Source organism: Gossypium arboreum, chromosome 12, assembly GCF_025698485.1.
Source record: "Gossypium arboreum isolate Shixiya-1 chromosome 12, ASM2569848v2, whole genome shotgun sequence".
Taxonomy (NCBI): Eukaryota; Viridiplantae; Streptophyta; class Magnoliopsida; order Malvales; family Malvaceae; genus Gossypium; species Gossypium arboreum.
The window spans coordinates 117,436,834-117,570,208 of NC_069081.1; the positions used below are offsets into that span (position 1 = coordinate 117,436,834).

The 133,375-nt window shown below is 30.3% G+C and overlaps 12 protein-coding genes and 1 long non-coding RNA gene across 22 annotated transcripts; 7 read left to right on the forward strand and 6 right to left on the reverse strand.

Annotated features, from left to right (window-relative positions):
• Positions 1 to 2,727: 2,727 nt before the first annotated feature.
• Positions 2,728 to 3,190, reverse strand: LOC128285165 (uncharacterized). The gene is made up of 2 exons (XR_008275592.1): positions 3,155 to 3,190; positions 2,728 to 3,018 (listed from the first exon to the last, which is right to left on the reverse strand). It is a non-coding gene; the product is annotated as an uncharacterized LOC128285165 (long non-coding RNA).
• Positions 3,191 to 3,367: 177 nt separating this feature from the next.
• On the reverse strand, positions 3,368 to 4,873 carry LOC108454566 (phytolongin Phyl2.2). Its single transcript, XM_017753068.2, has one exon. The coding sequence runs from the start codon at positions 4,617 to 4,619 to the stop codon at positions 3,858 to 3,860; it is 762 nt and encodes a 253-aa protein (XP_017608557.1). The 5' UTR covers positions 4,620 to 4,873; the 3' UTR covers positions 3,368 to 3,857.
• Positions 4,874 to 8,665: 3,792 nt separating this feature from the next.
• Positions 8,666 to 11,944, reverse strand: LOC108457412 (protein IQ-DOMAIN 21-like). 4 transcript variants are annotated; one of them, XM_053023305.1, is made up of 6 exons: positions 11,822 to 11,944; positions 11,548 to 11,675; positions 11,263 to 11,366; positions 10,048 to 10,341; positions 9,571 to 9,939; positions 8,666 to 9,477 (listed from the first exon to the last, which is right to left on the reverse strand). In XM_053023305.1, the coding sequence occupies exons 3-6, from the start codon at positions 11,341 to 11,343 to the stop codon at positions 8,869 to 8,871; spliced, it is 1,353 nt and encodes a 450-aa protein (XP_052879265.1). In that variant the 5' UTR covers positions 11,344 to 11,366; positions 11,548 to 11,675; positions 11,822 to 11,944; the 3' UTR covers positions 8,666 to 8,868. The 4 variants fall into 4 exon arrangements, with proteins under 4 accessions (XP_052879265.1, XP_017611948.1, XP_017611950.1 ...); XM_017756459.2 differs by having other exon boundaries at positions 8,666 to 9,480; XM_017756461.2 differs by having other exon boundaries at positions 11,548 to 11,938.
• Positions 11,945 to 20,494: 8,550 nt separating this feature from the next.
• Positions 20,495 to 24,815, forward strand: LOC108454299 (protein DEFECTIVE IN MERISTEM SILENCING 3). 2 transcript variants are annotated; one of them, XM_017752717.2, is made up of 8 exons: positions 20,495 to 20,781; positions 21,527 to 21,673; positions 21,839 to 21,953; positions 22,721 to 22,955; positions 23,312 to 23,503; positions 23,599 to 23,919; positions 24,265 to 24,490; positions 24,581 to 24,815. In XM_017752717.2, the coding sequence occupies exons 1-8, from the start codon at positions 20,761 to 20,763 to the stop codon at positions 24,599 to 24,601; spliced, it is 1,278 nt and encodes a 425-aa protein (XP_017608206.1). In that variant the 5' UTR covers positions 20,495 to 20,760; the 3' UTR covers positions 24,602 to 24,815. The 2 variants fall into 2 exon arrangements, with proteins under 2 accessions (XP_017608206.1, XP_017608205.1); XM_017752716.2 differs by having other exon boundaries at positions 20,556 to 20,781; positions 24,575 to 24,815.
• Positions 24,816 to 28,295: 3,480 nt separating this feature from the next.
• On the forward strand, positions 28,296 to 37,775 carry LOC108456686 (uncharacterized). 2 transcript variants are annotated; one of them, XM_053022745.1, is made up of 14 exons: positions 28,296 to 28,552; positions 29,011 to 31,179; positions 31,665 to 31,807; positions 32,003 to 32,102; positions 32,448 to 32,580; positions 32,678 to 32,741; positions 33,253 to 33,958; positions 34,093 to 34,419; positions 35,276 to 35,737; positions 35,825 to 35,897; positions 35,978 to 36,063; positions 36,289 to 36,408; positions 36,969 to 37,039; positions 37,122 to 37,775. In XM_053022745.1, the coding sequence occupies exons 2-14, from the start codon at positions 29,059 to 29,061 to the stop codon at positions 37,126 to 37,128; spliced, it is 4,413 nt and encodes a 1,470-aa protein (XP_052878705.1). In that variant the 5' UTR covers positions 28,296 to 28,552; positions 29,011 to 29,058; the 3' UTR covers positions 37,129 to 37,775. The 2 variants fall into 2 exon arrangements, with proteins under 2 accessions (XP_052878705.1, XP_017610757.2); XM_017755268.2 differs by lacking the exon at positions 28,296 to 28,552 and adding an exon at positions 28,568 to 28,811.
• Positions 37,776 to 38,915: 1,140 nt separating this feature from the next.
• Positions 38,916 to 45,074, forward strand: LOC108457428 (CLP protease regulatory subunit CLPX1, mitochondrial-like). Of its 2 annotated transcripts, XM_017756488.2 has the most exons (15): positions 38,929 to 39,753; positions 40,144 to 40,205; positions 40,700 to 40,800; positions 41,161 to 41,240; positions 41,753 to 41,803; positions 42,118 to 42,192; positions 42,267 to 42,344; positions 42,560 to 42,616; positions 42,843 to 42,913; positions 42,996 to 43,095; positions 43,176 to 43,280; positions 43,463 to 43,525; positions 43,640 to 43,762; positions 44,534 to 44,689; positions 44,778 to 45,074. In XM_017756488.2, the coding sequence occupies exons 1-15, from the start codon at positions 39,169 to 39,171 to the stop codon at positions 44,835 to 44,837; spliced, it is 1,767 nt and encodes a 588-aa protein (XP_017611977.1). In that variant the 5' UTR covers positions 38,929 to 39,168; the 3' UTR covers positions 44,838 to 45,074. The 2 variants fall into 2 exon arrangements, with proteins under 2 accessions (XP_052878706.1, XP_017611977.1); XM_053022746.1 differs by lacking the exon at positions 44,778 to 45,074 and having other exon boundaries at positions 38,916 to 39,753; positions 43,640 to 43,827; positions 44,534 to 44,651.
• A 1,184-nt stretch (positions 45,075 to 46,258) lies between these two features.
• LOC108454212 (probable pectinesterase/pectinesterase inhibitor 61) lies at positions 46,259 to 49,263 on the reverse strand. The gene is made up of 3 exons (XM_017752595.2): positions 47,972 to 49,263; positions 47,613 to 47,749; positions 46,259 to 47,147 (listed from the first exon to the last, which is right to left on the reverse strand). Exons 1-3 carry the CDS (start codon positions 48,937 to 48,939, stop codon positions 46,450 to 46,452), a joined length of 1,803 nt encoding a protein of 600 aa, XP_017608084.1. The 5' UTR covers positions 48,940 to 49,263; the 3' UTR covers positions 46,259 to 46,449.
• An 18,503-nt stretch (positions 49,264 to 67,766) lies between these two features.
• LOC108454318 (F-box/kelch-repeat protein At3g23880-like) lies at positions 67,767 to 69,768 on the reverse strand. Its single transcript, XM_017752735.2, has 2 exons — positions 68,363 to 69,768; positions 67,767 to 67,992 (listed from the first exon to the last, which is right to left on the reverse strand). Exon 1 carries the CDS (start codon positions 69,620 to 69,622, stop codon positions 68,447 to 68,449), a length of 1,176 nt encoding a protein of 391 aa, XP_017608224.1. The 5' UTR covers positions 69,623 to 69,768; the 3' UTR covers positions 67,767 to 67,992; positions 68,363 to 68,446.
• An 857-nt stretch (positions 69,769 to 70,625) lies between these two features.
• On the reverse strand, positions 70,626 to 73,035 carry LOC108455830 (GDSL esterase/lipase At4g10955-like). Its single transcript, XM_017754395.2, has 3 exons — positions 72,868 to 73,035; positions 72,480 to 72,579; positions 70,626 to 71,775 (listed from the first exon to the last, which is right to left on the reverse strand). Exons 2-3 carry the CDS (start codon positions 72,551 to 72,553, stop codon positions 70,782 to 70,784), a joined length of 1,068 nt encoding a protein of 355 aa, XP_017609884.1. The 5' UTR covers positions 72,554 to 72,579; positions 72,868 to 73,035; the 3' UTR covers positions 70,626 to 70,781.
• Positions 73,036 to 74,154: 1,119 nt separating this feature from the next.
• Positions 74,155 to 78,166, forward strand: LOC108476856 (protein BOBBER 1). The gene is made up of 6 exons (XM_017779218.2): positions 74,155 to 74,825; positions 76,467 to 76,639; positions 76,718 to 76,766; positions 77,111 to 77,277; positions 77,745 to 77,828; positions 77,958 to 78,166. Exons 1-6 carry the CDS (start codon positions 74,447 to 74,449, stop codon positions 77,994 to 77,996), a joined length of 891 nt encoding a protein of 296 aa, XP_017634707.1. The 5' UTR covers positions 74,155 to 74,446; the 3' UTR covers positions 77,997 to 78,166.
• A 13,155-nt stretch (positions 78,167 to 91,321) lies between these two features.
• Positions 91,322 to 94,166, forward strand: LOC108477143 (zinc finger protein CONSTANS-LIKE 9). Its single transcript, XM_017779602.2, has 4 exons — positions 91,322 to 91,566; positions 92,611 to 93,096; positions 93,516 to 93,662; positions 93,801 to 94,166. Exons 1-4 carry the CDS (start codon positions 91,462 to 91,464, stop codon positions 93,906 to 93,908), a joined length of 846 nt encoding a protein of 281 aa, XP_017635091.1. The 5' UTR covers positions 91,322 to 91,461; the 3' UTR covers positions 93,909 to 94,166.
• Positions 94,167 to 102,334: 8,168 nt separating this feature from the next.
• LOC108479934 (histone-lysine N-methyltransferase ATX5) lies at positions 102,335 to 111,426 on the forward strand. 3 transcript variants are annotated; one of them, XM_053022857.1, is made up of 25 exons: positions 102,335 to 102,703; positions 102,852 to 102,949; positions 103,364 to 104,357; positions 104,465 to 104,520; positions 104,602 to 104,815; positions 105,195 to 105,323; positions 105,423 to 105,491; positions 105,593 to 105,661; positions 105,769 to 105,860; positions 106,025 to 106,117; positions 106,470 to 106,605; positions 106,940 to 107,045; positions 107,158 to 107,257; positions 107,376 to 107,500; positions 107,661 to 107,806; positions 108,458 to 108,562; positions 109,287 to 109,351; positions 109,448 to 109,661; positions 109,773 to 109,859; positions 109,949 to 110,005; positions 110,082 to 110,171; positions 110,409 to 110,495; positions 110,695 to 110,769; positions 110,843 to 110,943; positions 111,025 to 111,426. In XM_053022857.1, exons 3-25 carry the CDS (start codon positions 103,389 to 103,391, stop codon positions 111,113 to 111,115), a joined length of 3,276 nt encoding a protein of 1,091 aa, XP_052878817.1. In that variant the 5' UTR covers positions 102,335 to 102,703; positions 102,852 to 102,949; positions 103,364 to 103,388; the 3' UTR covers positions 111,116 to 111,426. The 3 variants fall into 3 exon arrangements, with proteins under 3 accessions (XP_052878817.1, XP_017638286.1, XP_052878818.1); XM_017782797.2 differs by having other exon boundaries at positions 102,335 to 102,949; XM_053022858.1 differs by having other exon boundaries at positions 102,335 to 102,949; positions 104,131 to 104,357.
• Positions 111,427 to 112,650: 1,224 nt separating this feature from the next.
• LOC108476578 (probable plastid-lipid-associated protein 14, chloroplastic) lies at positions 112,651 to 117,252 on the forward strand. 2 transcript variants are annotated; one of them, XM_017778819.2, is made up of 14 exons: positions 112,651 to 112,890; positions 112,967 to 113,311; positions 113,411 to 113,454; positions 113,536 to 113,614; positions 113,717 to 113,833; positions 113,952 to 114,134; positions 114,257 to 114,343; positions 114,496 to 114,602; positions 114,680 to 114,767; positions 115,308 to 115,388; positions 115,465 to 115,541; positions 115,705 to 115,840; positions 115,971 to 116,033; positions 116,521 to 117,252. In XM_017778819.2, exons 2-14 carry the CDS (start codon positions 112,985 to 112,987, stop codon positions 117,163 to 117,165), a joined length of 2,034 nt encoding a protein of 677 aa, XP_017634308.1. In that variant the 5' UTR covers positions 112,651 to 112,890; positions 112,967 to 112,984; the 3' UTR covers positions 117,166 to 117,252. The 2 variants fall into 2 exon arrangements, with proteins under 2 accessions (XP_017634308.1, XP_052879340.1); XM_053023380.1 differs by lacking the exon at positions 112,651 to 112,890 and having other exon boundaries at positions 112,897 to 113,311.
• The last annotated feature ends 16,123 nt before the right edge of the window (positions 117,253 to 133,375 follow it).

Here is a 133,375-nt window from a genome sequence, read left to right on the forward strand (position 1 = left end):
ATTTTTGCATATATGCTGGAAAAAAACTTATTTGAAACTATGTTGTTGTTGTTTTTTTTTTAATTTATCGATCTACATTATTTTTTAATAGAAAAAGGAAAATAATCTTACTAGACGTTTTTTCACTGAATATTGGCAATTCAACTCTTTTGATCAGGTAGTTAAATGTTTGAGCTTTTGTCCTTGAGTCCTAGATTCGATTCCGCTCCTACTCATTTATATTTTTTTTCATGTTGTTTTAAGCTTTTATTATTTTTAATTAATATTTTAATACATTAGCTCTTTTTCCTATATGGTTAGATAATTGTGATTTCATCTTTGAGTCCTAAGTTCAATTTCTCTCATAAGCATTTTAATATGTATTTTCATTTCATGTTGTTTCAAGCTTTTTATTATTTTTAATTTATGTTTATAATTAATAAATATATTGTTTTCAAGTTGTTTTTTTTAGTGCATCTTTTTAGTTAATAACTCTTTTATTTGCAAAATCAAATAATTATTGTAAATATAATTATTTTTAGTAAATATAATTTTATATGTGTAATATTTATCTTTCAGTCCATATCATGAGTGTAGTAAATTGATATGTTATATATTTTTGTATGTGTATTTGAAATATTTTGTATATAAAAATATTTGAAATATCATACTCACAATGTAGATAAAAAACAATAATTTTGAAATATTTTACATATTTGAAATAATAATGATATTTGAAATGATTATTTGATTTTATAATATTAGAAATCACTGTACCTTACAATATAGGTAGAGAAAATAAATATTTGACATATAAATATTATATATAAAGAAATATATATCTAAAGAATTGGTTAATGTTTTTAAAAATAATTAAATATTTATTATTTGATTTTATAAATAAAAAGAGATGAATTAAAAAATTGAAAACAATATATTTATTAATTATAAAAATTAATTAAAAATAATAAAAAAACTTGAAACAATATAAAATAAAATAAAATACATAATAAAATGCTTATAAGAAGAATCAAACTTAAAATTCAAGGATAACATCACAATTATCTAACCATCTAACCACAAAAACCTAATGTGTCAAAAATATTAATTAAAATTAATAAAAACTTCAACAACATAAAATAAAAAATATAAATGTAAATAGAAGAAGAATCAAACTCGATATATAAAAATAAAAATATTAATATTTAATCATCTAACAAAAATTAAATTAAACGTATTTTATTTTCTCATCCCGAAAAATAATATAAACCGATAAATTTTAAAAATTTCAACGAACTTTCTCAATTTTTTTAGCATATATATATATAAATCCCCGATAAATAAATATACATAACAATTGTTTTAAAAGAAAAGTTTTGGTTAAACGGAATTTTAGTACGGAATTGTCAGTTTGGTCGGTTAATCTTATTTATTGACTATTCAAAAGTAGGGGGGTGCTGGCAAACAGAGTTTTTTGGTCCACCCTCTTCTTTATTATTCTCCACCTTTGCAGCTCTAACTATTCCTTATGGGTTTAATAATAATTAAGTTGCTTATTTATTATCCAGAGATGCCACACAATGCCAGCCTGTGACAGACAGGTAATAACAAACTACTTTGTTTTCATAAGAAAAACTACATGCAAATTCCAAAGTGAAGTTATAAAGACTGTCCCTTGTCCGTAGGATTCAGGACAGCTCCTGTTTAAACCACGTGGATGTTTTATACTTTGTTTTTGCTGACTAATGATATCTCTCTTTAATTTTCTTTACAGGTGAAAAATAAAATATCATGAAAGCTGTTATGAGTATTATATTTTGGGTCTTTTATTTATTTTTATTTGATATTTTTATTAAAATTTTATTTATTTATATTGTTAAAAATTAGTATAGGTGATAAAATAAACAAATAATTATATGTACCTCATACTAATATATATATATAAGGATTATCTTTTAATAATAGAAATAAAAAAATTTTAATAAAAAATTTATTTACTATTTGATCTAACGAAAATTAATTTATTTAATTTTTAATAAAAATAAAATATAATCTGACTTTTAATATAAAAATTGTTCCTATGATAGTTTTGCCTTTTATTTAGGATGAGTTTGGGACGGCAGTGCGGTGCGTTTAACTTACTTTTTGTCTCACGCTACAGTATTTAATCTTACCGCCGCCACTATTTTTATACTAACCGCAAGTAAACGCACCGCCAATTCAAAATCACCCTTAATAAATATCTTCAGAAATGGGTTAGGGAATACACGTGCTACAAGACAAATGGGCAAGGAACATGACAGGCAAAATGAATGCACACCATCTTTAGCAAAATGTTGGAGAGAAATTGTATGTGCTTGATTTGGATGGCTTTTAGTTTTAGATTCAAAGACAGGCTTATAAATCGTAGACTCACTCATTGCTAGGTGATAAGCAATATTTTTTAAACCGAATAAGATTGGTGAATTAAATTAATTGTACAAAAAATTAATTAAGATATCGATATGAATAATTGATAAGTGAATTGCTTGAATCAACTTTTTAGATTTTAAAATTTTAATAATTTATTTAATTAAATTAGAAGGATCGGTGAATAGATATTTTGACTAGTTGTCGGTTCTGAAAATGTTGGTGCTTAGTTCCTAACATAGCTTTTTAAACACATACAAAAAATCACCACAAGTATAGAACAATTGAGATGGACTGGCTCTTTTAAGAGAAGTTTTTAACTGACTCTTTCAAGAGAAATTTTCAAAACAAACAAATGTATTCCGTGTTGAGATTTTGTTCCTGCCAATTCATGTAGCTCAAGTGGTATCGTGGCTGCACAGGTAAGGGCCATATAAATCTCAAGTTGATATGATTCGAGTCGCCTACGCTCAATTAACTCTAAATTATTATTCACATGTTCTATACTAACACCCTCTCATCAATCTTAGATCATATCTCCTTCACGAGGACAATACCTTCAATTGTTAGGAGTCCGATCGGCTGCCCAACTGACACCTTGAAGACTTTTACCGGAAAAACCTAATGCTACTAAAGAAAAACCATTTCTGTCAGCAAAAGCCATTCAACATAACAATAAGATTAAGCCATTTTTTAACTTTCTTCCTTGAAAGAATGCATTCCTGGTGGAAAATTATGAAAGATAACAGCAGATTAAACAAGGTACCTATGTTACTTGGAATCGAGAGTATATGGGATAAGAATAATATCTCCTCCAATACGAGCATGTCTAACTTTTTCCGAGCTTTTCCTTGTATATTCTCGTACTGTGCTTGGATTCGAGTTTACCTCACACATACGAAGTAAATCCGTCGACAGAAAAGGAAATTTTTATGTTTCTAATCAGTATTGAAATATGACCTTAAGATGTAGGCTAGTCTTTTATGAATTTTTTTCCCACAACATAATAATGATATACAACATAAAATTACAATAAATTTTTTATTGAAATGAAGAAAATCTTAAATTATTCTAAAGAGAAAAACTAAAACTGTTACATTAAAAAAAATGGGAACCAAAGCTCAAAAAAGCAAGAACAAGATGATCCACAGCAACAATGCTATAGCAGAGTGATTTTTTTTTTCAATTTATATGCTGTAGGGTATAAACAGTTTTTGGTGCAAATTACATGTAATTTTGCAAACCAAGAACTGAAAAAAAAAAAAAAGAAGAAGAAGAAAATGTTCTGAAAATCAACAACAAAAAGACTTAATCAAGCCCAGAATTGAAAAATCCAGAAAAGATTCAAGCACTTACAATTACAATATTTTAACAATGCCCTTTTCCATTGCATTGTTCTTTGTTCACCAGCTAGATACTGCTCTTGTCAATGGAATTCATCACTTTTGACCATCAAAGTATACGTATTTTTAGCCATCAATGCATTGTAAGCCTCTGCAAACCCATAACCAAACCCCAAATAAAGTAGCACAAACAAGCAAATCCAATATTAAAACTACCCAAACATGTTTCCTCCATGTTTGTTTAGCCTTTTGTTTATCGCCGCCACCACCACTTTTTTGCATTGAAACTGGGTAATCTCTAAAATCGTCGCTTAAATCAACTGTATTCTCCATCCCAACAATCCCAACACCGCCGCCGCCGACTCCACCGCAACCATCTTTGGTTTCAACGCCGTTGACTTCCAAACCACCACCGGATCTTTTCTTCTTTTTCAAACCCCCTAACAAAGGAGCCACCACGGTTGGGTTTCTACTATCTTTTACTACTGGGGATGGAACAAAATCCAAACCCAAACCCAAAGCCTCTGAAAAAACGGGATCGAAATGAGATTGAAGACAATTTGGGGTCAAATTATCGGTACCCATAACCAAACCAGTGAGTAGAAAATCGTCCAAAGCAACTTTCAAGCGATTCAAGAACCAAAACGACTCAGATTTGTCGAGATCTTCATGGGATATGATGAAATAAACAAAAGGGTCATCGATTAAGAAGGTATAGGACCTTTGGGAAACTGTATGAGAGAACATTGAATGGTAAGGAGGGGCTTTCTCGATGCATGCCCTTGCTAATGGCTCGATCCCCACAGCTTCTTTGCGAGTGAATTCAGCTACAAGTGTGGGTCCTTTTGCAATGCAAGCATATAGTATCAGCTTAGGATCGGAAATCATTTGATGGGGGTTCTTTAGAACTGTGGGTTAATTTCTTATTTGATGCTTATTTTTTCAGCTACTGTTCATAGATCGTATAGTGTTTTTTGCTAGGGTTTTTTTGGGGGGGAAGAGGAAGAAGAATAACGACAATTCTTCCATTCCTATTGCAATTAAGCATTAACCAGTTTTTTTTTTTTTTTTCATGGAATTATAATAATAATACCCTTGTTTAAGGATTCAAATTACGGGCAATGACCTTGAAGAATTTTATAATGGCTTTTATCGGGCTTTGTGTCGGCATACCAACCTCCAATAATACAGTGTACTGTAGCAGATCTGCAGTTTAATTATTGGTAAACTTCGACGGTGGGTTTCTCAGTGGTGAGATTCCCCAATAAGTCCCTCTATTATAGCGATAGAATCAAATTAGTCCCTTTATTATTATGAAATAAATTAATTTAATCCTGTATTATTAAAAGGAAGAGTAAATTCCATTAAACGTCCCTGAAATATGGCTTATATTCTAAATTAGTCCTCAAACTTTAAAATGTTGTAATTACATTCTTAAAAAATATATATATTTTCTGATTTTTTTACTTTTCACTCTCATCACTGTTTGAGTCCTTAAATCTCGGTATGTGGTTTCCCAATTTTTTTCTTCCTCATACATTTTAGGATTTTATTTTTAATTTTTTTCTATTTTACAGACAAAATCATCTTCATTCCTTGAAAAATTACATCTTAAGAGACTAACACTCTCATATTTTATTTTTGGGTTCTTTCTCCTTCTCCTCCTTTTATTATTATTCATCAGTTTATTTCTAGTAAATGATTATTAAATTTAATTAATTCTAAAAATAGAATCAGACCCTTAAGTATTGAATTTAAATATTAGTTGACTCATTTTTTATCATTGAAAGTTATGTTTTATTAAACCATTTTTAGAGTTCGAGAGATTAGCCAAAAATGAAAATAGATAGATAAACAAGAACTAAACCTATGATATACCCATTCCTTTTTAGCAAACATTTTTATGCCTGCAATTGAATTATTTGATTGAAATGTACGGTGCACTGATCATTTGTTGCATCATAATTCTTTAAACACGTGATGAGTCTACAGGGAAAATTAATATTTTATGTACTTATATTTTACTTGTTTAACGCTTTAACCAAACAAAATAATATATATTTATTACATCATAATTCATCATGTTAGTACATTACTTTTTTCTGTTAAACCATATGTATTAAGATTTTTTTCTTAAATAATTTAAATGATTATTAATTTAAACATGTTTTTTTAGATTTTTGGGTGAATTATAAAAGTAGGGTAAAGCCTTAACAATAACGTAATTAGTGTAACTCGAACCCAAACCACACTTAGACGGTTATTAATATTTTTAGAGCCCTAGGCGAAAAAATAAATTGAACTCCTTTTAAAAATTATAAAATATAATATCCAATAAATAAAGTATTTATAGTAAAAATTAAAAATTCTAAACATTTAGTTAATTTATTTTAATCTAAAACTTTTTTTCCCACATCAAAAATTAAAAAATATTATTTTATTAAACCCCTTCTAACTTTAGGTACCGAGCGACTACATTCTCAAATAACTCTCAGAACGGGACCTAGTGATGAACATCTTCATCTTGAGGCCAAGGCACTGCTTTATTTTGAGATTGCAATTTTAATAAAGTGAAGTAATTAAATATGGAAATTCGTTCTTTTCTTGGACAACACGTTAGTCATGCAGATCCTGCTACAAACACAAGAAAAGCATATTAGAATAATTTGGTATTGCACATGCACTATTTTACAGTTTCTATAATAATTGAAGGAAATAACTTTAACTTCGTGTATGTTATGGGTGGCATTTGATAAGTCATGCCCTTCTGTCTTTCATAATCATTACGCGTATCTTCATTCCGGATTAAATTCCGGATTAAATTGAATCAGTGTGTAGAAGTTTTCTTTTCTTTTAAAATCAGAGTTAATTTAATATTATATATAAATATTAAGAGTTAAATTTACTATTTTGATAATTTTAAAAATGTCATATCGTCTTTTCATCACAAATTTAATTGCACTTACAGGAATTGGATGAAAAAAGACAAACATAATTAATTGAGTGATCGTTTTGTAATTTTTTTATAATTGAGTGACAAAAACAAAACTTGAACATAGTTGGGTGACTTGTAGTGTAGTTTACCCTTATTATAATAATAATTTTGAGTTTGCAAGAGAGATGCTACGGCAATGTATGTTGAGTCGAGTGATAAAAAATTCGATATCCCTTAAATAAAATTTTGTGCTTAAATGTTATAAATAAAAGAAATAGAATCAATATAATTATAAGACAACACTATGAATTAAAAAAAATACCATGTTTAGGGTTGAGAAAAAAAACTAACCAATTTGAGAAATCGAGTTGAACTAATAAATTCGATTCAATTTTTTTTTGGGTTCTTTTTATAGTTTAGTTCTTATAGTTTAGTTCGATTTCGGTTAGATGATGTTATTGAACCACATCAATTCTGATTAATTTCGGTGGACATCAAAAAGTCAAAAAAAAGCTGTTAATTTTTTTTAAAACTAATATTTTTTTTGAGCATATAAACCCAATATATAAACTCATTTAAAATCCAAAACAAAATCATTGCTTTCAAGTTCTAAATATAACTTTTATTATACTTTTACGCATTCTATAATTAAATAAAAATAAACCCTAAATCTAATTTCAATGTTAGTCTCTTACAAATTCACTGCTTATTTATTATTGTTGTTAAAACTTCCAATAATTCGAGTGTTCATCTCTTTTTGTTTAATGTGTTATTTTTCTCTATTATTGTTCTTGTTAAAACTTTTTAAAATGTGGTTATCATTTGCTGTTTTTTGTTGTCGTTAGACGTTAATTTGCCTCGTTTAGTTACTAGTATAATAATATGAGGAAAAATTTATTTATCATGTATATATTATAATATTTAGACATAAAATAAATATCACTTAGTACAAATTTAAACTTGAAATTAGAAAAATCAGTAAAAATTCTTGCCAAAAAAAAGACTTCTTCAAAATAGGAATAAAATTTTTAAAATTTATTCTCATTGCTAAAATAAGTCATGAAAGTGGCTAAATATTACCAATTGAATTAGTTTATTACTAATTTATATACTAAAACATGTGTAAAAATAATATGATAGTTATAAAATATAAATAATATAAATATATTTGATTATGTTCGTGAAGATTAAGAGTGATTAAATTAATATTTAATTAAATTTTTAATAAAATTTATAATAATAAATTTTATAAATTATTATTTAAATAAATATATTACTTGAAATTTTAGCATAATTGAAAAAATAAAATTGGCAAATGAGAAAAGAAAATTACAGTTCATTTCTTTGCTTCACTTGAGAGATTGAATGGTTGATAGAATTTTGCCACGTCATTGATGGAACGGGAAATTCTTGTTGACGTGGCAATTGCGGACGTGACTGTTAGAAAGGTCAAAACTCAAAAGTAAACAGAGTTACTATTGGAGCTATTTTATTTCTAACTTTTAAGGGGCCAAACGACGCCGTTTAATTTCTTTCGTCTTTCCCAGTAGATCCACGTGAACTCTGTGCCTGCCGTAGATGATAACTTACTTACCGGTGAGTTTTAAGACCCGACCCGGTTTATTGTTTTAACCCACAACAATCAGGATTACAAGTTTTTTCATTCGGATCCAACAAATATGTTTTTTACATTTGTTTTCTTTATGATTGTCTAGGTTTAGTGTCCAAAATATCATATTGTTTTTATATTTTAAAACAAATTTATTTCAATCCATCTAGAAATATCGAATCAAATAAATTTGAGGGTTTTTTTACAAATTTTATTTTGATTTAAATTATATTTAATTCTGTCCAAAATTATTTTTATTTAAATTATGTTTGATTTATGTTTTTAGTGATTATTTTCACAAACAGAGTTAAGTGAAATTTAAATAAATTGGTTTTTATTGAATTTTGTTTAAAAAAAAAATTCACTCCCTCATGAACAAGGTCGCAATAGTTAATATAGAACTGAACAAACAATTATCATATTATAGATAAAGCTTCAAATAATGGAGAGTTTGCAGTTTTTATATTATTACATCACTAATATGAATGCCAGAGCAAATAAATACAGAGAGCAACATATGAAGAAACAAACCTTCATTTCACACTTCATAGTGGCATTTTCTGAAACACAACATATAAAAACCAAAATCATTTTCACCAACCATGACTGCCAATAGGCAACCTCCAATCTTCTCCACCGTGGCCACCTGCGGTATCCGGGCTACATCCACCTAGACGTCTAGACGGTATGCGAGCACCGTTACTCTTTTGGCCAGGGCTCCTTGGTGCCTGGTAGACTGTTGTTCCTCCACCTGAACTTGATGAATCACAACCTGGGGATTTTTTTGTTGATGGGTTCCATTGGGGTGCATGTGGTACACGTTGCTGCTTCATAATCATAGGTCCTTGGCTTCGAACCTTGGCTTTGGCAGATTGAGTTGGGGCCATGTAGCTAGGTACATTACTTGACCCTGATTGAGCCTGCTGCAGGGTTGAGTATGAGCCTGAATCCATTGCTGTCACAACATCCATTTCAACAGTTTTCTCAGACATGTTATCGGTAACGGTAGTGGTTGCGGTGGTGGTCGGCAGTGTCATGTAAGAACCTTCTTGATGGCCTAGTTGACGAGCGTGGTACGGTTGCGATGACATCCAATGCTCGAGCCAGTTCCAACCCCATTGTGCCTTCTCGCGATCATTAAGGTGGACTCCAACATCTTTGCCATTGGGGTGCGGTTGCATGAGTTGTTGCTGTGGCTGTTGCTGCTGATGCAAGAAAGTGAATTATATGACCATTTAATCACTAAAAAAAGTATTTTTCGAGTGCTTACGAGTTACGATTTACCATGAACCAACCTGATAGCTATAGGCATAAGCAAGGGCTCGTTCTCGTCTCATCGCAGCATCATGTTTCTTCGAAACACTTTCCTTAACCTTCTCCGAGCTTTGCTGTCCACCATCCCAACTGTCATATCTCTTCAACAGGCTCCTTGGCTTTCGTTCTACTTCTCCCGTTCCTTTTTTTCCTTCATCGTCTTCGTCCGATCTCTTGGGGATCTTATCATGATCAGTTAGCTGCAGCCTACGAGCTCGAACTCTTGCCTGCACCCGGACTAATGCTTGCATGCACCGCATTGTCATTTGCGCTTGTTTGCGCACGTTATAACCTCTCACTAGTGCCTGCAACCTCACCAGTCCCTTCAAAGCACGCAAAGCTCTCCGAGCCTACAAACCATCAGCAACAAGAACCACCTTAGAGAACAATGTTCCATAATACGATTGTATAAGATGCATATAGACATGGTGACAGATTGAGACTGGGTTTGTTCTTACCAGATAGCCTCTATAATACGACTGTATAAGCGTTGCAGCTCTTTCTTCCTTAGATTGTCGTCCATAACCCGCCAACCGGACGACTTTAGCGGCAGCTTGAGCTGCCGCAACAGCTGCTTCTGCAGCAGCAGCAGTTGCCATGGCGACAGCAATGGCATGGTTCCTATCTTCATTCAGAGGAGTCGACATGGCACTCTCATTATTCGTGATGTCCGGTGAACTCTCCGCCGGAAAATGTTCAAACGACACTACATCCGGGGCCTCATTTGGCCATTTCTCCACATTATTCTCTCTCTGAAAATCACATCAGATGTTTCAGTTTCATTAACATTTGCCTTGAACTATGTCAACCAATGAACAAACAAAAATTTTACAGAGCAGATTATCATTGATATGGAATGATGGAGATCTAACATTTTCAAGCACATGAAGAACAAGTTGAATGATGTGATGGCTTAGGTGGCATGAAAATTATGTGTCAAGGTAGCAACCACGTTGATAGGGGACCAGTGCCCCTTGCTTGGGTTCATGGTCCTTCAAAACAGTGAAAAAGGGGAAGCCATCAATTAGCATTTAGCCCCCTTTGAAAGAAAAAGCAACGCTCTTACCATTTTCTTTTCTGATAAATTCTTTTCACCAAATTAATTTACATATATATATACACGGTTATACTGCAAAAGTAAAAACTGACAGCAGAAATGATTATATATTTAAATATTTCCTTTTTCAAAATGAGAATTATTTGTTATTTTTATTTTGTCATTTTCTGTTTCATATATATCAAAACTAAACTATCCTTTCTTCTTGTTGGTATCATAAATTTTATAACCTATAAAATGAAGCTCGAATAATAATTCAAGAAAAATGAAGTTCGGGTGTAACAGCTTCCTAGTATTATGACCACAAATGAGTAAGATCAAAGAGAATTTGTAATGTACTTGCAAACCTGGGCACTATATAGTTAACCAAGTTCTAACAACAAAAAGATAAGAACCCAAATAAATACAAGCAAAAATCCAGATGTTTGTGATGTAGATGTTTGCTCTCTCTTTTTTTTCCCTGCATTTATTAAAAAATTGCCTTAAAATGAAAAAAAAAAACTTGAAAGGTGCCATTGGTTTAGCTTGGAAATATGGCAATCAAATCAACCTGCTAAACAAACATCAAAAGGCCCAAAAAAAAAAAAATCTAAAAACCAATGAAAAAATACGTTACTTTTTTGTCAGGCAAGTCTTTGTGAGAAGATTTGAACACTTTCTTCACCGTCGAGAACCATCCACTCCCTTTCTTTCCCATCGCCGGTCAAAAAACAGAAGTTTCTAAAACAGATACAAAAAATGGCAGATCGTAAAACACCGGATTTTTTAAACTAATGAAACATATTACACTCGTTAAAATGTTAGAAAGAACGATACATAGAGACAAAGCAACAAACACTTATATGCCATTTTTCAAATTCATGTTAAATGAAAACAGAGAATTCATGGCAGTGGATCAAACCTGAAACGAAGAAGAACAGGTAGGTGATGAAATGTTATCGATTGGCTTGAATTCTCTTCATGTTTTCTCTGTATCATATTCCATAAGGTATAAATTACTTGAATCTTTTTCTTCTTTATTTGTTAAAGCTGAGAAAAAATGAAGTGAAAATAAAAAATAAATGAGAAAAAAATTGTGATCTTATTATGGAAATAAAAAGGAGACTGAAACAGAGGAGAGCTAAGAGAGTAGTAGTAAATTTGAGAGAGAAAAAAAGGAAGTAACAGAAGAAAACCCGTGCGAAGCGATCGGCCGATTGCTTTTTAATCAAATTCACGGAACGTAGAACATATATTACGGTTGGATTGGGCCCAATGATATTTTGCCACGTCATCTTAACGCTTCTCCTCGTAATTACAAGCCTGCCCCCACCCAGCAATACTTTTATTTATTTATTTCTGTTTTTGTTAATTGCAATAGACATCCCAAACTATGATACTCATTTGAAATTGGACCCTAAACTTTAAAAAATTCTAATTTTATCCTTAAACAATCGTTATTATATCAATTAGACCCTTCAAGTATTGAAAATTAAAAATTAAAAATAAAGTAAAATTGAAAAGAGAGACCGATAAAGCTTTTGTAAAAGCTTTAAAAACCTCAAAACTAAAACTTATATCCTTTTTGCAATATTCATTTTTCTTTAAACTTTTCAAGGTAAACTATGTTACATAAGATTTAACATCTCATTTAATGGTTAAATTAATGGTTTTAGAATGGGAAAACTTAAAATTAATGGTTTTAGTAATGAAATTACCTTATTGATATAACCTCAATAGTTTAGGGATGTAAATAGGATAGTTTAAAGTTTGAGGATCAATTTAAAATAAATGTTATAATTTGAGAATGTTTGATGCAATTAACAGTTTTTCAATTGAGAAAATTATAAATTAAAAAAATTGATTTTCTCTTGATTGTCCTTTTAAGATTTTATATTAGTTTAAGTCAATATTTTTGAATGAATAAATGTTGAACTGATCACACCACTAGTTTTAATTAAATAAATTATTTAGAATTCATAAAAATTATTTAAAATGTTTTTAAAAATAAAATTTAGTTTAATTGTTAGTTCAATCGATCTTTAACTCAACTTAATTGGTTCGTACTACAGTTTAGCCAATTTTTTCCTTTGCTCCGGACTGGTGTATCTATCAGTTTCTAGTCTGATCCAATGTCAATAATTTTAATTTAAGTTCTTATAAATTTCATTAAGATTTATTTTAATCTAAGTTTAGATACATGTCAATTTTTCAATTTTCAATACAAAATGTGGGAATGGAAGCAAACATGGGAATTATTCCCACAAACCATAAAGCTCGTCCAGCACGTAATTTATATTTGTTCTTTTGGATGAGAACTTTTATGCTCTTCTCAGAGTTGTTGTTAAATAGAAAAATGTGGAGTGTTTGATATATTATATAAAATTAAGGTGATTTTGGATGGACCGTTGGGTGTGATGTATTTTGTTTATTTTTTGTCTCATGTTATAATATCGTTATAATATTTAATCTTATTGTCACTGTTATTTTTATATTAACTACAAATAAACACATTGTCCATCCAAACTAAGTTTAAATATGAAATATAAAAGAAAATATTAATCTAGTATTTGTTACTTAGAACAATGTATGTAAAATAATAAATGAAAAATGTGTTTTTTTAATGCTACTTTTTATTTTGTTTATTGCTTACTAGAAATGGGTTGGCATTTTATATGTTACAAATGGTAAAATTTTATCCAAATTTTATTTATGGGGAAGAGGGGGGTTTAATGCGTCGCTGTTTTAGGGGGAGTTGGGGTGTTAGTAAATGCAAAAATAAAAGTATTGATAAATGTCTGTATCACATCTAGAGAACCCTAACACAAAGGGAAACTTTGATCCATCCACAAGAAAAGAAAAGAAAAGAAAAAACCTTCATTGCCGGCTTAGCTGTGAATTGTTGTAATAAATAAAATATAAATAAACAAATAAATACATCAACTTATTTTTTTACAAATTTTAATTATTTTATTTTTTTTCATAAGTTAATATTTTTATTTTGTGCAACCAATTTTAAAAAATTAATAATTTTTTTTTTGCAATTTTCTTCATGTCATTAACATGTATTTTTGAAAAATATTTTATCCTAAATCTAGAACCTTAGACTTTAAATCTTGAATCCCATATCTTAAGTTTTAGGTTTTGAACTTTAAATTTAAAGTTTAGGGTTTAAGATTAGAGTTTCATGTTTAGGTTCAAAGTTTAATGATTTGAGGTTTAGTGTTTGGGTTTAAGGTTCAAGGGTTCGCGGTTACATGTTATAAGTTCAATGTTCAGGTTCAAGGATTTAAATTAGGGTTTGCTTTCTATATTTTGGGTTCATGGTTCAAAATTTTAGATTTAGGATTTAGGGTTAAAAAATCAAAATTGTGTGTCAATGATATGAAAAAAATTGTTGAAATGTCATTAAATAATTGGAAAGGGATCACGAATAATGTGGTGGAATGATCCATAAAATAATTTCATTATAAATGAGTATATAATAATAATTTAATGTCTTTAAAATTTGATGATGTGGCAAAAATTTTTGATGTCTAAAAACCTTAGTTTTAGAATCATTGTTGTGTAAATTATTCACATAAAATAGTACATAAAAATATATAAATCGACATATATGTATAAAAATTAGGCATAACATCAAGCCCTCAATGTTTATATATTTTGTTAATTTGGTTATTATTCTTTTTGTTTGAATTAAATTTGATGGTCGATCTTTTAAAAATAGTCGAATTTGTTAATCAATCTTTCAAACATGGTTGAACTAATTTTTTTTAGTTGATACTAACTAAACATTAAATTTTCAAATATGACAGTTCGTATAACAATCAATGTGTACTCCATTCTATTTTTTATAATTTTTTTATTTTTTATATTGTTTATTGATGTGACATATAAGACGAATAGTGTCATGTCAACATGAATTATAGGTGGACTGTCATGCTAACATGGTTAAAATTTTAATGTTTTAAGTAGTATTTTTGTTAAGAAAAAGAAATTTGACTCTTTTAAAAGGTTAATAGATAAAATTAATTTCCAAAAAAAGTGTCAAATTGGTAAATGATGTAAACATTAAGGACTAAATTTGATATTATGCCTAAATATTATCACAACGATGAACAATAATACTTACTTTAAGAATTTTGAGATTTTATATTCGATTATCACCTTTTGTAAACATGTAGAATATCTTTCAAATTTATTTTGTTTAGTTTATTGAGTATTTAATTTGATGATTGTAATGATTGATTCTTATTAAAACTATAGATATAGTTGGTATAAATGCTAAAATCTAATACATGTCTATATATTATTCATAAATTTAAAATTTAATCTTTTTATTTTTATTTTCAAGAATGTAGTTTTATACTTTTCATGTTTCAAAATTCAAGTCCAATTGTTAAAGTCGCATTAAAATTATTTTGCCATAATTTCGGTGTGATATATTAAGTTAAAAAATACTCATTTTGTAGCTATGTAACAAAAAGAGCAATGTAATGAACTTGAACTTTATTGAAAAAAATAGTGTAAACAATTGAACTTATATTTTAAAACTAAAAAAAATCTATAAAATAAAAATAAAAACTAAATTCTAAATATACGAAAAATATAAATCTCATTACAAAATTTAACCCAATAAAAAAATAGAAAAATCTATCATTCCTACCCCTAAATAGTTGGGGATTAAAGTGGAACTATGTTAGATGCCACCCATTTGCTTGCATTAAAAGAAAAAAAAAAGTTATACATATTCAAGAAGGGGGGAATTTGTGCTTTGCAGTTGGGAAGGAAGGAATCCAGTCATCTTTGTGTTGTACCCTCTCTCCATAAAAGGTAAATTCAAGTTAGATGACAGGTAACAAGTGGCTTTCAAATTTATTTTCATTTAATTTTGTTTTTATAAATTATTAATGCATTTGTACATTTATAATTATTTGCAATAACTTGCTATAATTAATTGTTGAATATTAAAAAAAATGAAAGTGTTTTATTATTTACACGTTTATGGGGTATTATATTTATCTTAGATTCAAATTTGGTTTCTACAAAGTATAATAGATGAAAAATTAGAAAGAATCGAATCAAATAAAGAAAAACGGGATAAAACGCACGTGATGGAACGAGAAATCCACACATTGTAATTACATACAGTGAGAATAAGTCAATACCTCATTAACAGGGGTGTAACTAAAGGGTTAACAAGGCCCCCGACCCTCGTAAAATTTTCCGGCTTCACCTCTGCTTATTAGCGACTCGATAATATTGTTAATTACTACATTTAAGGTGATACTGATGTTACCGAGCTATCAGTATAAATGCAATAAATAAATGAATAAATACATGAGTTTGAGGAAAGTAAAATTTATGAAAATAAAGGAAATTAATAAAGATATGATGGTAGCTATATGAGATGAAGCAGAGACATCGTTGTGAAATGAAAGCAACATGGGTTTGATCATAATGTTAACCTATTAGGAAATTGAGTTTTGAAGGAGAAGGCACCAACAGCAGCACCACCAATGGCTTAAAAAGACGAATTAAATTCAATAAATGTGACCAACCACTAACATCAATCATGACTCAAATACATTTCTTTACATCTCATTAACGTTTGGTGCAACATTTCCATTTTACTCATTTCATACTTCTTCTTTTTTATTTCTTTATTTTTTTCAATTTGGAATCATTAGTATTGATTTTAGAAAATTCAAACATATAGTTAATAAACTAGAAATAAAAATAATAGGGTAAAGTATAAGAATAATCACCCAACAATGAAATTCATTCTATTTTGGTCACCTAACTATTAAATTTTTCGATTTAATCACTTTACTTTTTGAAATCAAATATTTTTTTCACTCTCTTACTGGACATGCCAGCTTTATGTATCCCCTTTGATATTTTCGTATCCGAGAATCAACAAATTCAACTCCACATTGTTCATGAAATTTAGGGCCCTTTGTAAAAAACTAACATCGATAATGGCAATAGAATAATTCAAAAAATAAAGAAAAATAAGAACACACACAGATTTTATGTGGAAATATTTTTGGGAAAAAATCACGGGCAGAAGAGAAGAAATTCACTAAGGTTAAAAAACGAATGAAACAAGAAGAATTTGACTACATGTAATTAAAAAGTGAAAAACCTTATTCTAATCAATGTCAAATAGAACCACTTGTTTTATCACTATATTTTGTTTCTTTAACAATGATTCGGGTCACACAACTCTAACACCCTTATTTTCATTTTCAATTACTCAATAATTTCCACAAACACAAATTCCACTTTTAATAGGTCCAAAAATTCCTTCACAAAATAATCCATCATTTTCCAGTTTATTGATTTTGTAATGAAAAGTATAGGATTTTGTTACCTCTCCAACAATTTCTCCATTAGATAGGATTTATTTATTGGGAAGAAACTAATCCATTTTGGAGTTGTTGGTGCTTATATAGATAGATTATAGAAGAAAAATTCGGATTGTTACTTAAGGGATGGAAAGTTAATGTAGGTTTTTTATATTGGTTTAATAATAAATTCAATCATACGACTTTTACATATTATATCTATTTAGTCACAATTTAAAAAAATCAACAAATTCTATCAAGAATTGGAACCTCTCTCGTTCTCAACAATACACCCCCGAGCCTCCCGTCAAACACCATACACGACACATCACCATCTTCAACTCACCCTCACCGGCCACTGGCACCATCGGGGGTCTCCTCTCTACTTTTTTTTTTTAATGAAAATCAGTGAAACAAACAATTATTTTAATAGCCATAATGTGATATTTAAAAAAAAAAAAAAACACAATTATATGGTAAGAGATGGGTGAGGCTTGGTTTACTATGGGTCTTGGATAGGTGGTTAGAAGGAGCGGTGCAAAAGAGTTGAGAGGAAAATGGTCAATATAGTAGCGTCGCGTAAAGGAGCGAAATGGTGAGTTCGTGAGGTTTGTGGTTGTTTCAACCGAAATTGTCTACTGGTTTTGGATCAAAGGAAAGGTGATCAGGTGATGGAAACTTCAGTGTTCGTTGGGTATTAAGAGAAAAGGAAATGATGATGGTGAGGGTGAGTTGAAGATGGTGGTGCATTGTGTATGGTGGTTGACGAGAGTATTGGGGTGTGTATTGCAGAGAGTGAGAGAGAGTTAAGATGTTTCTTGATAGAATTTATTAAATTTTTATATTTAAGATCAAATTAATAAAATATAAAAATATTAGAAGGTTAAATTTATCATTAGCTCAATTATAAAAATAACCCACATCAACTTTCCATCACTCAACTAATGGAAAAGCGATAAAAATATTTAATTTTAAAAAGATGAGTGACTAAATAAAAACAATTAATAATTGGATGACCAATATAAAATAAACTGTATAGTTAGTTGGCTATTCTTATACTTTACCCAAATATTTTCGTAGGAGAGAAAAAAGAGAGAAAATTTAAAAATTGGATCAGGCTAGACCCAAAAAAATCAATTCTTACGCCTCAGCCCAAAACGGTGCGCAGCCCGTTATCAGCAATAAGACGATCCCATCCCTGCCGATCGGGCCAGCCGGCCAGCTCAGCATTTAACTAAAATAACGGGTTCAGTTTTTTTGGACTAATCAAATCCAGCCACGTGTTAAAAGAAATAGGATTCCACGCAATCTAAGGTTTAATCTTGGTTTTAGTCCCTTTACTATATTAAAATTAATAATTTAATCCTATACTTTAATTGGACAATTTAACATCCAATTTTATAATTTTATTAGCAATTTAAATTGATAATATCGAAAATTTAAAACTTCAGTTATTACTTTAATGATATGATTTTATAAATTCAAATATTGTATTATAAAATAAAAATTAAAATTCTATCAAATTAAAATAAGGGATTACACCTGGCCGCACGTGACTGGTTTCCTCATGCTCCGACTTGGTCAACCCAAGGAAAAAATCAAAATCAAAAGGGTTAATGCAATATTTGGTCCCTAAACTTGATAACTAAATACACTTTGGTACATATGCTTTTTTGTTCATTTTAATACTTGAACATGGCATCTAGGTCCACTTTGATATCTAATTTTAAATTTTGTAAATGTATGATGATGTAGCAGTCTAAGAGTGTTCCATGTTATCACCTAAAACTTAAAAAAATGTTATTAAATTATTAAATCAAAATTTTATCATTTTGATGGTTAAAATATAATTTTACTATTACTAATTTAAAATTTTATAAATTATAAAAACTTAAATAGAAAAGTTTTCCAAAAATTTTAGGGAGATCGGGCCCTGCCAGTTCCGTGACTTCACCATTAAAAATAATGAAATTTAAATACCAAAACTCACACACACAAAATAAGTACAAATATCAAAATGGACTTACGAGATAAATAAACTGATAAATATATATATATTTAATGTTATGATTTTAAGAGAAATGATTAAATTTCGAATATATATGGAAATGAAATAATTAATTGAAATTGCCAATTACTTGCCAGATATAACTTACTCCTTATTCCCTTTTCATTGCTTTTTAAATGGAAGTTGGTCCAATTAATTTTAAATGATTTATAGAAAGTAGCAGTTATGAATCATTAATACACTTATTAATTATTAATATTTATTATAAATATATATTATTTTAAATAGTTATGAAAGCACTCTTTCTTTCTTACATTAATTTCCGTTTTCTAAATCAATTTTATTTTTAAATTGAGTTAATATATCACTTTGTACGTGAGTTTGGTTTTAATATTTAATTTGGTACATAAATATTTTTTCAAATTGTTACTTAAGTTTGGTTTTAATGTTTAGTTTGGTATCCAGATCAAATGACTTCACGTGACCTAATGAATATTTGATACATGTGTTCAAGAAAAAAAAACATAGGTACTTAATTGGAAAAAAAAATTCATGTACCAAACTGATCAATAAAGCTAAACTCAAGTGCTTAATTGGGACAAATAGAAACTCGAGTATCAAGTTAAAAAAAAAAAGGTATAGATTTGAATATTGAAACAAAATTCAAGTACTAAATTGAATATTGAAGCCAAAACTCAAGTACTAAATAAAAATATTAACCCAAGAATTTAACTCTTTAGTAAGGATGGCAAACAAAAAACCCAAATCCGATGGGTTACAACCGACTCGATCCATTAGGATCGGATTCTTTTTTTGAAAAATTGGGTTCGGCTAGGTCGAGGTGGGTGATTTTAAAAAAAATATCGGATTAGATCAGGTTTGAGGTAAATCTGTCCTGTACCATGATATCTACAAAGAACACCACTAATATATATTGAGAGTTTTTGCTTTCAATAAATAAATTTATATTAAGTCTAAATTCAAAAAAGAAAATCTTATTTACTTCAAAAATAAAATAATTTAAAAAATACAATTTTGTTTGCTTTAAAAAAAATCCGATCAAGTCGTGTCAGAATCAAATTTCTTATTAAATTTTGGGTTTGGGTTTAGGTTTAGAATGAATTTTTCTCTTTAAGAATAGCGATCGAGTTGGATTGTGGCAGATTCATCAATCTTAGGGGCAGGGCGAGCAAAAATACGACTTGCCTCATCCCCATCTTTACTCATTTAGATTGTTTTAAATGCAACACATTAGAGTGGTATAACTTGTTTAGATTTGTTTGAATTTGGACTTTAAATTTAACTTGGGCTTCTCACAAATGTACAAAGAGAGAATTAATTATGAAAGCATTAAAATTAATATCGTAAATATTCTTTTATAGAGATATATCGATTGAGATAAAACATAACTTAATTTAAAAAAATTACATCCAATTCAATTGAATGATATATTTTACTCTTTAAAAACTAACAAAATATTAAAAGTATAACACATTTGTTTAAAATAGGACTTATTTTTAAAAATGTATTTTTTCCCGAATAATTTTCTATTTTTTCCACAAAAGTAGGGTTTTGGGAGTGAAAGAAAAAATTTCTATTCTTTTAGGGGAAATATGATATTTCATACTTCTTGGAGAGGTTGTTGATATTTTTTCTGAAACAACAAAACTCGATTCCGAGGTCCAAAATTCCAAATTAAAGTGTCACTGCTTTCAATTTTCCCAAAAGAAAAAGGAAAAAAGAAAATCCAGGAAGTGAGTCAAAGCTAAACTCAGCAATGTTTCCGTCCAACCACCAGGTGAGTTCACTCTGTCTCGATTCTGTCTCAATCACTCAACACTCTGTTTGGTTACTCGGAAAATCTCTTCGGAAGGGGAAAGCACGAAAATTTAAATTCTATTTTTTCTTTTATGAATTTCACGCACTGGTTTTCGGCTTCTCGCATTTATGCTACTTTAAAAAAAATGCAGTTCTTTTATGCGTCCTTTGTTCCCGATAATTTATCTTGTATCAAATGGGTGTTTAATAGGGAATTATTTTCATGCATGCATGTGTTCCCCCCCCCCCCCTCCTGTTTATACCTATTTACCGCTTTAATTTCAGAGTTAGGCACTTCAAGAACATAAAAAGGAAAAAAAAAATAGCAGCTTTTTAACTTTCGAGGACAATTTTGAAAGAAAAAAGATTTTTACTTTTCTTTGTAGCAGGCTTTCTTTTCTTGGGAAGATTTGCTGATTTCATGTCTTGGGTTAATAGTATTTATTGTTGGAAATTGGAATACCCATTTGCATTCACTTTGATTCTGTTTAAATACTCTTAATAACGTTATTCCTGTATTATTATTTTTAATTGAGAAAAGTTTTGGGATCGACATAATTTATTATCAGTTGGTGCATTGCAATATGTTTCCATGTTGAAGACAAATTTTTAGGTGTTTTTCTCTTCAAAATGTTAAAAGCTTTAAGTTGTTTTTGAGTTTCTAGTGTTTATGCCTTGAAAAAAGATATCTTTAGATGCAAGTTAATTACTCTCACTCTTTGCAGTTTTCGGGTCAACCGAGGGCGTTGGCTGTTGTTGAAACCACCACAACTTCGATTCAAGTGGATCTGAACGAAGCCTCTTTGGTTTCCAGGGATGAAGTGCAAAATGGAGGATTTTCAGAAGCCAAATCCATCATGGAGAGCTCCGAGGTTGTTTTGGTTTTGAATTTTCTTTTTACAGTGTTTTGGTAGAGGTTAACTGTGTCTATTCCCATATGGGTCTTTGAGACAGTAGAAGTCATAAAATGGTTAACAGTATCTATTCTTGTATGGTTCTTTTTTAAGGTAAAGTTTGATATAACATGATCTATGCAGAAACTTCAAGATGATCTTCGAACGTTGGGAATGAAAATCAAGCAGCATGAGGATAGCTTAAAACTTCTGAGGAATCAGAAGAACAAATTAGATGATACCATACTTGATATGCAAGGTATACTTTTCTTATTATAAAATGCATGCATGACATAAAATTCACTCGCCATTCAAGAATGGAAGTAAAGATATTGTGATGTTTGCATCGATTGCTATGGGTGACAACCAGAATGAGTTAATATACAGTTCATAGATGACAAGAAGCTAATGACTTTTTGTTTAGATTTTGAGTATCAGGGAGTAACAGCCAGCTACACTATGGCGTACTATATTGTGTTTAATTGCCTAGATGCTCTGTAGATACTCCACCCATAGCTACATGTTATCAATAATCTGATATTGCTATAATTTGGATGTTCCTCATTAAGTTTTAAGGATGTTATCAGTGCAAATAAAGGTATCCTGTTAGTATTAATTATTTTTTAGTGGGATGATTTCGAGTTTATCAACACATGTTACATGGACTTAGCACTCTAGGGTCCACACTCCACCCAATACAACACGGCATTGGGTGTGGAATACACGAAGGATATTGCACTGGTTTTTCATGCTTGGCTGCCTCTTGTAAGTAGAGATTGGAAAAAATCAATCCAAATCGACCAAGAAAAAAATAGTAGCATTATTATATTTCCTACCATTATTGGAAGGATTCATACATCCATATGTTATCTTCGGATGTTTTTTAGCTGAATCCTCAAATCTAACACACAGTCACATACCCATATCAGATACCCATACCTAGATCAGAGTCCATGTATCTTGATAAACGTATATTGTTGCATATCTATCTTCCATTTCTCTGGCTTCAAGATGATTTTTTCTCAGTTAAGCTTGGCAAGTATCATTCTTCTAGTTCGCCTGTTGTGAACAAGGACGAGTCCCACCTTCAAAGTGAGCATGAAACAACTGAACAGATTCTTCGGCACGAAAAGTCAGCAGCAGGAATTCTGTGTCAGCTGAAAGCTCATCATGGCTCCCAAGCTTCTCATCTGACTTTGACAAAGGATGTACTGGGTGTTGTTGCTACACTTGGAAAAGTAGATGATGAAAATCTTAGTAGGTCTGTTTGAATGTCTTTGTTTGTTTGTTTTTCTTCATCATGCCAAGCAGCATTTAATTTATCATTCGTCTATAGTTTCTAACATTTTGGATGTTTTTGCATGAGAAAGTTATACCTTTCTCCTTGCCCTCTGCTGGATACCTTATGTACGGGTGGGTTAGTTTCATCGCGTCTTGTGTTTTTGAATGGTGATGGTTGAGGGTGATGTGCTGCATTATAATTTTTGGAATTTCTAGGGAGTAGCTCAGCTGTTCATTAAATTGATTACAACTGGGTCTTGATTGAAGGTTTTATGACAACTATCGATGCTTATATGTAGTTGTGGTGTGGCTTTATGTTTCTCTATTCAAATGTAGGATTTTCTCGGAATACCTAGGAGTGCAAACTATGTTGGCGGTTGTTTGTAATACTTTTGAAGGTGTAAAAGCTTTGGAAGCATTCAACCAGGATGGTTGCATCGATAAAACTTCTGGTCTGCACGGGCTTGCAGCTTCTATTGGGAGGTCTCTAGGTGGCCGATTTATTGTAATTTGTCTTGAAAATTTAAGGTATCAATCTCTTGTATTTGTTTCTGATTAAAATCTGGTTTATTAATGATTATTGTAAAAACCATTTCCTTTTTGATCGGCTCCTTCTCTTGCAGACCTTATGCTGGTGATTTTGTAGCTGAGGACCGCCAGAGGAGACTTGATCTCTTAAAGCCAAGATTACCAAATGGGGAGTGTCCTCCAGGATTTCTCGGCTTTGCAGTGAATATGATTAATGTGGACAGCTCAAACTTATCTTTTGTAACTGCTAGTGGGGAAGGCCTTAGAGAGACCTTATTTTATAATCTGTTCTCCCATCTTCAAGTATACCAAACCAGGGCCGAGATGTTTCGTGCTCTCCCTTGTATAAGTGAAGGAGCAGTCTCTCTGGATGGTGGGATGATCAGAAGTAATGGCGTATTTTCCCTAGGCAGTCGGTAAGAAGCTTTGTCTGGGAAGCTCTGAATTTCACTTTTATGCACAGTTTGCTTATGTCTTAGGATATAATAAGAATGTTGAAATATATATATGTAAGTGTATGCTCATACTGCATTAATGATACTATTCAATTTCTAATAATATTAAACTACTTTATAGTATAACAAATCATATATTCTCCATTTTTGTCAAGCATGTTCAAAAGCAAAGTTGAACTGTAGAAGGCATTTGACTAGTTTAGGAAAATTTTACCACCAGTGGAGTTTTTAGATTCCATAAGCAGGGTTAGTAGGGTCGCACACAAAAATAAAAAACATCATTGTTTTGACTCTGTTTGATATCAGGGAAGAGGTAGACGTGAGATTCCCAAAGACCTCTACAATGTTAGAAGAGCTAGAAAGCTACAGTGAAACCGAGAAGCAGATGATAGAGATGAGATGGCAAAAAGAAAAGTTGGAAGAGGACATCAAGAGGGAACTCGCGTTGCTGAATACTGCCAAGTTCAATTTTGAAAGAAAGAAGCAAGACTTTGTCAAGTTTCTTGCTCAAAGCTCAACATATGCAACTCAGGTAAATCCGAATCATACTCTCAACTGAAATTGCAGTATCAGTCATATGTTTTTCTTATCCATAACATCACTTTTTTTATGACAGCATCAGTTTCAGGCAGGAAGAAGATAGGGTTGACCCCAAGATGACAATAAGAACTTTTTAAGTAGGGGTGCAGAATCAATGAATAACTTGAGAAAAGGCAAAACATGTATGTGCTTTTATTGGGACTTTTTTTTTATACATGCTTTTCTCATGTTGAAATGGTGCTAGTAGTTGTTTCTCAAAATGTAGACCCAGACACCAGATTTGCATGTTTATATAGTAAATTCATTTATTTTCTCTATGTTTGCATCTTTTTTAACACCATAATTGGTAAACATTTAGTGGAAAAAGAAGCTTCTCACCTGAAATCAGAGGCTTAAACTGAAAAAGCCAATTTCATGTTGCCCGTTTCTGAGATAAAGTTCCATGGAGGCTCCTATACTAAAAGTCGGAATGTATTTTGCCCATTTTTTTTAAAAAAATTGGTAAATTAGTTCATATATTTTAGATCAAAGAGTAAAATGGTCATTGTGTTAAAATTTTTATTTATTTTTACGGTTACGTTAGTATGAGATACACGCTGCACATACATGGTATTGTTTGGTCATTTCATCAACCACATTAGTATAGGTGAAAAAATTTTTAACAAAAAAAAAAAATCAATTTGTTATTTTATCAAATTTTTAAGGGGTAAAAAATATTATGATTTTTAGTATAGTGATTTCTATACTTTTACTAGATTTTTTAATAATCTGGAACAGACAACAAAAAATAGTCTTCCACTTCATTTCTAGTATGAAAATAAAAATTCTAAGAATCAATTAGGTTTTGGATCTTTCAGCCCCCATTTCTTTTTTATGGTTTCATTTTGTGTAAATTTGGATTTTTAGTTCAAAATTTATTTCGGTTTAAAATTTAGTTAGGTTCTTCTGCTTGTGATTTAGCCATTGGTTTCTACATTATATAGGATAAGGATGTTTTAATTATAGTTGTACCTTTTAAATAATTAATGGTAGTATTTATTTATTTATAGATTAAATAGGTATCCAATCCAATGTGGTCCATCAGTAAGAGAGCTCTTAAATTAATACTCACCCAAACCGAATAATTTTTGAATAAGATGGATCGGTTGCATGAAGGATCGTTTATATTGGTATGCATCGATTGATTGGATTAAAAATTTGATTGAATCAATGGTTCAAATGATTGAATTATTATTATTTTCTTGTAAATTTTTTAATAATTTTTAATTGAACCAATCGAGTAATCTAATTTGTTTAATTATTAATTTAATTTTAAAAACATTGTTTATTTAAGTTAAAAATAGTTAATATGTAATTTATCTCACGAACTTATCTAAAAGTAGGGGTGTGCAAAATTCGGGTAAAACTAAAAAAATTCGGTTAATCGATCAAATTCGGTTAATAGGTCGGTTAACCAAATTAATTCGGTCAGAGGTCGGTTAATAATTTTCTGAGTTTTTGGTTAACGGTTAATTCGGTTAGAAGTCTGTCAGTTAACTGAATTTTTTCGGTTTAACCGAAAAAATTAATAAATAAAATTATAATATATAAATAGCTCACTATTCACTCAAACACAATCTAACATAAACCCAAATACTCAATCTAATATATATTAACCCAAGTACTCAACCCAACCCAATCATAAAAATTACAAATAATTTAATAAATAAAAATAAAAATCTAAAAATAAAAATAAAAATAAAAACATATAATTTTATACAGATAATTACATTAATTCATTAATTCGATTAATTTGGTTAATTTTATATTTATTTTAACCAAAAATTAAAAAAATATAGTTTTCGGTTAATTCGGTTAACCGACCGAATTAACTGAAAAATTTTCGGTTTGGTTAATTTTTTTGAAGAAATTTCGGTTCGGTTAACGGTTAAAATTTTTAAAAGGTCGGTTAATTCGGTTAATGTTATTTTGGATTGGTTAACTGGTCGGTTAACTGATTGAACACCCCTATCCAAAAGTACTTAGTTAGTATCTGAATTTTATTAAATTGTGAAATAATTTGAAAGAACGATATAAGCAACAAAATATGATAATTTTATTTAAATCTCGTTATAATTGTATGCACGTGTAAAGTTACAATAATTTAAAATTGCGACTGAGTACAATTCCATAGTATTGAGTTCATAATTAAAATTATGTGGAAAGAATATTATTGATAAGAATTCTTTAGAGAATAAAAACTCAACTTTTCATACTTGAATGTGTTATTAAATACGATAAATTTAAAAATAAACTTTATATTAACCCTAAAAAATTAATCCTTTTCGAGATGCATGAATCCGTTTTCTGTTTTCTGTAAGGCTTAAAAAATCTCTAATTTCAAATTTTCGTTTTATATCAATCAATCAATTTCAAAAAAAAAAAAAAAAAATAGTCATGAAACCCTAATCAGATACTTTGATCTCTGCCCCCAACTATGCGGCAACTACCAACAATTTAAAATGAGCCGCAAAGTAGATGCCACTGGAATATATCTCATCCAATCCAATCAAAGCATTTAAATGTTGTCCCTCAAAAAACGAAAAAAAATGCTAAATTAAACTTTTTATTTTTCATGTTGGGCTGGTAACTATTTTTCTTAATAATATTATTTTTAATTGTGTGACTTATAAATATTAAGTTAAATAATTGGAAATAATATTAATTAAATTATAGATATCTTGCCTAAAGTTAAAGGTTTCGAGGCTTTGGATTTACATGTGAGTTTTTTCATAAATTATTTATTGTTTGAATGTATTTCAGTTTATAATCGGTTAAATATATATTAGTTTATAATTTAAAGTAAATTTATAATTTGGAAAAGATAAACATTCGATTAATAAATTATAATTTAGATTTATTCGTTACATTTTACATTGAATTGTTTTTAATTATGATTAATACTTATGATTATACTTACAAACTTATTCAAGAAAAAGTAAAAAAAGAGTAATATAACATTTAATCATTGAATTTGATAAAATTTCCTAAATTGATCTCTAATTTTTTTCTATATTAGTTTCAGAACTTGAATTTATTTTATAATTTGACCCTTGAAGATAAATTACTTTAAAGTGTGAAAACTTGAAATTTTCAATTCAAATAATGTGACCGTAAAATTCAAATATTGAATATTACTTTATAAAAATATAATTTTTTTCACTTCACATGTATTTCAATTTTCATTTTTGAATAATTAGAAAAAAAAGAGATAGAAATCCCAACATATGAGTATACATGTGGAACTTATGGATTTACAATACATATGTGTGTTTAAAATTACCATTCAATAAATAACGAAACATATTATTTGAAATTAATTAATTATAATAACATATAAAAATATGTACAATATAAAAATAAAAAATTAGATTAAATTGGGAGTAATTTAAACATATAAATAAATTGAAAAATAATACTAAATGCATTGTAATTGTTTATCATTGTGCTATCATCAATAATTAGTGTTGAGTTGACTTATAATACCAATTCAATTAATAATATTAAAATGTATAAAATATATTAGAATGAAATTTAGATAAATTTAAAATTTTACTAATTTAATTGGGACGATTTAAATCGCATATTTCTTTATTATTAATTTTATTAAAATACTCTCGAACAATATAAAATATTTTAATTAACAAATAATATTTTCGTAATTTTTCTAATTGAATTGGTGCTTAATTAAGTCCTAATACCTAACTAATCAAAGATTTTATTAATAGCATAACTATTAACAACAATAAATTGTGTATATTAAATAATCTGTTCCATTCCAAACCTAACCAAAAAAACAAGCGCATCTTTTACCCTTTAATTTCTTCACGTAAGGCCTTAATGATTCTTTATTTCCAACCCACACTCTCTAAAGAAAACTCTTCTTCCTCCTCTCTCTACAGACACACAAAAGAAAAAAAGGCATGAAACCACCACTTGTAGGTTATGGTCATTGTAAACCCAATTCTATGGGCTAAGAGAGAGAGGTGGTGGAATAAAATATCAGCAGCTAACGGTACGTATACACCATCAGCGAAAGCACAAATCGCTTAGGAATTGTAACCAACAAAAACAAGTACTAAAATTGTCTTTAATGGTGAGTCGTGGGGACATCCCTTACCAGAACATAAATAACATGTGTTGGGTTGGATTCCCTTTTTTTCTTTCCCAAATTCAAATAAAACATACCCACTTCAAGCCTGTATTTTTGATGTCACCGTGTCACTCTCTCCATGTCTCTCGATAGCTGCAAACATTTGCGGACCACTGACACAGTAATACTCCTTAGTCCTTCTGCTGTTGTGTCTATTATTGTGTATATAGGAATCGCCTTTCTTTTTTTGCATTTAAAGCTGTTGCCTTTAATTTCATAGGGTGTACATTAGCCGTCAGATTTCAATTTCTTTTATTTGCGTGAAAAAGGGAATAGTTTTGAGTTAATTGAAGTAACAGGTTTTTTTTTTTTTTTTAAAGATCTTCATTGGAATATGATTTGAATGGATAGTTGCTGGAGGTGTAAAGATGAGTGAAAGTGGAATTAGTCAAAGGAAGAAGCGAAAGCGTTTAATTCCGGTGGTGGAGGAAGTAGGGAAAGATGGGGATCAGCAAATTAAAGCTGGTGATGGGAATAGTGGTGACCAAGGAGATCAAAGTTGGCTCGGTGAAGGTGGTGGTGGTGGGGGTGTTGAGAGTGTTTTGCAGTGGTTTGGCGAAGATGGTGTGAATGGAGGAGGTGAAGGTTTTAAGCTTTGGGGTGTTGGAAATGAAGGTGGGTTTGGGCTTGGGATGGATGGGTCTGGTGAAGGTGGTGCTGGATTTGGCGATGATGGTGTGTTTGGGGGTGTGGGTGGGTCTGGTGGGGTTGCATTTGGTGGAATGGGTCTTGCAGATGGTCTAATGGAAGACTTATTTGGTGGAGTTTGTGAACCAAACAAGGGTTTCATCAATGTTGGTGGTGAAGTAAGCCAGTTGTTTGCCGGTGAAGCTGAGTGTAGCAATGTGGGTGGTAATGGTATTCAGGGGTTTCTTGATGAAACCCTTGTTGCTGGTCTGGGAAATGAAGGCAAGCAGGCTAAGGGTAAGCGTGGTAGGCCAAAGGGTTCGAAGAAAAACAACAACAACAAGAAGAAAACTACTGGTGGTGAACAGATTATTGAAGGGTTAAGTGATAACAAGGTTGAAATGGAAGATCCCTTTAAGCCTAAACGTGGTCGGCCAAAGGGTGCAATGAACAAGAAGAAGAAGAAGAAAACTATTGATGGTGAACAGAGCATTGAAGTGTTAAGTGATAGCAGGGTTGAAATGGAAGATCCCCTTAAGCCTAAACGTGGTCGGCCAAAGGGTTCAACGAAGAAGAAGAAGAAAACTATTGGTGATGAACAGAGTATTGAAGGGTTAAGTGGTAGCAAGGTTGAAATGGAAGATCCCCTTAAGCGTAAACGTGGTCGGCCAAAGGGTACAATGAAGAAGAAGAAGAAGAAGAAGAAGAAAACTATTGGTGGTGAACATTGTATTGTAGGGTTAAGTGATAGCAGGGTTGAAATGGAAAATCCCCTTAAGCCTAAACGTGGTCGGCCAAAGGGTTCAACAAAGAAGAAGAAGAAGAAAACTATTGGTGGTGAACAAAGTATTGAAGGGTTAAGTGATAGCAAGGTTGAAATGGAAGATCCCCTTAAGCCTAAACGTGGTCGGCCAAAGGGTACAATGAACAAGAAGAAGAAGAAAACTATTGGTGCTGAGCAGAGTATTGAAGGGTTTAGTAATAGCAAGGTTGAAATGGAAGATCCCCTTAAAGCCAAGCCTAAACGTGGTCGGCCAAAGGGTTCAAAGAATAAACAGAAAAAGCTTGCTAATGGAGTTGGTGCTGATGACAAGGTCGGAAATGAGATTGTTTGTGCGATGGAGAAGCAAGGTCTTGCAATGGGTACTAGTGGTGACAATGTGCAGTTGAACAGTAGGAATGGTAAGCCAAAGGTTTCTGAAAATGAGAAGGAAATCATTGTTGAAGAAAACCAAGATATGTCTGGCGAAATTGGGGGTGGTGAAGGTCCAGATGGCATTCATAAGAGAGATAATGTTGTTCAACCAAAGAGAAAAGTAGGCCGGGGCCGGCCAAAGGGTTCAAAGAATAAGCCGAAAAGTAGTGATGAGAAACTTGGACTGTCAAGTGAACAGCAGACCTTTCCAGTTAACATTATAGGGGGTTATTTTGTTGATAAAGGATTTGGTTTAGTGAGGACTCCCCATGTAAGGGAGGAAGATATGGTAATGCCTGTTGAAGCTGTTACTTGTGGGGATGCTATTGTCAAGAAGATTGATGGTCGAAGGTGGAATCGTGGCCGACCCAAAGGTTCAAAGAATAAGAGAAAACGTCCATATGTCTTGATGAAAAATAGTTGTAGAATTAAGTCTCAGGCTGAGAGAAAATGGTTTGAAGGAAATAATTTGAAGATGAACAAGGGTATTTCAAGTAAGCATCTTCGAGATAATTTAGGCATGCGGAAGAAAGTGTTAACAGCTGGTGTTCGAGGCCATTTAAACAAGAGAAGAAATGTATTAACAGCTAATTTTGGCAATGCTCAAAGGAAGAGTAGAATGAGGAAAAAGAATTCTAGCAGTCAATCAGGAAGTTCGGATTCAACAGTGAGTTTTACTTTAACTATGTTTTCAGATTACTGATGAGATTTGTAACCGGAATAACTAAACCACTAAGCATTACGCGCAATATGCTAATTCATTAACTTATAAATTAGACCATGCTTTGTTGTTAAAAGGAAAGCAGTTATAGTTTCTTTACTTTGCTAAATGTTTCTTGTATAGTGTAGAACTGGGTAAAGAAATAAGCAGCTATTGTATGGTGGAGAATTGCATTATTTCTTACAGAGTATCTTTTTTTTTTGTTCTTGGAAGTAAATTGAGTTCTGAGAGTAGTATGAGATGGGAATAGATATCATAAGCTGTTTGGTTATGGAACCATCAGGAACGGACCACATTTTATCTATAAAATGACTGGAAAAGTTGTATGCACTTTGAAAGTTTCTATTCAATTGTCTAGGCTAAATTTCATGGTAAGATCACACTGTTTGAATGTCTTGATTCCAATTCCTGGTGACAATTTATTATTACAGCTTGATTATGCAAGCCAGAAGAGAGTGAAGAGGGCTTTCAAGAGGGGTTTTATGTGCCACCAGTGCTGGAAGAGTGACAAGAGTGTTGTCAATTGTTCCAGTTGCAACAGAAAACGATATTGCGTTGAGTGCCTTGCAAAATGGTTATTACATCTTGAAAAACTCATTTTCTTGTTGTATAGAAGAACTCTTAAATTCTTCATCTGTGTATTGATATTTCATCAGACCATTGTTTTATGACCAGCTTAACTCTGATTTTCTTTTTGCTAATCAATTCTGTAAATATGGAGTGGGTTTTATCTCCTGTTTCTAATGCCACTACAAATGATTGATTACAGGTATCCGGAGAAAACAAGAGAGGATGTAGAAGTTTCTTGTCCATTTTGTCGAGGCAATTGTAATTGCAGATTATGCCTAAGGGAGAAGTTAGCTGTCATGGTATGTGCCTTCCATTAATTTTCTTCTTTCTGTTCCATTTTCTAAACTAAAGGGACTTTACATGCTGATGCCAACAATGAAGCCTTGTACTACTACTTGGCTCAAACTCGAAGCATAGTGCTCTACTTAGGACCATCTTTTAGTAAGAGCAATACAAGCAAGGGCTTTCTGAATAGTTCTGTCTCATGTTTGACATCAGCATAACCATCTTTAACATCAGCATCATCCATAAAATCATTTCTCCTAGCATGAGCATTTGTTAGGTCTTTGTTTCATGTTCAAGCTACTTTAAATTTGTCTCCCAGTATATACTCTGATGTCAAATGAACCATGCTAATTTGACAGGATGAGCATGAGGAAGCAGATACAAATATTAAACTGCAGAAGTTGCTTTATTTGCTACACGAAATTCTGCCTCTGCTTCGACACATACAACAGGAGCAACATGCTGAACTAGAGGTGGAAGCCAGTATACATGGTACTGTAATGTGATATGTCTGCTTTTTGTAAGTTTTGGTTTTTATACTAGATGATGCTTCGAAATGCTAAGTGATGTGTGCCTTCTTTTGCCATAGGTGTGCAATTGACAGAACAGGACATAATGGTATCAGTGGTAGATGATGATGATCGAGTGTATTGGTATCACCTCATGCTCTTTGATACCAAGGAGAAACTTGTGGTTTTTGTTATGTTACGTTTTTGCCCCTAAATTGAAAATCTCATGTCATATTAGTTACTTGGAAACAGCTTACATTCTTTACCATATTAATCGGTATGCTTATCTTATATTTAAACTAGTAGGAAGATGTGAAAAAGGGTTATCCTAGGATAGTGCAGATTTGATGAGACTGATTCATAAAGCTTACCTTATATTTTGTTGTGAAAATCAAAACCAATTCACACCATTAAGAAACTTAACACTTATTAGTTGATCTTTTCTTTGTAGTTCTTAGTAATGGGTTGTATATTGTTAATGATATGCATCAACCTTGATGGATCTTGTTGTCTTCTACTATCGTGTATATTATCATGTGGTTATGAATTTGCATCTAAAGATATGCAAAAGGGATTTTTATAGTTATTAATAATTTGCAGACATGGCTATTGTTTTTCCTACTATAATGACTATGAATGTTTCCTTCCTTGACAGTGACAATTGCAATACATCCATTGTCAATTTCCATAGAAGCTGCCCTGATTGTTTATATGATCTATGTATCACATGCTGTCATGAACTTAGAAAAGGGTCTCAGCCTGGAGGGAATGAAGCAAAATCTTCTCACCAGCTGTCTGCTAAAAGAGTAAATAGTCGAGCTACGGGTTCAGATGACCAGATTCCTGCAGTGGCAGCAAGAAATGATTGGAGAGCTGAGGAAGATGGTAGGATTCCTTGTCCTCCAAATGGAAAGGGTGGTTGTGGTCGTGAGACACTTTCACTGAGACGCTTATTTGAAACTAATTCAGTTGAGCAACTGATTCAGAGTGCTGAGGAGCTCACCATTAATTTTCAGTTACCTGATATCGAGTTTTCTCAAGGCTGTTCTTTGTGTCAAACCAGCTGCTCTGCAGGAAATGAAGCAAAAAACTTTGAAGTAAGGCAGGCAGCTCATAGAGAGAAAAGTCATGACAATTTTGTGTACTGCCCGAATGTAATGCAGTTGGAAGACAATAGCATTCAGCATTTTCAAACTCATTGGATGCGAGGTGAACCTGTTATTGTTAGAAATGTCCTTGAAAAAAGTTCTGGTCTTAGTTGGGAACCATTGGTTATGTGGAGAGCTTTTATAGGTGCAAAAAAGATATTAAAAGAGGAGGCTAAGAGGGTTAAAGCAATTGATTGCTTGGACTGGTGTGAGGTACTTTTTTCATCTTTAGTATGTTTAAAGGCGTCTTTTGTGATTCCAGGGTTTCTTTTTACTGGTCCTCTAATTTCACTTCTTTCCTCTTTTTTTTTTTCTTTTTTTTTTGTCTTTTGTTCTTAATACTGCAGGTTGAAGTAAATATTCTTCGATTCTTCAAAGGCTACATGGAGGGTCGGTGGTACAAGAATGGATGGCCAGAGATGTTGAAGTTGAAGGATTGGCCTGCTACAAATTCATTTGAAGAGTGTTTGCCAAGGCATGCTGCTGAATTTATTGCTATGCTTCCTTTTAAAGATTATACTCATCCAAATTCCGGCATCCTGAATCTTGCTACCAAACTTCCTGCTGTGTTGAAGCCGGATTTGGGACCAAAAACATACATTGCTTATGGATCTTTGAAAGAACTTGGCCGAGGTGATTCGGTGACAAAACTACATTGCGACATTTCTGATGCGGTATGGAATTCTCTTTAGAGTAACGGTAAAAGCACCATAGAGGCCCTTGTAATAAGAGTCAAATTGAATTTTACCTCTTATACTAAAAAATGGGCAAATTATTCCTTATACATTAGATCAAAGTGCAATTTAGTCCTTTTTGTTAAGAATTTCATCTATTTGTACCGTTAAAAATTGGTGTGTCTGATGAAATAATCAGGAAGTGAGACTTGGCGTGCTACTTGTACTTCATGCTGACGTACAGAGACTGATTTTTAATTGTTGAAATGGATGGAATTTTTAATAGGACCAGTTTGCTCTTAGATCTAATGTATAAGGACTAATTTGCCCACTTTTTTAGTAGAGGGAGCAAAATGCAATCTGAATCCTATTAAGGGGCCTCTATGACACTTTTACCTTAGAATAATTCTTGCTAAAGTTTATATACAAGGCATTGTTGCTTCCACCAAGGTTTTTAATTTTTCTCATTGCTATTCTTTTGTTCATTTACTTTTGACAGGATCAACTTGTTGATTTGAGATTCACATATAAGAAAAGCCTTTTCTTAAATTGTCCTTAAGTTTTGATTGAACTTTCATGTTCCAAAGCACACACATTTGGCTTTTTAAAACTTCAAATTTTCAAACTAATCCTCATTCCTCCATTTAATCTATGACTTGCTAAAGTTACAACTTTGTCCCGGAATGATTTTATTTCACTATAAAAGTTTGAGCAGCTTTTCTGTTTCCACTCCCTTTTTTAAGATTTTGATAATCATATAAGTTGACTTTTCACATTAATGTTATTGTCATATTTCTCTTCTTTTCTTTGCCACTTTGGATCATAAATGCCCAACTTTTCTCATTTTCCTATGTAGGTTAATGTGCTAACTCACACAACCAATGTGAATCTGCCATGGCAGAGCAAAATCATAGATGAATTGCAGAAGGCATATGATGCTGAAAACTTGCGTACGCGCCATTGTGGTCAGAGACGGAAGGTGCCACAGATATTTGGAAGAAAGCGGAAAAAGAGACGTCATAAAGATGAAAGAAAGAATCCTGAAATGATGTGTAATCAAGAACATAATGACAACATCGTGGGAAAAACGCATAATTCCGATGAGGAAAGTTCTCTTAATGGAATTGATGATTTAGGGTCTGTAAGACCTGATACAAATATGACTAGAGAGTCTGTTACAGAAAACCTGTCTTCAGAGAATGAACTCGGTGGTGCTGTTTGGGATATTTTCCGGAGGGAGGATGTACCCAAGTTAATTGAGTACTTACAGAAGCATCACAAAGAATTCTATCACATCAGTAATCTTCCCGTGAATTTTGTGCGCATCATGCCTTCTTATGTCATTGTCCATTAGGATTTATATTTTTAGAAATTATTCTAAATTGATGTGCAACATGTGCTTTAGGTTATTCATCCTATTCATGATCAGACCCTTTATCTCACTGAAAGACATAAAAGGCAGCTGAAGGAGGAGTTCAGTAAGAAATTTTTTTATTTGAAAGTCATTTTCATTACATTAAATCAACTGTTATCTTTTTAATGGCAAGTTGGTGAACAGATGTTGAACCTTGGACGTTCGAGCAACATGTTGGTGAAGCTGTTTTCATTCCCGCGGGATGCCCTCATCAAGTAAGAAATAGACAGGTGAGGTCCTCTGGTTTTCACTAGGCCTCGAAAACCTATCTTTCTTACACGAACTGGTTGTAGCTTTTCGTTTCTCTGAGGTAGTTTCGAGTGTCTGAGCTCAAACACTGACCTCTATTTAAATGTTACAGATCCATTTGATTATATAATCAGTATCCGTAATTCGGCATAAATCTCGTTCACCTTTTGATGTTGGCTTTATGTGTTACTTCTCGTTTTTTCCAGTCATGCATTAAAGTAGCCCTTGATTTTGTGTCCCCTGAAAATGTGCAAGAGTGTATAAGATTGACGGAGGAGTTTCGCTTGCTTCCAAAAAGCCATAGAGCTAAGGAAGATAAACTGGAGGTACATGTAAAATTTACACTACATATTAAACTCTCTGCTCAGAAAACATAATGTGTACAGGCAGATGAAGGTAAAAATATCATGGAGGTCCTTGTACTAGGAGTCAGATTGCATTTTGCCCCTTTTATTTAGAAAATGGGCAAATTAGTTCCTTACGTTAGATCAAAGAACAAACTGTTGTTTAAAATTTCATTCATTTTACTGTTAAAAATTGGTTCTTGTACGTTAGCATAAGGTACACCTAACATGCCATGTGTAACTATCTTGCTATTTCATTGGTCACCAGTTTTTAAAAGTAGAAGAGGATAAATTTTTAACAGAAAGGACCAATTTGGTCTTTGATCTAACTTGTAGGACTAATTTGCCCATTTTTTGAGTAAAGGGGGCAAAATGCAATCCTAATACAAGGGCCTCCAGAGTACTTTTACTCATTATTGTTCATTAGACAATTGCAGATGTTTGTCAACTGAATATGAAATCTGACATTCTTTTTCGGGGTTTAATTCCATGCAAAGTTGACTGCTTTAATCAACTCACTATAAAGAAGTTTCTTTGTCTAGGTAAAGAAGATGGCGGTATATGCAGCAACCCTTGCAGTAAGTGAGGCCAAAGATCTGAGTACAAAACTCAAGTAAGGTCATGTTTGCTCTTCATTCACCTCTTATATCCTACCGTGATTGTGTAGTTTTTGTAAAGAATGTGCTTTTCGATAGTTGTTAGATGACCTGTTTAAGTAGTAGCAGCTACGCTGAAGTCGCTAGCCAGCTCAAATGAATGTGTTTTTGCCTCGAGTAAGTTCACCATTTCTTTACTTAGCACTTAGCATGGAAGCTTCACCATCTGCAAAAATACGCAGATTCCTTAGAGAGCTTCCTTTTAACTACTAGAGGGAATTTTCAGTATCTGAAAAAATTTAAGATTCCTTGAAGCTTTGCTGTTACTGCAATTTGACGGTAACCAATTATAACATAAATGCAAAGAACTTGTTTCATGCACAAAGGCAAAAATGACCATAAATCCGACATATTTTGATACCAGAAAGCCAACATGGCAATCGATACGTTCTAATTTACAAATACCATTATGTTTGAGTTATATTCAAATGCATTGTCGTGTTATGCTCTGCTTCGAATCATTTACAGGCGAACTCTGTATGCATAGGGACTTTATTGAAATGTTGAATAGTATACAAGCCAAATGGTATTATTTGTTTGCCAACAAAAATGTCTTCATGCATCCATGTTATCTTGTAAAGAGCATCCTGGTCTGTTTTGTAATGGATGTGGATCAAAATTGTAAAATTCAAACTTGATTTGATGGAATCAATGCTTTACATACATGGAAAAATAAGGGATTTGCTACTTTTATTACAGATTCCTACACTTTATTTGCTGTTGTCTGCAATTCCCATCTTTGGTTAGTATGTTAATTAAGACGAGAAAATCATTGAATTGGCTTGATGGGTTTTGTTTTTTTTTTATCCATTCTAGTCACTATCCGAAAATAAAAGGGGTAAGCTATGAAAATCCTACCGACATAAATAAGATCCATTACCAGAATCCTAATCTTTTTGTATGTAAAGCTTGGACCAAAATGTTAGGCTGCCAAATCCCATGACGATTCAAAAGATTAGGAATATATCCCTCTTGCTAGGCAGACTTTTTGGCCATTCGATTATAAAAATGCAAATTAGACCTTAAAGAAACCATTTTACAAAGCAATGCTCAAATTATATCCGATGAAAATGTGGTTATTTTGGGTAGAAGTATCAAATTGATTGTATTTTGTCTTTTACATTTAAAAAATGAGTAAATTAGTTCTTACATGTTAAATTAAAGAGCAAATTAGTTTTTTCTGTTAAAAATTTTATCCATTTATATCATAAGAAATTGGCTAAAAATTTCATCTATTTATATCATAAGAAATTGGCGTGACTAATGGAATAATTAGAAAGTGGCATATGGCGCACCATGGGTATCATATATTGATATATAAGAATTAGATTTTAACAGTAGAAATAGACAATTTTAATAAGATTAGTGTTTTTTCATTTAACATATAAGTATTAATTTTTTTGAGTAAATGAGGTAAAATACAATTTCACTTTTAATATACAAATCTTGATGAGTATTTTTTAAACACGACTTAGTTAATAGTAAATTAATTGTATTTGATTATTTTTAATTATTCACATTATTTGTTTTAAATAAAGATAAATTAAAAAATTACAGTTTTACTCGTTTTTAAATTTAAATTTAAATTTATACTAATTAAAATTTTATGTTATTAACTTATTACAAAATATTTTAAATTTTTAATTTTATATAATAATTAAATTTATCCTAATATGTAGGCTACGTAATGAGGCATAAATGCTATGGTTTTAAAGAAATGCAATCCATTTGGGAAAATTAAAATAATACAGAAGTTTTAATAAATCCCAATATTTTATTGTTTGTATACGACGTCGTATTTAAGCAGATTACCCTTTTACCCCTGGATATCTGGACAGAAAATCCAAATTCATCTTGTTCACTTCAATGTCTTCTTCCCAATTTATCTACTTCGAACAAAAAGTCCCATTCAAGTACATGATAATTCCAGAATCTAAGCAAAACCCAATTCAATTGAGCCTCAAATTCTCAAATCCCTCTAAAAAAGATTCATCTTAAGGAACCTTTCTTATGAACCCTAAACTCTTTACCATTTGACCCCCCAATTTCTCAAACCCTCTAAAAAGGATTATCTTCTTTTTTTTCCATGGCTGCATTCAGATGCAAACCTTCGGCCGAAACAGCCTCTTTAACGGTCTCTCAGTTCCGGCATTTTCTATCTAATTACATGCACTATGGTCGCATGGCTAGTTCCTCTCACTGTACCACCATCCGCAACAAATGGGATGACCACTTTGTCAACACTCCTTATCATTTCACTTCTTTCAAGCCCGTCTCGCTTCGTGGCGAACTCGTCGAAAAGGGTTCTCGGTTTTTGGATATTAGGAGGAACTCCCACGATTTAAGCAAGGATGTCGATAGAGAATTGAGAGAGAAACTGGGTTGTAATAGTTTTAGGGTATTGAGTTCTTATGGGGACCCACCGGAGGTTTGGCAGCCACCTGGTGATGGGATTGCCATTCGGGTTAGTGGGGTTAATTTGGGCCGTGGCGGCGGCGGCGGCGGAGCTGGAGGAGGAGGAGGGCCGACTGCTGGTTCTGGAGGCGGTTTTGGGTCAGATTCAAAGGATGGCTGTTGGGGAGGATCCAATTTGGGGCATAATTTTCCTACACCCAAAGAGATTTGTAAAGGATTGGATAAGTTTGTGATTGGGCAAGAGAAGGCAAAGAAGGTGATTGTTAATAAATTGTGTTATTGGCATTGGGGTTATTGTTTTTATTACTACTACAGTTCAACAGAAAATGGGTTATTGAAAACTATGAAAGTAATTGGGAATTAGAAACTGCATTGATTGATAAGTTCCTTAATAATATTTGATTGGTTTGAAGTCATATACATATCATTATCTTAATTTGTAGTGATATTCAGTGATATTCTAACACCAAATTATGTTATGCATTTCTCTTAAGGTTTGATATTGCCTTTGTTGGGTATGGTTTTGAACTTATAATCATTGATTAGGTGGTAAATGTTTAATAATAACAATGTTCTTAGAGCTACGTAGGATGTAAACATTCTTCTACATTTTGTTTTCTGGTCTAATGTTATGCCATTAATGCAGGTTCTATCAGTGGCAGTGTACAACCACTATATGAGAATCTACCATGAGTCATCACAAAAACGGTTAGTTTGGTAACTTCAAGATATGCGGTTCTTGTTTTAATCTGCTTCCTTCTTTTCATTGCTGCAATTGTAAATTCATCATATAGATTGTTAAGGAAATTAATTGTTAAACATGCAGCTCTGCATATGTCCAAAAACAATTCTAGTTCTCATTATAAGATGAAACTGTGAGAATGTTTAAAATTTTGAGGAAAAAAGAAAAGAGAAGGAAAGGAAAATGACATAGCAATACACATTAACATTTAGCATATCCAAGGTCTTTAGATATGGTTTATTCTAATTAGTTGTGATTAGTCAAGTTGCTATACTGGTATTGTCTTGTGAGTTTCGAGCATAGTATGGATACCTCTGAACTACCAAGTTACCTTACAAAAGTTGGTAGCTGTGTTTTCTTCTAGTGTGTACATCCTTTGTCTCTGTCTCTGCATGTGCTTCTTGTTTACTGTGTTTCTTAAGGGAATATCAGTTATTAACATGTTTCCTTGGTAAGCTAGGTCTGCAGGAGATTCAGGTAGCGATATTGCATATGTATTAGATGATGATATAGTGGAACTGGAGAAAAGTAACATTCTTTTAATGGGGCCAACAGGGTCAGGTATTTTTTTTTTTCATACTTGGTGTTGAAGTTGAAATTCTACTTCTAAATTTGCACTTTGTGATTGTTAACTGTTTGTCCTAGGTTCTTTTCAAGAGAGATTCTTTTTTGCGTTGCATTTTTCTTTATATATCACAATGTCTTTCTCTTTATTTTATCAAAACATTTAAATTGAGGTGTGAGAATTCATTGACCTCCCACTTTTGCTTTATTATGTTTTACTACAATTTTTATGTTTTTACTTGTTTTCTAGCTAATTCTACAATATTTTGGGTAGATTCAGTATTTATTTGACCATAAACATCTCTATAATCTGTTACTATTCTCACATGCTCCCTTTTGACGTTTTCTCAAGGACAGGGAAAACATTACTTGCCAAAACCTTGGCCCGCTTTGTGAATGTTCCTTTTGTTATTGCAGATGCTACTACCTTGACGCAGGCAAGCTGCTGATTCTTGATTGTTGTTAATAAATGTTCTTGTACTTACCTGCTTAAATGAATTTATTTCCTCTAAATGTGCTTTTCACTTTCATTTTATTAGCTGTGAAATAAGCAACTTTCGTTCCTTAATTTAGTGTAAAAGCCTTCACAAGTCACGGATTTTTTTATTTTTTTTTGTGTATTTAATGTGCTTCTAGGAATAGGATTCGTTATTTGTTTTCTCAGTGTACAAGCCTAACGATCTTTGTTTAGTATTATTTAATACCAGATTTTGATGCTCTTTTGTCAGTGCCATGTGCCCCCCTCCATGGGGTTTATCTTTTTGCCACACATCAACTATAGACAAGTCATGATAAATTTGAACTTCATCAGCTTTTTTTATTTGATAAATACACATGTTTTTATATGTCGTAAAAATATTTCATCACTGTTTATTCCTCATTTTTGAAATTTGGTTATTTATATTTATGTTGCATGGAACTGAGTTATGTTTTCATATGCTATATGCAGGCAGGGTATGTAGGTGAAGATGTTGAATCTATATTATACAAGCTCCTTGTGGTAAATTCAAAAGCCTTATGTACACTAAATGAATTAAAAGCTTTGAAGTGCAAGTACTTTTTCCATTTTACAGTGCTTTAATGGCATGTTTTTGCTATCTTCAATGGGGTTAGCTTTCGTATCTATGGAAGAAAATAAGCTTTGGCATTAGATAGGACTTCATACAATCAACTTTAAAGTTGCATTAGTAAAAGTGAAAAATATTAAATTCAATTGTAGTGAGGCCAGTGTAATATAAATGGGGTTTTGTTTGCTCTTATGCCTGTTCTTGATTCATAACCCCTCTATGAATTTCCTTTTGTGCGCCTTTTCAGGTTGCTGACTATAATGTTGCAGCTGCACAGCAGGGCATTGTTTACATTGACGAAGTTGATAAGATCACCAAAAAGGTTCTTTTCCTCCTCCTCTAATTTCTATCAGTTTTTTGCTGCTCTATATTCATCTCTTACGTCTTGCTATTCAGGCCGAGAGCCTTAACATTAGCAGGGATGTGTCTGGGGAGGGTGTTCAGCAGGCATTACTAAAGATGCTAGAAGGAACAGTAAGTGCATGATTTCCTAACTGCAAAAATATTATATTGTAATTAATTTAGAAGTTGCAACAGCATGGTGTAGGATCCATGTCTCTGGCATAGACCAGTTTGGTATTAGTTTCATAAGCCAAGCTAATAATCACCAATTCTAATTAGTATTTACTCAGGTTGGTTTAATAAGTGATTCACTATCCTGACCCTGGTTGCTTTATTTGATGGTCCAGATTGTTAATGTTCCTGAGAAGGGAGCTAGAAAGCATCCTAGAGGTGAAAATATTCAGGTATACACTCAGAGTTGCAAGTTTTGATGGGTGTTTACTTTTTTACATTATGCACTATTTTGAGCTCATGGATATGATATTTGTGTTTTTTTTTGAACATCTGATTAGGACTCCATAATGGCAAAATCTTTATGACTGATTTTGCTAGGCTCTGCATTTTTATGTTCTTTTCCCTCTCTATAGGAACACGGTGTTATTGTTGATTCTTTTTTGTATTTCTTCGCAGATTGACACAAAGGACATACTCTTCATATGTGGGGGTGCTTTCATTGACATAGAGAAAACAATTTCAGAAAGGTTATACCAATATAGAAATTACTGTATTTGTCTCCGGTACTTTTTAACATGTACAATTTAAAGTTTCTTAAATGTATTTCAGACTTCAAGATTCTTCAATTGGTTTTGGAGCTCCGGTGCGTGCAAACATGAGAGCTGGTGGTGTTACAAATGCTGCCTTGACATCATCTTTAATGGAGACCGTAAGTTCTCTATATAGTATTTGGGATGACATACCATTTTAGATTCTCACATTTCTATATGAAACATTTTTATTTGGCAGGTTGAAAGTACTGATCTTGTTGCATATGGTTTGATACCGGAATTTGTTGGGCGATTCCCTGTTCTCGTCAGTTTATTGGCTCTGACTGAAGAACAACTTGTTCAGGTGAATGTTTGTCTTTAGAAAATGTAATGGGAGATTACTGTTGTATGCAAGTTATTCAGTTAATTATGGTCTTTGAAAGTGCAAGTTGCAACTGTTGTTATATTAAAGGTTCCTTTCTTGCACAAGTGATGTGATTGTTTAATTCAGCTTCTTATATGGTGCAACTGTTGCGACTATTTTAGGTGCTAACAAAGCCAAAAAATGCCCTATGCAAGCAATACAAAAAGATGTTCCAAATGAATGGAGTAAGTTCTTTACATAACCCTATTTTAAATGCTAATTATATTTGTATTCAGTACATTTAATTTTCCTGCAGTTCTATACACCAATTGATTTCACTTTATCTTCTTTCCCCTTAGGTCAATTTGCATATCACAGAAGGTGCTCTGAAATCAATTGCCAGAAAAGCAATAACTAAAAATACTGGGGCCAGAGGTTTACGAGCCATCTTGGAGAATATCTTGATGGATGCCATGTATGAGGTAGCTATGCCGTGCTATTCTGACTTTTTTTCTCACCTGCTATTGACCATAGAGTGATATCCGAGGTGAAAAATGTTATTCAATGTTTATTTATGCATGATGTGGCCTGTTTATTACATGTTTATATGCTATTCAAGAAGTTCCGAACACACAAACTGCTATACTTTCCCTAAAAGCAATGCCGCAGATTGAAGTAGTAAATCTTTATCAGTGCTAAAAGGACTACTTCGATACTTACATTGGCTTGCATTTGGGAACCTTGCAAAATATAGTAGAAAGCCTTGAGAGTCTAGGCTTTCGGTTTAGTGGATTAAACAAAGGATTAATATAATATTTGGCCCTGAACTTGGCAATGAGTACCTAAAACTTTTTTGGTCCACACTTGTCTCGCAACTTGATAGCTTTTTCCCAATTTAATTCCTGAACTTGGATTCTGTTAAGGTGTCATGACGTAGCACAATCTCAGTGTCAATCACTAACGAAATCCAAGTTCAGGGTCAAATTGGGAAAGTTGCTTAGTTTCTGGATTAATGTGGACCAAAAGAAAGTTCAGTATCAAAGTGGACCTTGTTGCCAAGTTCAAAGGTCAACAATTACATTAACCCTAAAAGAAAGACAAAATTACGACTAGATCGGATTTAGAACAAGGTGTCACTAAGATTTCATCTTTTGTACTTTCCAGTTTCTCTTCAATTATTTGTTTTGGACCAATTGGTTTTAGATACCATACAACACAAACTTCATGGATTTTCTTACATTTCTGCTTTGCAGATACCGGATGTTAGGACTGGCGATGACATAATAGATGCGGTAGTAGTTGATGAGGAAGCCGTTGGACTTAAAGGCTGTGGAAGCGGCGCAAAGATTCTTTACGGTAAAGGTGCATTGGACAGTTACCTTTCACAACAAAAATTGAAGGACTTGGAGGTATGTGTATATAACTTGGACCATTATTCCATTATATGAACGGAGTATTTTGTGAGTAGTATTATATTAAAAAATGTTGTGTTTGCAGACAAGTGGGGAAACCGAGGTGGAAACAGAGCTTCTTCCTTCAGTTGTTGCCAGTATGTAAGGATTTGGATGTAAACTTAGTTGTACATAATAAGCTTGACATTATTAATTTAATAGATGATTATTATTTATTATTATACGCATAAATACTTGGTCAACTATCATTTTATGGGGGAAAAAGAAATGACATGGAGAGATCTAGTTTCACTGGGCATGTATCATGAATCAAGTAGTAATCAACCCCATCCACTCCCAAATCATCAAATAATAGTGTCATTGAAATTCAGTGTTGTATGAATTTTATGTGCTGTTTACATGTTATAAAATGTGGCGCTACTTTAGATGGAGATTCCATATTAAAAAATCATTTGCAGGTTGGAATTTATTCCGTTTTTGAAACTGGGCTAGTTGGTTTTTTATTTTATTTTATGAATTTATTTACTGATTAAAATTGGCCTCCCTACCCAATCTTAATATAGTTATTATAATATTAATTTAACATAATCTAATTCTCTTGTAATTAGACTAAATTATTGAAAATTCTGTAAACCCATCGATTCGAGATTTTTTATATATCTAAAGAATTCTAAAATTTCAATCTCTACTAATGACATCTCTCTCCGTACAAAAGAAAAAAAAATGGTTTTTACTTTTATTATTTTTCCTTGTAGACTTTCTTTACCTCCAAGGCTTGGTAGAAAGGAACAATACAACAGCATTGTAAAATGTACACCATACTAGTTGAATGCTGTACTTTTGAGATCCATCAAGGAATTTCGGATAAGAAGATGATAAAAAGTGAGAGATGGACAAAAATTATTCTACCCAAAAAAAAGTCTGTACTATGAAAATATCTGATGCACTGATATATTATTTTCACATAATACTTTTGAAATTAATGAGAATAAACAACTGTCATTTGCATCTAAGCTTAAATTTCAAATTTTGAAAAATAAAGAGCTAAAATAATCTAATTGGATCATATTAACTAAATTTACAATTGTATTCATGATAAAATATTAGTATTCGAGTTTAACCAAACAAATTTGATTAAAATTTTAAATTTTAAAATATATAAAAACTCAATTTCCTTAAAATACGAGCAGAATTTTAGAAAAAAATCATCTTTAAGCCATTGCCCCAACATAGCTTTACTTTACACTGCTAAAAGCTAAAAGACCCCCCAAAAACGAACTTTTCTTTTAAAATTCGAAAATCCACATCCACAAAACTATTTCATCATAAACAGTTGTCACTCGTTTATTCTGCTGTTACCATATGGACCCAGCACGTACACTGCTCCAAATGGTTTTAAACCGCCGTTGGCCTTACTTTGATGACCAATACAAACACATCAACATTGCACTGGCCAAGGGTTTCTCAGCACCGACACCATTAATTTTTTTTTAAGGTAAACATCAGCCTCACACATACCCTAAGAATATTGGTACGCCAACAACCCACCAAGCAAAAACAGTATAATTAACACTTGTAATTTTATGTGTTTATATTGCTGACATTTAAAAAAATACGAAAATACAATACACAATTTTTTATATTCTATATTCTAGTTCTAACCTTCTAGAACATGTCGGGAGTTAAAATTTTAACAATAATAACGACAATTATTACAATATCATGGGTAAAAAAAATTAGGACGTAAAAAAAAAAAATTAAACTTGTAGGCCAGCTAAGAAAGCAACTCCGGTTGATGGTAACCATGAAGTTCCATAGATGAATTTTGCAACGGTGAATTTACTTGCTTCAACTTCTGAAGTGATGATTCGATACCCAGGCCATCTTACTCGTTGTCCGACCGCCGCACCCGGGCCGGAATTCATGTATTCGCCGTAGTATAATGTATCTAAAGCGAATGTACCGCTCCATTCTAACCATCCCCTTGAGTGAACGTGGTTGCCCATGTATGATAACATGTATACGGTCCTTGAATATAGCTTCCACGGACGGCCTAGGTATGTTGGGAAGCTTGATTTGGCGGCGGCGAGTTCCGGTGTGGGTAGGATTCGACATGCATGGATTGAAATACCGGTGTTTTGGTTCGGGTCTTTTCGGTTTTGGGCTGTGATGGTGTTTTTTTGTTGGGACATGGGTTTCCGGGCGTAAAGGCTACAGTTTTGGAGTACTACGGCGGCGTTGCCGAAAATGAAATCAACTGTTCCGTAAACGTCGCATTCGCGGTAGAATTGACGGTTGGAGTGGACGTATAAAGTGTCTTGGTAACCGATGATGTTGCACCTGTATACGACGGCGTGATCAGCTCCGACTCGAAGAGCCACTGCTTGGTGCTTGGCGGGTCCGGCATAGTTCTCGAATGTCATGTCCCTTGCAATAAAACCAGCCCCAGTTGCCGCTGAAAGTGAAAACAAACCAATGAATGATACAGCTTTCTTTGAAAATGAAGCAAATTAGAACGTGATTAGCTACGAAATTTGTGGGAATTTTTTTTTCGCTTTGATAATAATAATTATAACATGACAAGTAATTATGATACGAATAAGAACAAATTAAATATTGCATAATATATGACCACTTTATAAACGAAAAAACTAATTTAGACAATCCCTACCTCAATTTTTATTAAAAAAAAATAACACAAGGTTTGTAATTTCCAATTGTATGGACAAGAAGTAGATAAGATAAAGTGGCTTAAGAATCTAGGGCTTTGTCTGTCTAATAACACCCCACGTGCGATTTCTAACATCATGCACCATGGACAAGCTTAATAGTTTACTATTTTATTTGATAATTTAATTATTTTAATTATATCATAATGTATATTTTGTGGAGGAAATAAAATAAGAAGGGTGAAACTGACCAAAGGCAGCAGTGTGGAAAGTAGTCATGTGCTCGGCTACACTTTTTCCTCCTGTAATCACTGTTTTACCTTTTCCGTCACCTATAAACATCAAGTTTATTTTCTTCCTCCCCACCTTCAAATTATCCTCTTCGTACCTGTAAAAATTATATTTATCATAAAAATTTAAAAATTTAATTAATTATCCAAAAACCAATTAATATTGATTAAGATTATCCAAAAAGAATATTACATGACACAATTAGATATTTTTAATCTGTAAATATCAATAGCAGTAACGTAAAGGTGATGTCAGAAAAGCCAAAAGTGGAAAAGTTTGTAATAAAATTTGACTTTTTTATCATAACGGAAAATTTTACCTTCCTGCCTTCACGTAGATGATGATCCGACGAGTACTATGCTCCGGCGCCTTTTTAATCGCCTCAGCAATCGTTTTAACGGTGCCGCTTCCATCTTTCGAGACGGTTATATCGGCCTGGATCCCCGACACGGGCTTGTTCAGCAGCTCCCTCTCTTTTCTCCCCAGCCATTTCGGGAAATTCTCCTCGTCGACATTCCCTCCCGATAAATCGTCATCCGCCGATAGCAGCCTCCGGTTCTGAATAGGAACTCCGGCGAAATCGTCTCCGCCGCTAGCAGCGAAGATCGACAGGCAGTTACTTACCAGTTCCGACAAGTCCTTCAGTTTGTCAGTCACTTGATCCTTCACCGTCCCGCTCACTCCATCGAATCCCTCCGTACACGTGTCATGGTTCGTCAGCGCTGCGCTGAGCCACGTCATCACGTCCTGGGGTGATCCTCCGCCATTGTTTCCGCCGTCCTGGGAGGGAATAATGGACGACAGGGAACGGGAGAGCGCGTCGACGGAATCATCAAGAAGCTCGAGGCAATCGTCGTACGCCGACCGTACACGTGGTTCCATCTGGACGAATGAGATCGAGTTGGCCATATAAAGCGCTTTACTAAAGTGCTGCAGCGTCATATTGAATGAAATGTGAACCAGGTCTTGCTCATTAGCAGTGAGCGAGCCAGGGAACTCGAGGAGTGAGTTGACACAGAGGTTCGGGAACCGAGTCCTACTACAAGTTTTAGAAATAGCTTGTGTCGGCTTACGTCGGACTTGGGTACCGACGGGATCAGCATCGGCTACACGGAGACCAATCACGAGTCCGGCACAAACAGCCGAGGCAACGATCATCGTCAATGCAATAACCGAAAGAATAACGATCTTTCTCTTGTTGTTTTTGGCTTTGGGTTCTTCATGATTTTGTTGCTGAGTAACTCCAGAGCTGCCGGGTTCCGATGGTCGGAGCCTGTCATACGCCATTGATGTTTCTTCTTCAGGTGGTGGCTGCAAAAATCAGTAACAAAATGTAGATAGCAACAAAAAAAAAGGCTACTAATATCACTACAACAATATAATATGAGTTAAATGAGAGAGATGGATTATATAAAAGAAAAAAAAGAAAAGAAAAAAAAAAGGTGGAAGTGAGTGAGTGTGTAAGAGAGAGAGTAATAGAGAAGGTTGTTGTTAAGTCCATGTCGTAAAGCATGAGCTGTCTTCTACTTTCAGCTCTTTTGCCCATTGGAGGGGATGAGCTATAAACCATTTTAACTCCCCTTTTAAAAACTCGTATTTTATAAATTTATATGGATTTATATTTTTATACAGTAATAGTTCATAAATTTTAACAAATAGTCACTGTTTCGAGTCTACCAGTGATTTATCATATTTTATATTATATTTAAATAGGTAGATATATCATGAAAGTTTTGTATTAGAAACTAAATTACCTTTTGTCCCTCTATTCAAAAAATACGTAAAAAAATTATTTATCAATTTGTATTACTAAAAGTTAGTGTGACAGATGAAATGAGTACCTCATAATAAGATCAATTTTGATTGGATGATCGTTTACTCCTTAATCTAATATATAGGACTATTTTATCTATTTTAAATAAAATAATAAAATATAATCGACTTTTAATACATGATTCTCTACGATATTTTTACCTATTTAAATTCATTCTTTTTATTTTTATGATCATCTTTTGATATTAAATAAAAAAGAAAGTGGATGTGGAAAATAATATATATATCTGATTCATTATATGAATGATTTTATTTTGAAAGGATATATGAATGATTTAAGAGAAGAAAGTTAAAGAGAACTTTTGCATGCTTTTAAAAGCAATTAAGTAAATGACTTAATTAACAAGTTTGATTAATGCGTAGATTTGTTCCATAAAATGTCAGTTAGTTATGAACATCATTCGACTTAAAAGATGTTTTTAATATTATTTCACCTTTTCTTTTTCTGATATATTTCCGACAGTATTTGGGTTTTTCTGATGGCAAAAAAGTGTTTGTGCTTTCTTTGTAATGACAAAATCTGATGTCAATCTTATTCTACACAAAAATTAAAAAATAATTACAGAGAGGTATATATACATATTTTATTTAATACTGTACGGGAATTGTAATATAATTAATAAGGTATACTATAGAATATATTTAGAAAACCATAAATATACACCACACGTATTTTTCAAAGGGTTTATATAAATTTAATTTTTGATCTTTGTAATTAGGTACATTTTAGTATTTTTATTTTATATTTATTTTGGTACTTAAACTTGACAACTAGATTCGTTTTGATCTTTGAACTTCAAAAATATAAAATAAAAAAAAAATTGGTGTGTGGCACTATGAGATTATGACACATCATCACTTAAAAATTAAAATTTTATATAAATTTTCAAGTAATGATGTGATACAATATTATAGTGTCACATGCGGTATTCGAATAATCGGACAAATGATTAAATCGGTTGGACCACTGATTTTCGATTCAATTGATTTGATCAATTCAACTGCTAAACCAATCATAAAAAAATAAATAAATTGCTTTTTATTTAATTAGTTCAACATGTTCAACTATTGATTTTTGTCCCAATTTTAATTTTTTCCTGCTTTCAAGCAATTCCCAATTCAACCCTTTTGCTTGGATAAATATGCTGGTTGATTCCTAGTTTTGTTCGAAGAACACCAATTACATCACCAAATCTTGACAGAATATAAGTTGAGGGACCAAAATGGATATGATTACCAAATTTAGGGACCAAAATGAACCAAAAAATTACAAATACTAAAATTGGACTTAATTGACTCCCTTTTAAAACAATGAAAACTTACTTAGATATATATATATTTAATTTCTGTAAAATTTATATTTTTTACTTGATTGACTCCTTTTAAAAAAATGTTATAAATTGTATAGAATTATAAAAATATGTCATTTCACACTAATACATATATAAATAAATACTTTATTTTAAAAAGTGCTTGGTAGTGTTCTTTTTGCTTTATGCCCTTCTTGGGAAAGGAAATAAAGTAATTAAGCAAATAATATAATTTAGTGGTTCATCAAGATTATTATCCAAACATGTTCTAAGAATAAGAATAAGACTTTTTTTTTAAAGAATCTCAATTTATTTAATTAAATAAAAAGAATATTTTAAAGTTCAATTGGATAGTTCTTCAAAAGAAATTTTCAATTGGATAATATAAAATAAACCTAATGATTCGTTTACATATTTTAACTGTATAACATTTTAGGTTATTATCTTTATGGGTATGATATAAAATAAAAATGTTTAAAGTGAATTATTGATAGTTTTAAGCTTTATATTAAAAAATTAATATATTTTTAATTAATAAAATATATATGTACCAATTATGAAATCTAGTTAAAAAAATCCTTTTTTTTTTGGCCAACATAAAATGAATTCCTTTTCGAAAAAAGGAAAGAAAATTTAAAAAAAAAAAGGAAAAGAACAGCAAAAGGGAAGAAAAAGATTTGGGAAAGAGGAGAATGTTCCATTAACGAATATTTGATTAAACTTATTCGAAAAAATGAATGAGAAAAGGACGAAAGTAATATAAAAGGAAACTTTCATAATGAATGTTATACATCCTTAATTGATGTTGAATTTCGAGTTTAAATTTATTATTATTTGAATTTAATTCGGTAAGATTATGACCCTAGCAGTTAATCTTATGGTAATTTTATATAAATAAGATATTTTTGGGGCAAGGTTAAAATATAATTTTTGTTACTTTTATTTAAAAATAGATAAATTAGTCTCTTTATGTTAGATCAAAGAGTAATTCCGTCCTTTCTGTTAAAAATTTCATCAATTTCTATTGTTAAAAACTGGTGTGACTGACGAACTAACTAGAAAAGTTACACATGGCATGATACATATATGATATACCTCATGTTGACGTACAGGGATCAATTTTAACAGTAGAAATTGATGAAATATTTAATAGAAGCCCATGTCTGCTCCTTAATCTTACATATAAGGACTAATTTGTCTATTTTTCTAGTAGAGGGAGTAAAATATAATTTGAATCATAATACAATCTTATTTTTATGAGCACTGAAATACAATTTCATCGTTGTATTGATACACATTTTTATAGATTTTAAAAAATTAAACCAGAATTTTATCATTTGGGAGTGAAGCAAACTATAGTTTACCGTATATTATATTAAAATATATCCTTGAGGTTAATTTACATAATAATAAAAAAAAGGAGAGTAGAACTTAGTTAATTCATATAATATTTAGTAAATTTGAACCAATTTCAGATTGTCTACCTTGTTAAAAAGAAAATTCCTTGAAAATATAAAACAACAATTTAGTTATTAATCCTTGAAAATCTCTTAACTTTTCATTCTGGTCAACCTTTTCTTTCCCCTTCTACTGAAAATGCCTTTATAAATAAAGTTAAATTAATACAAACAGTAAGACGGTAAGAGCTAATATGATAAGAAAAAAACAGAGAAGGGGACCCATTGATAAGGTGAGAAAACGAGCATCCCACCGACAGTTTTTTCGTCCATAAATCACAGAAACTGAATTTTTTATTAAAATAATAATTAAATAACCTTTAATCAAATGTTTATGTTAGTACTTACGGGTATCTGGTAGCAGTAACAGACTTGATAATATCGTATTTATATATTTTTACATAATAATATTCAATTTAATTTATATTGATAAATCCATATTAATATATTTATATATTTTTTAAGATAATTATTTAATACACTGTCACGATTTTTTTTTATTTCTTAATGTATCTACTGGAGCGAGTTTAGTAACTAATGCTCAACATTTTTTAAGTCCATTAAGGGGTAGATGTTGATCATAAGTTTTAAAGTTGCTTCATACCTAGAGGAAAGATCAAACTCTTGATCACTAGTTAAGGTAGGAGAGACCATTGCCATCTCACCTAACTCTCATGGTTACTATCGTGAAAATTTTTAACTTTACATGTAAGTAGGGATTTTCCTCTATGTCCTTAAGTTGTACTTAAAATATTAAGACATGATAAAATCTCAATCTTATTTATGCGGTTAAAATTATCAATTGTCGATGTGCCAAATAATTAGCTTTTTTATATTATATATAACCATATATATTATGAATTTTGCACTTTAATTAGTCTATCTATCTTTTCTCAATTAAAGTATTATAAATTAGGTCTTTATAATATGAATTAGATTGCATTTTGTCTTCTTTTACTCAAAAAATAAGTAAATTAGTCATTATCGTTAGATCAAATAGTAAATCGGTCTTTTTTAATTAAAATTTCATTCATTTCTACTATTAAAAAGTGATATGATTAACAAAATAATCAAACAGTTACACGTGACGGATTAAGTTTACTATATGCTAACGTACATAGACCAATTTTTAATTATAGAAATTGACAAAATTTTTAACCGTATAACTAATTTACTATTTAATCTAACGTACATGAACTAATTTATTAATTTTTAAATTAAAAAAAATACAAACTAACTCTTATTAATTTAATTAATAGTGTGCACATAAAACATTGAATTTACAAATACAAAGTATTTCTAGAAAAGAAAAACACACACACAGCAAAGTTGTCAGAAACTAAGATGATGTCGTGTCAACGACATGCTTAATAGTATGTAAGAAACAAATATTACATTGGGTAGATTGTACAATATTCAGTCTTTTGTAAATACATGGTATGGTTCCAAAATTTTACTTTTGTTGCCTTTTTTTTTAATTTAGTTACATTTTTCTTTAATATTAATTTTTCATGAAATGTTTAATAGTATATTGATATTTTCTTATTTTTATAATTAAGTTTGGGATTTAATTTTGCAGCCTCGATTTAATTTAGATTTGCTGCACATGAAAAAAATCATCTTTTACATAAAAATTATGTGTTTTTATAGCATTTGTTATGACATTATTATAGCAGTGTAAATATACTCAATATTGACTAATCAATTGGTTTGAAAACCATTAATCATTTTATTTAAACATTAATTATTTCTTTTTGTTAATTTTGTCCTGCATACTGTCCAAAGGTAATTTTGAAGTCTTTATTACTAACTTAAATTACTTGGTTGAGTTGACGTGATAAGTAGGAATGAAATTAGGACAAAATATTTTGAGGGCCAAATATAAATAGTAATAAAATGTAATAACACTTGTTGGTAAAATAAATTTAAAATACATATCGGGAAAGTCATTTATAAAGTGAATTGGTAGGGCTCAATTGGGAAATTGAAATGGACTTAAGAGGCATTTAAACAAAATAATTGGGAAATAAGCTCAATTTATCTAATTTTAGCATTGACAGGGACCTAAAAGGCATTTAAATCAGAAAAAATTGAGGGAGTTAAGGCTCAATTTGTCCAGTTTCAAAATTAGGAGGGATCTAAAGGCGTTTAACTCCCGAAATTGATGGTAGACATGGCTCAGTTTGTCGAGTTTCGAAATTAGGAGGGACCTAAATTTAACCCCAAAAAGTTGGGGGGCAAGGGCCACCACTGTCCATGTAGTTTCGTCGCTGGTCACAAGTCAGTAGGTCAACATGGCTAAAAACTCTTCTATTTTAAAAATATAACAAAATATTCTTTTCATATTTTTATTAAAATTTACAAAAGATAATTTATATCCAAAATAAATTTACAAATAATGAGACTTCAACCTATAATATTAAATTCTCTTAATATTTTAATTTTATTATTTTAACTAAAATTTTATTTATTTTATAATTTAAGTATTAAAATTGTTAAATTTTAAAACGTGAACTAAAAGTAACATATTATTTATATATATTATAGACGTAAAATCATTATATATTATTATATATTATCTAAAAATTTAGGGACGAATATAAAATTTCATGGTTGGTTGGCTTTAGATTAGTAATCAATGAAAAGACACTGAAAACGAAGAAGATTCCGCTATGCTTCCTCCTTCTTTTAGTCAAATCATCTTTTAACTCTTTGATACAATAATGTGGTACTTATATTTAGCTCTAATATTTAATTTGGTATCTAAATTTCGTTTTTATGTTTAATTTAGTACCCAAACTAAATAAAATCATGTGGTTCAATAAGTATTGACACTTGTGCTCTAGTAATAAAAATTATAGATACTTAATTGGGACAAAAAAATTTAGGTATCAATTTGAATAATGAAATTAAATTTAGGTATTGTATGGGGCAAAGAAAAACTTAAGTAATAAACTGAATATTAAAATTAAAGTAACAAATTGGGACAAAAAATTTAGGTACCAAATAATATATTAACTATTTTATATAACAAAATTATGAGAATTTAAATGCTATCACTTTGATTGTAAGAGGCAAATTAATATTGTACGTACATGTAAAAAGATGCTTTATTTTTTATTTTTTATTTGTTTTTTATGATTACACCTTTGTCATTTTTCAATCCTCAAAACTCACCTTTTCCTTTCACTTTTCTCTCTTTCTATGAGATTTCAAATTCCGAATCTTTCTCTCTAAAATCTGTTTATTTTTTTTATTCTCTATTTAGGAAATTGAATATTTTTCATTAGAACTATATGTATTGTGCATAGCCAGTTGTACATGGTGAAGCTAAACAGAAACAGGAACTCCTTCATCTTCAACGAACTCATTGACTTTTTTAATGAAGATAAAAATATTAATTGTTACTTTTTCAACGTGTCAGTAATTCCACAGTAAAAGTGTTACAGAGGTCCCTATATCGATGAGAAAGGGATTTACTTGCCCATTAGTAACCTTGACCACCTACTTTCTATACTTAGGTTTCTCAACCTTCACAACAATCTTCCTCCTCATCTTGCCCCTTTTCGACTCTCCGTCTATTTAAGTGAACCGACCCCCTTTGCACCACTACCTTCTCTCATTGTTTCCTCTTTTGTTGATACCCATCATTAATAATAAAAAAGATTTTGAATACTAAATAATATCCAAAAGCCATAAAATAGAATTAGTTTTACCTAATAAGTCCAAAAACCCAAAATCTAAAGTTAGCACCGAATTTTCATAGACTTCTTGAAATTTCTAAAGAATTCGATTAAACTAAACTGAATTCACCCATAATGTTGGACCCTTTTGATTAAACGAAATAATAACAACTTTGATCCCTCTCAATTCACAACAGTTTAATTTAAATCCTTTTAAAATATTGAAATTTTTACCTTTGACCCTCAAACTTATGTAATTTTATTTCAACCTCTAATAACAAATTCCTAAAGCCCCCCTCAATATCAAATTATATATATATATAATTACAAATACTACATATTTCAAAGCTAAACGTCACATGATATATTTAATGCCTTTTTCTTTCACAAAAACTCTTGCACAGTGTTTGTTTGTATTTGAACGAGGACTGAGATGTTAAAATTCATCTATTACAGACCAGCCAAAAATGTACTTGGGGCAACAAGTTCTTTTATTTCTCCAACTTTGAATGACTCACAAAATTTGTCTTCTCTCTTCCCTTTTTGTCCATGCCTAGTTGAAGAGTGTTTATATTCAATGCATGTATAGTTTAGGAAAATACACTTTCTATATTTGTTTTCAAACTTTTCAATGCATATGTTGATTCATTGTATATGTGAGGATAATTTCGACATTTCTTAAATGTGAAAAAAAATATACATATCTCACACTTCTAAAAAAAAATTGTCTTTTGACATTCACGATTAGACATTTAACTAAGGCTTCCTTTGCAACCCCATTTAGCATAGTACAATGTATTTTCTATAGATTTATGTGCAATCGTAATACAAAACTTACTTTGAATGACAAGGCTTTAGTGCGGTGGAATGGAATAGATCGGGCCACACCCCAAAATTTTTATTGCTCCATTTATGTCCAGTTGAATATTCAAAGCTGCAAACGAAAAGAAAAAATAAATTGAATAAAGAAAATTAAAAAAAAACACGTCGAAAGAAAAAATAATATTTTATTATCAATTTACTTTCTAATATTTTATTAAATGAAGTTATATATGTGAATATATTTAAAATTTTGTAAAAGTAAAATAATTTTAAAAAATTATAATTTAATATATTTAATAGTCACCTCATAACTATAACTGCGTTTGAATCCAAACACATATCTTACCGCTGTTTCTAACCTCATTACTACAGAATCCAATCTCATCGCTACAATAATTAATCTCACCGCCACCGTTGTTTTTAACTTTTTTGGAGTTAAACGCACCCCCATCCAAACTATTCTTAATTGTACCATTAATTAGGAGGAAAAAGTTAGGTAAAAACACCTTTTTGGTTCCTCTCAATTTCAATATTGACCAGTTTGGTCCTTTTCAAAAAAAAAAAAACTAGCACAATATAATTTCTAACTGTTTTGAAAGTGAGCAACTAAGGATAATTAATTATAATGTTAATGTTTTCCGTCACTTATACATTATTTTGGTTAGTATAATAACAAATTTAGAATCAATGCTTATATATTTTGTGTAAATATTGCATAATAAATTTGTTGAATTAGAACCAAATTGATAGCATGTGTAAATGTTACGGGTTAAATTTGTTAAATCAAGACCAATTTGACAGAAAGTATAAACTTTGAAGGCGGAATTTGTTATTATACCAATAAAATGGACAAAGAAACACTAACGCTATGATTAATTATCATTAGTTGGTCACTTTCAAAATTAGCAGACATTAAATTACTCTATTTTTTTAAAAGGGATCAATTTATTTAATATAAAAACTGAGAAAGACCAAAGAAATCTTTTTACCTAAAAGAGTATTATGTTGCAAAATATGTGGTTATTTGAACTGAAGCACAAATACAACAAAAGCGGAAGGAAGTGGGGATACAAATTATCCAAATGGAAAAAGAAAAAGAAAAAAGCGGAAAATGTGGTGCAAAATTTGAGGTCCACACGCGTTAGAAAAGGGGCAGAAAAACAAATGTCCAAAATGAAAAGGCAAATGAAGTAATGAAGCAAGTGGGTACTTCCATGGTGGTAGGAGACAAAGGACCTTATTTTCCCTAACACTTATCAAATTATTTGTACTATCAATAGGCTGCTTAGCTATTTTGCATTCCAACCATCACTTTCTCGTTACCTTTTTCCTTTTTTTTTTTTTTTAATTTGATTCGATTATTACATTTAAAATATTTATCTTTTCGAAATTTACTATTATTTTTAAAATTTAAACTAAAATAATCTCTTTAAAAATATAATATATCTTACCAACACATTTAATGTTGGTTGATTATATTGATATATTTTTATAATAATAATTAAATGAATAAAGAGTTATTGTACATATCTAAGTGGAGCCAATATTAAATGTGGGATCTAAAGGGTAGGAAATTTCAATCACCAATTAAATGTTGAACCCCATCCAAATTAGTACTCTCAAAATCCAAATCTCATGCACCATAAAGGGTTTTCATGGAAAAACATTTCCAATTAAACATCTAATCTAATCTGTGTGCCAACTACCAATCACCCATGTTCAACATACCACTATAATTATTTCCCATTCTTTCTCCAATAATTTGTTTGTTAACCATCATCAATGACACACATGTCATGTTTTTATTTATAACTTTTTTTTCATATTAAGATAAATTGAAACGAAAATAATAATCGTAACACCGAATTAAAATAAAAACAATTCACGTACTAAAATGAAAAGAAAATATAATTCAATACTAAATTGGTAAATGTTTTTTATAGCAATGAATTAACTATTATTTCCCTTTAATGTCCTAAATTACTATAAAAAATCTAGTTAATATCGTTTACCAAATATGATGAAAATTGATGTAGAATATAAACATTGAGAAAGTTGACAAAATACCCCCGCCGGTCAACCCTATGAGCCTTGAGGCGGGCGAATTTAGGTGATGGTCCTCCAAAATCGTCAAATTTCTTCCTAAGTCGTTTAAAGATAATAATTTTTTTTTAAAATTTATAATTCAATTTGACTACTAAATTATTTTCCAGCTTTCTCCCCTGCCTTGTGACATCATCGACAACCGGCAATTTCCATGAATTACCATCACAACAGTCATTGACTCAGGAAACATTCGGAAAAAAAGTTAAAATATGATATAAGTTTTTATACTTTCAATATTTAAAATTTAGTTCTTATATTTTTATGTTGATTTAAAATTTTGATCTAATTGTTAATATTTTTTATTAAATATATTTGTGTGACATTCTGAAATTTAAAAAATCTTACTTAAGAGTTGTGTAATTAAAAATAATATTATAATTAATCTGAATTTAACAAAAAAATAACAAGATTAAAATTTGAACCTAAATTTTAAATTTTAAAAAAGTAAAATAAAATAAATTCTTGAAAATAAAAATATAAAGGTTAAATTTTAAAATTTTGATGACAGCAAATACTTATAAGATATTTTAACTAAAAAAACTTTAATAGCATGCCACATGCATAAAAACAGGTGAAGACGAGCCATGTAAGCCCAACCCAAGGCATTATTATTCTCCACCGCCTGAATAATGTCAATATTGACGTGTTTTAGCTATGTATATATTTTGCTGTTAATCCCTGTACAATACATAACTTGTCAATTTAATCCTTATATATTTTTTATTAATTTTAATTTTATATTTTTTAAATATGTCGATTTTAGTTCTTATACTTTTAAAATTTTAAAATTTTAGTCTTGATTCAAACAGAAGCGGTTAAATCCGTTTGGATAAATGTTGCTATTAGTTCATATTCTCCAATTTGATAATTCTTAGTCCATATATATATATATTGAATTTTAGAAATTCAATTTTAACGCAAATGAAAGCTGTTAAATTCTTTAATTAATTTTTTCGTGAGTAATATATGAAAATAGCAAGTTGACTTGGCATTACATATATGATGATATATTTGCTGCATAACATTTTGGAAAAAACAAAACTTAATTAATTCAATTGCTACCATTTAATCGAGGCAAAAAAGTTAATATTTGAAAAGTACAGTAACTAAAAATAACTAAATTAAAGTATAAGAACTAAATCCATAACTTAGCATAATGCAAGTACTAATAACAAAATTTAATCTATATAACTTCTTCATTCATATGACCATTATTTACAGGACAGCATGACTCTTTGTTGTCAACGGTCCTTTTCTTTTGCCCTCTGACTATATTCACTTGGTATATAAGATAATTCAGTTATATTTTAGTCACCAAACTTTAAATGGTTATTAATATTATAAATTTGTAACATTTTAATCACGAACTTAAAATTTTCAAAAAAATAAATATAGGGACTATCTATGCAATTTGACTTAAAATTTTCACTTAAAATTATGATTTAACATGCCACGTTAACTTTCCCTAACACCATTAACTACTTAGTGATCAAAATGTTACAAATTAATAATGTTCATAGGTATTTTGCAATAAATTAAAATTCAGTGACTAAAAAGTAATTTAAATCATACATAAGTAACTGTTTTGTAGTTTACCCTTTTTGAAAAATTGTAATTAATAGATTAATGTTCGAATTTATACAATTAAAAATTGTCGTTACATGCATTAAGGAGTGCATTAGTTGCTCCCCAACAAACAACAAGAAGGTTAATTACCACTAACGGTGGAGAGCTTAAGTAACCAAAACCATCATAATCATGGTGTTTGCTTAATTAATTACTTAATCAATGAAGACTGCAAAAATTAGAAGTTAATGAATTTGGTATTTGACTTTGTGAACTATTCAATTAATTTCTAGGTAAATTACACCCAAGGTCATTAAACTATTAGTAAGTTTATGTTTAAGTCATTGGGCCGTTAAAATCATTGTTGTATGACCTTCTCTGTTCACACTGGTTGCAACAATAAAAAACTCTCTTTCCCCCTGTCTTCTACAGTTTAATTAAAACAACTTTAAATGTCACGAATCATATTGAATCTAAAGTATGTTCTTTTATTCATCGATGGGTACCGATCTACCATATTGATCTGAAATCATTGCTTGGAGCTCACAATTTTATAACTTATTAAAGTTGAGTAGTTAAATCGAGCGAAGTTTACCTTAATTTTTAACTTTTATGTTTCTTTTGCTCTCTATACGAATAGAATCTGTCCTTTCACTCTACCAAATTACCAATCCACATTTATAATTCATAATAATTTCGTATTAAATGCAATAATTATCAATAATTCATTTCCGTATGAAACATTGAAGGCTTATGAGCATGAGAAAAAAAAAAAAAAAAACTGTACCAATCAAATTAAACAAATTGTTAAATTATTACATCAACTGGAAGGAAAATGTCTCACCGACCAGACCTTTTTTCAATTTTTTGTTTTAGGAAAAAAATTATTATGTTTGTCTACAATTGCTGTATAAGACAAACGTAGATGAATTTTCTATTCCTTCTTCCTCTTTAGTCAAAACCCTTGCTAAGAGAAGAAGTGAGAAATTATATATATATTTAAAAAAACAATGGATACAGTAGAAAAAGTTTAATTTTTTTAAATTTAAAAACTTGTATCATATAAAATTTAATAGATTGTATATTTATATAATGTTTTGTGTATATTCATAAATTATTATGTGTCGTTGCCAACATCAACCCTATCACCAACCAATTTCTTCTCTTTTTTTTTCCTTGTAATTCTTTGTTTTTTTAATATTCAATTGAAAAACAGCATTGCAAATTATTTTGAGTGTTTACATCTTGAAAGAACTCATCATCTGCCTCTTTTTAACACTATCTACACATTTCATACAAGTTCCCATGTGACATGTTTCAATTTTTAATTGGGCTGTTTTCTGGATTGAAAAAATTCGGAGTTTTAAAAATTTTGAATTATTATGGATTTTAAATGTTTTGGGTTTAGTTTGTGTTTAAATATCGTGTTTTTTTAAATAATTAAAATTTGGATTTGAATTGTCGACTTTTTATGATTAATTACGATAAAATTTAGGTTTTTAACACTATCTACACGTTACATACAAATTCCCATGTGACATGTTTCAATTTTTAATTGGGCTGTTTTCTGGATTGAGAAAATTCGGAGTTTTAAAATTTTTGAATTATTATGGGTTTTAAATGTTTTGGGTTTAGTTTATTTGTATTTGAATATCGTGTTTTTTTAAATAATTAAAATTTAGATTTGAATTGTCGACTTTTTATGATTAATTACGATAAAATTAAGTTTCAAATCAAATTATTGTTATATTAGTATTAACATGTTTACATATAAATTAGATATCCCAAAAAATTCACAATTAATATTTCTTTTTATACATATACAAAAGGAGAAAAAAGATTATAATTGATGAAATTTCAATGTACGATGTATCCCGTAATTTAAAGACAGTATTGGGTTTCATATTTTACTATTAGGTTTATATTATTCATAAATTTAGAATTTAATTTTTATATTTTTATTTTTAGGAATTTGGTTCACATTTTAGATTTTAAAATTCAGGTTCAATTATTTTTTTGTTAAATTGGTTAATATGATATTTTAAAATAATAAAAAAACTTATTTGGTAGCAATGCGATCAAAAAATGAAGTTGTAATGAATTTAAATTTAACAAAATATTTTTAATAGTATTAATAGTTGAAAATGAAATTTGAAGAAAGACTAAATTTCTAGAAATAAAAAAAGGATTAAATTCTAAATTTATAAAAATACAAGGACTTAAGACATATTTTAACCTTTACCACTGTTTTTGAGCTCTAAAATCCAAGGCACATAAAGGGATGGGGCCATGGGGAATTGGTTGGGTAGTCACATACACTTCAATTAGTGAAAGCAATGGTGTTATCTTTTAGCTTAAAAGGTCAAATTTTTCTAAGAGGATTCTCAAAATGAAAAAAAAGGCCAAAAAGTTCATTACCCCCCACACAAAGCTTCTAATTACTTCACAATGGGGGAAAGATAAGCCTCCATTATGACAAAAATTGGGTAATATTTTAATCCCTACTAGCTAGCTAGCTCAGTCACCTAGTCTTGAATTTTGCTGGTATGTATGTACTTATCATATTTATGTCAAATAATTTTTATGTGGGTTTATTACAGTATTGTTATCAGACCAAAAGGTCCACCATTTGGGTTCTTCAAATCATAATTAATTTGCATTGGAAATTGTTTTCAACTATTATCGTTACTATTAATTATTTTATTCATCCAGTTTACCACCACAACTAAATTTACACGTAAATATATTAGTAAAAATATTATGGTTGTTTTTATTAAAACTGAGATTTATATTTTTGTTCAAAATGAGAAATTTAGTTTTTACACGTTAGATTAAATTATAAATTAGTTATTTTGTTAAATTTTTTATTTATTTTTATTGTTAAAAACGGATGTGATTAATAAAATAATTAGATAGTTTTTTACACGTTGTGTGCTATGTGTAGCTCATGCCGATGTACGAGGACTAGATTTTAACAATTGAGATAGATAGTTTACTCTTTAATCTAATGTATAAGGACTAAATTACATATTTTTTGAATAAAAAAGTAAAAACACAATCAAACACCTAATATAATAACCTTCATGATATTTTTACCAAATTAATGTATCATAAATTTGCATTATTAGCGTAAGGTGTTCTAAATCATAAAAGAATGAAAAAGAACCCTGTGCATAACATTAAGATTGAAAACAACAAATGTAAAAGAGAAATTTAAAATTTTCTTTTGGTCAATTTATAGTTTTGGTACCTTTATTATACTCAAATTTAAAATTTAATATTTATACTTTAATTTTAGCATAACTTAGACTTATATTTTTATAATATCGTTAGTTCATCCAAAAAATAACATCATTAATTATTCTAGTTAGAATGGCGACGCGATTTTTCTTAAAAATAACTCTTCTAATATAAAAAAGACTATCAATTTAATGAGATGCAATAAGTGCCTTTGACAAAAAAAGTAATATCAATATTTTAATCGAAATAATTAACTGTATTGGCAAAGACAACCCTAAAGGACAATCAGGTGCCCATAAATATAGTTTAATCCTTTTAAAAATTGTAAAATTTAAAGTTAATATATTAGTAAAATTATATTTTGATCCATTAAAAATTTTAACAATTCAATTTTAACTCTCCAGAGTAAATATGCGCATACATAAACTCCCTAGTGCTACTCACTACCCTTTAGTCTAGTCGTTGTGGGCTAAGGTAAAATAACTCCCCATTAATTGACCTCTATGATTCATATAAATAGCTTTTTGAACATTAATCTTATTATAAATTTTTATCATATTTGCTCTTTTTGATATAATGCTTAGAACTATCTATAGTCCTTTCTAACCTTTAAATAGGAGGATAATGCGTTTCAGCATACTCAAACTCAAGTTTTTCTGCATCGATAATAATACTAATACCAATTAAACTAAGACTCAATCGACACTAAATTATAAATTTAAATGTAATAAAAAACCAAAATCATAACTTGAGATTATCTTATAATGTATGTAAGCAAGCAAAACTCCCTAGTGCTACTCACCCTTTAGGCTTGTTGTTGTGGGGTAAGATAAAAATATTCCATGTTACTTGACCTATATAAATATACATATCATATGGTCCATATATGGAGCAAGGCAATGAATGTCAGCGTATGTGACATTAGGCTATAAACATAAGGTCGGGGTTAAAAGCCATATATGGTCCTTTCCTTTGTTGTCAGTGATTGGTATCACCCTAACTTAACTAATATTTTCAAGCTCAAAGCCAGGGAGATGGCGGCGATGGCAAAAGCCTATCATTGGTTTTTTTAGTAGCCATGTTTATTGAGTCCTAAATGAGTGAAAAAGGGATTACAAAAAAAAGGCACTGTTAAATTGTGGGTTCTTTTTTTTAGTCATTTAATTTCGGAAAATTATGAAATAGTTATCTAATTATTTTATTTTTTTTCTTTTTCGGTCACAAATTAATTAATGTAAAAATGGAAGCACCCAAAAATTTAAGATAGTTGAGTGACTAAAAAAGATAAAATTAAATTGTTGAGTAATCATTTTGTAATTTTTCATAGTTGGGTGAATAAAAAAAGAAATTTACTAGTTGAGCGACCATTTTGTAATTTTCATAATTGAGTGACCAAAGAAGAAAAGAAAAGACTATAATTGGATGACTACTAATGTAGTTTATCCTTAAAAAACATAAAAGGCATAATACCAAATTTAGTCCCTAACGTGTTTGTTTCTTTGGTCAATTGGTCCTTAATATTTTTTAACTAAATTTGACTTTCAACATTTAAAAATAGTCAAATTTTTATTTTTAATAGAAATACCGACTAAAATATTAAATTTTTAAACATTGAAGCCTGCATGATAATCTAAATGTACTTCATTTTTTAGAGTTTTAAATATTTTTAATTTTTGAACTATTTATTAGCATAACATATAAAATAAAAATATCATGTCATAATAAAATGCACGTGAAATAATAAATAAATTGTCATGTTAAAATTTTAATATTTTAATAAAGGTTTTTTAAAATTAATTTAAAAATATTAAAGCTCTAAAACCTAAGAGAATTACTCCACGTAATATACTATATGATTGGTGCAAATCATTATCCTAAAGTCACTGTTTAATACTGCTGCACATAGTACAAGGTAGTTCAATTTATTTATTTTAATAATTTTCCTCTTTTAAGTCAGTCACTAAATGATCTGCCACTTGTGCCAGCTGCAAATGGTTCAATGGGAAATCGCCATCTCTATAATTTTTATTTTTTATTTTATCTTGGCCATTATCATGTTCCATCTAATGAGCAGTGGCGGAGCTTACTAGAAATCAAGCATCTTTAAAATTTTAAATTTTAAATTAATATTAATAAAATTGTATTTTAATTTCTTTAAAATAATATAAATTTAATTTAATCTTTTAAAATTATAAATATATAGACTATTAAAATAATAAAATTTTATTTTTACTATCGTAAAAATATATAATTTAATTCTAACTTCTCCCTCGCCAAAAAAAAAAATTTTCTATCTCCACTACTGCAAATGAGATAGTAACTTATCATCGTCTCAATTGCAATCGTCATTATCCACAATTTAATTTTGATAAAGTTTCATAAGAAAATGAAAAGAAAAAGTGTTTTTGTTTGCATTGATGTAAATTAATCATGTTATAATAACAAGACACCTTGGAGATTAAGACAGGCATATCACGACATTAACATACTGCTTTGTCAATTGTCCATCTTTAACAACGACCTGTTTCACTGTTTCTTAATGCAAGAAGATGATTTAATTACTATTCCTTTTTCCATTTAATGTAAGAAAGGGCGTGAGTGAGATCATATCAGCATTATTCATATACATGTGTGTGTGAGAGAAATTATATCTTATCAATGGATGATTCAAAAAGAAGACAGTATATTTTATGGACTTTAGAGCCCATATGTTGATAGGAATGCCCATCATCTCTTATGAGGGGAACTATGTCCCACACTTGGCCATCGTTGAAACTTCTAAGTCGTCATAGATGTGATAACAACAGTTTCTAAATAATCTTCCCAAAAACTTGAAACACATCCTTATAACAATGATTGCTTCGGGGAATGTAAAATTATGTTTTGTAATGAAATTACGAGAATGTAAGATTGTAGTTGTAGATAGTATATTACAATACATTGTTTAGCTCATTTAATGCTACCTCCACCAAATCAATAGAGATTGCAAAAATTCGACAAAGTATTATAAAAGTTAAATTTTACAAATTTATGAAAATTGTGAATTTGATTCATAAAATTTAATTTAATCAATTTTAATCTAATCAATAGCAACAGATAAATATGTTTGGTTAAATTTGATCACTAATCTTATATTATAAGTAAAATTATAAATTTAATCAATATTCTCCAATTAAATCGTTCTAAGTCTTGATACCTTTTGAATTTGAAATTTCAATATTGACACAAATAACAATAGTAAATCCATTAACTTGTTTTTAGTGAATAATACGTGAAATTAACAAGCTAATATGACATTACGTATGATAATACGTTTGACACATCAAAATTTAGAAATAACTAATATGACATTACATATGATAATACGTGAAATTTAATGATTACCGTTTGATGCTGACTAAAGTTTTAAAATTTAAAAAGTATTGGGACTAAATCTACAACTTTCTTTCACAAAATACAAAGACTAATACTAGAATTTAACCTATCATAAAAGTCATTATATATCTTATACTTAGGGTCAATGAAGAAACTTTAGAGATTGTCCCGCATGGTGAACTGCTAGCTTCCAGAGAAAAAGAGGTCCGGGATGGGATATTCTCTCTTACTATTTCTACTGGACACCAAGGTTTTGGAATTGAGGTTGAACCGATCAATCCACCGGTTTGTCAATCCAACTGATTTACTCGGTCCACTCAGTTTGATTAAATAAAACATTAAAAAATATAAAAATCCAATGCAACCGCCATGCTCAACCAGTCTTTTGCCCGATTCAAACATCATTGCAAGACCCTTTTCACGGTATTCAATGAAAAAAACGTTTGCTTGAAACTAAAATCAAAAGTCAACTATAAACTGACAGATTTAGCAACAGGGAAGACTAGCAAGAAAAAAGTTAACTACAATGGATCCCAAATAGCAAACACACAGAGAGAAACACACAGACAGCAATGATGTCATGAGAGAAAGTGAAATCAATTATGCTTGAAGAGTTTTCATTACACAAAATAATTCAATCATCTTATGAATTAGTTTGATTGGTTTATGCTTCCCCTTTTAAAGTTCGAACTTACGTGTTCACAATAGAGAAAAGTCAGAAATTTCACAAGGAAACCACAATTATATTAATCATCCATACTTTATAATAACATACTAACTAATCATTTCCAAAAAAAGAAAATAAGTCTATATGAACAAGGCGTTCATACATTGTAGAAGAAAAAACAAGTTGATGATTTCCCCTTAACAAAATTTGCTTAGAATAAGGGTCCCAAACCTTCAACTCCGAGCTATCGACGAGCTTTTTAGGCTACTCTTTCCTATTGCCTGTAAAAAGTCACCAATTTATTGGGATAGATAATCATTCTCTAATAAGCCTTGGCCATTTCTATATATACCCATGAAAATGTAAAATTTTTTCTCTACATATATATATCATTTCCATACCCTACAAACAATATGCTCCGAAGATCTGAAATCCGGCTTCCTCTACGTAAAGGCTCTATATACGTCAACAGGCATATGGAGCAAGTAAAGCTAACAATGTAGGGTCTCTCATCAGAAAACATATATAATTGCAATGTTCACCATGTACTATACTGAAACTTGAAGTCAGAAAAGGCATGATTATCTACTCAATATCCATCCATATTCATTTATAAAGCGAAAAAAAGACACTTGAATATAAAGTCTTTACCAATTTATAAAACTAAAAGCCCATGCAAGTTGAAAAACGACCAAGCCCAACCTAAATTCTTGAAAGCTTTGCTTCAACAGCATCTTAGTTTCTTCCATCGACTGATACCAAGCTCTCCACATGACTGTAACATTGTAAATATAAATCAGCACAATCGATCGGAAGCCTTTTAGTTCGTTCGTCGATTGGATCATACAAGAAAAGCTTCGGGTGATTGTCTCGATCACCCATTTGTTTAATCATCAGTTCACGATCTCTCCAAGTCCCCATTGGAACCAAAGACTTTGAGAAATTCTCAGCCAAAACAACATTAGTCCAATGTTTCCTCCCATCCTCGCAATCACTCAATACTGAGAACTCGAAACGGTTCATATTATTACCATTGGCTGCAAAAACTAAAGGGTATACAGCAATAGCTAATAATCCCATGTAAGACATCACTTTAACATTGCCAATTCGAGTCAGTGCTGGCAATGGTATTGTCTTAAACACTTCCCTTCTCATATCAAAAGAAATCACGACCTTTCTATCGGCATATCGTTGTAATCCAATGGCTACCCAATTCAAACTACCATCAACAACAACAACACCATCTTGTCCTCCACATATTATAGCTGAATCAAAGCATACAGTATCTTCTAATTCCTTCCAAATCCCTTCTTTCCATGAATAAACTTCAGCTCTCACAAAGGGTAAACCATCATTTCTTTTAAAAGAAACGATCCTAACTAGCTTATAATCATTATTGAATGAATCAAACCCAAAACCAACAAAGACTAACCAAATAGGGTTACTTCTAGTTGAAGCAATCAAAGGGAAAGGTAAGTGTTTGAATTGTTTAGTCCCAGGATTCCACAAAACAAAATCAGAAGCATAACAAGGGGAAACATCGAAGCAAACCAAACCACCGATTGAACCCACGATTTTCGGGAACAGAGGAAGCGGTTCATCCAAAGGAACAGCCAAATGCCGGCAAGCGAAATTCTGGGTTGGGTCAGTGATCAGCAAGATCACAGAGTCGAAGCCGGATTGGGTATTGTAACAGCGGACGATTAGAGACGGGTCGGAAGAAGAACGGCAGAGATGGTCGGAAACGAAAGCTGGGGTGGAAGTGAGGTAAGCCCAGTCCTTGGAAACGGATTTGAATCGGGTCAAGGACTTAACGGGTAATCTAGAAAGGATATCGGAAATGGTAGTTTGGGGTAATGACAATGAGGAAGCCATAGTTCTCAGCCTTCTTCCTGAACAAGAAGAATTCATTCGAGGGTTTTTATTTGTTCTTCTTTTGTGGGTGTTTGGGTCAGTTTTTAGTCTTCTCCCCCCATCAACGGTGTTGATTTTGTGGGGTAAAGAGAGCAAATTTTTTTCTCCGTTTTCTTTAGGCTGTTAAGCGATATATTGATAACAAAATGATTCTTATTAGGGTTTAAGGAGTTTTTAATAATTGGATAATTATTGTTTTATTCTTCTAATTTGTGATTTATCTTCTTTTTTTTTAACTATTTGATTAAATCATTAATTTAAAACTTGGAGAATTTCAATATCCTTTAATTGATTTTGGTAAATCATTTGACGAATTTTCTAAGATTGACTTAATAAAATAAAATTTTGAAATCAAATATTATAGTAATTAAATTATAATTTATTGATTATATATTTAAATTCAAAATAAAAAGTGAAAATATAGTGAATATCAATACCATTTATTATCTCTAACAAAGATTTACTAAATGTTAATACTAATCATTCAATTATTAAAATATATTTTGATCACTCAATTATGAAAAATTATAAAATAATTATTAGATTAAAATTTTATTTTTGTCACCTAATTATAAAAAGTTACAAAATAGTTACCCAATTATTTAATTTTATCTTTTTATCATCATAAGTAAAATTGACATAATAACAATTTAACTCTTAATATTTAAATAAAAATAAAATAGTATATTAATATATATAAGTAATAAAATTATAAAGTAATATAATTTGACATAGGTGGAGAAGATAAATATTTGACATATAAATATTACATATAAAGAAAAATACATTAAAAAGATTAGTTGATGTTTATATTATATATAAAGGAGTTATTAATTTCAAATATTTTTAACATAATGATATATAATAGATAATTATTATATAAATACATATTTATTAGTTGATTTTATAAATAAAAATTTATTAATTAAAATTTTTTGAAACAACTTGATTAATCGACTAATAAATTTAATTAATCAAGATTTATTAATTAAAAAATCAATTTGTTTATTTTGTTTAAAAATAAGATGGATTTGAATTCCTAGATGAATATTTACAAGTATTCAAGAAGAAAATTCGAAGTTTGTTATTAGAAATACAGACAAATATATGAAGAGAAAAAAGAAATTAATTTTGTTATAAATCAGTGCTCTTTCTCCTATGCAATGTCAGGAAAGAACTTGCAGTAGCTATGCTCATGCAGTTCAGACTGGCCGTAGAAATTCGAATCCCACCACTGGTGAATCCCGTGAGCTCGTTTAAAATCCGAAGACTTGCTCAAATTTACAGTCAGATAGGCAGAAGGAAGCAGATGCAGAGGTTCCGGATTGTTTTCCGGAGAAGTTGACAATGAACTCCCTATGGAATTCCATGTTGCAATCCTCTCGATTTTCCCGGCTCCGATCTCCTTCAACTTCTTCCTGTGTTCAAAATAGGCGATATAACCAGAGCATATTTTATCTGCAGGATTCACAAACAGGAATGGTATCCATTTAGAGAGTAAAATATATGGATCATCTTGTTGAGGCTTTTGATGTCGACCCTTTGTGGCAACGGCAACTCCAGCTTTAACTAAGCTGCTTGTAATGCGAATCCCGCGCTTCAGCTTTTCATTCTTGATTATTTCTATCGGGGTAGAGAACGGTGGATTGAAGAGGTAAGCTTCGATGTTGTAACCAGTCTTAATCACATTCTTCCCTATAAGCAATGAAATAGCAGATCCGAGCGAATGACCAGCCAACCAAATATGTGAAGTACCGGCAACACCAATTATACTTTGCACAGCCTGCATTGCTAGCTGAAAACGATAGCTTTCATGAAGTTTATTTCGAACGCACATGAGATCCAACTTGAGATCAAGAGACATGGTGGCGGGTTTACTTATAGTGCCCCGAATTGCAATAACATAGCTCGGAGCATTTTGAGCTGAATGGCTGGAATTGGAAGTAAAAGACTTGTTTTCATAAATGGCACCAAAAATGGAGTTATCAACATCATCTACGAGAGGACGGATCAGTTGAAAATTGAAGAAATCCCACCAAGGTGACGCATGAGCTTGGGCACCTCGGCGATTCTCCTGGCGATCGCGTTCTTGAATGTACACTCCTTGGACCAAGCTTGCAGCAACCGATCTTCGGTGATGAAAGTTATTCCTATCAAAGTAGTACACCAAATAACATCTCAAACATAGTTAAAAGTACCATGAAAGTTTTCATGCTAGGAGTTGGATTACATTTTACCCTTTTTATTAAAAAAATTAGGCAAATTGACTTCCGTGTATTAGATTAAAAAACAAACTAGTCTTTCTGTTAAAAGTTTCATCCATTAAAAACTGATCTATGTATGTCAGTATAAAGTATATATAACACACCATGTGTAATTGTTTGATTATTTTATCAAATATGCTAGTTTTTATCAGTAGAAATTGTTGAAAATTTTAACATAAAAGACTAGTTTGCTCTTTAATTTAAAGTACCGAGACTAATTTACTCTTTTTTTTAAGTGAGCGGACAATTGCAATCTAATTTCTAGTACATTGAGCTCCATCATATTTTTACCCTCGAATATACTATCAAAACCCTTGAATTTAACAAGGAATCCATCCAGAAACATGGCAGCTGAGTATCATACAGGTTAAATTGCTACGTACAAGTTTCGCCGGTGACCCCAATTAATAAAAGAAGCCAATTGGGGTTTACATTTTCAGGCATTATTAAGAAATCTTATAAATTAAAATGTCAATTGCTTGACAAATTTCCACGAATTTGATAATTTCCTACGTTACCAAGTTTATCAATTACCCAATTGCCTTTGTATCTTGCAATGAATGTGAAAAAAAAAAGAAGAAGCTATTTACCAGTCAATTGAAGTGAGATGTAGAGGTCCTGAGAGGTTGAAAATTTGTCTTTCAGATGCTGGTTTCCCTTCCATATATGTCAACAAGAGAAAATAAATTGCTACATACAATTAAAAAAACGAAGATTCCCACAGTTAATTTAGTAATGGAGACATTTAATTTAAGTACCCCCCCAAAAAAAAAAAATTCTCTTGGAAAAAGAAAGAAGATCAAATCAAATCACAAATACCCAATCCTTTTTGCTTCTTTTTCTGGGAAAGATAATCCAAGAAAGAACCCAAAAAAGAAAAGGAACAAGAAAACCCGTAATTGGAAAAAGAAAATGGAAATCATTGAATTACCGAGATTTAATATTGAAATTCAAGAAACTGAAGGGAAATCAATTTACCTTAAAATCAAATCAGCGAAGAACGATTCCAAATTCACCTTTTTTCACTTTTCTTTTTGCCAATCTTTCTATATTTTCCGTCGAGAAAATACAGAGAGTTGACGTGGGGGAGCACTATTTTTAACAGTATATATGAATACAGCTATACAAGTTGCCAAAGTTTCCCTTTAATCCTTTTTTTATTATTATTGTCAAAAACAAAAATTATAAGTTATTTTAAATTGTTTGTATTAGTTATTTAATAGGATTAATTACACTAAAAGTTATTAAATTATTAATAATTTTTTTTCATTTAAGTCACTAAAATATTCAACAAAAATATCATGCATTTCACGTCGTACAGGTACACCCTAACCTTGACGAGTTTGAACCTGCAAACCCTACACGCAAAGTAAAATTTCAAGCTTAATCATTCAATAAAATTTTAATAAGGTTCTTATATATAAACACATCTCATACTTGATATATAACCAATGTGGAATATAAACTTTTCTTTTCTTCAACAAATATTTTCAAGTAGCTTACTTTGAGCATCAATTTTTCATTTATCACTCAACTATTTTGAGTATATGATATACCGTTATAAAGGTCTTATGAATTAGAATATGGAACCATAATTTTATGATTCAACTCTCCACCTTTACCTATTGAGAAGATGCTTCAAAGTTCCCATAAAATAGAATTTTTCCAACACTATCTTGAGATGTGTTTCAAAGAGATGGAGAGGCTTGATCCTTAGCTAATATTGGCATGCTTATGGTCGAGACTGTAATTAATTTGAAACATGGATCTATGTTCTATGTCGAGACAATTTTTTTCAGACGTGTTGTTATGTATTGGATCCCAATTCTTCAACAGAGTCTTAGAAACGATTGCAGTGTATATACCATGTTATATCTTAAGTAGATTTGAGATGGATTTAGAAGTGTTGGTGAGGAAACTCTACTGGATGAGTGGCCGTGTTTGGGACCGTACATGGTGTAAGGATGTTATTGTTCCTCAAAAACACCTATTGTTATGATGCTTCCACCAACGCTTGTACAAGACATAGGCATAAAAAGACCACAAATCAGTACAAGACATAGACACTTAATTTTATTTTATTAAAATTCATAATTTTTTGAAGTTTTCCACAACTTATTTGTTGTGAATCCAGTGATATACATCTCATCTAAAATTTGAGTAACAAATGTTCACCTTAAGAAACAAAAGAAAACACTATAACCTAGAGATGTTTGATGGGTGATTTATATGTATATTTTATCCACAATTGATCATTTATATGTTTAGATATTTTATTTAAATATATAATTTTATATTTTGTTATCTATAAACAATAAAGGACGTTTTAGTAAATAAAGATAAAAAGAAAGATGATCTAGCAAATGTTACGATTAAGCAACTTGGAAAGAAAGATTCTGGAAGTCTCGCTCGAAAACTCCGGATTCTGGAACATCTGCCCCACCCTTTCCGTATATATAATTAAACCCTGACGAAACTTCAAGACCCGACTGACGATTCAACTCTACGACGCACTTTTGCCTGAGCCAGAGTAAGGTTTTTTCTTTTTTGTTATTGAATGGCAATAATCTCCGAGTTCCAAGAAGACGAGGCTAAAAAGCCCTCGCCTTCTTCGTCGCCGGCTTCTAAACCGCTGCTGTTTAGCGCCACTTTGGATCCGTCGAACCCTGTTGTGTTTTTGGAGAAAGTTTTCGATTTCATTGGGAAAGAGAGTGATTTTCTAGTGAAAGAGAACGCCGATAAAGAGATCGCGGCCATCGTGAGAGCGGCCAAGGAGAAGAGCAAGAAGAAGGCTGAAGAGGTGGCTCGGAAGGTGGAGACCAAGAATAGGGAAGTGAAGGAAGAGAAGGAGATAAAGAAAGAAGTTAAGGAGGAAGCAATGGAGGTCAATAAAAAGGAAGAGACTAAGGATGAAGAGACTAGCTCCTGTTCGAGAGGTATATATATATTCCATTTTTTTCTGTTTTTATTATCGTTTGTATTTTTTTTTATTTGCATGCAAGGTTAATTGATGATGAAATTTGGGGAAAAGGAAAATTGGGGTTTGCTTTAGATTATGGCAAATGCTAAGGAAGATATATTTGTTTACGGATTTAAATTGTGTTTATAGCATAAGTTGCTTGTGTTTGTGAACCGTAGAGTGAAAAATAGGCAACATACTTCTGTTCTGAATCAGAAGCTTTTGTGTATAGTACTAGTAAGTAAGCTTGAGTAAGTTTCTACAATTGAGCTAAATAGTCAGCTTGAGCTTTATTCTTAGCTCCATCATGTTCCTAATGATGGTTATTATGTAATGCTGATAAATGAAGTTAATTTGTTGTCCTTGCTGGGAGGGGTTTTTTAGCTGTTTGTTCTTTAGGGAATAAATGGAAATATGTATTAGGTAGATTTCTTTAGTTGACACATGTTTTGGATTATGGTGCATGCTGGTTAGGGGTGCAATCGAGCCGAGCCTGAATATTGCCAAGCTCGAGCTCAACTCAAAATTCAGAGTTCGATACTCGGCTTGAGCTCAATCGAATATCTATTTTAAGCTTGATTTCAGCTTGAGATATAATGCGACTCGAGTTTGAGCTTGATTAAGCTTGTTTACCAATTTTTGTACTCAAGCTTGGTTCGATGATTAAGCTTAGGGTTAACCAGTAGCTCATGTACACCCCTAATGCTGATATCTTGGGTTGAGTAAGCTCAATGTTATTTTGTTCTAAAGCAGGGCTTGGTTTACTTGTCCCTGAGCATGGGGTCAACTTGAAACTTTTTGAAAACTTTCAGAAATGTGGTAGTAGAAGATTTCAGTTAAAAGGCAATGTTTTGAAATTGAAGGGGTTGAAGATCAGGTGTTGTACTTGGTTGAGTGACACACTGAACTAGTGCTAAATTCTTCTGATTTTGGTTGTTTTAGATTATTCTATATCTACTTTACATGTTGATTGCATTTGGTAGATGTTTTGGGCCATTTACATGTTTATTCTCCCAATTGGGGCTAATGGCAAGTGTAATGGTATTATTTGATTGTATGTTATTGTGTATATTAATTTTAGGGTAAACTACATTAGTAGTCACTCAACTATTAGTAAATTTCTTTTTCTGGTTCTCTAACTATGAAAAGTTACAAAATGGTCACTCAAGTATTAAATTGTCTTTTTTGGTAACCCAACTTGGACTTTTAGGTGTCTTCATTTTTATGTTATCTCGATGGTGACCAAAAAAGACAATTGAATACTCGAGTGACCATTTTGTAACTTTTCATAGTTGGATGACCAAAAATGAAATTTACATAGTTGAGTGACTACTAGTGTTGTTAACCCTTAATTTTATATCAGTTGACTAGGAAAGGATATGTATTGTGTTGGAAAGCTGGCTAAAAAGCTACTCATTGTTTTGTGCATTTGTTCTTTTTCATTGGTTAGTGGGGATGGGGGTTTTGTAGTTGTGTCATAATGCCTGTTGGGGTTAACACGTGATTAAGTATTGCATGGCAGATTTTTTAATTTGACACTGCTAGATGCATTTGATCGTGAAACTCAAAGAATAGTTAGATTACTAACTTTAATTCATTTTTCTAAATGCTTGGATAGTTCCAAACAAGGGCAATGGTCTTGATCTGGAGAATTACTCTTGGACACAGTCCTTGCATGAGGTTACTGTTAACGTTCCAGTTCCAAGTGGAACAAGATCAAAGTTGGTTGCATGTGAGATAAAGAAAAACCATCTAAAAGTGGGACTCAAGGGCCAGCCTCCTATTATTGATGTAAGTTAATTCATATGATGTTCAAACAATTCCTAGTTGGTTTACATTGGAGTAACGTATATTTCTTTATATTTTTAGGGGGAGCTTTTCCAAGCTGTCAAACCATATGATTGCTACTGGAGCATCGGTATGTTAACTCAAATGTAATGACACAAATACTGATGATTGTTCCTAGTTGAATTTGATATTGCATTTCAGTCTTTTTAGATGTAAATTTCACCTGGTGTTTCCTTTGTTTCTTGACTCTTGTAGTATCTCTGTATTGTTGATCAATTATTTCTGCATGATCTAGTTATTTTAGAATATGAATGACTATAATTGATAAGATTGTTCTAGTTCTTTGGGCAATTTGCTGTGATTGTGATCTCCGATTTCCATTTGAGTCTTATCAGTTTTATGGAAATTAACTTTGTTTGATGCTAAAAACATATGCTTTTGTTGGTAATCTGAAATCTCCCCATGCTGTTGTAGAGGATAACCGATCAATCTCAATCCTTTTGACTAAGCACAACCAAATGGAGTGGTGGAAATCATTGGTAAAAGGAGACCCTGAAATTGACACTCAGAAAGTTGAACCAGAGAACAGCAAACTATCCGACTTGGATCCAGAAACACGACAAACTGTAGAGAAGATGATGGTAAGCAGTTCTAACCTTATTATATTTTTGCTTCTAGCTAGTTTCTATCTGCCACAATATCTCTTTTTCTAGTCTTATTTTTAGTACGGGGTGAAGTTCAAAGCCATATATTAATTTTAGTCCACCGTGCAATGTTATAAGTAAAATTTAATTCTGTGCGATTTTATACTTGAAGTGTTGATTTAACTCAATTTTGACAAACCATTAACAACATTAATGATATAACATTGTTATTATTATATGTCTACAAATTGCATACACAAATAATAATACTTATCCAATATAAAAATAAATTGAATTAAAATCAAAGTTTGTATATATATTTAAATCACAATTGAATTTTCATGTGTACAATTGCATCGTTTTGACATTTATCTCTATTGGCACTAGCTTTATACATTTACATTAGAACCTTCCTTTTGTAACTTAAAGATTTATCATAATTGGGGTACTTGTTCTCCATGCAGTTTGACCAAAGACAGAAGGCCATGGGCCTTCCAACCAGTGATGAACTTCAGAAACAAGAAATCCTAAAGAAATTCATGTCTGAGGTAACTATTCACTGACCTAACTGCATGCGTGCATGCATATTGCCTTCCCCTCCTTGTCTATCATTTCCCAATCTCTGTTGGAGTTTCAGCTGGTGAATTTTGTCAATTCTTTTTACTGGTTTGTTGCAGCATCCTGAGATGGATTTTTCAAAAGCAAAGCTGATGTAAATGGCAGTGAACCATACAAACCCCATATCTTTCTACTTCCACGGATTGTACACGTTTTCCTGCATTTTTCCTATGAACATGTTTAAGGAATGGTTTTGAGTTGGTAAGGAATATATTTGCAATATCAATATTTGTAAGACTATTTTATATTAATTTAAGCTTTTATCTGATCTCCTAAGCTTCTTCAATTCTTACAAATATTACCTTCCCTCTGTGCATTAACAACTGAAGGGAACACTGATTGCATTCTCTCTCACTAAATATACTATTGGTGGCTTAATGCTTTTGGCTTTTCTGTTGTTCTGAAGAGAAATTTAATTATTTAATGGGATCTTTTGTTTGTATACGATGATGAACAGCCTAGAAAAAAACAATGAAACAAATATCGAGTTCACCTTAACCGCTTATTTAAATTAAATTAATGATGGTTTTGGCCTAATTAGACCATTTTTTCCCCTGCATCTCAATCAATCAACTTCTACTGTGTCCTATTAAGGTAAAGGTTAAAACCTTAAATTATAAGAAAATCCAACACTCAGATGTTGAGTGTGACTTGATGGTTTACAATGAAGCCCTTTACTAGAACATTTTTTGTCTTGTCTCCCTTGGTGGGTTTTTTTTTCAAAGGAAGCCCAACAGTTCTCAAAAAAAAAAAAAAGCTTAATTGCAAACCATAGAAAAACACGCCCCCACTAAAAAGCAATGGCAGTCATCTTCTTATTGCCCTAATTTTCTTTTGTCATAAAATGTTGGCTTCACTCTATAGTCTCGGCCACCTACCGCCAACTTGTCAAATTCCAAAGGTTTTCTTTCAGCTTCAGCCATTTTTCTATGTTATTATTAGTAGCTCTTTCGTAAATCTGCCTTTCACCCTGCACTACTTGCTCCATACCCAAACGTTTCCAATAATTGATCCCTCATTTCCATTACAATTATTGGATTTTTTTTTCTGCATAATTAGTATTTGAATTTATTAATGTAAAGTATTTATTAAGCATGTAATTTTATTAATTGATATGATATTTGTATTATATTAATCTAAAAAAATTATTAGTAAAGTAGAGTAAAATAGGTTTTTTAACTTAAATCTCATCTCAACTAATTTAATCTTAATTTTAATATTATTTTATTCGTCCTAATATGACCCCAAAAATAAATGATATACGCCATCACAACCGGATCGATTGGCAATCAAATCAAAAGTAATGGTATGGTAGATGTATACAGAAAGAAGAGGTGGAAATCTAAAAATATCACTAGAAAAAGAAAATTTTAGGGGATATAAAGGAGGTGCGAACTTAAGAACTTATCGTATCTACCGTAAAGCTTTGTATAAAAAGGCTCCATTTTCAAAACAAATTAAAAAAAATTCAGTTTATCCGTATGAACATATGTGTGTGAATATTTATGCAAATTTTAAGAAGAAAATAATTAATAAGATCCATAATTTTGGAATGATCTCAAATGTGCTTCAAACAGACCCAAGTTTTCGTGCTCCAAATCGATGAATACATAAAGAAAAACGTCATGGTATAGAAAAGCAAACTATAAAAAAAGAGAAAAGCATAAATTGACACCAACATGATGATTAAGAGATTAATCAATAATAATGAAGGCAAAGATAATATGATAACTTAATGAAATTTATTAGCATTGAGTGGCTTCTAGACTTGATGACAAATTGGGTTTAGGTCGGGTCAAGTCGATATAAATTTTTTAGGTCTGAGTTTGACCCGAAAAATAGATTTTAAATTTTGTCTGAACTCAGCTTAGATTGAAAATGTTAAATTTGAGCTTGACCTGGTCCGTCAGTATTAAATTTTTAGATTATTTTATATAAAAATATAATATATATAAAATACACTAAAAATATTAAAATAAATATTTTTAATAAATTAAAAATAGATTAAATAAGTTTTTGCATTAAAATAACATTAAAATAATTATAATTTAGCAAGCAACTACCTCTAAAATAGTAGCAGAATTAACAATAAAACAATATTTATACAATAACCAAATAATAACAACAAAATAATAACAATATAACAACGAAATTACAACAAAACAACAACGAAATTACAGCAAAAAATGAAGTTTAGGCTGGTTCAAGTCAAGCCAAGCCCAAGCCAAAAAAATTTTACTTGAGATTTAACCCGTTTAAAAGATAAACTTTAACTTTTATTTAAACCCATTTTTTAAGTTTAATTTTTATTATATCTTATAATTCATTATATGATTTTATTTTATCAATAGTTTATTACAAATTATGGGTTGTCTTTTACGATTATTAATATTTATGTTACAAAATTTATTATCAATATTTATTCCTACTTTTTTCTGTTAATTATAAAAAAATTGAATTAACAAATTTATTCAAAAAACGTTTGCAATATTAGACATGCAATTTAATTATTATATTTGTGAAATTGTTAAAATTGAAAAATATAAAAGAAATTAAAAGGAAAATCCTAATTTTAATTAATATTTCATAATATTAATTTAAAAGAATTTAGAGCAATAATTAAATAGTTTTTGAAGGATAAAAATATTTTTACAAAGGTGGGTTTAATTTCACTTAAATCGAAAAATCATTCAAAGGATTTATCAGTACACGTGTTAAATAGAAAATTTGAAAAGTGGCATTAAAAAAATTGACATTTTGTCAATCTAAAAGAAAATTCCAAATGGCTTTCACAAGCCACAGCATAAGGAAGAAAATATGATGAACCTTGTTTTTTGGGTAGAGTACAATAACAGTCATCCAATTATAAATTTTGTTTTATTTTAATCATTTAATTATTAATTTTTAAATTTAATTATTTAATTTTTCAAAATTAATTTTTGTCATTCGTCCTTTAATTGTTGTTAGTATAGAGACGTGAAATTTATGTAGACTTTTTACTGGCCTAATAATAAACATATCTCTTCAACATTTATACATTCTATTAATTTTATTTTAAATTCGAAAAAAATAGCAAATTATATAAGAAAAAACACCCCTGGCCCTCCCGTCAATCACCATACTCGATGCATCACTATTTTCAACTCACCCTCTTCTCTCAGTACTCAACAAACATCAAAGCTTCCATCATCTGACCACCCTTCCTCCGAGTCAAAACTAGTAGCCAAATCCGATTGGAGCCACTAACGTCACGAATTTATCATCTCGCCCCTTTTCCTGATGCTATCACTATCACCATTTTCCCCTCACATGTATGGTGGGTGTATTTGCAGAGATTGAGAAAGGGTTTAGTTGTTTCTTAGTAATAATTTGTTAATTTTTTTATTTAAAATTAAATTGATAAAATATATAAATATTGGAAGGTTAAATTTATTAATAGGCTAATAAAAAAATTCATATCACATTTCGGTCCCTCAACTAACAGTAGCTAACGAGAAAGTGAATAAACTATTTAATTAAAAAAATTGAAGAGCTAAATCAAAATAATTAATACTTAAGTGGCTAGAATAAAATAAAATGCATAATTAAATGACTATTCTCATACTTTACCTTTTTTACTTCTGCCAGGAACATTATTCATGTACACATCACAAAAATTTATAAAAATTATAAAGTTACTAAAATTTTAAAGAGGTTCATAAGAATTAATATATATATATACACATAGGTTGTAATGCCAATAAATGGCAGAGCCTAGTGGAGATTCGGGGCATCACCCCTTAAAATAGTAAAATTTTAATTTAGGCTTTTTATAATATATAAAATTTGAAATTAGTAATGGTAAAATTATACTTTTAACTCTTTAAAATAATAAAAATTTAATTTAATCTTTTAAAATTAAAATATATAAACTATTAAAATGATAGAATTCTATTTTTACTATTGTAAAAACATATAATTTAATTCTGCCAAAAAAAAAATTTCAAGCTCCACCACTTATGCCAATGCCATTAAAATTTTAATGGTTCAGTTAATTTTTTCATCCAAAGAAAGACAAATTTACCAAAGGTTGAGGCCTAAAGTATTAAAAAATAATTAAGGTCAAGATGATAAAAAAGATAAATGTTAGAGGTTAAATTTGTTATTTTATCATTTTTATCGTAAAAGTTTAGGCAATAAAAGACTATTTCAATCCAAGGTGAGGATTTAGAATAGTAAAATTAGTGTTTACAAATTTGGTATCGTAGGTGGGAATAATAAGGTGGCAATAGAACAAATGTAAACTCAATTTGGATGTCTACTTATATAAGGTGGGAATATCACATTATATCTGTCGGTTGAGTTTTAAATTGGTTGATATCGATATTATTATCAATTTAGAAAGACGTGGAGTTAAGTGCACTAAAGCGTATTTATCTTCTTATTTAAGAGTTAGGAAAATGACTTCAAATACTTTTAAGTATTATATAAAAAAAATCACATCATATCTTTGACATATTTGAAACATAAAAGAAAGGATTTCACTAAACATTCTTAAATTACCATCCGAATTTCAAATTAGTGAGAAAACTTCAAAATGTTCTAACTAAATCATTGAGATGTTGGTATTATGGCAACTAAGTTATTTCATCAGTCTAGTTGTTAATTTAGGGTTAAATGTCACTTTGAACCTATCTTGGAGTGTATGAAAAATACATTAATCAAAATACTAACGTGTTAAAAAAATATTTTTAATAAATTTACGAGTGTTACTTTTTTAATACGTTATGTAACACCCCTCACCCGTATCCAACGTTGGGACAGGGTTTGAGGCGTTAACGAACTTAAACATTCACAACAACACATAACATATTACCAACCATGCATGGCAAACAAGCATATGCACATCACCAAAATCAAACATAACATAAATAGCTAGATTTATAAGTCAGAATCATTAGCTCACTAAAGACCAATATATTTGGCCAAATTATAATAACACATGTTATAAAACTAGGTCCCTATACATGCCACTCACTTGATAATTCTAGCATATATGTTTATACTGTCAAGGTGTTGGCTTGATAGTGTGATGCTGCCTCTGACGATCTCCAACCCTGAGCTAACCTGACAACACTAAAAGAAATGAAAAGGAGGGGGTAAGCTTTACGCTTAGTAAGCTCACATGAAATAATAATAAGCAATTTACTACCATGCTTTCCATAGTAAAACTAACCCAATTGTACATTTACACATGTTCTGGTTGAGCTGCTTTCTTGAGTCACAGTCACTAAATCATTTATATTTGGAGTTACGGAACTCCAAATTAAGATTCGTAAATTTTCCCAGAAATTAGAATCATATATCTTTCCACCATAAAATTTTCAGAATATTTGGTCCAGCCAATAAGTACAGTTTATTATTCAAATTCTCCCCTGTTTTGCTGTTTGACAACTTTGACATTTCTTCACTAAAATTTATTTATCTCATAGTACGAGACTCGGATAATGTTTCCGTTTGTTTCTATTAAAACTAGGCTCATCAAAAATTCTAAGCATATAAATTATAACCCGTAATTATTTTTCTAAAAATTTTAACAGTTTTTCCAAGTCAGAACAGGGGATCTCGAATTCATTTTGACACTGTCTAACAAAAATTAGAATATCACAAAATATACAACTCTTTTTCTCCTCCTGTTTCTTTTATATGAAAATAAACTCACTAAGCTTTAATTTCATAATTTATTTTAAATTTAATTCAACTTACATAATTTTTGGTGAATTTTCAAAGTCACACAACTGCTGCTGTCCAACACTATTTTACTACTAAAATTCACTCTTACATAATTTTACTTAATCCATTTTGTCTTATCGAAGTTCACTCAAATATCGAACATATTGCTCAAAATTTTGTTAAACATATGCCTGCACTTATTCATCATATAATCATGTTCACAGGTATTTTTACTTAATCGATTTTCTCGTTGAACTCTTCAGAAAAATAACTGATACTCAGTTGCTTGCACATATTTTCACACTTCTAGCCAAATCTCTGGTATGCATAGTAACCTGCACTTAGTACTACACATGCGACCAATTATCCGGTACACGTAGTAGCCTGCACTTAGTACTACACACGTGACCTAACCATCTGATACACATAGTAGCCTGCACTTAGTACTGCACACGTGACCTCATAATAGATCATTCATATCGTTTCTATTCCGAAGGCTCAACTGGGAAATTTCTCACTTTCCAACATTTTACAATTTATTCATAGTCCTTTTTCAATTTGCAATTTACAACAAATAACCATTCTATAGGCAGCCACGTTTCATATGATAACAAAATATAATAAAATAAAAAGAATCAATAAATTATTTACGTACAAACTTGCCTCGGATTCAGAAATGGCAATTTACCATTCTAGTCCATAACCTTGTATTTTCCCGATTTAAGCCTAAATCTCGATTTCCTTGATCTGTAATATCACACTTAGCCTACTAATTAGTCACACTATTCATATGGGTCTAAAAATCATTTTTTACAAATTTTCATTTTGACCCTTAAACTTTTGTATATTTACACTTTTGCCCCAAGGTTTGGAAATTAATCTTCTTCTTATTTTCTTATGTTTTATGACATGCTGATCATTTTTCCCTTCTATAGAAACATCAAATTCTCACTCTAACATGTACTTATGAATATTATGTATTTTCACCGATTATACCATTTTACTCGTTTTCACGTAAAATCGCTTAGCAAAAGTTGTTTAACACAATTTCAAGCTTCGTATTCTACCATTAAACATAAAATACATGCATATCATTCATGGATAAATTTTCAAACATAAATCCTAGCTCAAAATAATGGTAAAAATGAGCAGATCATGTTACCGGGATTTCAAAAATACATAGAACATTAAAAACAGAGCTCGGAATCACTTACTATTAAGCTTGAAAGCTTGGCCAAACCCTAACCATAGCTGCTCTTGGTACATTCTGCTGTAGCATGAAGAAAGGGACACATTTGGGGTTTAAAATTTGTCTTTTAATTCATTTTATCCCTAAATGACCAAAATACCCTTTTTACTGTTCTTTCAAATTTTACTCAATTAAGGTCATTTTTGTCCAAAAAGTTATACAATGGTTTAATTGTCATTTAAGGACCTCCCATTTAAAAATTCATAACAATTTGACACCTCTAACATATAAAACTCAACTTTTTCACTTTTTACAATTTAGTCCTTTTTACTAAATTGAGTGCCCAAATGTCGAAATTTTCGAACGAAATTTTCACGAAATAATCCCGTAAAATCGTAGACCATAAAAATATAATAAAAATGAAACTTTCCTCATCGAATTTGTGGTCCCGAAACCACTGTTCCGACTAAGCCCAAAATCAGGATGTTACACGTTAGATCAAACTAATCATGTAGTTGGTGGTGTGTACATATTTAGATTTGATCCACATATTGTAAATATGATCCATATTGCTAATTTTGTTTTAGTTCGATTGAAATCGATATTGTTGCCAATGCAAGAGGATGTGAGTTTGAGCTTGACCTAATCATGAGCAAGGCCACCCGCTTAAGCCCGAATGCCCATTCAAAAAGTGGGAGGGTTTGCGCAAAAATATAGGCCCTAAAAATGGGATTAGACAAAAAAATAATGCCCATTTTTCAAACGGGTTGGGCCTCAGGTAATTGTTTTTGGCCCAGCCTAAATTTATCTAAAAAAAAAATTCACTACTGTTTTGCTATTATTTTGCTACTATTGTTTGAGTATTGTATAACTCTTATTTTATTATTAATTTTGCTACTATTTAGAGGTATATGCTTGCCAAGTTGCAACTATCTTAGTATTATTTAATTATAGACTTTTTAATGTATTTTCAATTTGTTGGAAACATTTATTTTTATTTTTCTAGTGTATTTGATGTATTATATTTTTAAATTTATTTTTATATAAAAATAATATAAAATTTTAATGCGGGTGGATCGAGATCAAGTTTAGCATTTTTTATCTAGGTTGGGCTTGGGCAAAAATTTAGGCCCAATTCTTAGGCTGGACTCGAGCCTAGAAAACAGGCCTAAAATTTTGTGTTGGCTTGGCCCGACCCATAATCAGGTCCAGTTTGAGCGTGTTTAAACATGTTTTGTCATCTTATTTAAGGATTGGAGAGGGATTAAAAAAATAAATTGTTTGAAAATCAATTAAAGTTTAATTGATGGTGGAATCCAACCTTAAAATAAATTGCTTTTTAAGCAATAAATTGTTCCCGAATGATAGTGTGTTATGGGGATAAATCTCAAAATTATATATAAACTTTGATTTAATGTGCAAATTGAGACATGAACATTGATTCAGTGTAATTATATATACATGAAACTTTGATTGTGGTTCAAATATATACACGAAACTTTCATTTCAGTTCAATTATACACATGTAAAGAAATAAATACATCAAATTATTTTTATATTAAACAAATATATTTATTTTTGTATACAATATATAAACATAAAATAATGTATGTCGATAATTATATCAATAATTCGTGAGAATTGAATCAAATCAAATTTTTATGTGTAAAATTAGACATTAGAGAAAATTTCATTTATAATTTTAGTATTAATCTTGTATGTTATGCCAAGAATAACTATTTCATGACACGTGTTCGGGACCAAATTTGATTTGATATTTTAATAAATCATAATTTAGAAAAATAAAAATACTAAAATTTAAATATCAAACACATCGATTTTTTTTAATTTTAAATTAAATTTCAAATCAAATACATCACCTCAATCAACAATCCTCGTAGTGAAAATTTAATCTTTTAAAGTTTTAATAAATGCAAGCGACTTAGTTTTAATATCTCTATGTCTATTGCATAAAAAATAAGTAATTTTTTAACAATCCTATTATAAGTTTTTATTATATTTCGATTTTTTTATATAATACCTAAAATTATTTATAATCTCTCCTCAACTTATAAATAAGAAGACAATACGTTTCAAACAGACTCGAAATATCAACATCTTTCTACATTGACAATATTACATATACCAATCGACCAAATAAATAATATTTTGAAGTTATCAATTTCAACTTGCATATAAACTTACATTTAAGAAAGAGAAAAAACAAATCAGAAATTTTAAGGTACGGTATTTGAAATTGAAGTGTCGAGTTTTTAAAATGTTGAGTCATTATAGAGGATTCAAAAGTGTTGTTGGCGTTTATCTTTATTAGTTTCCAACACTATTTTACTTTAGGAAAAGAGAAACATTAATTTTTAAAGCTACATTCCAAAGTTTTGAAATAATCATAAGGTATATCTGACACATGTTATGTCGTATGATAAAATTTCGATATTTCTTAACTAATCATATTTGAGTCTCGTAAATGAAAAAGATAATATAAGAACAGCGTTTCTTTTTTTAAAAGAAAATTATATTAATGATCGTTCAATTATTAATTATTATTATTTTGTCACTTAATTATAAAAATTATAATATGATTATCTAATAATTGATTTTATTTTTTGGTCACTTGATGTTAAATTATTTATCAAAAAATGATATATCAATTTTAAAATTGGCATAATAGCAAACTTAACCATCAATCATTTATACATTCGTCAATTTAGTCTTGATTCTAAAAAATTAACAACCAATGTTCTCATATTATGTACTTTAGTTTTTTTCGTACTTTTGCTTTCCTTTGTGAACATTTTACCTCAAAAGCTTTAAAAAAAATTATTAGCTTAATTTGTTAAAAACAAAAGAATAGAAACACTCAAAAATCCAATATCATAAATTCTATATTTTCTCGTTCTTTTCTCTTGATAATCCAATTTTTTGTCATTGGATTCAAAACTAATAGATGAGATGACTCGGTCTTCATTAGTTCACTTTCATCGATTTTATAAGATTGGCACTTGAAGACCAAATTAGGTAATGTGTAAATGTTGATGATTAAATTTGTTATTGTATCAATTTCAAAAGTTATCATGTTATTTTTCCATTAACATCTAATGGCCAGTGACAAAAAAAAATCGAATAATTAAGTAATCATTTTATAATCTTTTTATAGTTGAGTAGCTAAAAAAGAAATTTATTAATAATTGTGGGACTTTCAATAAAATTTACCCTTTTTTGAAAGTCTAATCCAGTTTAATTTCGAATTTAATGAGAGCAAGATGTAAGTATCAAATACCGGAAATTTTGGTACAACTGGTAAAAAGAAGATAAGAAGTGATTCGAGCACATGGGATCTATTATTTACTGAACAATGAAAACAAGTTTTCATATACAAAGGCCCCTACAGAGAACTGAAAAATTGGGGGTGGGACAACCAATTTTTGCCTTTTTAAGTCAATGTATACCAAACATATATTGTCACAAAAGCTTGTTTTACTTAAATGTTATTTTGGTTTCTACTGTTTTTTTTTAAATTAAGATATTTTATATTTAGGTTAAAATATGTTATAGGTGTATGTACTTTTATAAATTTAAATTTTTGTCTCTTTAATTTTTAATTTTCAAAATGTCACACCAATCAATTTAACAAAATAATTTTAACAGTGCTAATAGTTGGACTTGAATTTTAAAATCTTAAAATAGAAGGACTAAATTCTTAAAAAATAAAAATATAACGATTAAATTTTAAATTTATAAAGAGTAAAATAAATTATAACACATTTTAACGGTTATATTTATTTAATTTTAAACAATGCAATCATTTGTATTAGTTAGATTTTTAAACATTTTAATTATTTTCTATTATATATTCTTAGTATAATATATCTGGATTATTGTTTATTTTTCTTCAGAAAGTGCCTCACAATTTTAATCGTCACCATTTGATAGTCAATTAATTTTTAAATATAATATACTTAATTTCAGTAATTAGCGTATAATAATAAAACTTTTATTTCACTTCAACTTTTTAATTAATAATTCTAAATTAAATATTATAATTATTTTTAAATATAAATTTAATAATACAATAAATATATATATATATATACACTTCTTAATCCAAAATTTTCTAAACTTGTACTTATATATATTATTATAGACATGTACAATTCATAAGTAAATTCGGGTTGATTATAAATGGTATCCATTTATTTTACAAAAATTAAGAAGTCAATTCCTCTAATTCAATTTATTACAATTTAATCCCTGTACTTTATAAAATTAATAAATTAATCCTATTAAATAATATTATTAAAATTTCTTGTTCAATTGTTAGCAAATAAATAATAAATCAACAATTCGTATGTAATAAATTAATAAAACTAGTAGTTTAATTTTATGTATTTATTAATAATTGAAGTAGCTTCTCAAAATTTATAAAATTTTATATCAATAAGATTCCTAATTATATTAAATCTCACATAAATAATTAATGATTATTAGTGTACTAAAAGTAATTAATAAAGAACTAATCAACATGATTAAAACTCATAAAAGATGGGCTATGGAAGAGGGGTCCAATATACCTAAAACAATTTTGGTGTTCCCATCTTTTCAGACACCAAAGACATGAGAAAGAACAGTAATTTTCAGACAAGACCAATCCTTTCCAGGTGTTTATAAATCCCCGTTTCACATTTCTCAAGTTTAATTTGCTTCATATTAGGAATTGGATTAAATTTAAATTTATACGTTAATTTTGATTAAATTTATGAAGTTGGGATGCTTGATTTTTCAACTCTATGGCAGGGTGAAGTTAAGATAACTTTTTGGAGGTTAAGAATTAAATTATATAATTTTATTACATTAAAAATATAATTTTATTATTTTAATAGTTTATATTTTATAATTTTTAAAAATAAATTAAATTTTAATTTTTGAGATTAAAGTATCATTTTATTATTGTTAATTTAAAATTTTATAAACTATTAAAGGACTTAAATAATAATTTTTCTATTTTGAGCGAATTCGACTACGATTCGCCACTAGCATTAGGATAAGTATTTTATAATATATGAGATTGGAGTTTTTTTTTAAGTAATTAATTATTTTCACTTAAATTTCTAAATTAACGAACAAATAATCCGTATCTATAAATATTTTGTCTGAATTATTTATATTTAATCTGTACTAATTATATTCTTCCGCAAAAGACACTATCCATTATTTTTCTCCTCTTTCTCTTAACATGGGAATAAAATGAGTAAATTTCAGTTTTTCTATTTTTACAAATTATAAGAATGATTAAAATTTAATTTGATGGTTATATTTTCACTCAGATTTGAAATTTAATTTATAAATATTTTGATTTTGATATGATATCTCGATTTCTATAGTGTCATTAGTCAATTTAAATACTTTATTTTAATTAAAATGATGACGTAGATTTTTAATACTTTTTAGCACTGTTAATTTTTTTACATGGATACTTAGTGAGTTTTTGTTTGTTTGTTTCAAAATGACCTACAAATAAAATTAATAAAAATTTTTAATAGTGTTCCTAAATTTTAATCTTAAAAAGTAGATGGACTAAATTTATAAAAATAAAAGTACGAAAATTAACTTCAAAAATACAAAGAGAAAATATACAAAATAGAGGACTAAATTCTTAAATACATGCCAATAATCAACATTTCTCTTCCAATGTGCCACCCATGTGTATTTCACGTTGATATGATACTATTAATCTTATATGCTAGGGATATATACTAAAATTTTATATGAACTATGGTTTAATGTGCAATTGTATATATGAACTTTAGTTTTGTGTAATTCTATACATGAATTTTTATTTGATCCAATTCTTGTAAATTATTAACATAATTATTGATATAATATCATTTTATGTTTATATATTGCATACATGAATAATTATATTTATCTAATATAAAAATAAATTGATGTATTTATTTAATCGTATATGATTAAATCAAAATTAAAATTTCAAGTATAAATTTGAACCACAATTAGAGTTTCACGTGCATAATTAAATCAAAGTTCATGTATAATTTTAAAATTTATCCCTTTATGCTATGCTAACAAATAATTTAAAATTTCAAAAATATATACAAAGGTCATAAAAATTAAAAGAAAAATATTAAATTGCAATGCGAGTTGACATGTTTAAAAATTTAATTATTATTTTTGTTTAAGAAATAACAATTCAACTTTTTAAAAGAATGATGATCTAATATCACTTTTTTTAATTGAAGTTTAAATTTAATTAAAAATTAAAATTAAATTAACAAGAGATATAAATATTAAAAAATTAAATTTAACATTATTTCTTTAATATTTTATAGTAATTTATTTTTCACCTATGAGATGATCTTTGTTTACTGTGTAATTTTAGATGTCAATAATAATGCATTATTATTATTATTATTACTTTTAATTTTAAGCTCACATTTTAACTTCTTCCCTAATGAGGCAATATTTACTATCAATTTATCAAATATATTAACCAATAATTTAATAGTACCCTCTATGATGATTATAAGTAAGCAAATTCTATCTTCTAAAATCCTACTACAGCAAAGCCAAAACCAAAATCTCTGAAGAATCAGAGGAAAGTGTGTGTGATTTTCGTGGGGTTAGAAATGTATGCAGAGACAGGGCTATTTATCCCTTACATGCAGAACTTTGCTCAAGATTTTCAGCAGTTTGAAGATTACTACAAAACCCAGAAACCCAATGCTTCAATGGTATTTTGAATATCTCAATCTCAATCTTTCTTTTTGATTTGCTTGGGGTCATCTGCATTTGTTTGATTTATTCTAGTTTAAAAGTGGGTTTTTAGCTTATGATTTGCCTGTATTTGCGGAATCAGCCTCTTTGATCTCTGCTTCAGTGCTGTTTTCCAGTTAAAATTTCAAGTTTTTTTTGAGTGATTTTCATGTTGGGATTCTATTTCCCCGTATTAAAATTTCAACTTTTAGGGAGCTTTTTTTGTTTGATGTTCCTTTCTAAGGACTAAAATGAATAGTTTGAAAAAGAAAAGGAAGTATTTTGGAAAGCTTCAGCTTTCATGTTTATGCTTTTTGGATTCTCACATAAAAAGGGGGGATTATAATTAATTTATTATCTTAAATCACTTTCCCGGCAACCAAACAAGTCTGAAAATGGAAGAAAAAAATAGTGCAAAAATAATCTGTACATGCAGGACCACCAAAAAAAGAAACCAAAAAAAGAAATTGTTAGAATATAATTGGAAATTGATTTTCAATTTCACCAGTTCCGTGTTCTTGAAGATTTCTTCCATTTTCTTCAACTTCTTGGTGTGAAACTAGTAAAAGTTTGGGAATCATACTATAAGAAGTTCATATTGAGTTTTATTTTAGTCGTGTTAATGGCTTCTTTGAAGGAGGCCGAACCGGAGGGGTCGTATATTTAGATTTAGAGGCTTCGAGTGACCTGCAAGACGAAGGGTAAACTACAGGGTAGGAATAGAGAATGAAGGTAAAGAAAACCAGAAATAGATTTCAATGGAGTAATGGTGGGAATAGAGATAAGGATTGGTGATGAACGAGCGCACACTTGGGTGTTTATACAATCCTCGCATGTAACCGGTTATAGCAGGTTGTATAACAGTGTTGTCAATGGCACATGATGGACCTAGCTGTTAGGACCCCCTATATAGTTTCGAGTGTGTTTCTTTTTGCATTTAGATTCTTTTTATAATATCATATTCAACGGTTAATGGTGTGATTGTTTCTAAGCTTTCCTTTATCTATTATTGCTTAACGTAGAACGACCTCGCTGAAACCTCCACGATTTCTGAATATAACCTGGAAGGAGAAGGTGATCTGTTCAGAGCTTTAGAGCCCATCATTGAGGAACCGATTGTGGGCCTTGATTCCATGACCGCAGCCATCTCATTAATCTCGTGCGGTGAAGATGTCATTACTTCACAAGAACTTAAGGATGCAGATATCGAATCATTTCAAAACGAGCAGCTTCTCGAGGTTCTATATGAGTGTGAGAAGGATCTCATGGCACGAGGAGCGATAGGAACAGCACCGGCTGCAGTCCTTGATATTGATACTCCCGTTGTGAAGACGAATGAAAGCCAAAATCGTGATGCATCATTCGAGGAATGCGTGAGCTCGGATTGTTTAAGTTCAATGGAATGCATGCAAGGAGCTGCAGTCGAGCCTAATTTTCTGGATTTCACTGGAATGGATTTTGATTCTGTTTACGGAATGAGGAGAGCATTTAGTGAAGGCGATATAAAGGTCAGCCTTAAATTTCTTTTCCGTTGTTTTTTGACATTTTTACTTCTGTGATTGACGTGGAAGCATTTTTAGGCATTTATGTGGTATATCATTTCATTTTAATCCAATTCTAGACTTGTTTTGATATAGCTGATGCACCAGATTAGAGAATGTTAAGAGCCTCTTCGTTGATTACCCGGACCTTGTCTAATCAACGGAGGTACTTTTCGTCTTTGATTCTCCCGCTATTCGACTAACCATTCTCCCCCATTACAAAGACTTGAGTAAATGTTTCGTAGAGGCCTCCTATGAACACAAGACTGTTTACCCCTTTTCGGAATCTCACCACAAAGTGATGTGGATCCTGCTTTGCAATTAAATTCTACTAATAAGTGAAATTGCTAAAGTGACAGACACTTGATACTGAGTTTTTATGACAGACACTTGGCAACGGTGATGTGAGCGTCATCCATTCTTCCGTCAAGTGGCCATTAATTGTCAGAAGCTGTTCTTCTGAAGATCGAAGGGAAAAGCTTTCTAGATACAGGAACAAGAAGACTAAGAGGAATTTTGGTCGGAAAATCAAGGTAAAACTGTAGAAGTTGTTCCCATTCCACTCGATATCAATTGCTTTAACTTGTTGCTTATGCTTAGCTTTTGACATGTATACGGCCCTTTGTCACACTTCCATACAGAAGCTCAATGACACGATTTTCTCTGTTCAGTATGCTTGCAGGAAGGCACTTGCTGATAGTCAACCGAGGATCCACGGAAGGTTTGCAAAGACCGAAGTTTCCGACAACTCCAAGAGGCAATTATGGTCTACTAATTAAACACAATCACCAACTTTAACCCGAACGAAGCTAGTAAGTCAAACGAGGTAACAGAAAACTAGTAGCAGTATCAACTTGGCTGAAATCTTAAGACGGGTAGGGTAGTGCCGAATAAGCCATAAACTAGCTCCTAAGTCTTAATTTTGTTCACTGTAATAAAACTCCACTTTATGGATGTATATAGTGTTTTGTTCAAATAAAATGGCACAAAACTTGTACTTTGTTCATATATGTACTGTAAAATCATGCTTTGCGAAATATTTCTTATTGGACTGCAGTATTTATATCATGAGCGGTGAAAGAGATTTGGAAGTTCATGTGATGGTACAAAAGAGTATAAATTATATTACTCTCAAGGATGTCATTTTCTTGTTGATAAAGGCCTTGAAATATCCAGGTGCCAAAGCTTTATAGTGATTTTTGTCAAATTCTTTTTAAAAAAATTATTACTTTAGTTTAATCATTAATGTACACAGTGACTTGGCTATCATAATTCAAGTTGATGGTAAGTTTGAGGAAACGGTTCGAGGTAGGTAGGCTCAGGTTCCATTACTTTGTATACCGCACGACGGTGATATGTAATGGAAGTTATAGTGACAGTTTTGAAAGACGTGTTGTAAGTTTGTACGCTAAAAGTTTTTAATGGCGGCTTTTTGCGGTATAAAAATAATTGAATTTAGCCCTAATTACTATCTATGATCATGGCTCTGAGTTTGGGTTGAAACGCAATAGAATTTTAAGCCTGTCCTATAAATGGGTTAAATTTTTTTTCCCAAATTAAGTTCAAATAAAAATACTAAAAGTTGGATCTGTCACGACCTGCTTTTATTAAATTTTTATATTATTTTTTAATAAATTTAAAAATATAATTCATCAAATACACTAAAAATATTAAAATAAATGTTTCTTACCAAATTAAAAATAAATTAAAAATTATTTATATTTAAATAATCTTGAGATAGGTACAACTTAAAAACAAATGCCTCTAAAATAATAGCAAAGTTAACAATAAAGTAAGGGTTATATAATATCCAAATAAAAATAACAAAATAGTAACAATATAATAACGAAATAGTACCAAAATATTGACAAAAAAGCAGCAAAAAACAACAGGTCTTTTTTTACAAATTTGGGTCAAGCTTACTCGAGGCCCAACCTATTTATAAAAGGGTCTCGATTTTTTGTCCAAACTCTTTTTTCGAATCTATATTTTTACTTAAAACCTTCCACTTTTCCACCTATAATCAAGTCTAATGTGGGGTATATATATTCTCTAGACGGATAATTACAACTAATTACATATAAATTTATTACATTATGGCTTTTCCAATTTAATTTAAGTTGATATTGTTTTTATAAAATAATAATATTTTATTTTAAAACATATAATTATTTGTAATTTTATTAATATCATTTTAATAATTTCAATTTTTATTAATTAGAAATAATTTTAATCCATTTTACATACTAAATATTTAATAAATTATATTTGTTATTTACTTATGTTTGGTTAAATATCATGAGGATGAGTATATGTTTAATGTTAGAGAAAGAATAATCCAATAAATATAAAATACCGAATAATTAGATAAAATTGTATAGGGTGTTTATTTATTTATTTGTTAACTTTATTATTAATTGTATTGTTGAATATTTCTTTAGAATAATATATTATATATGATGATTTGATTTTAGGTTTTGTTGTTTGTTTAGAATTTTTTTTCAATTAGTGTGATTTTTTACAATAATTAATATTTTTAGAATTTAAAATTATGTAATTCTATAATTGTCTTTGAACTGAAAATTTTTTCACTTTCATCTTAAACTTTTTTTTCACACTATTCTTGAAAACTGGTAGCTTTTCTCAAATTGAATTCTAGATTTAGATTTCATTAACGTATGATGAGTTGACATTATGATATTATGTTACGTCATTACTTGGAAATTAAAAAAATATTTTTGTTGTTGTTAGATGATGACGTGGCATAATCTTAAAATGTGCCGTTAAATTCTAAAAACAATGTAAATAAAAAAATTCAAGGATTAATTTTTTAAAAATTATCAAATTCGAAAACTAAGAGTTATCAAATTCGAGAACTAAAAGTTATTTTACCCATTTTTAGAAATACAAAATGTAAGAAACTTTTTGTATCTTTGGATTTCGACTATCAAAATTCAAAATCCATCTAATGGTAATGAGGCCCAAAGGGGGTAAAGTTTTTTTTAAACACTTGCAGTTCTTTTAGGACTGGCTAACAAGGAATTAGCCTAACAAGCATACCCAAAAATTATATATATAATAACCTCACGTGATTTAGATTTGAATTTTTGAAGAGAGGATTTTGAAAAAAATTAATCTTTGTAAATCAAAAAATAAATATTATAGATATTTTGGTCATAAATTGAAAAAACAAACATGATGAATACTAGACATGTTCGTAGATTGGGCTACTCACCTAAAATCAAAGGCCTAGCCAAAATTTTAGAGAGCTCGGGCAAAAATATTAGATCTAGAAAATGAAATTGGACAAAAAATAAGACTTGTTTAAAGTATGGGGCAAACACAAACTCGAGCATTCAAGAGCCAAATCTGGCCCAGATTGACTGTAACACCTCCATACCTGACCCGGTTGTCGAGTCAAGGCATCAGGATGTCACATTTGTTGCCGAAGTAATACTGAAAATTTCAAATCAATGTATCATATTATTTAATTAATATAAATCATTAACTCATTTCAGTAATAATTGAATAATTACGAGTTAAATGAACATATTAAAATATCTACAATTGATCAAAGGCCAATTTGTATAGTTCATAAAAAAAAATTTGAACAGAAGTTTCAACGTTAGGGTTTTCACGTCGTGACATGGCGAACTTGTCATCGTGACGTCGTCTCCATTTCCTACAAGTTTCCCGCTTTATTTTTATTTACTTATTTTATATCATTACTTGAATATATATATTTAGATGTCATAACCGCCACTTTATTTTACATATCATCCACTTACATCTATTTCTAATATTAAGTCCTGGTAAAAACATGATATTCAATCAAAGATAACAAAGTATATAAAATTAACACAAATATTAAAGTTTTACAAATAAGACCATTGGAGGACTTGCACTTTCAAAAGTAGTTTACCTACTTTACGATATTTCATATTTATTTCTAAATTGTGCCGATCAATTTAATTCTTCATAAAATTTAACAAATAATTCAATTTCGTATCAATTAACAATTATTCACTTATTATTTTATTAATTCATTTAAATATATTCACATGTATTAATTATTCCATCACTTACAACCATTTGAAAAATTTCAAATTCATCTACTATATATATATATATATATATATATATTTTTTTTCCTCCTCCTCCTCTCCATTCCACACCCTTTATGTATATTTTTGTTAGAATCTTTAACTTTTAGTATATAGTATGCTTACATGTAACATTATCTATAATTCCACTATTTACTTATGTGTTCATATTAAAGCTGTCCTTTGACATTTCTTTACTAAAATTAATTATCTCTTAGTACAAGATTTAGATAATGTTTCCGTTTGTTTCTCTTGAAAAGAGACTCATTAAGAATTTAAAATATAAATTTAAACCCATCATTATTTTTTTTTTACAATTTTTGATGATTTTTCAAAGTCAGAATAGGGGAACTCGAATCCACTCCAACCTTGTTTTACAAAAATTAATATATCTAAAACTATAAAATTCCATTTCTTTCACCGTTTCTTCCATATGAAACTAGACTCAACAAGCTTTAATTTCATATTTAATTTAATCTCTAACTAAACTTTTATAATTTTAGGTGAATTTTCAAAGTTAAGTCATTGTTGCTGTCCAAACTGTTTTAATGAAAATATTTTCTTTTCTAAGGTTCTTTGCACAATTTTCATTCATTCACACATAATTACCATAATTTTTGTTACTATACAATTTAGACACTTATGTTTATGTGTAGATTACATACTCATTTCTTAACCTTAGTACTTTTCACCATACAAATCACATTCTCTCTTACCAATTTAGTGTTTTAAGTCTCTACTCTTCATCAAATGCTTTCTATTTCTAGTATCTAGATTAAATACATGTTTCATACATCTCACTCAAAACATATTTAACTCAATCTGTTGAAATACAAGTAGCTTTAGTATGAAACTTACATCATTTGTCAATAATTTCTTAATTTCTTCGTCATTTCCATGCATTTCTCATATTCACCACATTCCTTCCTTTTTCTTCTCATTTTCTCCACTTTCTTCTACTATTTTCTTACTTCTAAATTGATGAGCATATTCTCTAGAATATCCACTTCATCTTCTCTCTTTAATATCTAAGGAAATTTTCAAAAATTTTGGGTAAAAAGGTAAGTTTTCATGGAAAAGGATTAAGTTGTAAAGAAAAGAAAACTTTTTTTTTCACCTTTTCACTCACGTTGGAAGGATGATCCATTTCCTTCATCCTTCCCTCTCTATTTATACTACCATTTTTCTAAATAAAATAATAATAAATATCTAAACAAAAATATTAATAAAATAATATTTAACTAATTAATTAATTAAAAAAATCACCAAAATATCATTAACATCACCATTACATTCTAGAACTCTCCCTCTTGCTAATTGACCATTTTACCCTTCATGATCTTTCAAAAATTCATCCTTGAATCATCACTTAATTTGGTAATATTGCAATCTAATCCCTCACAATTCTTCACCTATTCAAATTGGTCCCTGCATGTCAACTCCATATCTTAGTAAATTAGATTATTTTCACTTTTGGTCCCTCAAATTTCTCATTTTTACATTTCAATCCCCTAAATTTTAAATATTTACATTTGAGCCAAAAACTTTCCACATATTTACGATTTAGCCTTTACTTTAAATCAATATACTAAAACCTACTTATTAATCATTATCATTATCATTTTAATACTCCTCGATATTCTCTTTTATCCGCATTATATCATCTTCCCATTTTACCGAAAAATCAATTATACATTATTCAATTTATTACTACTTTTATTATATATCAATTGTAGAGATGTTACATTTAGGCTTGTGCTATAGAACTTTTTGTATATTTGCAATTTAGTCCCTTCCTCAATACATCATGTCATGCTTCTTGATTTAACTCTCTTTTGATATATTGTAACTTTCATTTTCTTTGATTTTATACCTTATTTTACTAAAATTTATCTCATATTATTTACGACCAATGGAGTTTTGAGGACGTTACAATGTCCAAACAAATCCAAATAAAAATATGTTGCTATAATACGTATGAGATTTTTAATGAATGTAAATAAAATTCACTTAATTAATATAAAAATAATATATTAGTCTTTGAATTGGAAATTTTTTTCACTTTCATCTTAAATCTTTTTTTTTGGTTCACACTATTCTTGAAATATGGTAGCTTTTCTCAATTTGAATTCTAGATTTGGATTTCATTAAGATATGGTGAGATGACATTATGAGATTATGTCACGTCATTACTTGTAAATTTTAAATAATATTTTTGTTGTTGTTAGATGATGACGTGGCATAATCTCAAAGTGTACCTTTAAATTCTAAAATTAATGTAAATAAAAATTTAAGGATTAATTTTAAAACAATTGTCAAATCCAAGAGCTAGAAGTTATTTTACCCATTTTTAGAAACACAAAATATAAGAAACTTTTCGTATCTTTGGATTTCTACTATCAAAACTCAAAATCCATCTAATAGCAATGAGGCCCAAAAGGGGTAAAGTGTTTTTCAAACACTTGCAGTTCTTTTAGGACTGGTTAACAAGGAATCAACCTAACAAGCATACCCAAAAATTATATTTATATAATAACCTCACCTTATACTTTTAAAAAGAGAATTTAGATTCAAATATTTAAAGAAAGAGATAATCATAAACTTTGAAAAAATAATTTTTATAAATTAAAAATAAATATTATAGATACTTTGGTCATAAATTGAAAAATAAACATGATGAATATTAGATCTGTTCGTAGGTTGAGTTATTCACCCAAAATTGAAGACCTGCCCAAAATTTTAGAGAGTTCGGGCAAAAATATTAAATTTAGAAAATGAATTTGGACAAAAAATAAGACTTGTTTAAAATATGGGCCAAACATAAACTTGTGCATTTAAGAGTCGAATTTAATCTAAATTAACCCTTTTTCTATGTTTATAATATAATATATTAAGTTATTTATACATAATATTAAGCTAAATTTACAATAATATATAATACTAAATAAAAACATATAAAATTATTAAATATTAAATTAGAAATACTGTAAATATTATATTTAAAAAATATATATAGATAGGCTTAAAATAAACTTGAGTTAACCATTTATAAATATGGGTGCGTTTGGACAAAATTTTAAACATGTATCTTAAGTCGGGTTGAGCTAGGTAAACATAAAGTATATTAATATAAATTTTAAACTCGACTTGGCCCAATCATGAATACTTGTAATGAATACTTTAATAATTAAAAAAAATGGAGAATATTTAATACATTGTCGATGCATAAGTCCCGTAATGAATAATAAAATGACACTTCATCATTAAATAAAATAAAAGATAACAAAAACTTATAAATAAATATTAATAACTTTATTTAAACATAATTAAATATGAATTAATTATAAATAAATACTAAAATTCTAAACTTAAGGCCGTTAAATCAAAAATTATTAATATTTATTTATAATGATTAATATTAATATTTAATTATATTTAAATAAAATTATTAATATTTATTTACAAGTTATCTATATATATTTTAATTTAACAATGATTTAGGTGTTGTTATTGCATAAATATTATTCCTAAAAGAAAACATGGCCCGTACCTATGCCTGGAACTCGATGGTTTTGGCCATTTTATTACTAACCATGAAAAGGGATTTGCAGACTTAATAATATAAGGCATTGCTGTGAATATTATACGAAACTCAAATCTTAAAACTTTGTCATGCTGTAAGAAATCATACAATAGCCCTTGTTAGGTTAAGTTTCGACTATGAAAACGGGAGAAATTATTTTATAAATTTTTCCCATTACATAATTTATAGTCTATTTTAATTATTTAATAATATTTTAATTTTTTATATTATTGATACATAATTTTAATAATTTTTTACCTTTAATTTTAAATTTTAAATATTAAATCTTAAATTTCGAACAAATTTTTTAAATATCATTAAATAATTGAAAAAATTATAATTGAAGTGGTGAGATATCCATAAAATAATTTCTGATAAAAATAGATCAAAAACTAACCAAATAGGAGTATGGTCTTTCCTTTTAAAACTTTTTTGTGCTGTAATAATTAATAAACTAGGGAATAGGGATATACTTGTCTTGCTGTTTTTGGTCATGGATGCAACTATGAATATATACTACCGATCTTTCTATTTTAGGCAATTAATTTAAATTCAGTGACAAAGAAGTCAAAACTGTGTACTCCAAAAAAGGAAAGCCCTAAATGCCTTAGATCTTTCCATGTTTAATTACTTCAAGAAGCTTTTAATGCATCTTGAACTCATCGTTTGACCCATCACCATTAAGTAAATTTAAGCCGTAAATGAGAATTATGCATGAAATCTAGAATGGCCTGTTTTGCTTCGAATAGCATCTTATTCTTACATGACATTGATACTGTTTATGAATAAGCTGTTGATTTAGCTCCCTACTGCTGGTTGTCATCTTCTTCAAGTTGGGATTTGAAGATACGGCCCCCACAATTGGTCATCTTTCGGATAAATCCAATACGCAGATTTGTATGTAGACCTTCATTTAGGTTAATCATCTTGAATCCCCCAACCCCACCATGAAAAATCATCAACTTTTTCAAACAAACCATGCAATCAATTCATCCACATCCTCCACGTTTATTAGCTTCGTTTACAATCAAAGTAGACGGAACTTTCATGCATGAAGCCATCACCCACAGCCTCAAATCGTCGACCCATGCCGGTCTCGTCGAACTGAACTGGGTTTGTCTTCGTATCATTTTCAGACAACCATTTTTCAAGCAAAACATGGATTGAGCCATCGGAATCCTCCATGGTTATTGACTCTCATCTACAACTAAACAATATTTTAATTTATAAAACCAGATCATCCACCGACTATTGGATAGGTCATCGCATCAAATAATTTACATTCTACTTCAAATTTAAATCATAATTATTAAACAAAATCCCGGAGTTGACTTGCTGGTGTTATCGATCAGAGACCCGAAATCCAAATTCATTAAAATAAAAAAGAAAGAACAAATTTTGAAGTCTTGAATATAAGTGCCCTTTTTTTTTTTTTATAGATTCAGTTACGAGAAAATATCACAGAGGTGGGTTTATGCAGCATATTAAAAAAACAGAGTGAAGTAGAAATTACTTAATAAGCTCCCCCTCCTAATACAAAAAATTTGCAGACTTTTAGTCAAGGAAATAATTTTCAGGGAACTACAAATTCGATGCTAACTAAAACTCAATTCCAAAATTATAAATTTGAACAAAAACTAAAACCCAATTCCCGAAATTAATTTTCCAAGTTTCTTGGAAAATCCCACGTTGCTGAGAAAATCAAAGGCAAAAAAAAAAGATTCTAACTTTAATTTTACTTCTTGTTATAGCCATAACCAGATTGAGTGAGTGAGTCACGAATACGAAGGAAGAAGAAAATCCGTACCCACCAAACATTACGCCAAGGCACGCGCAAGTTAGCTATTTTCACCATTACCCACCACATTGTATACACAAATTTCACCACGTATATTTCGTTCACCTTCGCTCATAGCACAAAAACATATTGCTGCTCTCTTTTTTTTTTCTCTCTTTGGGCCTTCTGCTTTTGCAAGTTAATATATAAATCTGACCCCGCTTTCTTTTTCTTTCTCTTTCAATTCTTCCAAACAAAGAAATTCCCAGGAACAATTGAAAAAAAAAAAAAAGGAAAAGAGTACGCCAATCTCGTCACTATTGTCAATGAAATATACAAGGATTTTAAGCTTTTAAGGTATTTGACTTTTTTTTTCTTGTTAGTTAATGTTTGTGGAAATTTTAATAATTGAATGTTTTATGTCTTATCTTTCTTTTCTATAAGCTCTGAAACAGTTTACGAGAAAGCTTAATTGGAACGAATCTCTGTTCCATTCCTTTCAATTCAACCTACACCCTGTATTTCTCGTTTCGATTTCTTCTTCATTATCTTTTCGATTCCTTTTGTTTGTTTCTCGAGAAGGAAAAACGGAGAGGGATAAAGTGTGGGTGTTGGTCCAATTTTGTTTTATTTGTTGGTGGAAAATTGGGTTTCTAATTAGGGTTTATGGGTGTTTTGGGGATTGGGTTTCTATGTCAAGATCGATGTTGATTTAAGTGTTCCCGAATTGGAATTTTTACTTAAAGAGGTTTCCCTCTTTATGTCGATTAGGAGGGATTGATTAATTGCAGACAACATGATAATCAAGCGCAATCTCAAATCCCAAATGCCGAGTCTGAAACGGTGTAAACTCGGCAGCTCAGTAGGTGAATACGAAGATAACTCAGGTAAAGCTCGCAAGAAGCGAAAAATCAATGGCTATTATCCCCTGGCTCTCCTCGGGGAGGTTGCTGCCGGCACAATTCCGTTCAACCTCCATCATATTATCACTTCTGCTGAGGCCGATAAGGGTTTCTCAGCTTCATGGTGCACCGAAGTCTCGTGCTCCCCTGATGAAGTTGAGTCCAAATCCAATGGCTTAGATTCATCCAGGACCAAGAACCAAACTGTGGAGATTACTCGGCCACCACTTGTGAGGACCTCCAGAGGGCGAGTTCAGGTGCTTCCTTCGCGGTTCAATGATTCTGTAATTGAGAATTGGAAGAAAGAAGGTAAAACCAGCTTGCCTGATGATAGTTTAGATGATGGTGATGATGACGACGATTATGATTTTGAATGTAAAAACGATAAATATAGTTTTAAGAAACCTAAAGTTTGTAAGCAGAACATGAAAAATCGGCGAGCTGAAGAGAAGAATGGTTATAAAGGGAGAAAGTATACTACATTGTGTGAGGAAGATGGAAGAGAAGCAGGGTATGCTAGGACTTTTGATATTAGAAAGTACTCAAGTTCCCGGAGTACTTTAACTAAAGTACATGAGCGATTTGTGAAGGAGGAGAAGTATGTCAATGGGGTTGACACTTTTGATTTAACAACAGGGAAGCAGGCTTCATTGGAGAATGGTGAGAAGAAAGATGGGTTGTATGGGCCGCAGGATTTTTATTCAGGTGATATAGTATGGGCAAGACCAGGGAAGAGGGAGCCGTTTTGGCCAGCTATTGTTATTGACCCAATGACGCAAGCACCTGAGCTGGTTTTGAGGTCTTGTATACCTGAGGCAGCTTGTGTGATGTTCTTTGGACATTCTGGGACTGAAAGCGAAAGGGTATCTGTTACTTTCTGTATCAAGCTTATGTTTTTGAATTTGTTTAGTTATGTGATGGAACTAGTGATTTAGTCATTACTTATGTTACTTTAAATGATTATGGACAGGACTATGGCTGGGTTAGGAGGGGCATGATTTTCCCATTCGTTGATTTTCTGGACAGGTCTGTAGTTTGTTTTATTCAACAGTTAATTGAACTTTCATTCTGTAAATGCTATGTGCTTAGGTAGTCTTCTTAATGTAGGTTCCATGACCAGCCTGAATTGCGTAGGTGCAAGCCTAGCGATTTCCAGTTGGCAGTGGAAGAGGCTTTTCTGGCGGAACAGGGTTTTACAGAGAAGTTGATACATGATATAGACATGGCAGCTGGAAATACAAATTATGAAGAATCTGTTTTTAGATGGGTTCAGGGGGCTACTGGTCCAAACAGGGATCATGATTATCGCCTTCCTAATCAGGTAAGTTGCTGTAGACAATACCGTCTTGTCCACTTCCTCTCTTGTTTCGTAGGGTATATATTTATTGAAATTTCAAAAGCCTTCTCTTACCTCCACTTTTGGAATTCAATCCACTAGCAGGGAAGTAGGTGACTTTTCTTTTTGGGTTTGGGGCATCAATTTGTCTTTTTCCTTTAGTGTAATCTGAGTTCTCTCTCTTTTCCTTTTTTTTTTTTTTGGGGGGTGGGAATTATAAAGAATTTGAGTTTGGATGCTTTAGAAAGATTTTCCATGTCCTTTTTACATGTTTATCTAAACAATTGGGACATAAAGGTTAATGTTCCCAGTTTATGTTGTTCCTTCTTGTCTTTGGAGTTTTTAAATTTAAATATACGTGCAGGGCTTCTTTGGGAAACATACAGACTCAAGACTTTGTGAAGGCTGTGGCATGAACCTCCCATTTAAAATAGGAAAGAAAATGAAAGCATCTGCTCCTGCAGGCCAATTCTTGTGTAAAACGTGTGCTAAGGTCTGTAACCATGTCTTTTCTGGATCTTAAATTATGTTTCCACTGTTTTATGTTTTTGTTACTTTTCACAACCACATACTTTTTTTTTTATTGTTGCAGTTAACTAAATCAAAACACTATTGTGGCATTTGCAAGAAGGTTTGGAATCATTCAGACAGTGGAAGTTGGGTAAGGCAACCTAGGAGCTTGAACATTGATTAGTTTTATTTCTGCTGTGGAGCAGCTTTATTTTTCACTAATTTATTGCTTCCTTTTATACACTGAGTTAGGTGCGGTGTGATGGTTGTAAAGTTTGGGTGCATGCAGAGTGCGGCAAAATTTCCAGCCATCATTTTAAGGTCTGTGGCATGCTGTCTATCTTGAATCATTATTTTGTTCCATCTTCTAATGAAACTAAGGATTCAAATTTTTTATTTCCCCAATCAAATCATATTTGCTTCTCCAGGTTCTGGGGGCCACTGATTATTACTGTCCTACTTGCAAAGTGAAGTTTAACTTTGAATTATCAGATTCAGAGAAGTGGCAGCCAAAAACTAAGTAAGTCTGTTCTATTTTGGAATCAGTAGTTGTCTATGTCAGTGTGTATGATTTACTTGTTGTATAAAATATATCTCTGTGTATTTGAAAATTATTTAAGGATTCTGGCTGATTCTTTATTCTTCACCTCAATGTTTCTAATGATTGTAAAACCTTTGATGCAGATCAAAAACTAACAACAGTCAACTAGTTTTGCCTAACAAGGTTACTGTTCTCTGCTGTGGTGTTGAAGGCATATATTACCCAAGCCTCCACTCGTAAGGAAAAATTTTCTATTAGTGAATAAGTTGCTTTTCTTATTTCCATTTTGGAATGATACTTTAACGACACTATTGCCATTTAATAGTCTAATATTCCTTTCAAGAAAATCTTAGGCTTTTACTTCATGTAAATTTTACATTTGCTGCACAAGTAACTTTACAGTCCTCATGTGGGGATATCTAAACCAATTTGAAATAACTTTAGTTTCTTTCTCTAACATACAAATAATGTTAAAGTCCCCTAGGTGAAATATATTTTGAGTGACATAACATGTCCCATCTGGGACAAAGAATTTAGCTTTCTGGATTTTGACTGGGAGTTTATTCATTGTGATATCATATATTCCAGAGTTGTTTGCAAGTGTGGGTCCTGTGGGTTGGAGAAGCAAGCACTTAGCGAGTGGGAAAGACACACTGGTTCCCAGCAAAGAAATTGGAGGATTAGCGTGAAGGTGAAAGGTTCCTTGTTGCCATTAGAACAATGGGTTTGTACAACTTTTGGACCTTGCTTTTTCCTTTTCAGTTCTATATTTCTTATCTGTGCTCATAGTCATGTCTTTGAATGTAGAAGATAGAATTCTGTTATGAAAATTGGATTCCACTTAGATCAATAACTAAAATCATTTAGAAGATGACATTCTATTCCATATCAATGTTTCCCATCTTCCTTTTCCTTCTATCTTTTTTCCTGCTCTTGGATTAATAAAGGAGCCTACTTATCAGAAAATACGTCATTACTTCCTTTTATTACCCCTTTTGGCATTGTTTTACATCTTTCTGAGGATTTATTTTTCAATTGGTTCGTTTCTAACCTTGCAGATGCTTCAACTAGCAGAGTACCATGCAAATGCTGCCACCTCTACCAAACCTCCTAAACGACCACCAATACGAGAGAGAAAGCAGAAGCTGCTTGCTTTTTTGAAAGGTATTCTTCTAGGCATCAAATTAGCAATTTCATGATTGTTCCCCCCCCCCCCCCCTTTTTCTCTCCTTTCATTACCTTTGAGTTTTGCTAACTATTACATCTGTTGTGACAGAAAAATATGAACCAGTTCATGTCAAGTGGACAACTGAACGCTGTGCTGTATGTAGATGGGTCGAAGATTGGGACTACAACAAAATTATTATCTGCAATAGGTAATTTATGCAGTGTTTTCTATACAAGACTAGATGTTTTTATGGATCCATCATTGGATGCACTTTCATCCTGTGATGTACCTGAGCTTTTATGATGCTGTTCTTTTTTCTTGATCAGATGTCAAATTGCTGTGCATCAAGAATGCTATGGAGCAAGAAACATTCGGGATTTCACTTCATGGGTTTGTAAAGCTTGTGAAACACCTGAAGTTGCACGAGAATGTTGCCTCTGTCCAGTCAAAGGTATGAACATATCTATTTCTCTTGTTTGGTTAAAGGTTTTTCTTTAATTATCTTACTAGGGATGGTTTAATTGCATTCTGGAAATTAGTTTCCACATCTGTAATTACTCAATTCTGTTTGTTGTGTGATAGTTACTTACATGGTTTTCCCCCCACTTCAGGAGGTGCTTTGAAGCCGACTGATGTTGAGACATTATGGGTTCATGTTACTTGTGCTTGGTTTCGACCTGAAGTATCTTTTGCAAGTGATGAAAAGATGGAGCCTGCACTTGGAATCTTGAGTATTCCATCAGATTCCTTTGTGAAGGTAAAGTTGCTCTTCTAGTCTCATTTAATCGTGGCTCTTGCTCACTCCTTGTATCATCAAAATTTTATGATATATCATTTCATTAACTAAGATTCTAAGTAACATTTGATCCTTGGATTCATTTTATTTTTGAGTGATATGGTGCCACTCATCTACACATCATTTAACACTTCATGCTGTGGGCCATGGCTGCTGCATCATGAGGGACTCAAGTATTTTATGTCATGCAGAAATTTTAGGATGTTAAATTAAATAGTCACAAGCCTGGAACTTTGGCTTTTCCTTTTGGCACAGAGATTTAAGCAATCAAGTCAATAATAATAGTAGCATGCTGTTTATGACATCTTTTTGCTGTTTTATATGCCAGTTCTTTTTATAAATTTGGTAGAAGAAACAATGATTTATATGCATACATTCTTGCTTATCTGAGAGGTGAGTCCTTTGAACATAATAGAATTTTCTTTGTATAAAATTGACTAGATCTTACTATATGTCTCTGGGATAATGAATCTGCTAGAATATCCTGATCTGTATGGGTTTTTTTCTTCTTTTCTGTGGTTTTGTTTGTGTTTTTAGTCATGAAGATAGCTTTATAGCTGGTTCCTATTGGTTACAATGTTTTTAAATCTGCCTTGTTTACCTGAACTGCAGATTTGTGTTATTTGCAAGCAAATTCATGGTTCTTGCACACAATGCTGTAAGTGTTCAACGTATTACCATGCCATGTGTGCATCAAGAGCTGGTTACCGGATGGAGGTGAGTTACTTTTAACTGATCTTTCTACGTAATACTTGCACTGCCATTTTCTATAAACCAACATAATAGGCTCCCTCTTTGGCATCTACCTTGAATTTCTTTTTCATAATATGATATCATTTAGTTGGATAAATCTGTACTTACTGGGATTAACATCCCTCTGTGGTAAAGGGCATACTTCTAGTCTATCAGTGTTTTATGAATGATTAATCTCTAGTAGAGCTAACCCATTTCTATTGTCCTGCAGAGAAAAATAATCTCAACTAACCTGTATTAATGGCTGTGTGGTATCTCATCCATTCATATAAAAAGAAAAGATATCTTATTTTCACAGATCAAGATTTAATTCCTTTTTGGTGCCAAATCAATAAACTGTACTCAAGTCTGTTATTAGATCAGACCTTAATTCTTATCTCATTGCTCTTAGGACCTTGCTCTTCCCTAATACTTCCAAGTTCATATTAGAATTTAGAATATCGTTCCATGGAAAAGGAAAAAAGAAAATAAAAGAAGAAAAACTGATAAACTAGACAATAGGGAGAGAGACTTGGAAATGCTCTTAAATACTTTGTGATTTTCATGAATAGGAATGTCAAATACTGCAGAAGTATATTAAGGTTGATCGTGTCTTATTCTGATTTACTTTGGATTTTATTTGCCAAGGATCATCGAGTTGATCTCTTGCTATCACTTCATTGCTTTATCTGTTCTTTCTACATTGCAGTTGCATTGCTTGGAGAAAAATGGCAGACAAATAACAAAAATGGTGTCATATTGTGCTTATCACCGGTATGCTTTAAGCATGTCTGCTGACTTTCTCTTTTCGAGCTATTTCATCTGTGCTGATCTTTAGTTCTTGTTTTTATCCCCTGTTTATTTGTGCAGCGCTCCAAATCCTGACACAGTTTTAGTCATACAGACCCCTCTAGGGGTCTTCTCTGCCAAGAGCCTTGTTCAGAAGAAGAAGAAGAACGGGTCAAGACTAATTTCATCAAACAGACTGAAAATTGAAGAGGTTCCAACTGAGGAAACTATTGAGATTGAGCCATTCTCTGCTGCTAGGTGTAGGATCTTCAAAAGATCAAACAATAATAGAAAGGTAAATTTACATGGAAGTTTTATCTCAGTGACAATTTTCTGAATTACAAGGAAAATGATTCTTGCTCTGTTGAGGTTATGTTGATCTCAATAATATCTTTTCTTTTCCTAGCGAACTGAAGAGGAAGCAGTTGCCCACCGATTAATGAGACCTTGCCATCATTCGTTAAGAACTATACAGAGTTTGAATGCATTAAGAGTATGTTTGTCTCCTTTCTACAATCTCTGAGTTTGTTTGGAGCCAATCTTTTTGTTTATATCCATGATCGATTTTGTTCAATTGGACAGGCAGTAGAGGAGCCTAAAGGTTTTTCATCTTTCAAAGAACGACTCCACCACTTACAGGCAAATCTATATCCCTTTTCCCTTTGAAAACTTAATATTCTGACCAGTTGCTAAACGATATGTATATTTAATGCAGAGAACTGAACATGATCGAGTTTGCTTTGGTAGATCTGGAATACATGGGTGGGGTCTCTTTGCCCGCAGAAACATTCAAGAAGGGGAAATGGTATTTTCATGAACACCCCTTTTTTTGCTGAACTTATTTTTTAAGTTCTTAGGGTTCAGAAAACTAATTCCGGGATTTCCCCCCGACAAATGATTATAAAAATATCCATAGACATTGACTACTTTGTATCGATAATGGACATTCTAATTAATAAGGCCAGACAGAGTATACACCAGGGAGGAACTAAATTATTCAAACAGTTTTTACATGGAGTGAGAAGCTTTTATTTGTCTTCAGGTTCTTGAATACCGTGGAGAACAAGTGAGGCGAAGTATTGCCGACCTAAGAGAAGCACACTACAGAAAAGAAGGGAAAGACTGCTATGTAAGATGATGATTATTTTCCTTTTACTCCTACAAATTTACAAAGATTGATCTGAAATATTCTAGACTGTATTTTGAAGCCTTTGAAAGTGTCACTTCTTTTGGTTCTTGCATGTTCGATTTCTCTTGCTCTTTAGCTTTTCACATATATATGATATTATTGAATTGAGACTGAATTCCGGGTTTGACATACATTGCAGCTGTTCAAGATCAGTGAAGAAGTCGTAGTGGACGCCACTGACAAAGGGAACATAGCGCGCTTAATCAATCATTCGGTAAGTGAGCATTATAGTTGTTTGTATATAAGGTTCTTGTATTCTTTAATTGATGGCTCTTGGTCTTATGCAGTGCATGCCCAACTGTTACGCAAGGATAATGAGTGTGGCGGATGATGAGAGTCGGATTGTTCTTATTGCCAAGACTAATGTGTCTGCCGGGGATGAGCTAACGTATCTATCTCTCTCTCGCTTCTCTTTTTGTAGTGATTGTTGGTTAAATTTCGTTAATGCATTGTTTGATTCGGGTGGCAGGTACGATTACTTGTTTGATCCTGATGAGCCAGAGGAGTTTAAAGTTCCTTGTTTATGTAAAGCTCCAAATTGTAGACAATTCATGAATTAGGATACATACACACAGAGCATAGCCTATTGTTTCTCCGCAAGGACGTTAACTAACCCCAATTCCCCTATGTAAAGGGGGGATCTCAGAGTCAAATTTATACACCCTGATTTGTATTTGTATTTTTTTTCCAGGAAAAGAAAAAGTATCTTTCTTTCTTTTTCTTCTTCTCTTTTCCCCTTTTTCTTTAGACAAATTTGATGGTTAATAAAACTATAGGATTTCCCAGTTGCTCTTTGAGCATTTTGTGTATATTTGTTAACAATCAACCTCCACAATCATAGTTGAATACTAACCCCAATTTTTTGTTTAAACCATTATTTTTACAATTCTGAGATCGCCATGAACCAATGTTGATGATGATTGACAATAATTAAATAAATTATAAATCGGTTTAATCAGTTCACTTACAAGCTGGTTTAATCTCTCGTTTGGTTTGGTTCGATTTTAGATCTTGAGCTTCAAATTCATCATATGACAGGAAATTAAAAAATTGAATTTGGATGTTGACAATTCAGAGCACGACTCTGTAGCAGTCACCAAAATCAAGTTTCACGTTAAAGATAATAGAAGGTTAATTTTATGAAATGACCTCAAATTAGTGCTAAAATTTTAAATTAGTCTCTAAACTTTAAAATGTTCTAGTCTAGTTTTTAAAGTATTAATACTATGTCAATCAAGTTATCCTATTAGTCTAATTGTTAATTTGAGCATTAAATATAAATTCAAATTTAACGTATGTGCATTTAAACACTCATGTAATGTACCCACCACAAAATAACTTAGATTTGACGTATAAAAAAAATGGAGCTTTTTTTTTATTTTTAAAGTTAGGTCTAATTTGTCTATGCAATAGATGCACAAGTGTTTACAATTTGATTAATGTATTTTAAATAATAATTTAAAGAAAAAAAAGGATGATTTCATGAAAAATCCTCAAATCATCACCTAAATTTTAAATTTATCCTTAAACTACAAAATGTGTGTCAATCAGATCATCCTATTTATCCAATAATCAATTTAAGCGTTAAATGCAAACTCAAATTTGATGTGGAGCATATTCGAAGCACGTGTACAATTTGTAGACATGTACGTAACATGCTTATCATGAGGGCAACTTAGGTCTAACATATTAAAAACCAATTTAGGAGGGTTGCTTTTTTAACACATCATATCTATGTCGTTTATGTAATACATGTACACATGTTTACAATTTGATCCATTTATTTTGAAAATGATTGGTATTAGATTTGTGTTGAAAATTTTAATGCTCAAGCTAATAACTAAGCTGATGAAAGGACCTGACCAATACAATATTAATAATTAAATAACTCGACTTGAACATTTTAAAAAGTTTGAGACCAATTTAAAACTTGGGTTATAGTTTGAGAGCATATAGTGAAATTAACCCAGGAAAAAAAATATAAACAAAATCCAAAATCATACGGGACAGGAATGGATAAGGGACATACTATTATTTCAATAAAAAACACGTGGCAAGAGGAGAGAGGCTGAACGGGGAGATACTGTGAAAAATCAACCGGATAAAAAAACAAAAAAGGGAGTACGAAGAGAACGAGGAAAAGAGAGGAAAGCGTTAGATATTTGCAGTGTTACAGATGGAGACATGAGAAAAACTCATGGCTGAACGTTTTCAGCGTACTCTCTCACGCAACCGTCACGCGCTCATTTCTCCATTTATCGACCTCATCATCTCTCTTTCTTCCCAATTTTAAAAAATTCCACAATTCCCCCTCTTTTAACTCACTTTCTCTCTGGTAAGTTGGATTTGATTCATTAATTAAACCAAACATTTCATCAATCTGTTGATTATTGCTTCTTCTTCTTTTTAAGATTTTGGAGGTTTGATCGATGGCGTTATATGGATTCTCAATGAATCCATGTTTAGAAAGTGTTGAAGTACGTCACTCCAATGCCAATTTGTCGACAACACTGATTAAACCTAGGTGGTCTTGGTTCAATCGGAAGTCAACTTGCTCTTTTAGGAAATTGACGAAACAATTAAAGGAAGTAAGATGTTCGTCGTTGAGGAAAACTGTTTCGCCGATGGAATCAGGAAGGAATGATTTGATTATTGATACACCAGTTTCCGGTGAAGAGGAAACGGGGCATGTTACTAGGTTCAAGATGTCTGATTTTATGATTCTTGATCGTGTTAGCGTTGGGCTTGCAGGCCGGGTAAATGAAAAGCAATCTGTTTTTTTGTTTTTTATTTTTAGGTTCAACTTGTTATAGTTCTAAAAATTTTAAATTTATTGTGTTTATACCTTGTTGTAGGCAGATGAGGTGATTTCTGAAGCTATAGTGAAGGATTCAGCCAGGTTTGTCTTCTTTATTTAGTAATGATTTTACTACGGTGATATTGTTTTTAGCTTAATATTTGGTGTTTAATGAAATTGCAGCCCTTTATATAACTCGAGAGTCGTGCTTCGACGACTTACTAGTGCTCGAGCTCAACGTAGGGGAAGGCGAGCGATAGAGGTCTGTGAACTGTGTGCATCAAACTGTATACTCTTTTTTTTTTTCAAAAGCTCGTCGGGTCTCTCATTATGTGTTGATTTCTTGTGTTTGAATATATTACAGGTATTGAAAAAGCTTGTTGGTCGTAGAATTCTCTACCATTCATATTCCATGCAAGTTTATGGTTATGTTTCATCACATAAAGGTGGTAGTCATAGCTCATTCACTCTGGTCCATGGGGTATGCTCCTCCCTGATTCTGTTGTTTTGCCTTTGAGGCTTGTGTTCCAATTCCAGCCGACTTCCTTATGTACTTCTTCCAAGTGGATTAAAACTTAATTGTGTTTTTTTTTTGGCAGTATCATGGTAGCTTTTCGTTAAGACATTGGCTTCGGCAACCCGACTGGCTTCCAACTTTGGAAGCAACTCTTGCATTGGATGAAGAGTCTGTTAGGAGAGTAGGAGATGACTCGGTTGGGGGACCTGCTGTTTCTCGTCAGTTGAGGCTTACTAGAATATTGCTGCGGGACCTCTTAATTGGAGTATGTTTCTTTCTTCTTTGCTCATAAATTCTTGTATCTGACATTTCTCAATGGTTATCATAAATTTGTCATCCCATGTTTCTCAAAGTGCAGATGTTGCTTTTGATGTTTACCTTTTACAGGTTAATTACTTGCACTGTCATGGGATTGCGCATACAGAGTTAAGGCTGGAAAATGTACATATAAGCCCGGTTGATAGACATATAAAGGTATTTACCAATTTTCTTTATGATCATTGAGGAGGTTTGTGTAAATGGATATATGTGATTCTAGTTTTGCTTGGCACAATAGCACAGCTTGATTCCTTTCTCTGTTTTCGTTCTTCTCTCAATTGCATAATTTTTAAAACCGATGTCATCAGGTAGGAATACTAGGAAATGCTGCTGATTTCTATGAGGATGGTCCCAATAGAAGTGCATCAGATAGCAACATGGATAGGAGACAAATGATGATTGCATTTGACATGAGGTATGGTGCAAATAAAAGACAACGTTGAACATGTGAAACATCGTCTTGAAGCTCACTTAACTTCATGTCTTACAAAGGTGCGTTGGATTTATGATGGCAAAGATGGTGCTAAGAGAGCTCATGGATCCCGTAACCTTTACAAAGTTCAAAACCTTCCTTATGAAGGTATAGCACGTGACTCTTGCTATGTAACTATTTTTTTTTTTCACATAATTCAAGAAGTGCATCTTAGAATATGAATTGGGTCACTGAACCTAGGATATTAATTGATGCTATATTAGCCTGCTAGAAATCACAAGTTGGCTGCCGTTTTTGACAATTTTTAGGCACCAAGACTGTCATTTTCTATATCTCAGCAATCATTACTTGTGTACCTTTTAAAAGGTTATCTTACATATCTCCTTTGTTGCTCCTACTCTTCATTTTCCTTGAAGTACTCATAATTGACACGGTCAAATACACATCTAGACATAGGTTTGGGAGTATGATCCTCCTAATATACGGGAAAAGAAAACTTAGAAAAATTGAACATAATCATGTCTCAGACATCCCCGAGACTCACCCCCGAGTCTGTAATGTTGCATATCTTGACTTTAAAGTTACTCTAATTCTTCTGATAAAATGGAGTCGTTCCCTCTTTAACATTTAAATTCTGTTGAAAGAATGTTATCTCATATCATCTTGTATTTCCATATGCAATTACAGGGAAATGACCCCTCATGCTTGCGTGAATTTCTTCTGCCAATCCTCACTCGGAACTCGGCAACTGGAAATATTGGACTCCAGGTTAAGTCATTTTACTTGAACACAACTTGTCACTTACTGTCTGTAAGGATCTTTTAGCAAATTATCTTTTTTGCAGATACTTGATAGAAACTGGGGTGCAGGTTGGAACCTTCTATCATTGTTGCTTGCAGTCAAACGTTCTAAAAGAATAAGGTATGCAGTTTCTTTCTTTTTCTTTTTTATTAAAAGATTCATGTCAATGTACTCTGGATAGTAATCAGTTAGGGTTCTCCATCAAGGTTTGCGGCTTTCTGAGATTCTTAATGCGCATTTACTATTTAGTAAATTATATAGTGATTTGCTTTATTCATTGCAGTTGCATAGATGCTCTTAGGCATCCTTTTTTATGTGGACCAAGATGGCGTGTGGTCCCATCTATGGATATTATTAGATGGGGTCTTGGGTCAACTGCAGTGAGAATCACAGAGGAATATATCTATCGCACAGCTCAGGTAATTATATACCTCTGTTTTTTTATCATAGGTTAGATAATCTACTGTGTTTCTTATAACTTTTTACACTATTTTAATCCATGTTTTAAAATTGGATAGGTGAGCTAACTTGTTATTTTTCATATTACAGCGTGATAGGCTTGCCCACTTTATTGAATTAATGGAGATGTTGAATCCCCATTCAAGACCAAAGGTGATTCTTCTTCTTTGTCTCTCGTTTTTAGTTGCGTAGGTTTTATTCTTTTTCTGAACAATGTTTAGACTTAAGATGCTTATTCTTATTGTTAGAAGTCAAAAGTAATTTGGTATGTTGAACATTTTATTCAAGTCTCAAACTTCACCCGGTCATGGTCAAGTTGAACTTGAGCTGTTGGGGCAAGCTAAATTCGAGTATCCTAATGTTTGACTTGAATCAAAATTATTATTGAACATTTTAATTCCAAATTGAGTATAGTAATCAAGTTGGAAGTCAAGTATGGGAATCAAGGTCATTTTTTACTAGGTAAATGAGCTTAATTGAGTGAGCTCAAGCTGTTCAGTTTTCATCTTTAATTGAGCTCAAGCTTTAAAAGTGAGACTCGATAGAACTTGAGTTTTTTACAGCTTGATCTCAACTAGGCTTTGATTAAACACTACTTGTGCTAATATACTGTTGCATTCTATCTTTATCTGGACTGCAGAACTGGCTAGAGCTTTTGCCCGGGAAATGGCGTCTGTTATACTCTACAGGAAGGCACATAGGCTTAACTCTTCGCCAACCTCCTCTCCGTGTCCTCATTGGCGATGCATACCTAACAATTGCAAGACCTTCTAAGTCAAACGCACGCCTTTCTGTAACATCTGAAATTGGATTCACGTCCATGATGGGACACGATTGGCCCCATAACAAAAGGGGAATCAAGGGGAAATTGCAAGTAAACTCTTCATCTAGTTTAAAAGCGGGGAAGCGACTATATCTTAACGATATGGCAATGGAAGGATTCTCTTTGGGACAATCAAACTCCGAGAAGTCCATAATTGAGAAACTATCTAGCAGAAAATGGAGAAAAGTGATCCCCTTCACGGAGTTACCATCAAGTCTTCCTGTAGCTAAGCTCCTTCTGGACAACATCGAGGTGTCAATGGCGCTTGATGAAACATTGAAACAGGGCGTTGATGTTGCAATAAACATAGTTCAGGAAATCCGAACACAGATCCCCCCTGAAATGTTTGAATTGACAAATATAGTGTGTGGTACATATGTCGACTCGAGGATGCTCGTCCTCCGTGGTGTAAATGGCTCAGCACTAATATTTACAAGGTCATGTGTAAATGAAGAGTTGTAATTAACAACGATGTTAAAATTTTTTAAACTGTTTCTCTTGATCTGTTACAGTTTAGATAATGTAAGATAAAGAGAATCCCTTGTTCAATTATCATAGAGCTAACCATTCCATTGGGTACATTTCAACATTACAGTGGTTGAACCGGTACGTCATTAAAAGGAAATGTAAGGGTTAAAAGAGACTAAATTCCCAAACTATATAAAAAATAAAAAAAATAAAAAAACTATCCTAACTTTTTAGGGTTGTTTATATAAGGGTTTGGTCTTAAAATGTCGTATAATTTTTTATACACTTCAATTTAGTTTACAGTAAAAATAGGTAACGTTGACATTTAAAATAAAACATGACAATTAAATTAAATATTACTTTAAAAATAATAACGAAAACATAATTTGAAACTTGATATATAATATTTAAATTTTTTATATTTAATATTTTTATTAAAGTTAGACAATTATATACCAATTTCAAAATTTGATCTCAACAATCACTAAAAGGCCTAATTTAAGCATTTAGTACAGTAGCTAAGAGCGTGGGAATGGAGTCTAGTGGGACATTCTCTTGTAAACCGTTCAAGTATCAAAGTAGCTCATTGTTTTGATTCATTTGGGCCTTACATTCTCATTTAATTTGGACTACCTGCTCATATTTATAGGCTTGTGTTGGATGATGCCCTTTACAGTTAATTTCGATAAAACATTCTAACTGGTCTTTATATAATAATAATTTTAAATAAAAAAAAAAACGTGTACTTTTCTGCAAGGTACAAACATATTGTGAGCATGGACCACGTTCCCACGACATTAATTGACAACACTTGGTCCATTAAATACTTTTCCAAAGGAAAAAATAAAAGAAAAGTAACTGACTGTAATCTGTGATTTGTCCGGTAAAGGTGTGGCATTTGGTACTTACTCCCATTATTTCATTCATGTATTTTGTATTTTCTTTTCTCACGTCAACTATATAAGATAAACATTAATATGTATTAAATGTAGTGATAAGATATATTATATTTTTAAAAGAAAATTTAAATTTAAACTTTGAAGATAATATTATTCGAGGAGTAACCACAAATTATAAAAATATTAATATTTGTGGTGTTATATTAAATATAAACACGAAAAAGAAATTTTACTATAAGGTACACAAGCATGACATTTTCTTTTTTGGTGTAAATTGAATTATATTTCAAAATAGAAGTTTGGTGGCACTGAAGAAAATCTGGTGACATGATCTTAGGTTTAGTTTGGATGAGCCAGTGTGAATTTAAAAACAACGGTGGTGTGTGTATTTAGATCTAAACGTAATTGTAACAATGAGATAAGATTAGAAATGATATTCTGGTGACATGATCTTAGGTTTAGTTTGGATGAGCCAGTGAATTTAAAAACAACGGTGGTGTGTGTATTTAGATCTAAACGTAATTGTAACAATGAGATAAGATTAGAAATGATATATAATAGAAGTTTTTAAAATTATTTTACTTTTACGAAATTATTAAAAATATGTGAATTTATAAATTCACTTAATAAAATATTAAAATGTATCTTTTGATATTTTATTATAAATATTTTAATTAATTATATAATCAGTTTAAATTATTTATTAAATAAAATGATAATTATAGATAAAAGTGTGAGCATTAGTGTCGACTAAGAGAGGTTTCAGTACAATACAAAAATTAAATTGAAACACGCCATACCTCCTCCAAATGGATGATTGGGATGCTTTTGCACCAAAACCAAGAACAAACTCGTCTCCCTAAAAGGCCCTTAATCTCAAAATAAACATCATAATTAATTCTCATTAATCATCAATAATCATTTTACTTTTTCAATGAAAAAGTAAGGATAAAAATTTAAAAGAGAAACTAAGATCATTTTTTTTATTTTCTTTTTATTGTTATCATTCTTTAAATAAATAAATAAATAAACATAAGTGGGTTGGTGGAATGAATAGTAACAAGAGTTGATCCCATAATGACTATGAATTCCAACACTGAGTTTCTTTATTCAATAAGAAGAAAGTAAAACAGTTGTCCTTTTACGGGTATTCACAGCCACCCAACAATTTCCACAGCCAATACATAAAACCTACTACGATTCACCTTCACAAAGCCACCATTCAACTCCCCCCAATCACATCACTTTCTTTCCCTATATCTAACCATCACATTTAACAAATCTCCACTTCTTCCTTCTTCTTTCTAGAGAATAATATTTACCTTTTTTCATCTTTGTTAAAGTTGTTAGAATAGGTTAATATATGGATTCTAAAACAGAAGATGAATTGATCCACTCGTAAATCAGTATAAGTCTACTAAATTAAATTAAAAAAGTTTATTGAAATGGCGATCAAATCAATTGAATTTATTTTTATTTTATATGAATTTTTAAATATTCTATTATATATCATGATTGAATATCTTTTTAATCAAAATCTCTTACTACCCATCTTATTTAACGTTCAAGGAAGTAACAAAATCGAGACTTTTATAAATGAGTCACATATCAATGTGATTTTTTTATTTTTTATTTTTTGTGTGCAGGGTTGATTTTGATATATTTCTATAAGTTTTGGGTGAGTAAAAGTATCATAGAAGTTATAAACAATGAATCAGATTGTATTTTGCTCCATCCGTTAAAAAAAATAGGCAAATTGGCCCTTTCATGTTAAAATTTTACCCATTTGTAATGTTAAAAACTATTATCACGTCATGATAACATTCGAGGATCAATTTTGATAGAAAAACTAACTTACTATTTAATCTAACATACAAAAATTAATTTATCAATTTTTTAATAAAAAAAACTAAAATCAATCCAATCCTTTATATAAAATTTTCCTTTCACCAACTAAACAAGGGAAATAAATGAGGTTATAAAATCCCCATTATAAAAATAAGATTCCATCATAGTTTGTTTAAGATTGATGGTAAAGAAAACAGTATATTCTGTTGGCAAATTGTTGATTTAAAGTAGTATTTAGTGTGGTGATATATGTGGCCATGCATTGTCAAACAGAGCATAATTATTATTAATTCATCCAATCAAAGGTGAAGTTAGGGACACACCACCAACCCACAAATTTGATTAAAAAAACTCCCTTGATTCTCTTTCTTCATTAATAAATTAATGTTTTTGGAATCCTATCTCGATTCTTTACATTTATTTTTTTCTAAAAAAGAAGAAACCTTCATGTGAAAAGGATTGTGTTAGGAAATTATATGTTTTCTTTATGTTATTTATAAATAAATTTTAGCTGATCACCTTGGTGGTTGTGAAATCTTTATAAATCAATGCATATATTATGGGCTGAGATATTGAAAAACTATTTAATTAAGTTTTTTTTCATATAGTTAAGTTATAAATTTTAGAAAAAAAATATAATGTATCTCATGTACTTTTATGTTGGTAGGTTGATTTTTTTTTTACATTTGTAATGCTATTTTAGAAAAATTTGTGTAATGTTATTAATAGGACCCGATTTCTCTTAAAATAGAAATTTTTTATTTAGATTCTTAATTTTTTATAATTTTAAATTATTAAAATAAAATTATACTTTAGTCCCTTAAAATGATAAAATTTAATTTAATTATTTTAAAATTATAAAAATATAAACTATTTAAATAGTGAAATTGTATTTTTATTATCGTAAAATTGAAATTTAATTTCAACCCACTTAAAAAATTCAGCATTCACCCTTGGTTATTAGTAAGTTAAAATTGATGTTAGAAATGAGGTGAAATCTTTTAAGAGTTAGTTTATTATTGAGGTTGAAAATTATTTTCAAAAGTTTTAGGTAAAAGAATTTTAAAAAATGCTTTTGAAAATTTTGATAGTATTTAAATTTATCGTTAAAATCTAAATCTAAAATCAAAGTTTTGTTTTAAAAGTTATTTGTTTACTAAATGTTTTGGTTTGAAATCAATGTTTGAGTTAAAAAGTATTTTTAATATTAATGCTAAACAAAGCTTAATTAGCCTTAAACTTTTGACTAAAATGTAAATATATTATTAATTGTATAAAACTAATTAAATTTTCATGTAATTCTAATATAATAATATATGATTAATTAAGATAAAAATATCGTAGAAACCCGTGTATTAAGAATCAATATAAAACCACATGACAGAACAACAATGATTGAAAAATCAGTTGGCTGCTTGGAACATAGAAACGTGACCCAAGTGTTAGTGGGACATGCATTAGTCTTCGACCAATACCCCTATTACACACCCAACTGTCGAGTCACTCTCGGCTCTTAGAATCCTCAAAGGAGTATTAGTGCCGACTCACCACACGAGGAGAGGTCTCTTTAACTAATCAAACGGCCAACTTCCTCTTTTTTTCTTTTAAATAACATTATGATTTTGACTATTTGGTTCGGTCATGTTCATGTATCTATTCTTTCTCTTTCTTCAATTATTGAGACTAATGGTATAAAAGAAATTTGTGATTATGTGTAAGAAGCCAATCAGATTCTCTTGAATTATCAAATCAATAATTTCATTGACCATAATATATACATTTATCTCTCTTTTTTTTAATTAAAAGATCTAAAATAGACCTTTATGATTAATTTAATTTTGCCGACAATCTATAGCAACCATGGTGGTGTATGCAGCAACTCGATGGAGAGGATTGTGATCACCATGTTTAACCAGCAAATCATGCACCATTTCCGCTATGAATCTAACCTTGTTTCATTTATTTATATATATTAAAAACAAGGTTCGCAATCTGCCCCGAGGAGCCGCATTTTTTTTGTGTTTACTGCCTCAAATTTTGATTACTATAAAATAAAGAAAATAGGTTGACATTAGGATGGTTTCATGCATTCTATATATATTCTACTACAGATTTATGATTATTCCTTTAAATAATATCGATTCAAGAATTTAAATTTTTTTTTTTTTCGAAATACGTCTGTTAATCTAAAAATTATTTTTTATAGCACAATCATTCTTAACAAAAAAAAATTCCTTGTATCATATTCTTGTCGTAATTATTGGAAAACGTTTGGTCTGACATACAAATTTCTATGCAAGTTCTTTTTTATGTGAAGTCCTTCCCCCATTGAGGCGAGCAATCATTTGAAAGGTAGTTTCTCCACATGAAGTTGCCATTTCTAGGAAGTGCATGGGATGCCATTCACAAACATCCTTTCACAGTTGCAGAAAGAAGTAATTTTCAGTTCCATTTAGAGGGATATATTTTAGACATCAAGATTGTTTGGATGAAATTAAAAATAACTATATATGATGAGATAAATTATGATAATGGTGACCATCATCGAGAAATTTTGTTTTAGGGGTGAGGTGGAATTAAAAAAATTGAAGTTATTTAAAATTTTGTATTAAATTAAATATGAGGAGAGGCTAAAATTATTGTTATTATTTCATTGAATTAAAATATTAATTTATAGAAAAGTTAAAAATTATATTATACCATTTAATCAATGGGTCAAACTCTTTTGATTCAACTTTTATATATTTATATATTTATTGCTTTACTAAGTTAATATGACTTTAATTGGATCATTATCTTAATTATTAAAATAATTATTTTTAAAAATATTTAATATTTTTATCTTTTATACTTTTATATCGTTTTTAAATAAAATAATTACAAATTCAACAATAAATTTTAATTTTTTTATTGTGAGTGTAAAGCAAAATATAATATTTTCACTTTTATATTGTCAGTATGATAAAATTTAATATTAATTTAAAATTATTTTATATGTGATTAATATTTTATAATCAATATGTCATTGGATTAAATAATAAAATGATGATGCCTAATATATATACACTAAAAACAAGGTCTCCGCATGTAATCTGCTCCGAGAAGCCGCACCTTTTGTTTTTATTATTTACTAGATCTTCTATGACATATGTGAATGAAAATCAGGTATTTAGATTGTAAGATATATCAAAAATAAATTATAAGATTAAAATTAATAATAATAACACATATGTAATACTTATGAAATTAAAATAAAAAATATTTTAAATTGTGACATTAATTCATTTAACGTTATCAATAAAATTATGGTATACTCGTGACTAGGATTAGAGCAATTATAATAATATATTTATTAAGAACTCCTAGAAATATTAAATGTTACTTTAGTTGAAATGGCGACATTAGGAGAATGTATGTTTGGTGTTTTGGGTAGTGGCGGAATCAGAAATTTTTTTTTTGAGGGGGTTAGAATTATATTGTATATTTTTACGATAATAAAAATACAATTTCATCATTTTAATAGACTAGATCTTTATCATTTTAAAGGATTAAATCAAATTTTTATTTTATAGGGGGGCCAAAGTGTAATTTTATCATTATTAATTTAAAATTTTATAAATTATAAAAGGCCTAAATGGAAAATTTTCTATTTTAGGGTTGGGTTCAAATTTCAACACAAACATTATTTTTTTTCTAGATTTTAGATAGAAAGACAAAAATACTCTTAGATTAATATTTATTTATTTGTTAGAATAAAAGCATTTTGGTAATTTAATCACTAAATTAAAATTAGATTATGAGTGATATCAACTTAGTCAAAATCTTTATATATAATTGATGAAAATATTAAATTAGACATATTAAAATGAAGCATCGGTTGAATGGTAAATCAAGAGTTTAGTATAAGTTAAGTATAAATATTGTTGTTTTTTAATAAGGAAAACAAGTCGGCCCATATTAATGAATAATATTTAATATAATTCATTCATTAATCACCACATAAATAAATAAATAACAATCTTTAGGCCAGAAGTTTCTTGTACGTATATACTTGTTTATGTGTATTAGTGTATATATAAAATATACACTTCTCACTACCTTTTGCTTTGTTAAATTAATAATAATAATAATTAAGAACTGTCCACTAACCTCAAATTGTAGATTCTTGAAGATTTTATTTTATTTTATTTGCTTCGTAAGGCAAGCACGAGAAGGTAGTAAACGACGAACAAATAATTGTTCTTTTATATATAAAAATATAGGATACATAGAGCAATGTATTTTTTTCATGCGTCTTCTCCATTTTTAATAGCGGAGCTTCCTAAATTATATATAATACTCTTTTTCCTTTTGTTTTATTAGGTCGATGAAAGTAATGTAGCCAATTTCTTAATCAAGCTGTAGCCAAAGGGAACCATTTAATTACGGCTTTTGGTTCGGATATATTTCCCTGCCTAAATTTTTTAGGTTCGGACAAGTGTAAAAATTCACGAATAACTTTTTCTTTTCTTTAACAATAATATAGTTATCATCAAAATCAATTAATACATAATAGAATTTAAATAAAATTTTAAAATAATAAAAGGATTTCTCAAAAAAAAAAAGAATCAAATTAAATTTAAGATTTTTATATAAATTTTCATTGCGAAAGTACCATTAACGTCTTTATTCCTATACATTAGATTAACGAGTAAATTAGTCTCTTTTTTTATAAAAATATCATCATTTTTCTGTTAAAAACTGGTGTGGTTAACAAAATAACTAAACAATTGTATATTACATAATACGTCTACCTCGTGTTAACACATAGAGTTAAGTTTTTCACAGTAAAAATAGATGAATTTTTTTATATAAACACTAAATTACTCTTTAATCTAACATACAATGACTAATTTATTCATTTAAGTAGAAAACAAAATATAATGTAGCTCTTATTACAATATGATCACAACTATTGATTCTAAAATTTAATTGAATTTAAATAAATAAAAATCAAAATTCTTGAATTGTGTTTGGGCCCTTCATAATCACTTCAAAAGATGTGGGTATCCATTCCTTTTAGGTGGAATAAATTAGGAGTGGTAATTTTTTTTTACCTCCAATTTTAAATAAATAAATAAAATTTATCTATAACTTGTCATCCACATGGTAATCCACCTGTATGCAATATCAACTAAATTAAAAGAAAACATTAACTCTTTCATTTATTTTGGGTCGATTTGACAAAAAATACAAGTTTAATGGCTAAAAAATGCGAAAATTTAAATGAAAGACTAAAATAATTTTTTTTAAAGTTGATGGGCCAAGTAAGTCAATACGGCAAAAAATTAACCCTACTAAAAACTCTCCAATTATTATTAAAAATTATATATACACTAATACACATAAACAAGTATATTTTAGTCAAAATAGTCACTTTTGTTTGTCTTATATTACATTTTGGTCACTTACGTTATTATTTTTATTACGAAGTGATTACTCTACCATTAAATTCCGTTACTTCCCTAATGGAGGTCTTAAGTGGCAATTCAATTGGGTTTTAAATGCTAACTTAAATATCTTACGTGATAGTCCAAATTAAATTTATTTAATTAAAAACCTATTTTCATCCCAATAACTGAACATCCAAGTCGACATTTAAAAGCCATTTGGACTAGCTCGTAAGACTGCCGTTAGGGAGGTAATGGAGTTTAACGGTAGAATGACCACTTTTTAACAAAATGATAACATAAGTGATTAAAATGTAATTTGAGACAAATAAAAATGACTACTTTATAGTTTGCCCTATTTTATAATTATATTTTTAATATTAAAAAAATCTTCCACCTATATCATAATTTAGAGCCATCAATAGAGCTAACCTGCAGCAGCCGGTGGCCACTGTATTACCTAACTCTTGATATTAAATTGGACACAATTTTTTTTAATCTTAAAATTAAGATCTGGATACTCCAAAATTAAAAAAAAAAAATTATGATCTGGCAAATCAAGAAAAATACATGTTTTATTGTGGGTTTTACTGAATAAAACGATTTTAATCATAACATTAAAATGTATTTTTATAAAAAATGTAATGTAATTACAAATACATATTTGAGCATTGCAAGAAAAAATTAAAAAATAAGTACAAATAAAAAGGAATATTGAATGGAAATATAATTAAACAAAAACTATTCAAAATAATCATGTATAATGAGACTAAGACCCCACGCACATGACAATTCCGTTAACATAGTTCGAATCTTAATATTTAAGAATCCAAATCCTCCACTTAGCACCAAATTATCATAAAAATGTGGTTAAAATATGGCATATGAATATTATTTCCACTAAGTTGGAATGTGGTGTATGAGTTCAACTTTGAAGAGCACGTTTTTTTCTACTTTGGAATCTCGAGTTTTTATTTATTATTTCTCTTTCTTAATGTCTCTCTTTTTTTCTTTTTTTTTTTCTTTTTTTCAAAAGCTAAAATTGAAATTAGTAAAGGTATAAATTAAATATTAGGAGGAAAAAAAAACTAAAAGTTAAAAAAAAGGCTCAATTCATGTTTTGATCTTTGAAGTATATCTATTTTCTCACTTTGGTCCTTAAATTTTTTGTCACAATTTGATACCTAAAGTATCATTCACTTCTCAATTTGATTTTTTTTATTGGCCAAAAATAAACTGTGGCATTTTTCCATTGACCAAAGTGGCTTAACAAATTTTTTTTAACAATAGTCACAAAATGGATCAAAAATAGAGAAAATTTATATTTTAAGTATTAAATAGGGATAAAAAATTAGTACTAAAGTGAGAAAATATATGTACTTTAGAAGCTAAATCGTGAATTAAGAAAAAAAATTAAAATCGAAATGCTTTTTTTAACAAATAAAAAATTGCATAAAATTGGATGATGTAAATGTTTATTGTTTAAATTATTTTCTCATTAATTATAATTCGATAATATGAAAAATGAAAAAAATATTTGACCACTACAAATATAAAAGAAATGAATACTCGTATGAGATTGAGATTCTTATTTTCTCCCCATAAATAGATTGTTGATTCGATTATTATTGAAAATGGACTTATTCAGATTCCTTCAAAGAAGACTAATAAAGAATTTTCGAAATGTGAATTATAATCTTGTTTGGAATTAATGGATATGCTTGCTTTCTAATGAGGTGGGAAATCAAAAAATTTGTTTAGGGATTCGAAATTAAATTGTATCTTTTATGATTTAATGATAAGTACAGTAAATCAATATCTATTAACGAGTAAAATGACATATTTTAGATTCAAGTCTATTAGATAGTTAATGTCAAAGATCGGAAAAAAAATCGTTTAAATTTTAATTTGTAAATTTATAAAGTTTAAATTATTTTATGAAAAATAAATTACATATAAAAATAGAAAAAAGAGTCTTCAATTGGTAGTAGCAGTGTGAACGGGGACACCATGTAGCACTGATTTAACATGGGAATAATTTATCCTAAAAAGAAATATAGACGTGTTGTAATGAAATTACATTCAGAAAATATGTGTAGGGTACAGTGCTTTTAACGTAGAACCAAATCAATAACGCTGTTAAAGCACATCGGTGTGATGTCGTTTAGCGGTTTTGGGGAAGGGCGGTTGATTGATGAGGTGGATATCGTTGAAAATCTTTGTCTGCCCTTCGTCTCTTACTCGCTGACGTGGACACCGTTTCGTTAATCGGATAGACATTAGACAAATACGGTAATGTTTGTCGACTTCCGGTAGCTATCTGTCATCGACACTCGCTAGTTTTAGTTGGTAGTGTTTATCCTAAGACTTCTAGTAAATACAAAAGACTCGAGGCAAATGAAAATATCTAATATCTATGTATATCTGTTTTTGCTTGTATTTATATGAAAGATGGAAAAAGTACAGGTTAAATTCTTCTATTAGTATATGTATTTTATGAAAGTTATGAATTTAATTATTATATTTTCATTTTGTTGCTTTTAGTTAATGTGTTTTTAAATTTTAAAATTTTAATCATCATTGAATGATAATTATTAAATTCATTAAATTAATTTTGCTATTCCAAAATTTGATTAGACAAACATGTTATCATATATGGAGGATATGTCGGTTTGTTATTCTTACATATTATTTACTAAAAATTCAGTTAATGAATTGATAATTTTCATTTATTAATAAATCTTGTAATTTCAAATTTTGAAAAGTAAGGACTTAGAACGATCATATTAGAGAATAAGAAGTAAATCTACAATTGTATGTATAATACAATACTAGTAATTGAATTTATTCTAACAGATTTAATCACTACTGATTTGAGTTAAGACTAAAATTTTAAAATTTGAAAAATATAAAACTAAATTTCATCAAATTAAAATATAATGACTAAATTCATAACTTAAAAAAACAATAAAGACTAATAACATAGTTTAAATAATAATATATATTATTTGACATCAACGTTATATCTTTGAGTTCAAGTTCAAGTAGCTTAATTTTCAACTAAGTAATCGTAGAATTTATTAATACTTAATTTATACATTAACTAGATTACATCACTATTAGAGGTATAGGATTAATAGTAATTTTAGATCCTTTTAATTATAAAATTATTTAATTTAGGTTCTATTCAAATAAATTTTAACTTTTGTCCTCTAAAATATTATTTCAATTTTAAAATCAAAATTTTGACTTCACCCTTAATCACAAGGTTAACATTAGAATAAATTATGTAAAGAAAATTAAAATACAAATATATACATAATTTTAGAATAAAATAAATTTTGTTTGAATCGAATGAAACATGTTGAGGTACCAATTTAAAGAATGATAAACGATTAAATTTGAAATTAATCTGAGTTGATTGAATTAATTAAAAATAATTAAATCAACAATTAAACCAATTTTTTTTATGAATTTTTATTAAATCATTTAAACCAATAACTTAACCTATACGACCAATTATTCGAGTCTAAAAACACAGATTAAAATCGATAAATCAATAAAAAAGTTTTGTTTTAAAAATACCATATAATATCGGATTAGAAAGTGTGGAAATTGGGGTCAAATCCCATTGATGTTCACCCGCTCTTCCTAATTGAGACAAAGGGGGGATGGTGGGCGGCACGCGCCTGGCGCTGGGGGCCCCTTTTAATTTGTGGCTCTACTTACTTATCAGTGTTTACAAATGTGGTCCACACATCTTTTGTTTCTTTCTATTTTTTTAACTTTTAGTACTGCCATTTCATATATCTTGAAATAATTAATTAATTAAAATAAAACAAGGTTGTTATCATTTTGATTGATTTGTAGGTTGCGAGTCCTTAACGCAAATTATGGTTTTTTTTCCTAATAACTACTTTTATGTCGTTTAATTTTAAATTGAATTAATATTCTAATTATTTACATTTATAGTTATTCTTTAAAAATTATATTTTAAAACATAAATATATTATGCTATTATTCAATAAAATTATTTAAAAAAAGCTTATATATATATTTTTAAAATATAATTTTTTTAAATCATAAATAAGAAAATAATGTATTTTGTACATTTAAACCTTATGTCCTCCTATATTAGTCAATTAATATTTAATAATTTTTAACTAAATTGATATTGTAATATATATATATTTAACCCCAGTTAAGCTGATGGATACTATCTAACTTAATAATTATAGAAAGGTGGCAAAAATGAATGATTAAAATACCAAATTAAATGTAACCCCCAAAAAGAAAAGTAATACCAATTTTAATTGATTGGCTGTTCCCTAGAATGCAATTCTTTTGTACTGATGAATTGACAGGAAAGGACCTCCCATTATTAAAGTCAACTTGGGAAAATCATTGATGAAATGTAAGGACATAAGGGTCAATTCATCAACATATCAAAGACTTTTAAAAAAAAATTCACCTAACCGACTTCCAAAGGGGAAGGGTTGGTGGCAACCAATGCGGTCTTGTGTTGGTGAAAAGTGTGTATTACGACACGTGTCGGGAATTGGAGTGGTTAGTTGCCTCGCGGAGGGGAACCGAACAGTGAGGTTAACCCGTCCTCCTCGTGAAGCGGACTTTCTCAATACATGAAATGAAATTGGAACCTACTTTTTTTAAAAAAAAGGACAAATTAGGCATTTCCTTTTTCCCTCGCCGTACTTCTCGGCACATTTTGATAATAAGGAGTCCTTATATACTTTTTTTTGCGGAAATTGCCCCTTACTTTTTTTATGTTTTACTTTTGAGACCCTGTAGGAGTTGGGAGTGGGGACATGAGAAAACTATATTTCACCAAAAATAAAATACAATCTTAAGATTTCAAAAATAAAATCTTAGTGACGTTAGAATTAGTTGGAATTTAACTTATTATGAGAAATTTAATGATTTAATAAATTGAATTATATTATTATAATGATAGTTATATTTCATATGTTATTTTAATTAATTGATTGTTACGTTAATATAAATTAATAAAAAATTAAAAGTTAATAAAATAAATAATTAAAAAGACTTGAGTAGTAAAAAACAAGAAAATTGCTTTTTTAAAGTAAAGAGAGAAAGAGTAAATGAAAAAACCCTATCCGTGCTTAGCTGATTGAAAAGGTAAATCAATGGAAAGAGGATAATGAAAATTTGACAAGTAAAAATAGATTTTGTTTCGCAAGAAAGGAAATAAGAAATATAATTATTTTTTATTGTAATGATAAAACAATACTTAAGAACAAATTTATTGTTTCGAGGGGTTTAAGGTATGGGCAGCTCTCAACATTTCAAGCTTATTGCAAACGTTTTCCCTCATTTGACATTGTTTTTTTTTTTTTACTCTACTCTTCGATGTGTATTCCAAGGTCCAAAGACCATGCGAAGGAGCTTGTGGGCATTGGTCTTATAAATCAGCATTCTCGTTTCTTAAATATACATTATTGGACTTAAAATTATAACGACTACTGACACTAGAATTGCCCTCAAATGGATACATGTTAAATGACTCATTACAATTGCCAGATTAGTAGCTTTCTTTGTTTTGTATCGAGCTTTTTTGCTTTTAGTAGGTTTATTGTACAACTATTGTTTATGTATAAACAAATAGAAGAGAAAATGAAAAAGATACGTCGATAATGGCAATATATCCCCCCCAAAAAAAAAACACATAGAATTTTTTTTTGTGAAAACCTTTTTAGAAAAAAATTATGCAGATGAAAAGAAAATTGATGTCTATTTATAGGTTTGTAAAATTATATCCTAATCAAAGTTAAATAGAAATAATGTAGTAATGTTAAAACACTTTGTTCTAATCAATATCAAAATAGAGATAATATACTTTCATACATAGTTCACTTATGTAACCTGTAGCTTGGCCTTGACCCTCATAGATCCCCTGTTTTATCACTTGTATTTTATTTTAAAAGAATTTAGATCACATATCTTTAACAAATACAAATATGCACATTTATAAAATTATCCATTAACTTTTTTTCCTAAATTTTCATTTCCATCAAACAATTAGTAAAAGAAGAAAAACATTTTTTTTTCCAGTTTTCCCCTCTTTTTTCTACCAAGCCTCTAAAAAAAAAGAAAAAAAAATTTGTCGAACTCTTTAAAATTTCCCCTTCTTTAATTATTTAATATTTTGTCAAAATTCTTTCCTCTATTAACTTCTTACATTTTCAAAACAACCTCGAAACACCATAGAATTTCATCTTATGGAAAAAAAAAAAAAACCATGAAATTCACAATGTTGTTCATAAGTTCTACACGAAGCCAATATCATACGATAAAAAGGGGAAGAATTTATGCTAAAATGGAATATGATAACATTAAAACCAGTGGGCTATTAGTTTTCAGTTTTATTACCTCAGGTGTAATTTGGTCCATAGATTTTGCCACAAACCCCCCAAAAAAAACAGCCATTATAAGTATTATTTTAATTAATTAATTAAAATCTTCGAATGCCAATAAGGAATTTAGTTGACAAAAAAAGTTTAATTTGTTTAGTTAATTAAAGTTAAAAGTCTGATTTCTAACGGTCAGCATTGGCCGCGTCCTTTTTTCTTTTCATTTTAATATTCACTTTATTTTGTTATATAATTTCTTAAATTAAGGTAATTTTAGTTAATTGTTAATAGTATTTATGTTTATAAATGGATTATTAATTAGTTACACCACACTCCTTGATAATTTAATAAATACTGTTTGATTGGCATAAATATTATTGTCAATGTAGGAGAACGTGGATTTAAGTGTGTTAAAACGTATTATCTTCCTATTTATAGGTTTGAGAGACACTATGAATAGTTCTAAATATTATGTTAAAAAAATAAATATAATCATAACCTTAATTTACTTATTATATAATTTTTCTAAGTTCAGACATTGAAAATGATGAAAATCACATTATTAAAAGAAACAATCATAAACCTTTAAAATAAATTGTAAAAATAATGGTAGAGAGTTTGATCCTCACCTTGAGTATGTAGTAATTTTAAAGCTCATGACCAACATCTATCTTTTAATGGACCAACAAAATACAGATGATTAATTATTGTTACAATAGATACATTAAAAATAAAAAATTGCAAAATAAATAAATTTAAATCTTATCTTAACACTATTTTTTATATTTAAAAACTTCATAAAGTCAGTGAAATGACATGTCATCACATTAATTTTTAATATTTTTCCAATTACTTATTTCCTAATTAAATGACGAAATTATTGTAAAAATCTAATTTGGTAAGTTAATTATATTATATTTGTTGGCTGTCAAATTACATATACCATTGGCCGCGTCTAGGGTTTTATCAAAGCTTAAATATTATTATTAGTTACTTTTTATTTTCGTCATTCCTCGCGTCACATTACGTGTCTAATTACCTACCTTGCATTTAGTAAAACAATTTTGACAAAATTACTCTCTAATTTTTTTAAATTTTAGATTAATTCGTGATATTAATTTATTCAAATACTTAATATATAATTAAATTTTGTCACGCTTATAATTTAAACATATTTTAGGTTTAGAAAATTCTGAATAATGAATATAGATAAAATGATAATGAATTTATATTTTAATATTATTGAACACGTATTTAATCTTTAAATTTATAATTTTTAATTCATTTATTTAAAAATAATATAAAAATATAAAAATGTCAATATAATAATATTATAAATTATAATTAAATTAATGGTCCGATTAGAGATGACACTGATAAAATGTTTGAATGTAAGTATAAAAAATTTATTAAATTTTGAAGACAAATTTATAAATTTTCTCTTAACCTTTAATTTACTTTAAAAGCAATCAAATAATTGTGAATCCCAACGGAAAGGAGTCAAACAATTTAATTTTCATTTAGAAAAAAAAAAACCAACGCCTAGGTTAAAATAAAATAAATAAAGTATTTCATGGTGGTATTATTTTTTACAGTGACGTAACTAGCGGAGGCTCGGAGCCGAACCTAATCCCTAAGC

Excerpts from the sequence above, each read along its gene's own strand:
- LOC108454566 (XM_017753068.2), bottom strand. The coding sequence starts at position 4,619 with ATGATTTCCGATCCTAAGCTGATACTATATGCTTGCATTGCAAAAGGA.
- LOC108457412 (XM_017756459.2), bottom strand. The coding sequence starts at position 11,343 with ATGGGAAAGAAAGGGAGTGGATGGTTCTCGACGGTGAAGAAAGTGTTC. Across the intron at positions 9,940-10,047 it reads CGTATTATAGAGGCTATCTG|GCTCGGAGAGCTTTGCGTGC; the intron begins GTAAGAACAAAC and ends GATGGTTTGTAG. Across the intron at positions 9,481-9,570 it reads CTTATGCCTATAGCTATCAG|CAGCAACAGCCACAGCAACA; the intron begins GTTGGTTCATGG and ends TTCTTGCATCAG.
- LOC108454299 (XM_017752716.2), top strand. The coding sequence starts at position 20,761 with ATGTTTCCGTCCAACCACCAG. Across the intron at positions 20,782-21,526 it reads TGTTTCCGTCCAACCACCAG|TTTTCGGGTCAACCGAGGGC; the intron begins GTGAGTTCACTC and ends CACTCTTTGCAG. Across the intron at positions 21,674-21,838 it reads CCATCATGGAGAGCTCCGAG|AAACTTCAAGATGATCTTCG; the intron begins GTTGTTTTGGTT and ends TGATCTATGCAG.
- LOC108456686 (XM_053022745.1), top strand. The coding sequence starts at position 29,059 with ATGAGTGAAAGTGGAATTAGTCAAAGGAAGAAGCGAAAGCGTTTAATT. Across the intron at positions 33,959-34,092 it reads ATTGCTTGGACTGGTGTGAG|GTTGAAGTAAATATTCTTCG; the intron begins GTACTTTTTTCA and ends TTAATACTGCAG. Across the intron at positions 36,409-36,968 it reads CTAAGGAAGATAAACTGGAG|GTAAAGAAGATGGCGGTATA; the intron begins GTACATGTAAAA and ends TTCTTTGTCTAG.
- LOC108457428 (XM_017756488.2), top strand. The coding sequence starts at position 39,169 with ATGGCTGCATTCAGATGCAAACCTTCGGCCGAAACAGCCTCTTTAACG. Across the intron at positions 40,206-40,699 it reads CATGAGTCATCACAAAAACG|GTCTGCAGGAGATTCAGGTA; the intron begins GTTAGTTTGGTA and ends TTGGTAAGCTAG. Across the intron at positions 43,281-43,462 it reads CTGAAGAACAACTTGTTCAG|GTGCTAACAAAGCCAAAAAA; the intron begins GTGAATGTTTGT and ends CGACTATTTTAG.
- LOC108454212 (XM_017752595.2), bottom strand. The coding sequence starts at position 48,939 with ATGGCGTATGACAGGCTCCGACCATCGGAACCCGGCAGCTCTGGAGTT. Across the intron at positions 47,750-47,971 it reads ATCTACGTGAAGGCAGGAAG|GTACGAAGAGGATAATTTGA; the intron begins GTAAAATTTTCC and ends TAATTTTTACAG. Across the intron at positions 47,148-47,612 it reads TTTCCACACTGCTGCCTTTG|CGGCAACTGGGGCTGGTTTT; the intron begins GTCAGTTTCACC and ends TTTCACTTTCAG.
- LOC108454318 (XM_017752735.2), bottom strand. The coding sequence starts at position 69,622 with ATGAATTCTTCTTGTTCAGGAAGAAGGCTGAGAACTATGGCTTCCTCA.
- LOC108455830 (XM_017754395.2), bottom strand. The coding sequence starts at position 72,553 with ATGGAAGGGAAACCAGCATCTGAAAGACAAATTTTCAACCTCTCAGGA. Across the intron at positions 71,776-72,479 it reads CATCTCACTTCAATTGACTG|GAATAACTTTCATCACCGAA; the intron begins GTAAATAGCTTC and ends CTACTTTGATAG.
- LOC108476856 (XM_017779218.2), top strand. The coding sequence starts at position 74,447 with ATGGCAATAATCTCCGAGTTCCAAGAAGACGAGGCTAAAAAGCCCTCG. Across the intron at positions 76,640-76,717 it reads GCCAGCCTCCTATTATTGAT|GGGGAGCTTTTCCAAGCTGT; the intron begins GTAAGTTAATTC and ends TTATATTTTTAG. Across the intron at positions 76,767-77,110 it reads TGATTGCTACTGGAGCATCG|AGGATAACCGATCAATCTCA; the intron begins GTATGTTAACTC and ends ATGCTGTTGTAG.
- LOC108477143 (XM_017779602.2), top strand. The coding sequence starts at position 91,462 with ATGTATGCAGAGACAGGGCTATTTATCCCTTACATGCAGAACTTTGCT. Across the intron at positions 91,567-92,610 it reads AGAAACCCAATGCTTCAATG|AACGACCTCGCTGAAACCTC; the intron begins GTATTTTGAATA and ends TGCTTAACGTAG. Across the intron at positions 93,097-93,515 it reads TTAGTGAAGGCGATATAAAG|ACACTTGGCAACGGTGATGT; the intron begins GTCAGCCTTAAA and ends TTTTTATGACAG.
- LOC108479934 (XM_017782797.2), top strand. The coding sequence starts at position 103,389 with ATGATAATCAAGCGCAATCTCAAATCCCAAATGCCGAGTCTGAAACGG. Across the intron at positions 104,816-105,194 it reads ATTATCGCCTTCCTAATCAG|GGCTTCTTTGGGAAACATAC; the intron begins GTAAGTTGCTGT and ends ATATACGTGCAG. Across the intron at positions 106,118-106,469 it reads TATTACCCAAGCCTCCACTC|AGTTGTTTGCAAGTGTGGGT; the intron begins GTAAGGAAAAAT and ends CATATATTCCAG.
- LOC108476578 (XM_017778819.2), top strand. The coding sequence starts at position 112,985 with ATGGCGTTATATGGATTCTCAATGAATCCATGTTTAGAAAGTGTTGAA. Across the intron at positions 113,455-113,535 it reads ATAGTGAAGGATTCAGCCAG|CCCTTTATATAACTCGAGAG; the intron begins GTTTGTCTTCTT and ends ATGAAATTGCAG. Across the intron at positions 115,542-115,704 it reads AAACGTTCTAAAAGAATAAG|TTGCATAGATGCTCTTAGGC; the intron begins GTATGCAGTTTC and ends TATTCATTGCAG.